Genomic DNA, 138,410 nt, shown 5'->3' on the forward strand with positions numbered 1-138,410 from the left:
AGAACTTTCCAGAAGGCAGCACTGTCTACAGGTAAGAAAGACCTTGCCATGAAAGACAGGTAATGATCTCCCATCTCTGGAGGAAGGTCAGCACAGGCTGGCTCCAGGGATCCCTGTGGGGCTGGATTCAGTAACCTTCCTATGGTCTCCATTGCGTCTGGCTCTACTCCGGGCCCTGGAGGGACAAGACAGATCCCTACCACCAGGGCTAAGTCACCTCCCTACCTTCCTAAACCGCCCCCCACAACTCCCTCTCTTTGGCCTTATCGGGCTTCCACGGTGCGCCACGCTCCCTCCAATGTCCTCAGGATGAGCTCAGATCTAGCGCCAGAGACTGGCTGGCCTAGAGCTGTTGCCAAGGGAACCCAGGGTGCGGTGGAGAGCCGACCCGAGAGGCCTGGGCAGCTGGGCTGGGGAAAGACAGCGTGGCCCATCTCCAGTCGGCTTCCTGCTGATCTGTGCACCTGCCCGGCTCCTGGAATACAGTGGGTGCATAATAATTGTTGGTTTGGGGCTAGGAATACAATTCCGTTGGTAGAGTGCTTGCCTACTCTCGGCACCACATAAAAACAGGGGGTCGTGATGCACGGCATGTCTGTGGTCTTGGCTCCCTGGATGTGGAGGCAGGAGAATCAGAAGTTCAAGATCGTTTTTCAACTGCGTAGTAACTTCAAAACCAGCCTGGGCTAAACGAGACTGTCTCAAAAAAAAAAAAAATGTTGGTTTGAGTAAAGTTAACTCTGAGCCTCGGCTATGAGACTGTGAGAAGACAGATGCTGGTAAAAGCCACTTCACCTTCCACCTTTTGGATGACCCTCTGTGACCTGTTTGCCCAGGACTCAGGGTGCCCATGATCTCCTTCCCTCAACCCCAGAATGTCCTCTTGCCCATCCTCCTACCATTATGCAGTTCTCCTTCTGGCCAGCAGAGGGCGCCCACCACACATGGATGAGGACTTCCGTTGCCACCAGATCCTGGGCATTGTGGATGAAGCGGCACCTGGTCGACCTGGTCAAGCCTGTGGGCTCTAGCAGCCCAAGAGCCCCGTGGACTACAACAAGCTGCTTCCTCCCGTAAATACAGCACAGTTCTATGCAATCCCACGGACTGGCTGTGTGTCCCAGAACCTGGTTCTCTGGATGGCGTTTTCCTCCTGGAAACCTTTCATGGAGACTTCCACGGGCAAGGGGGTCTCGGGCAGAAGCTCGTGACCTGGGCTGGAGCCTGGGAGACATATGATCTGGTCTTTGCAAAGCCATTTACTATGAGAGGCTGCAGAGAGAAGCAGTGGGAGCTGCCTAGAAGGCCTGGGTTCACGATCAGCTCTTCTCTGTGCCTTAAGCAAGTTTCCTGAACATTCTAGGCCACACATTTCCCATGTCTTACATGGCAATAATTCAGTAGATGTGAAATGCGCTGTTATGCTGCGCTATTATCTTCACATTATTACCACAAGGTAGACTGCATGCAAACTGTCTTGGAGACAAAGAAAATGGGGGCTATTGGCGGAGGGGACGCTCACTGGGGTGGCGGCGGGACGCAATCTGGGGAGGCTTCTTGCCCTGAAATGCTTACTAGGAGGAGAGCCAGGGTCCTCCAGCCAATGGGGCTAGTAGAGGCAGGGGGAAAGTAAGGCATTTCTGGGACTCCCTTAGACCCCAAACACAAGTCCCGGTAGGCCGAGAGGGTGTCGGGGTGGAGGCTTGGCACGGTTCAGCTGCATGCGGATGCTGTAATCCCAACACCACGCAGCAGCTCGGGCAGTGGATAGCTCTGAAGGAGTCCAGAACCATTATCGGCTGGATGGAGGCTAGCCCAGTGTGAGAGGGCCACGCCTGACCCACAATGTCCTGAAGGAGAGGACTGGGCAGAGGACCACCTGCAGGTGTCTGGGGCCTGAAAGACTCCCCCGAGTGAGGCCTGGGGTCCGGCACCCGGATGTCAGATGACAGGAGATGGGGCAGGCAGAAGCAGGTAGGAGAGACGCGGAGAAATTGATTTATTAGGGACGATGAAAGGAGCTAAATATGTTTGCCGGCTCAGCGATGACTCAGGCGTTCCCCAGGGGTTCGCAAGTGTGAGCAACAAAGAATCAAAGCCGGGCCTCCTCCAGCCAGGGCACTGCCAGCCTCGAGCCCCTCCCTCCCAGAGGAGTAAGGCCAGCCAATCAAACTGGCACACAGGGCCCTGGTCCAGCGGACCTCACTTAGAATAACTGCCAACTGCCGGAGGAAGCTTCCGGGAGGAAGAGTGGAGCTGGGTTGAAATCCTGCCTGGCCTTTGCCCCGGAGCGCTGTGCAGTCCTTACACCACTGACTAACCCTCTCTGGACCCACACCCACCAGGGAGGGCTCATTCCTCACCAGACCAGACCCCGCCTCTACCCTCTCACCTCACTGGCTTCTTCCAGCTCAGTGCCACCTCCTCTACCCAGAAAGTCACCAACTGCTCTCCAGGAGAGAAGCCAGGCTCCACAAAGCCAAGGCGTGGAAGATATTCCCCCCTATAGAACCCAACTCCAGAAACGTGGATAAATCGGCATGCAAGTCAGAGGCCCCCTCGGACAGAGGAGGGAGCAGACTGGATGGAGGGTGTCCCAGATGGAGAGCTTGTTCTGGGAAGCGTGGGGAGCTCAGACAGCGGCTGGACATGTATGTGAGGGAGGAGCAGTTTGGTAGGTGAGGGCAACCTTCCCTGGCACTGCCGGACAAGGGTGGAGACCTCAGACTCAGGCTGGTGGGGGTGGGGTAGGCTTTTTGGGGGTTGTCTCTCAGGGTGGATTAAAGAGGCCACGGGGCTGGGTGGCAACAACCCGGGTTCCAGGGGAGCCTCCAGTCTCCCCCAGCAGCCTGGCACAGGGCCCATCTCGCACTCAGGAGATGGATGGGTCATGCTGAGTGGGAGGAGCTGCAAGATGGGGACTGTCACCTTCAGTTAGATAACAAGGGTCTTGGCTGGTCAGAAAGCCCTCCCGTCTCCTTCCTAGATCCACCCCTCCCTCCCCATTTGTCATTTTCCCTAGTCCAATAGCATGTTGCAAAAGGCTGGGAATGGGCTGAAGGAATGGCTTAGAGGTTAAGGCGTTTGCCTGCAAATGATTCCCCAGGACCCACGTAAGCCAGATGCACAAGGGGGCGCATGCGTCTGGAGTTTGTTTGCAGTGGCTGGAGGCCCCTGGCACACACGTTCTTTATCTCTGCCTCTTTCTCTGTCTCTCTCAAATAAATAAATAAAACATTTTTTAAAAAAAAAAACACAGCCAAATTAAAAAAAAAAAAAGGCTGGGGCTGGTGTTGGGACTGGTGTCTGCCTGCAGACCTGGGTTCAAATCCCAACTTCCTCGTGGCCAGCCACGTGGCTCTGGGCCAGATACTCAGCCATCTCCAGACTTGAGCTCCTGTCACTGAGGCTGGGACTCCCTGGCAGCAGTCCTGGTCCCTCCGTTCTGCCCGTCACTCCCTGGCACAGGCTGAATGAAACCCCAGGACTGCCCCGAGGGAGAGGCAGAAACTTTTGGGGGTCTCAGAAGCTCCTGGCCCCTGCCAAGCCCACGCTGGTTTCTCCTGATTTGAAGAATAGGGCAGTGGCTACAGTGGGAGTGACCTTGAGGCCAGCCGAGAACACGTGGGCAATTGTCCTGCCTCAGTCGCCTGAGCCCTAGAATACCCCACCCGCTGTGCCATACCCCACCGCATCCAGCTTGTTTGAGTGTGCGGTGTGTATGAACACTATGTAGAGCATGTGCACGTGTGTGTGTGCACACGCACTCGCGTGCCAAGGCCCCAGGGCATCAGTGTCCTGATGCTGAGCCTGGAGATACCATTTAAAAAAAAACAAAACTATTTATTCATTTAAGAGAGGAAGAGGTAGATAGAGAGAGAACTGGCACGCCAGGGCCTCCAGCCACTGCAAACAAACTCCAGACACATGCGCCCCCTTGTGCATCTGGCTTACGTGGGTCCTGGGGGATCAAACCTGGATCCTTCGGCTTTGCAGACAAGCGCCTTAACTGCTGAGCCACCTCTCAGCCCTGGAGCTGCCCTTTTCCAGTCAGTCCAGCTGACCAGCGAGCCCCAGCAACCCTCCTGTCTCCACTGCCTTCAAGACTGGGGTTACAGAAGGGTGTGGCCACACCCAGCATTTTCCACAGCTGCTGGGGATCGAACTCAGACCCTCCATGATTGTGCATCAAGTGCTCTTCATTGAGGACCCCTCCCCAGACCCCCTGCTCGCTGTATTCTGAGACAGAGTCTTGCTGTGTAACCCAGGCTAGGCTCAAACTCAAAGCAATCCCTCTGCCTCAGCTTCAAGCCACCGCTTGTTTTTGAGACAGGGTCTCACTCTGCTGCTCAGGCTGGCCTTGAACTCACCGTGAAGACTAGCCTGGCCTAGACCTCATGGGCCTTCCTCCTGCTTCAGCCTCCCAAGTGCAGGGTGACGGGCGTACACCAGCACACGGGCCCACTCTGTGGCTTTTGCAGACCCAGCGAGTGTTCCAGTGACCCAGACAGCCCTTCCTTCCCCACCTGCCCAACATCAATGGCATGTCCCAGGCTGCCAACCACAGAGCACCCACTGTGCCAGGACCTCTGCCAGCATGCCGCCTTCCTACCTCCTGCGTTCCTCAAAGCAGGGACAGTTATTCAACGACACAGAGGAACTCAGTCTCACTGGGACTCAGCCAGAAGAGCCTGTGCCCACACAGCAATAAAAGTGACTTGTCTGGGAGGATTTTGATGAGGGGTCACAAGCTTGCCACCCTTCTGAAATGCTAGAATGCTGGATTAGAGAGTGACTGAGACATGTGGTCACCCTAAAGATCAGATGTAACCAGCAGAGTCCAGCAAGGAAGCAGGGAGGGCCCCGCGGACTCACAACCGCTTGTTCCAGAGGAGCCTGGGCTCTAGCCCTGCATCCCCCAATCTCAGCAAACACTCTGCCTTCATGAGCCTTTAGTGGTGCCCCAAAGCCTGACATGGGAATTGATAATGATCTTGGTGGGCCTGGCCTACCTTCACACCCTCAGCAGACATTTGTGGTCACGGTTACAAACCAGAAGAGCTCTCCCGTGGAAGGGGATCTGAACAGAAGTACCACAGACCATAGGAAGCTTCCAGAAGCAGGAGGAAGCCTGCCCTGAGTTTGCCATCCCTAGAGCTTCTTTTAGATGCAGGCTTTGGAGCAGCGGGTATGCCAGGCCCCAGATCCTCCAGAAGACTCTGCCCCTGCCCTCTCTCAATCTCATGTCCTGCTTCTGGTGCAAAGAGTGCAGGGTTCTGGGGCTGCCCTCATGGAAGAGCCATGTCGTTCCACTGCAAAGCATGGCCTTCTCTTTCCCTCCATCTACTCTGGGGCCCGGCCACCAAGGACATCTTCGTCACTGGTGGCATCCATCTTCTTTGGAAAGGAAACGTAAGCTCACAGATGTTAAAGAGCCAATCCACAGGCTCCTCGTGGAAACCATAGAAGACCCCTCCATCTACTGGACACACTTCATCTCATCAGATCCTCCCGGAAGCCCATGGGGAGGCAGTATCACTCCTGTTCAGAGTGTGAAGGCTGAGAGCTTGTCACCGTGACCTCAGCAAAAAGCAGAGGCTCCAAGGAAGCTGAGAATTAGCTCTGTGACCTTCAGAGCCCGCTAAAGCTTAACTCTTTCCCTCCTTCCTCTCACTGAATAAGAGCCCAGATGGCTAAGCCAGTGGCACAGTGAGTAACGTACTTGCTGCAAAACCATGAGGGCCTGAGTTCAGATCCCCAGAGCCCATGTAAAATGCTGGGCATGGTAGCATGAGCCTTTAATCCCAGCACTGAGGAGGGGGAGACCCATGGATCCCCAACACTTTCTGGCTAATGAGTTGAGCTGAAGCAGTGAGCTCTAGGTTTAGCCAGAGATACTGCCTCAAAAAATAAGACGGAGGGCTGTAGAGATGGTTTAGCAGTTAAGGCACTTGCCTGTAAAGCCTATGTTCAATTCCCCAGTTCAATTCTATAAAACGTAGGTTCAATCCCCCAGTACCCACCATGCCAGATACACAAGATGGCACATGAGTCTGGAGTTTGCAGGGGCTAGAGGCACTGGCGTGCTCATTCTCTCCCTCTCTCTCTCTGTCTCTCTCCCCCTCTTTTCTCTCTCTCTCTCTCTCTCTCAAACAAATAAGTAAAATATTTAAAAAATAAAATGCAGAGAAACTGAGAAAGACACCCTAACATTGACCTCTGGCCTCGACACACATGTGCATGCTCACCCACATCCATACACACAGCACATGCCCACATATGTATAGAAAGTAATAATCGTGGGGCTAGAGGGATGGCTTAGCAGGTAAGGCATTTGCCTACAAAGGCAAAGGACCCAGGTTCAATTCCCCAGGACCCATGTTAGCCAGATGCAAAGGGGAGCAAGCATCTGGAGTTTGTTTGCAGTGGTTGGAAGCCCTGGCATGCCCATTTTCTCTCTCTCTACCTCGCTCTTTCTCTGATAAATAAATAAAAATAAAATATTTTTTAAAGTAATAATAGGACTGGAGAGACGACTTAGTGGTTAAAGCACTTGCCTGCAAAGCCTAAGGCACAGGTTCGATTCCCCAGGACCCACATAAGCCAGATGCACAAGGAGGCACATGCATCTGGAGTTTGTTTGCAGGGGCTAGAGGCCCTGGCACACTCATTCTCTCTCTGTCTTTTTCTGTCTCTAATAAATAAGACATACTCATTACTGAAAACTAAGCAATATAATTAAGTTTAAAAGTGTGTTTACCTGCCATTGCAAACACTTCAAAATACCTGCAGCACATCCCATGCTTTATGAGTCAAGTGTGACCTTGCCACCTGTGGGAGTTTGAGTCAGGTGTCTCCCATAAACTCAGGTGTTCTGGATGTTGGGTTCCCTAGCTGATAGTAATTGGAAACTAAAGCCTCCTGGAGGCAGTGTATTGTTGGGGGCAGGCTTATGGGTGTTATAGCCAGTTTACCCATGCCAGTGTTTGGTACACTCTCCTGTTTCTGTTGTCCACCTTATGTTGGCCAGGGGGTGATGTCCACCCTCTGCTCAGGCCATCATTTTCCTTGCCATTGTGGAGTTTTCCCTCAAGCCTATAAGCCAAAATAAACCTATTTTTCCTAAAATCTGCTCTCACTTGGGTGATTTCTACCAGCAATGTGAACTGACTACAACAGTAAAGAGGTACCAGGAGTGGGGTTGCTGCTAAACACCTGACTGTGTGGCTTTGGTCTTTTCTTGCTGGTTTTCAAGAGGAATGTGGAAGGATTTGAAACCTTGGCCTCAGAGATGCCTTGCAGTGCTGTAAGTACAGCTTGATGGACTATTCTTGTCTGAGCTGCAAGACCTGAGTGCAGTAAGAACTATGGACTGTGAGGTTTGGCTTATAAGGGTGAGAAAGGGCTTTGCTTGGACTGGGCTAGGAGTTTATGTGAGAAGCTTGCTCTTGTGCCCATGTCCTGAGGGGTTGTGCAGGGTTGCTTTGCATAGAAGTGAACTGGTGTGAGCAAAAGGATATGGCACAAGGAAAAAAAAAATCTTTGGGTGAACTGCTGCCCATTCACATGCAATTTAGAGATTACAACCTTTGAGATTGGGCCAGCTGACCTGCCCTGGGGCAACAGGAAGAATATAGACTCTTTTGAAGGGGACTGAGTGCTCAAGGAGTATCCTGTTCGTCGAAGTCTACTTTATTCTCCCCTGGATTAACAAATTGGCACCCTACCTAGTATTGTGGAGTATAAGAAATGCAGGAAAGAGAAGGTTATTGTGTTTGCAACACGGTCTTGTGTTTTGGAAATGGTCATGGGCAGTGTGAAGCAGGTTTGCTGGTTGCCTGCATGGAGACCCCATGGAGCTGTGGGGATGAACCATGGGTTTCAGTGGAGACCCAATGGCAGTGCTGGGACCACAAGCTGGCTGCTAAGGAGCTGCCGGCCCCAATGAAGTTTTCCAGGACTGTGAGTAGCCTAGCTAGAGGGGCAGAATTGGAATGCCAGAGACTTGTTGCTGGTTAGAGTTACCAAACTTGGAGATTTGTCACTGGTAGAGTTGTTGGACTTGAAGCTACAGAGTTTTATGTTTGCCCTGATTGTTTTAAATCTTGTATTGGCTGAATATTTCTTTGTTATGCCCAATGCCATCTTTTGCAGTATGAATGTTTATTCTGTGCCATTATGGGTTTTGGGGGAATTTTTTTGGTATTATGGCTCAATTAAAAGACCTTGAACTATGGGGATGTATGAACATCATTGGAATTGATAACAACTATGGGGATTTTTAAAGTCGGACTGAATGCATTGTATTTTACATCATGTATGGATATCAGTTATGGGGGCCCGGGAAGAATGAGGTGCTTTGATTCAGGTGTCCCCCATAAACTTAGTTGTCCTAAATGCTAGGTTCCCAGCTGATGGAGATTTGGGAATTAATGTCTCCTGGAGGGAGTGTATTGTTGGGGGCAGGCTTATGGGTATTATAGCCAATTTCCCCATGCCAGTGTTTGGCACACTCTCCTATTGCTATGTTCCACCTTATGTGGGCCAGGGGGTGATGTCCACCCTCTGCTCATGCCATCATTTCCCCCTGCCATCGGGGAGCTTCCCCTCAAGCCTGTAAGCCAAAATAAACCTTTTTCCCACAAACTGCTCTTGATTTGGTGATTTCCGCCAGCAATGTGAACCTGACTGCAACACCACCTGTGTCTGCCTTATTTCCATGGAATTCCTGTGTCCTAGTGGAGCAGTCAGGACAGATCCTGGTGCACCGCAGTGACAAATCACTGATCCCATGCAATGAGGAGGAGTGTGTGCTCACCCTGCCTGACAGCTGAGAGTCCAACTAGGGTCTCTGCTCGTTACAGGCATCTGGGGGCGAGGCTGAGCGGTGTCACGCTGCTCAGACATGACCATCAGTTCCCCTCACATCTCATTAGCTAAAGTACGCCATGGGAACACCTTAATTTTAAACTCTGAAGGGGGAGAAGAAGTGCCATGTTACCTCCTGTCTGGCAAGAGAATAAGGAGGCAGAGGTAGGAGGATCGCCGTGAGTTCGAGGCCAACCTGAGGCTACATAGTGAATTCCAGGTCAGCCTGGGCTAGAGTGAGACCCTACCTCGGAAAAACAAAAAGAAAAAGAAAAAGAAAAAGAAAAAGAAAAAAAAAAAGAAAGAGATACCCAATCTATAACACTAATACCAACTGCACCTAGGGTGGTCCAAGTGTCTCCACTTGCTTGGAACCAAGGAGATTCCTGGAATGGGGACTTCTCGCGCCAGTCTTGGGAAAAGATACTCACTGTACCCCCTCACATCCTCCACCAACTCCACATTCCAAGCACACAGGAGCCGTCTCGTACATGGGTCATAGGTTTCTCCCAACCCCCTGATGCCGCGTCTAGCTTTACATGTTTATGACAGTACTGTCTTCAGAAGCTTCGGGAATAAGGTCTTCTCACAGGTTTGCTGACTGCCCATCCCAATGGGCTGGCACTGCCTGCCCCTCTCTCTCTGCTCGGTGCTCTCATCTGAGCGAGGAGCCAGTTCCTACCACAGCAGCGAGAGTTTGTTGAGTACAAACACTGGCTCCTCTTCATGGTGTTAAGTTTCAATGGGGCCTACGATGTGCATTTCTAGCCTGTGCCCAGGCCACGTTCACTACAAGCGGAGAATGGCTAGCTTAGAAGTTCTAGACACTAACTAAACCGGACAGCTAAGGGAGTGTCTTAGTGACCTTCTCTTCTCTGCGATAAGATACCTGTCAGGGCTGGAGAGATGGTTTAGTGGTTAAGGCACTTGCCTGGGCAGCTAAGGACCCAGGCTCGATTCCCCAGGACCCACGTGAGCCAGATGCACAAAGTAGCGCTTGCGTCTGGAGTTCGTTTGCAGTGGCTAAAGGGCCTGGCGTGCCCATTCTCTCATCTGGTGCTTTCTCTCAAGAATAGATAAATAAATAAAATATTTTTTAAGACTGCAAAAGAAGCCGAGCGTGGTGGCGCATCGCAGCACTCGGGAGGCAGAGGTAGGAGGATCACCGTAAGTTGGAGGCCACCCTGAGACTCTGTAGTGAATGTCAGGTCAGCCTGGGCTAAAGTGAGACCCTACCTTGAAAAGCAAAAGACAGGCTGGAGAGATGGCTTAGTCGTTAAGGCATTTGCCTGCAAAGCCAAAGGATCCCAGTTCAATTCCCCAGGACCCACGTAAGCCAGATGCACAAGGGGACACACGCATCTGGAGTTCATTCGCAGTGGCTGGAGGCCCTGGCATGTCCATGCTCTCTCTCTCTCTCTCTTTCTCTCTCACTATCTACCTCTTTCTCAAATAAATAAGTAAAGATATTAAAGAAAAAAACAAAAGAAGAGAAGAGAAGAGGAAAAAAAGAAAATCAAAAGAAGTCAGGCATTAAAAAAAAAAAAAAAAAAACGCCCAAAATCAGTTTAAGGGAAAGGAGGGCTTATTTCAGCTTTCAATTCAAGGGTCAGTCCGGCATGGGAAGGCATGGGTGGCAGCAGCAGGAAGCAACCGGTTACACCACATCCACGATCAGGAAGCAGAGAGGTGACTGCCGCTGCCCAGCTGGCCTTCTTTTTCACATCAGTCTTGTGGAATGGCATTGACCAGCTTTAAAGTGGATCTTCCTACCTCAGTTAACCCAATCTAGAAGATCCTTCACAGAGGTGCCCAGAGATTGGTCTCCATGGTGATTCTAAACCCCATCAAGTGGACAGAGCACGGAGGAGAGGAACCTCTTCCTAGCCTCAGTTTCCCCTCCCAAATGAGAGGGTGAGCATGCCCACAGAGCAGCGCTTTGAAAGGCCTCCCAGGCGAGTGAGGAGCTGTTGTTAAAGACAGCAATTGTTATTCAGTGGCAGATTCAATAACTTCGTGTTTTAAAATATTTGTTCATTTGAGTGGAATTGCATTTATTAAAATTTCCATGGCTTTCAGAGCCGAGTAGGAATGAATTATTTCCAGTCGGTGGTTAGGCGTTGCGCGATTCCTCTTCAGCAAGTGAGTCACCTGCTCCCACCCTTTGCCCAGCTTACCTGCAATCTGCCCTTCCCCATCTGCTCCGTAGACAGCCCAGGCCACCGACCCCCGCAGCCCTCCTGCTGCCTGCGGACCTGCGGACACGTGCTCACTACACGTCATTTTTCTGGCCTAGAGCAGCCAAATTCACCTGTTTCCCCATTTTATTTCCTCCAGCAAATTCAACGGCAGATTGATGCCTTTCTCCAGAATGTGACAAACAGGAAGGAATTAAGGCTTGAGTGATGGGACTTCCTGCCCCTTGATGGCTGCAAGTGGAAGGGGGTGTCCTCCAGGCTTACCCTCTGCTCATGATAGAAGGCTGAGTCAGAAACTGGGACCCAATACTTCCATTCTCAGCTCTGCCCCATACGCTGCCCTGTTCTCTCCCTCCCTCCCCCTCCCTCTCTCTCTCTTTCTCTCTCTCTCTCTTTCCACTTGCAGTGTCCCCTCTAGAGAGGCCCAGGCAGACCTGTCACCCATCACCAGCCATAGGCAGGAGACACAGTTGTTAAGAACGAGCCCCATGCCCCAGTGTAAGGGTGCAAGGCTCAAGTCCAACTACCTGAGAGGCGGACACAGGAGAATCAGCAATTCAAGGTCATTCTCAGCTTCTTAGTGGATTCCAGGCTAGCCCAAGCCATAAATAAGAGACCGTGTCTCAAAACAACAACAACAAAAAAAATGGTCTGGCCACAGCTTCAGACAAGGCGGGTGAAGTAGCCATGCTGCCTGAGTCTAGCCTCTTAGGGTCTCTGAAGCCCAAGTCAGCAGGAAGAGTATCAAGAGACCAGCAGCAACCGCGCCAGGCTCCGCTCAGCAGGGCTTGGTGTCCTAGGGTGATGGGCTTTTCCTCTACTACAACTGAAAGCGGCTGCTTCTGGGACCTCAAGTCCCAGGGCTCAGCGGAAATGAATGCTTCAGAGGCACCCCAGTCCCTGCTGCCATACCTGCCAGCCCTGTGCAGGCTCTCAGGCCACAAGAAGCCACCCACAACCCCACTCTCTCATCTCCCCAGACTGGCAGGGGGGTCCGGCGGAGCTTCGCCCACAGCCCTCCTGCCAGCCCTGCGGCAGATCTTTGATCATCCGCCACACATCCAGGGCGGGTGGAGCGCTGCCTCCCACCCAGAAAGCTTCCCGCAGTGCCAGAGAGAAAGCCTCGGGGTTTAAAAGCTTTTGCAAAACCAGTGGGAGGCCGCTGGGAGACAGTAGGAAATCGTCCTTTCACCATGAAGGAAGGCCAATGCGGAGGTGTCAGCGGAAGGAGGGAAACTGAGGCAGCCAGGGAACAGGCCCTCTTCCCTGGCACATCCTCACGGGGACCACACAATGACTCTGCAGATGGATTCTCTGCTACACCCAAGTTTACTAATGGGGAAACTGAGGCTCTAGGAGGGTTCAGGTTTTCCCAGTGGGGGAGAGGCAGGGTGAAGATTCCCAACCAGGAGTGGATTCAGAGACAGCAAGAGCAGTCCTCACGGTGCCCCCTGACAGAGCCGGATGTCCTGGGGATGGGTGTGCCTCCAATATGTCCGGTGAGAGGTGGGCAGGGACAGACAAGTCCATGGGAGAGGTCCAGAGTGTAGACAGCAGGTCTGCTTTGGAAGCCTTGCCCGAGGGTCCCAAATCCTGCCTAAAAACCAGAAATCAAGCATTGTTTGTATAGTATTGAATTTTTTTTTTTTTTTTAAATTTTTATTTATTTATTTGAGAGCAACAGACACAGAGAGAAAGACAGGTGGAGGAAGAGAGAGAGAATGGGCACGCCAGGGCTTCCAGCCTCTGCAAACGAACTCCAGATGCGTGTGCCCCCTTGTGCATCTGGCTAACGTGGGACCTGGGGAACCGAGCCTCGAACAGGGGTCCTTAGGCTTCACAGGCAAGCGCTTAACCGCTAAGCCATCTCTCCAGCCCTTGAATTTTTTTTTTAAGTGATTCAAGGTAGGGTCTCACTCTAACCAAAGTGACCTGGAATTCACTATGGAGTCTCAGGCTGGCCTCAAACGCACAGTGATTGAAGGAACCCCAGTAAGGGGGACCCCACGCTCTGCCCGGATATGGCGACACCCCAAATCACTCACGAGAAGCGGTCTTGATGCAAACTGCAAGAGGATTTTATTCCAAGCGCGCTGGGGCCCACAGTCGTACACCGCACAGGGGTAGAGGACTGCAGAGCCCCGAATGCAGGAACGGGACAGTTTTTATAGGGTTGCTAACAAAGCCTGTGCATTAGACCAATCACTTTTTTAATATCAGGAGCCCACGGGGTGTGAGCCAGTCAGTTTGTGCCACCCCATAGTTTCTAAGCCAATTAGTTTAATTTGTTCAAGCCCCTCATGGACCAATCATTCTCTTGGGTGGGAGTAGCAGAGTGTGGTATCAGTCTCCTATGACCTTGGAGGTCAGCTTTTGCGCAGGTCCTTGGGTGGGGGTAACAGAGTGTGGTATCAGCCTCCTATGACCTTGGTGGTCTGAGGCAGGCTGCTACAGCTTATGGTGCGAGCTACTAAGGCTTACAGTGTGGGCTATTAAGGCTTATGGTGCAGGCTATTTACAGAAACCAAATAAGTGGTTCACTTTATTACTTATTTCCCATCCTTGAGGGCTATCTCATACCCTTTTTACCTAGTTTTATATTAGGAGCGGGCTCTGATACAATGCGAAGAGGGATTCTTTACTTGCTTCCAACAGAGAGTAAAGCCTGGAGTTTGAGGTATGCAGGGGCCCGCTTAAGCTCCCTTTGGAGCGTGATAGTATTTCTGGGCTTCTGAATTCTTGGGCCTTTCATGATCCTCCTACCTCTGCCTCCTGAGTGCTAGGATTAAAGGCATGAACCATCACACCCAGCTTATTATTGAATTTTTTTTTAATTTTTAATAATTGGTAGGGGTTGACGCAGGGGATCCCAGTGTAGCTCAAGCAGGTATGGAAGTCTCTACAGACCAGTCCTCTTGTCTCCAGTTCCCAAGTCATTGCTCTGAGACAGGTTCTCACTACCTATGCCCAGGTTGGCCTCTAACTCATGGCAATCCTCCTGCCTCTGAGTGTTGAGATTACAGCTGTGCACTGCCACACCTGGCTTGAAAATTTTAGTTTAAAAATTTTTAAATATTTTATTTATTTCATTTGCAAGGAGAGAGAGAGAGAGAGAGAGAGAATGGACACCCCAGGGCCTTCAGTCTCTTCAAACAAACTGCAGATGCATGCACCACACTGTGCATCTGGCTTTATGTGGATACTGGGGAATCGAACCCAGGTAATTAGGCTTTGAGGTAAGCGCCTTAACTGCCGAGCCGTCTCTCTGGCCCCAGTTTTAGCTTTCTAAGATGATGTTTGTGTGTGTGGTGTGTGTATGCATGTGGGTGCATGCGCATACAGGTGTGGCAGTTACCTTCTCATCGCTAGGACAAAGCGCTTGACCTACAGTAGCTGGTGGGAGGAAAGTTTTTTTTTTTTTTTTAATTTAATTTATTAGTTTTCTTTTCAGTAGGGAGGAAAGTTCTCATGAGGGCTTACGGACGGGAGGGGAAGCTCCATGATGGCAGGGAGAAAATGTTAGAGGAGAGGCTGGGCATCACCTCTGCTATAGCACGTGGAAACAGCAGCAAGAACGTGAGCTGAAGTCTACCAAGGAGAGCTTACTACATTCTTTTAATTTTTATTTTTTTCAAGGGAGGGCCTCATTCTAGTTCAGGCTGACCTGGAATTCACTTTGTAGTCTCAGGGTGGTCTCGAACTCTCAGCGATCCTCCTACCTCTGCCTCCCGAGTGCTGGGATTAAAGGCGTGCGCCACCACGCCTGGCTGCTATTACATTCTTAACCCTCCCCCAACAATATCCCTCCTCCAGCAAGGCTCTAACGCCCAAATTTCCACTAGCTGTGGATCGAGTGTCCAGAACACATGAGTTTATGGGTGACATCGGATTTAAGTACCACATTCTGTCCCTGACCCCAATAAACTAGTGACCATCCATGATATGCAATGCAATACACTCAGCCCAACTTTGAAAGCTTTCATAGTTTTTATCAACCCCAACGCTGTCAAGACATCCCCATAGTTCAAGGTCTCTGGACTGTGATCCTATAGAGCCAAAGCACTTGGTGGCAGAGGGTAAATGTTCACACTGTAAAAGATGGCATTGGGTGTAAGGAAAGATTAAGCCAATGCAAGATCTAAAGCAAACAGGGAGAACATTAAATCCTGTAGCTCTAAGTCCAACATCTGTAACCAGGGACAAAATCTCTGGGGTTCCAATTCCATCCTTCTAGCTGGACCGCTCATAGTCTGGGGAACAATCTGTGCTGAGCCAGCAGCTCTCCTTGGCAGCCACCCCAAAGTATTGGCATCTTAATAATCTTGGAGTCAAACCATGCCATGACCCCCATGTTCAGGGACTATGACCCTGCTCCACATTTCCTAGGGTCATCTTCACATAGCCATGTTGCAAACCCGATGCCTCTCTCTTTCCTGCATTTGTTATCCCCCCCCACCCCGTACCAGGTGGACTACCAAATTTGTTAATCCACACGGGAATAAATCTCACTTTGGAGAACAGGAAAACTCCTTCAGCATTCAGGCCCCTAATTCCAAAAGAACAAGCATTCATCCTGCTGTTCCAGTGCAGAACAGCTGCCCCAGTCTCACTGGTGGTCATTTCCCAAGCAATTGCAGCGGAAGCAGGCTGCTGTCTCCAGCCGGACTTTCATTGTGTCCTGCTCCACATCCTTCTGCTCATAGCAGTCTATTTCTTGTAATCCTAGGCCTGCTCAAGTTCAGGACATGGGCAGAACACAGGACTCTTAGACAAACCGCCTCTAGCCTAATCTAGACAAAGCTCTTTTCCCTCCTCGTTAACCAAGTCTACACAGTCCATAGTTCTTTCTGCATTTAGGTCTCTCAAGTCTGACCACAGTGGCCCATCAAAACTCTGCTTACAGGGCGGGGGAAATGGCTTATCGGTTAAGATGTTTGCCTGCAAAGCCTAAGGACCCTGGTTCGATTCTCCAGGACAGACATAAGCCAGATGCACAAGGGGGTGCATGTGTCTGGAGTTTGTTTGCAGTGGCTGGAGGCCCTGGCATGCCCATTTTCTCTGCCTCTTCCTTTGTCTCTATCATTCTCTCTCATAAATAAATAAATAATTTTTTTTTTTTAAAAACTCTGCTTACAGCACTCCAAGGCATCTCTTAGGCCAAAGTTTCAAATCTTTCACATTCCATCCACAGATCAGTTCCAAAAGACCAAAGCCACACAATCAGGTCATTAGTAGCAATGACCCCACTCCTGGTACCAATTTTGCAAGGCTCCTCTACCAGCTGAGGACCAGGCATTCAGAACACCTGAGTGTTGGGGGACATCTGATTCAAACCACCACAGCAGGTGCACGTGCATGTGTTGGTGAAGGCCAGGGATTGACTTTGGTGTCTTTCTCAATTGCTCTCTACTTCCTGTATTGAGGCAGTCTTTCCGTTGAACCCAGAGTCCATCAATTCAGCTAATCTAGCTAGCCAGTTTGCCCATGGGATCCCCTGTCTCTGCATCCCAAGTGCTGGGATGACAGGCAGGCCACCTCGCCCAGCTGACATTTACATGGGTACTAGGGATTCAAATGGTGGTCTTCACACTTGCACCCTAAATGCTTTATTCATTGAGCCACCTCCCAGCCCTTGAATATTTTCTGATGGAGAGAAAAGTAACATTTCCTGACATGTGAAAATTATATGAAATTTGAGCCAGATGTGGTGGCACTCTCCTTTAATCTAAGAACTCAGAAGGTAGAGAGGTACAAGGATCGCTGTGAGTTCGAGACCAGCCTGGGACTACAGAGTGAGTTCCAAGTCAGCCTAGGATAGACTGAGACCCTACCTCAAAACAAGCAAACAAATAAAATTATATGAAGTTTGACTTTCTGTGTTGTTGTTGTGTAATGCCAGGCAGGGAATAGAACCTGGGCCTCAGACGTGATAGCCAGGTACTCTACCACAAAGCTTCGGCCCAGGTCCAGTTTCATTAAAATACAGGCATACCAATTCATTCCTGGCACTGCACCCCACTGCTTTTCTATGGTATGACTCCTAAAGCCAAGAATATGGGCAGTCTAGCCTTGTCCAGAAACTGGCTGCTGCCCCACACTAATGGGACAAGTGGTGACATCTCTGAGCCTCAGTTTCCTCATCTGAACAAATGGCATTACTGGTAAGTGCAGGTTAAAAGAGACAGCTGGGAGCCGGGCGCGGTGGCGCACGCCTTTAACCCCAGCACTCGGGAGGCAGAGGTAGGAGGATCACCGTGAGTTTGAGGCCACCCTGAGACTACGTAGTGAAATCCAGGTCAGCCTGGGCCAGAGTGAGACCCTACCTTGAAAAAATAAATAAAAATAATGCAGTGGCAAGAAGCCCTGGCGCGCCCATTCTCCTCTCCTCTCTCTCTTCCTCTCTCTCTCTCTCTCTCTGCCTCTTTCTCTGTCTGTTGCTCTCAAATAAATAAATAAAAATAAAACCCAAAAATTTTTTAAAATAAATAAATAAGTAAAAGAGACAGCTGGAAGGGCCATCTGAGTCCTTTCCCCTGGAAACACCTGCCCCTGGCTGCTTCTCTCACCCTGACCTCTACCACAGGGATGGCAGTTTAAGGTGGCCGTCACTTACTCCCCACCCCCGACTTCTTCTCAGTCCAAGCTCACCAACTAAGCTCCCACTCACCCACCCAGTGTGTGCCCATACCTACCTGGCGCTGACTGCAACAGCCAGAGCACACAGCATTTTCTACATGGGAAAGTGCTTTTCCAGCTTTTCTTTATTTCCTTGTGCACGTATGTGTGTATGCATGTGTATGTGTGTGTGATATGTACATGTGTGTAAAGGCCAGAGGTCAACACCAAGTGTCTTTCTCAATCATGTCCCACCTTAATTTTTTTTTTTTTTTTGAGACAAGCCCAACTGACTGGACTTTTTCTTATGAGAGAGAGAGAGAGAATTGGCACACCAGGGCCACCAGCCACTGTAATCGAACTCCAGACATGTGCACCAGCTTGTGGCATGTGCGACCTTGTGTATGCGTCACCTTGTACATCTGGCTTACATGGGATCTGGAGAGTGGAACATGGGCCTTAGGCTTCACAGGCAAATGCCTTAACCGCTAAGCCATCTCTCTAGCCCTACTTTTTTGTTTGTTTGTTTGTTTTTGTTTTATTTTCTGAGGTAGGATCTCACTCTAGCTCAAGCTGACCTGGAATTCACTATGGAGTCCCAGGATAGCCTTGAACTCACAACGAACCTCCTACCTCTGCCTCCCAAGTGCTGGGATTAAAGGCATGTGCCACCATGCCCGGCTCCTACTTTTATAATATAAAATTTTTTTTTATTTATTTAAGAGAGAGAAAGAGACAGATATATAGAGAATGGGCACACCAGGGCCTCCAGCCACTGCAAATGAACTCCAGACGAATGCACCATCTTGTGCATTTGGCTTACATGGGCACTGGGGAACTGAACCTGGGTCTGTAGGCTTTGCAGGCAAGCACCTTATCCACTAAGCCATCTCTCCAGCACCCTACCTTAATTTTTGAATAGAGTTTCTTACTGAAGCTAGAGTCCACTAATTCAGCTAAACCAACTTAGCCAGCAAGCCTATGGATCCTCCTGTCCCCACCTGCCCAGGGCTGCAGTGCAGGAACACACCACCACCTCTGCTCTCACCCCCAAGTTCTCTCCCAGGCCTCTGTGCTCCCTCCCTCTCTCCTTTTCAGCCTGCCCTGAACAAGACAGGTGAACCGCCTCCTTCTGACAACTCACTGCCCTCCCTCTGGAGGCCACCGTCCTCAGCCAGCACACACGCGTGACACTGCTGTCCTTTACTGGCTTAACCGGTCCTCTTAGCCCCTCCGGCCTCCCGGAAGTGGATCTGGCCCCAAGGTGATAGCCCACCCAGTTCATAGGACCAGGGGTCCGCATCTCTCTACCCAGTCCCGTGCAGCCAGCACGCTGCCTACCCCCAAGCCTCACAGTAGAACCCAACGCTAGGAAACCTCTCCAGATCTCTCCTCTGCCTTCCCCTCCCCCAACATACCAAGCTGTCTTGGCACCCGTGGGGCCTTGGTGCCCTTCTGACTATGCATGAGCTTCTCTGCTGATGCTGCGAGTCCCCAGGGGACCGGGACTGTGACTGATATCTCTGAGTCACTAGTCCCAGCAAAGACATGGCCCAGACTTAACAAGACGCTCAGTAAGCAGGCTGTAGGCACGGTGGTGCACGCCGCACACTCACAAGGCTGTGAGATCAAAGCTAGCCTGGGCTAATAACAAGATCCTGCCAGAAAAAAAAAAACTAAAAAGAATGCATATGGATGGAATTAATACACAGCTGGAGAGATGATGAGGGTTTAGCCATTAAGGCGCTTGTCTGCAAAGCCTAAGGACTCTGGTTCCGTTCCCTAGGACCCGCGTAAAGATGGATACACACGGGGGAGCATGTGTCTAGAGTTCTTCTGAAGTGGCTGGAGGTCCTGGCATGCCCATTCTCTTTTCTCTCAAATAAATAAGTAAATAAAATCTTTTTTTTAAATTTTTTTTATTATTTATTTGAGAGCGACAAAGAGAGAAAGAGGCAGAGAGAGAGAGAGGCAGAGAGAGAGAGAGAGAATGGGTGCGCCAGGGCTTCCAGCCTCTGCAAACGAACTCCAGACGCGTGCGCCCCCTTGTGCATCTGGTTAACGTGGGTCCTGGGGAATTGAGCCTCGAACCGGGATCCTTTGGCTTCACAGGCAAGCACTTAACCGCTAAGCCATCTCTCCAGCCCTAAAATCTTTTTTTAAAAAAGACTTAATCCCAGTAGGAGTCCCTGCCCTGCCTCCCTCAACACCCTTCAGAGGTCCCCACTTCTTGTCACAGAAGGCTTCAAGCCCTCTGTGACACGGCATTGGTCCCCCCCCCAGCCCCGTTCATCGTTTGTTCACAGCCCCCCTCCTGTGTGTGCCCTTGGAGACCCAGCCCCAGAAGCAACTCAAGCGAAGGCCAACCACGCCACAGTCCCCAAGGATCAATCACCCCAGAAGACAGAAGGGACACGGACTGGGGAGGATGGCTGGAGAGAGGGTGAATCGTGCCAGGGTCTGCTCGGAGCTAGCTCTCACTTCCCTGGGGCAGCGCTCCCCTCCTGGGGGAAAGCAGAAATGTGGTCTGAAATTCCTGGCATGCGTGGCTCTATTTGCAGCCTGGCCAGAGCCGGCCTGGCTGGTCCCAAACTGAGGCTTAGGCAGCCAGCTAGAGTCCGCTGCGGTCTCCACTCCCTCCCCAGCCCAACCTCTTGGCCCCACTCCTTCACCTCCCGACTGCTGATCTCAGCCTGTTTGGGACTGAGGCGGCTGTGGGCAGAATGTCGATGAGGCCCCGGGCCCATAGAGCCCATCTGGGAACCAGACACGAGGCCGGGCCGAGGCTTCCACTGAAGGAAGTGGACCAGGAGCCAGGACTCCAGTTCACACGGACACAAGACTGGGGCAGGAGCCACAGCCAACCCCAACAGGGATTGAGGTCCCCAGAGGCCAGGGCTGGCAGGGACCTCTACAATATCACCCCAGGGGTAGGAAAGGAGACAGTGGAAGGCGTAAGGTGTCTCAGCCCAGGCGAGAGAACGAGGGAGTTTTAGGAGTTTGGGGACACAGTGGAATCCAAGGGCCAGGCATGAGCAGAAAGACGGAGGGTACCACCAGTGCCAGGGTCCTGGGAACCGCCCCCCCCCCATCTCAGTGCCAACCTTCCCTGCTGGGCAGATAGAACTACAGTGAACAGAGAGGAGGAGGTATTCGCAGGCCCAGGAAGGTGGCTGCCAGAAGCCCCATGTCCAGACCTGGACGGGAGGTGGGGTCGAGGGGCCAAGGTTGTAACAGGAAGCTGTTACAACCAGACTGAATGCAGAGCTGATATGCCAGGAAGACATTGCAGGCCTTCCTTGCTGGAGCCCTCGCTGCAGTCCGAGGGCAGATCCCTTCCCGGAATGCTCTCACCGGGTACCCCAGTACCCTGCCTGAATACCTTTACCCCTCCTCATGTCACCTTCTGAGACAAGCCACGTCCCCCAACTTCTCCGTGGCTCTAGTCCAGCCTCCCTCAGCCGGGACTCTCCCCGGCACCCCCCTCCCCAGGCCCAGGGCACCTGCCTTGGGAGAGGAGGCAAAAGGTGAACCCTACCAGGATTCAGCCAGGGACAAAGGAAATTTCAGGTGCAGCTGGAAACGCGGGACACTGCCACCCAAGGTCTGCTAGCACTTCCCTCTCAGTGTCACGGAGAAGCTCCAGGGCTTGGGACTTGGCTGATCTAGGTTCAAGTCCTAGACCCTTCATTTGCACACAGTAGGGGCTTCATATACGCCAGACCCCCCTCCCCAGCACCATGGGTAGCTCGCCTGTGCACACAGCAGGAGCCAAACAGTGGCTTCTGGGCTGAGCCAAGTGCCTCTCTGTACCCTCAGGTCCTGAGAGAGAAGGTGTAGGTGTCACCGCTGGGCCCAGCTTGGGAGAAAGGCCCATTGCTCATTCTCCTTGAGTCTGCAGCTGGGGCAATCAATCGGTCACCATGGAAACCAGCCACGAATCAGAGGCAGACACTTCTTGGCAGAACCAGCGCCACCACCCACCCACCCACTCAGGCCTGGCTGTGCAGGTCCCTCATGGAGAACTTCTGGGGGTGGGGCAGAGAGGTGAGGAGGGAGGCTCTGCTGTACGCCAGAGCATCAGCCGGCAGCCCCAAGCCCTGGGTGTTATTTGGGGCGAAGGGGCCTCACCAAGTAGTCGCCCTGATTTGCACGAGGCTCACCCCTTACAGTCTAGCCCTCGGTGCCTCAGAGCAAACACCAGTGACCCACTGGGAAGGAGGGAAAGCCGAGCCCCAGCTGTAGAGTCAGGGACACCTTCCTTCTCCCTGAGCACCCCACCACCACCAACAACCCTCCTCCAGCACCTGAGAGCTGTGGGCAGGGAAAGGAGGGAGGAAGCAGAGGAACCCCGCCCTCCCACCAAATCTGCACTTGGCATTCCCCAGGAGCGTTTGTGCCATGCCCACTAGGGGCTGCCAGCCATGCTGGGTAAGCCTGCTTCCTCCTACCCACTCCCCAACCCCCTAGCTGCAGCCTCCTCCCCCCTCCCAGAACTGGATAGACCCTAGGCTCCAAGTCAGCCCCAAACCCATAAGTGGGTCCTCACTGAGGAGCCTGAGTGAATTAGGACAGCTCTCTGAGCCTCAGTTTCTTGGTATGGAAAATAGGGATAATTGTCCTTGCCTCCTACATGTAGCAGCAATGAGCAGTAAAGCCAGGAATGGAGAGATCTGGGCTCAGTGTCACTGTACTCTAAGACGGGTGCTACCTGTCCCCACCCAGGGCCCCCTCTGTCAGGACCCAAAACTCGGCTGAGCCCGCCCAGGGCACCTGCCTCGGGAGAGGAGGCAAAAGGTGAACCCTTCCAGGATGCAGCCAGGGACAAAGGAAATTTCAGGTGCAGCTGGAAATGCAGGACAGTGCCACCCAAGGTCTACCTAGCTGCTGCCATCACTGTGCTGTGAGCCTGCCACGCTTTGTGTCGCCGCTGCCCAGCACGCCACTGTACCCGGCCCTGCCCACCAGCACTCAAAGCTTCAGAAGGGTCGTTTGATGAGGTGCTGAGTGCGGGGGACCTGACCAGCATGGCGATAATGAGAGGCTGTTAGATGGAAGAGGCTAGACCTGCTCCCCAGCAAGCAGAGGGTTCCTTCCGCTGCCCATGCTTGAGGCTGTCACCTTCGGCCTGCAAGGGCCCCAGTATGGTGCCCTGTCTGCAGGTATCCGGAGTGCATGGCTCAGTGAACCACCTGGCCCTTCAGCCCAAGGGCAGCTTGGCCAGGTGCGGGTGCTCCACCCCCCCCCCAGCTGGCCCAGCTTCCTCTCTCTCTCTCTCCAGGTGAGTTCCGAGAAGAGCGGGCACCGGCCCCGTCTTCCACCGGGTTGGAAGTGCCCGGCACAGAGACGGGATTTCCCATGGTCACGCAGCTGGTAAGTGGCAAAGCCAGCATCTGGACCCGTATGTGGGAGGTTTCTAAGGCAAGCCCTGAAGGAAGAAGCATGGGGCCTTCCTCCCCGGAGCGCCTCCGCCCCTACTCCTTTCCACAGATCCCAAGACACCAAGGAGCAACTGGACCCCAGCTACCCTGGTATTTCCAAGCCTCCTTCCGTCCTCCACAAGACAAACGGATTCATCAGATCACACTTTAATCTGTCCCAGGGAAGCGGCGGGACCAGCCCAGCACCCCAGAAGGAAGAGGAACCTTAATCAGCTCCAGGCCATGGGCCCTCCCCAACCAAGGCGCGTTTCCTCCTTGGAACCTCCTGTGATTAAATGCTAATTGCCTCCACACTCTCAAATTGAAGGCTTTAATTTCCCCCAAAACGAAAAGTACATTTCAATCAGTTCCTCTCTGAAACCATTCCTCCTCTGGAGACAGGAGATGTAGCGGAGGAGGCAGTGGCCCCCACCGGCTGTACCCCTCCCCCACACCTCCACTTCCCTCCTGCCAGAGTCCTGAAGTCGGGGCACTTTGGAGTGCGGCTGGAGCACCTGAGAGGCGCTGTGCGATTGCTAGTGGCCCTGCACGGCTGTGATCCAGCACTTGAGGGGCTGAGGCAGTAGGATTGCCATGAGTTCCAGGCCAACTTGGGCTACACAGCCAGCTGTATCCTCTGAGCCCCAGGGAGTGGGTGAAGCTAGAACCCCACAGAGGAAGAGGCTGTTCCGGGGGGGTTCCTCTGCTGGGGGTGGGATAGGCTGGTGAGCTACTGGCTCTGAAATCTCACCTGCCCGGGTCCCAGGGTCTTCCATCTATCAGGTGAGTCTAAAGGAGTCATAAGCTGGAAGGTCCCTTCACAGGTATAAGGCTTGGGACAGACAGATTCCCTGTGGCATGTTGGCTCACATCAGGTATAAGGAGGGGTCAGGAACAGGCAGCTTTTTGAGCTGTTTGTTTGTTTTGTTTGTTTTGTGTGTGTGTAAGAGCACCAGGGTCTCTTGTTACTGCCACCAATCTCCAAACACTTGCACCGTATTTGCATCCACCTTTCTTTCGGTAGGAGGTTGAGGAATTGAAACCAGGCTTTGAAGCAAGAAACCCTCTCCCCACAGCCAGTAAGGGGCTCTTTAAATGATGGATTAACATCCGGGGTCTAGAATCCACCCTGCTTTCCACAGGTGGGCATGTGTACCCAGAGAGGTGCCTACGTCAGAATCACAGCAAGTGAGGGGCCCAGATGGAGACTAACAGCCTTTCCCTTCTGGACTGCGTCAGAGCAGCAGCTGGTGACCACAGAGCGGCCCGCACAGTGGCACCAGGGGGCAGGAGTTCAGGAACAATCCTGTTAGAGGTGGAAGACCCGTGCCCAGGAGGGGTCTAGGGCTTTCATGAAGTCTGTCCGAGGACCACTGTGGCTGCTCCGGAAGCCGCCAGCAGGAGCAGCTGGGGTGTCAGGAACACCCAGCACACCAGGCATTCACTGAGCATCTCACCAAGCCTGGGACGGGAGCCGTCCCCTGGGTCCTGGGTGACTGCCGCTCACTTGCTCCAGGCTCACAGATCCAGATCCGCAGACCGACGTGGCACTGCGGGGGGTGGGGAGAAGATCAGAGTCCTCAGAGCCCGAGCTCTGGGCCTCCGGGGTACGCGGAGGGTGCCCCTGCCCCCCAGCAGCGCAGTGGGGCGCCTCGCGGGAGCTCAGTGATGGGTGGCTAAGTGGGTGTGGGCAGGGATCGCCAGAAGGATGGAGGGCACAGGGCGGGGGCCGTCACCTCCCTGGAGAGCACACTGGAGGGTGGGATGGATGGAGTCACTGCCCTGGGTCACGTGGCTCTCCTTCCGGGTCCCCTCATTACCCATCCCCCCACTATGCACCCATTTTCCAGATGGCGCGTCACCCTCCGGCGCAAGAGGGACGCGAAGAGCTGCCTGTCCCCTGTCTCTCCATCCCTGGCTGCGCGCTGCCGCCTCCTCCGAACCCTCTTTGCAGAACTTGGTCCTGTCCTCCCCCCACCCCACCCCCGCCACACAGTGGGCGCGCGCTCATCGCTGCGCCCCTCGCCACCCGGCTGTGTGACTGCAGACTTAACGTCGCGACCTCCCTGGACGTCAGTAGTGGTGTGAAACAGGAAACTGGGCGGCGGAAGGTGGGCCGGTGGAAGGAAGGCTGCCCTCTAATGGGTTAAAAAGCGAGCAAAGGGGAGGAAGGGCGCCTGTTTGCTTTTCTATGCGTGTGTTTGCTCGCCTGCTGCCGACACCTTGGAACGGAAGGAAGGGGAATAGCTGGCAAAGCCGCCCGCCTTGGGAAGAGGGAGTCTGGTCCCAGGGGAAGGGAGGGGAAAACAGTCCCCGTATGGCACACACACTTACCTTCTAAATATTGGATGCATAAATGCATCGGTAATTCCAAGAATAAACAAAATAAACACAAACATTTACAAAACGAAACTTTAAAAATAATACGAGGAGCTGGAAGGTGTTGCGGCAACTCAGCGAGGGACAAGCGGTATATGACAGGACACAGGCGTCCAACAAACCTCACTGCCAGCTGTGATTGTCACCGCTCCCTGGTGGGCTCTGCCTTCTCCATCCCCCCTCCCCACCTCCTGGAGCCTCCTGGCCTCCCAGCCCCCTGCAGCAGGACGCGGGCTGAGCTGGGCTTTGAGGAGGAAAGGGTTTCCCAGCCCAGCTCTGAGGATCCCCCTGCATGGCTTGCAGGGGTCCAATTTAACCTTTGCTGGGTTGTGTTGAGGGGCTCACAAAGGCAGGGCTGCCACAGACCACCCCCCCCCAAAAAAACCCTTCTGCACTGCATAGGCCCCAGAGCACCCAGGACCCATCACACACTGCACAGCCGGGCCTGCTCCCCTCTCCTCTCTGTGTCCTCACCCCCGTGCTTCCTTCCTGATCTTGTCCAGAATGTCCCCAAAGACATGCCTGCCACCAGCTTGAGAGTGCCAGGGGTGGCCTCTGGGCAGGACAGGGTGAGGCCGAACCCCACCTTTGGCATCTCCCATGACTTCGGGTAGGGAGTGGTGACCCAGGGAAGGGTGCATGGTTGCTACAGTGACCCCAGAAAGACTGTACAAGGAGCGGCCGGGAGCCCAGGGCCTCCTGCTCAGGCCCCTCCCTGATGAAGGTGGACAGGGCTCACTACCGAGCCCTTCAGTCCTCATTTCATGACGTCTGTCCGAGGACCACTGTGGCTCCGGAAGCCATCAGCACGAGCACTGAGCACACCCAGGCGTTCACTGGGCATCTCACCAAGTCTGGGACCTGAGCCGTCCCCAGGGTCCGGGCTGACTGCCGCTCACCTGCTCCAGACTCACAAAGGAGGCGTCGCCCCCAGAACCCGCAGACCACCGATGTGGCACTGCCAGGAGCTCCGTGGCTCTCAGGCTTGAGCTTCAAGTCACATGGTTCAGGCTTGGCATTCAGGGCCTAACACCTGACCCCACCTGGACATCCTGACCCAATCCCATCTACAGGATGCCTGTCACCATGCCAGCTCAAGCGAGTCCCAGTACCCCTGTGTGATGCCCGCCTGACCTCAGGGGCTCAGCGGCTTCAGAGGCCCGTCCTCCCCCATGTCAGACCCCTCCCTATGCTGGAATGGAAAGTGCCTGCCTGCTGGCCTTTGGAAAAGCACTGCCCCTTCACAGCGCCAGCTCAGCCCCTAGTAGACCTACAGGCCAGAGACCCCTGAAGGCCACAGCAATGACAACAAGGCCACAGGTCAGGAGCCAGGCTATGCCCAGAGTGGCCTGGGGCAGCCAGGAGAGGTCAGCCCTCCTGCTGTGCCTGGAATGGACAGGACAGGCCTGTTCATCCCCCAAAGACACCAGCTCACAACAGAGCTGCACCTCCCCACCTGACTGACTTCAGAATGGGGGAAGCTGGGCGTGCACTAGGGGGTGGAGTCTCCTTGTCTGCATGGGGAGGCGGAGGGGATCTGGTGAAAGTCCTCTGCTCTGTGACCTGGTTCCACAGTGTTCTGTGACCCTGTGTGTTGGGAACCACTCTGTTGAGTACCGTTTCCTGGTGTGAACCGCATATCTGCCTGAACTTTCCTAGGTTCTGCCTTTGCCCCTCTGGTCCAGCTGTTCCTTCTGCCCGGAAGGTGCCCCTGCAAGCCCAGAGAGCGGCCCATCCGTGCCTCTGCTCCAAGGCTTCTGGTGATAGTGCCCTCCCTACCCAGTGCCCCCTTCTCAAAGCCCCGTGCACACACAGTCTGCCCTCATGCATAGCCCATTGGCTTTGCTGTGGAGTGCCAGCTTGGGAACTCAAAGGAAAGCGGCATGCCTGTCTCCTCTGCACTGTGACATGCCGGAGTAGTGCCTCCCTTGGCCCTTGACACCCACTGAAGGAAGGAATCCGAAAGAGGTGTCACGGAGCTGATGGCGGGAGCTGAATGTGGATAGACACATTCTTGGTCAGATGACAAAATGTCTTCTGCATTAAATGGAGGGAAGGGAGGCCCAGGGCAAGCCTTTTGCCTCCTGTCCCTCACACCCGCCTGAGTTGCCTATTCCCCAAGCTCACGCTGACAGCACAATAAACGCCTTTGTCAAGTCCAAACAGCTCCCCAGCCCCTGGGCCCCAGCACACAGATGCACACACTCAGTCCCAGCCAGGGCGGGAGGACTGTATCAGGCAGTGGGGGTCACCTGGAGGCCAGGGCTGTATCAGACTCTTTTTTGCCTTGGGCACTCCCTTGGGCCATGGTGCTGACTGCCAGTCTGTCCCCTCCCTGAACCACAATAGCCCTGGAGGAGTGATGTCAGCACAGCCTGGGGCAGCCCTCAGGGCCTGGTCACAGGGGTCAGCCTCAGGGAAAGAGACACCGGGGACCTGCAGAGAAGCATGGCAGTTCCTGGTGCCTGTCACAGGAATCCTGGTGGGGAAGGCCCAGTGGCTCCTCCAAGGTGTGAACACTGGATTTTGAGCCCTCTCAGACCCCTATCTCTATCTCTTGCTCAGCAAGGTGAGGTATTGCCAGACATGAGGGATCATAGCCGAGGCAATGCGCAAGTGATAGGGGAGAGAACACACTGCTCAGGGAAGACCCAGAGTCTCTCAGTGTCAGCTTACCCATCTGTTAAAAGAGATCATGCTGGGGGCTGGAGAGATGGCTTAGCCGTTAAGGTGCTTGCCTGTAAAGCCAAAGGACCCAGGTTCGATTCCCCAGGACCCATGTAAGCCCGATGCACAAGAGGGCACATGTATCTGGAGTTCATTTGCAGTGGCTGGAAGCCCTGTTGTGCCCTTTCTCTATCTGCCTCTTCCTCCTTCTCTCTCACAAATAAATAAATGAAAAATAAATAAATGAGATCATGCTGGGCTGGAGAGATGGTTCAGTGGTTAAAGGCACTTGTTTGCAAAGCCTGAAGGCCTGGGTTCAATCCTCAGTACCCACATAAAGCCAGATGCACAAAGTGGCCCATGTGTCTGAAGTTGGTTTGTAGTGACATTCTGCCCTGGAGCGCCCATTCTCATTCTCTCTCTTTACTTGCAAATAAATAACCTTTTGAGGATATCATGTTGTGTGACATAAGCCAGACACCAAAAAACAAACCATCCTGACTCCACTTGTGTGAGGTGTGTGGAGAGCAAGTAGAAGTACGGTCACAGAGCCGGGCGGGCTCAGCTGGGGGTCATGGTCCAGCTCCGGAAATGGACATGCTGATGGTTGCCAGTGTGGTGAATGTATTTCATGCCACTCGCATGTACACTGAAAATGTTAAAGAGGTAATAATGTGTATGGCGATAGATAGATGATAGCGGATAGAGTTTCAGGTCTTTTTTCTTGATTTTTAAATATTTTTTATTTTTATTTATTTATTTATTTGAGGGAGAGAGAGGCAGAGAAAGAAAGCGAGAATGGGTTCTCCAGGGCCTCCAGCCAGTGCAAACGAACTCCAAACACGTGCTACCTTGTGCATCTGGCTTACGTGGGTCATGGGGGAATCAAACCTGGATTCCTTGGCTTTGCAACAGGCAAGCGCCTTAACCACTAAACAATCTCTCCAACCCTTTCTTTCTTTCTTTCTTTCTTTATTCATTTATATGTGTGAGAGAGAATGGGCACCTCAGGTCCTCTTGCTACGGCAAACGAACTCTAGACACATCTGCCTTTACATGAGCCCTGGGGAGTCGAACCTGGGCCAGCAGGCTTTGTAAGCAAGTGCCTTTAACTTCTGAGCAGTCTCCTCAGCCCACAATATGTATATTTTATTACAATTTAACACATACACACTGTTCTTCCCCTGTGCCCACCCTGAGGCTGGCTGGCTCACTGATCACGGCAGGGAAGGGCAGGGCATGAGGCCGAACCTCTGACTGTGACTGTACAGGGATGGTACAGCCACCCTGCCCTTGGCCTTCCTTCCTGTTCCTGGGGCCACCCGGGCTCAAGAAGGACAGAAGAGAAGCAGGGCCCAGTATGACCCCAGAGCCATGCCCGGGGAACCCTACCTTCTCATCACAGCCACTTGTAATCAGTAAAGTTCCTCCTTTCCCTCAGGAGGCTGCCTTCCAAAAGGGGAGACTGAGGCCCAACAGGCTCAGTGAGGCCCTGCAGTCACATGGCCTTGACCACTGAGAAGGAGCCTGGAGCCTGACCCCTGCTGCGCGGCCCTCTACCATACTGAGCCCCCAGCCCCTGTTCCAGAGCCATCCTGGAATCGCTCCACCTGGCCAACATCCTACCACCCTACATGCCCTTAGCTGGCAAATAAATATCTCTGTCCCTCTCCCTCATGGCCACCCTGAGAAACCAAGCCGGGCAGAGGTGACTCCCACAAAGCCAGATGTCCTGTGGAGCTGCTGCAGTTAACCTCCTGGCTAGTGCAAGAGGAAAACCCCACAGGGGCGGGAGAAGGCAGAGCCGCCCAGCCTTCCTACGCAGAGAGCTGAAGGCAGCATTTGGGGGGGCAGGTGGGCTGAGAGGTGCCCAGAGTCCAAGGATTGCCACCTGTGTGCCGGGCTAGCACCCGCTGGTTCTCGGGCCTCAGCAGGTGTGGGGTCCCTGAGGACTAGAGTCATGGGCGTGAACCCCACTGTACAGGAGGGCACAGCCACAACAAGGAGACATAGCCAAGGCCCCCCAACTGAGAGGGACCTGGGTGGGAACTTTGAAATAATGGCATCTGTGGGGAACCTGAAGCCAGAGAGAGACAGACAGACAGACAGAGAATGGTGAGGAACGAAAACTCTGGCCCACCTGCCAGTGCTGAGCAGCCATGGGGGTGGAAGCAGAGCACCCAGGGGTCTGAGGGGTTATGGGGAAAGGCTCGTGGTGGAGGCCTTGATAGGCTGCCACCTCCCCCACTGAGGCTGCAGCTGGGGTGAATGTGGAGCCCCAGGAGGTTAAGGGGTTCAGCATCTTCTACTGTCTGGGACACGGGACCTTTGCTGTTGCCCCACCCTCATCTCTGTCCAGCTTCTAGCACTTTTAAAAAATATATTTAATTAATTAAGTTGTATTTTTTTAATTTTTTCATTATTTTAATGAGGGAGAGAGAGACAACTGTTGCCCAGGGCCTCTAGCCACTGCCATCAAACTCCAGATGCGGGCGCCACCTAGTGAACACGTGCGACTTCGTGCCCTTGCCTCACCTTGTGTGTCTGGTTTATGTGGGACCTGGGGAGTCAAACATGGGTCCTTAGGCTTTGCAGGCAAGCGCCTTAACCACAAAGCCATCTCTCTGGCCCCGATTAATTAATTTATTTCAGACACACAGAGAGTGTGACTATGGGAGCACCAGGGCCCCTTGTGGCCGCAGACAAACTCCAGACACACTGGCGACTTTATGCATCTGGCTTGACTTGAGTACTAAGGAATCGAACCTAGGCCATCAGGCTTTGCGGGTGAGGGCCTTTAACCATGGAGCACTCTTCACACCTTCCCCCAAGGCAGAGTGAGGACTTAGATGCTGGGAGGCTGGCCAAGCCTTCCCTGCAAGCCCGGTACTGAAGAGGCCCAGAGCGGAGGCAGTGAGCCAGCTTTCCTTCCTTAGTCTCCCGAGGCTCCATGTGGCCCCGCTATAGTCCTCTTCCCCTAGGCGTTGTGGGCCTTATCAAGATGGACCCTCTGCTGTTCCCCTTCCCGGTCCTAAGGCCAGACATACCTCCTTGCAGCCTTACAGCATCTTTCTCTGCCTGGAGGACAGGGAAGGAAGAAGTATCCAGGCATAGGGAGGCAAGCAAAGGCCCCAGGGTGTGGTAAAGAGGCTGGGGCCCCTGAACCTTGGGTGCCATCACTGCCCCACTGAATGTGTCTGTCCCTCTGCCCCCCCCCCCCCCGCCCAACTCCACCCCAGGGCCCCTGGGTTTTTTCCACCTGGCTCCTCCGGAAATCCATTCCGATTTCTTCAGAGCTTGGGAGCTGCTGGGTTTCACTGCTGATTTGTCACAAGAGATTATTGGTAGTGAGGTTTATCACCTGCACAATGCAGGGAAAATGAGCCTTGCATGGAATCAGCCTGCGCCCGCCTGCCCAGCTCTGGAAGCGTGGCGAGCGGGCACGGGGGTGGTGCAGATGGTAGAGGGGCGCGGTGTCTGCTCACGCGGTGCCATTCTAGCCTACACAGGCCCCTTTAAGCTCAGGAGGGAAACTGAGCCACAGAATGCTAGAGAGTCACCCAAAACCCCAGCAGCTAAGGGACAGGTGAGGTGAGTCCCTCGAGGTTCAAGTCACAAAAGCTGAAAGGGATGAGACAGGTGGCCCAAGGCCTCCTCCGCTCCACAGGCAGAGAGGCTGAGTCCCACAGGGCTCAGGAACTTGCGGGGACACACAGGGAGGCTACAGCATGGTGAGACGATGGCTTGCTCTCCTGCCGTCCTGGCATCCTTCCTTCTTGTCCAAGGGTGAGTCAGGTTGGGGTCCTCAGCTCTAAGGGTCTGCGCCACACCCAATTGTACTCCCAGCGCTGGGCACTGGAGCCCCAGCTTGGATTGAGTGGCTTCAGGACCACGTGGCCTCCCAAGCCTCAGTTTCCCCCTGTAGATGGGCAGCCTGCCAGACCATTTCTTGGTGGGCTGCGAGGACAGCATGCCCCTCCAGGCCACCCTCGGTCAGCCCCGGGCTCCTGGAGCGCGGCAGCCTTTCTGCAGCCTCCTCACGGCTCCCGCCTGGACCAGCTCCCCTCACCCCACTGCACCCCTGCGCACCCCTCCTGATGTCTTGCTCCGTGCCCAGCGCTCCCGCTGCTGTGTGATGTTTAACACCCATAGCTGCCAGTCAGAGCTGGGGCCAGCCAGGAAGTGGGAGAGTTCTCAGTGGCACCTCTGCCCGGCCTCAGCAGCTGCTGGTTCCAGTCCTGATCCCCCGGTGCCCACCTTCTCCAGCCCCTGCCCCCTTCCAGTCCCCTACTCCCAGCCCCAAGCCCCTCCCACAACTGCCCTGGCATTATCCCCCCATGCCCACCTCCCGGGCTGTCCAGTAGGAGCTGTGGCTGAGCAGTGGAGGGGCGGGGCCAGCAGCACTTGCAGCCCACCTGCCCACTTGCCCATGGGGCAGAGAGCCAGGAGTCCAGCTCAGCTCCTGTGATGGAGCCAGTGACGGTACCACCCCTGGTGTTGCCCCGTGCAGATGCTGAGAGACAGACCCTCTGCCATTGGGACACACACACACACACACACACACACACACACACGCACGCACACAGCTCATGGGCTCACATAAGTCACGATCCACACACATCTTATACAGAATAACAAATTTACACACACAGACTAACTACACACTCACACGCACCTCATGCGCCCAGGAGCCCTACCACTCTCACATCAGCCATGGCTTTCCTGTTCGGGGCCAGGGCCACCTGGGGGCCAGACAGAAGAGCCTGCTGACAGTGCCTGAGGATCCGCCAGGAGCCCACGTCCGACAGCCTCCTTCCAAAGCCCCTCACCCCTGTACTCACTATGACATGCTGTGGTCCACTGTGGCCACACGGTCAAACCACCCCTTCAAGGAGACTCCCGGTGCCCATTGCTTCCAGAAGCCAACTCCTCAGGGGGACCTCCAGCAGTCTCTCCTCTCCTCCCCACACCTGCACCAGCCCCACACCAGGCCGGCTCAGCACCCCACCCTGTGGGACGGCAGGTAGCCAGGTTGAACCCCGTGGAATCCTTTAGCTGCTCTGTCTCTGATCAAGAGACAGAGTCTCCATTTCCTCGTCACAGTGACCACTCGTGAGGTTGGCTCCTGTGCCTCGTACCAGGGACGCTCGGTCACCGCGAGTCGCCACATGCCACTTGCTCTGCCTGGTAGCCTTTTGGTGCCCTCTACTGTGTTTGTACCATCCTCTTGTCTGGAGCTGACCACCACCTTTGCAGTCAGGTTCGCGTTGCTGAACCAAGAGCAGCTTGTGGAGAAAACGAGGTTTATTTTGGCTCACAGGCTTGAGGAGAAGCTCCACGATGGCAGGGGAAATGATGGCATGAGCAGAGGGTGGACATCACCCCCTGGCCCACATAAGGTGGACAATAGCAACAGGAGAGTGTGCCAAACACTGGCAAGGGGACACTGGCTATAATACCCATAAGCCCGCCCCCAACAATACACTGCCTCCAGGAGGCGTTAATTCCCAATCTCCATCGACTGGGAACCTAGCATTCAGAAGACCTAAGTTTATGGGGGACACGTGAATCAAACCCGCATAGAAGCCCACTTCACATGGTCTGTGAGGTGGGGCTGGGTGGGGGTCTGCAAGCTTGCACCCAGGCTGGCCTGTTTCCTTCCTATGTGACCCCAGGTAAGTTTCTGCAGCTCTCTGGAGTTTAGCTCTGTAAGCTGTTAAGTCTGTGGTGAGGCAAGGCATCCAGCAGGTGCTCAACAAACCGAGGCCCCCACCTGTCCCCTGCGGAGGGCTGTCCTGTCCTCCACAGCTTCCCGGAGCACAGAGCGCCTCCTTTGTGACAATTTGTCTGTGGTTAGCCTCCTCTCCCACTGTCCAAGTCCCCCGGAACAGTGCTGAGCCACCCGCAGTCCCTTTCACCCGGGAGGGGGGGTCTTTGTGCCCAGAACTCTCTCCCAGGAGTCAGATGTTTTGGCGCATGCTTGTTTGTAATCCTGGCACTCTTAGCACGCTGAGGCAAGATTGCCACACGTTCTAGCCTGGACTACAGGGTGAGCCCTTATCTAAGGAATAAATAAATGAGTAAATGACAAAAAGCAAAGGAAGAAAGAGAAGAACATGCACTCACCTGTCTGGGCGTGGGTTTCCTCCTGAAGCGGGGCTGGCAGCACTGGCCAAGGGCCACGCAGAATGAGACGATGGGGCATCGCCTGCGCCCCAAACAGAGCAGCCACGCTGCTTCAGGCCTGCAGCTCAGAGTGGGTTCCAGTCCCGCCCTGCGGGGGGCTCCGGCCTGTGTTTTGTAAATTCCTGGGCAGGGCAGGGAAAGGGCATGGTGGACGAAGGAGTCAAAGTGGAGGGAGGTAAGGCCTGCCCTTCCCACCCAGGCTGTGATGGAGGCACAGCCGGACTGGCGGCTCCTCGGGCCAGTGCCTGCTGCCCCCTCACCCCCGCCCCGGCCCCTGGCGGCCAGGCAGCCTCTCTGTCCCTACCCACGGCCCCTCCCTTCCTGCTTGTCTTATTTCTCTTCAGAATCGCTTCTCCAAAAGTTCATTTTGAAAGAAATCGATTTCCAAGCTGCTTGGAGATGCAATTTGTGTTGGTTTTTTTTTTCACTTTGAAGAAATGATGGTTAAAGGAAAAGTTGGGAGACTTAATCACCGTGGAAGACCATGGTAATAGAGAATGGCTCTGCCCTCGGCCAGAGGCTGTGGGCCGTGGCACCTGGCACACGCAGGCACATGGCATGCACACACGCAATACCTGCTACATGCCACACGCAGGATGTGCACACACACGGGCATGTAGACATATACATACTGCTGCACTCACATGACCACAACACAACACGTACGTGACCCACACGCATACGCACACACATGCACACATACATGCACATCCACACATACGCCTCACACAGCGCTCAGTGCACTAGCCTGAGCTGGACCCTCTTACCAGTCCCCTCATGGAAAGGGTGTGACAAGGCCACCTTCACCCCTCAGCTGACAATGCCTCCCCCCCACACACTTGCATTGCATTCTTGCTCTCAGGCAACCCCGTCCTCACTGTTTCTGGAACCTTTATCCAAAAGTCCACCCTGTTTCTTACACTGCAATGATGCATGATCCATCGCGTCCTTCGCTAAGGAATATCTGTGGGCTCCCTGCGGCAGGCCGGCCAATGATAGCATGCAGCACCCCAAAGGCAGAATAACCCTCCCCTCCCACAGTGGAATCACGTGTGTGCGCTCAACATCACTTCTGCCCCAGCTACCCTGACAGACTGAGCAGCTGTCTGCTCAGCGGGGGCCGGGGCCCGCGCCCTCCATGCTACATGTGAACTCAAGGGGTTGGGTCTCCCTCAAGGTTGCTATCCGCTGGGCAGTGTGTGTTCCTGTGTGTGTGTGTGTGTGTGTGTGTGTGTGATCCTATTCATTCTTTGGTACCTGGACAATTTGCAGGCAAATCGATGAAGATTCTCCTGGGAAACTCATTACGTCTGACACCCCAAGGCAGGAACCCATAATTCCTGGATCTGGGGCCACAAGAGGCCCTAAACTTTACTCAGTACAACCTCTGCACTCCCCCTGCCTGCAGCTAACCAGCACTGTCCACCCCAGGGCTGTCTGTGACCCCCTGTAGAGTTGGCGTCTCTCCCTGTGTTGACATCACCACTGGCCCCCACGGACCATGTGCATTCTTTGGGCCAAGGCATGAGACCGGATCACGTTTGCTTGGTGGCTTTAAGGAGGAGTTGGTGAGAGGAGGCCCTGTGGGCAGGTGAGGCCAGCTCAGGTCTAGGACCCATCTCTCGGGTGTCCCAGTTCCTTCTCAGCCCTCTGACTAAATCCTTTCCCTCTGATGGGCTTGTTTGTACTCAAGCTGGGAACATTGTTTCAGTAAGCCTGTGGGGTACCAGGTGCCCAGAGACTGGACCTGCAGCTCCTGGGCAACAATGACACACAGGGAAGAGACCAAGTCCTGGAATCAGGGAGGCGGGACCCAGACCCCGGCCTCCTCTGCGTCTTGCTCTCAGGCCATGTGGGCCTTGAGCCTGGAGCCAGCAAAGGCCTTCACACGCTTTGAGTCTCCGGACAGACAGGTGGGCGAATTGACAGGCTTACCCGATTCCTCCACCCCGGGCAGCAGAGATGCTGGGGCACGAGGCATCGCCCCCAGGGACCAGCCAGGCCCTCGGCCCAGATTCCCTGCACCTGCCCCAGTTTGGGGCCTCCGCATTGGTGGGCTCTACAGCCGGCCTACTTCTCAAGGAGACCCAGGAGCTCCTGAGGTCCCAGGCCCTGCCCCCCCCCACCCCAGCCTCCACAGCATGCTGAGCCCACATATATCAGCATGGGGACCCTGCTCTCTCTCAGGGTCGCCCAAGGGAGTGGCATAGACACCCCCCCACCGACATCTGGGGGCACAGACGGGCCTCTGGCCTGCTGTTCACCTACCCTCGCCACCAACTTATACCTGTGCAGCCCAGATCTTGCACTCACTGTCTCCAGGGAATACTTCCTGGGGAAACAGAGTCATCTGTTTATTTATCTGTTTGTTTTGAGACAGGCTGTCACTGTGTAGACCTGCTTAGCCTGGTCTTGGGCAGCAATCCTCCTGCCTTTGCCGCCCGAGTGCCGGGATTACAAGTACGCCCCACCACCTCTGGGCTTTCACTTATGTGCGTGTGAAACCCAGGGCCTCTGCCACTGAGCCACACTTCATGCCACAGGCTGGCCTGGAACTTCCTCTGTAGCCTGTGCATCTGGTCATCTGTGTCTGTCTCCTGAGAACTGGGATAGAGGGTGCGTTCTTCCACCCCTGGTCAACTCTTAAGTTTTATTTTTTTATATTTATTTATTTATTTGACACACAGAGAGAGAGGGAATGGGTGTGCCAGGGCCTCCAACCACTGTAAACAAACTCCAGACACGTGTGCCCCTTGTGCATCTGGCTAATGTGGGTCCTGAAGAATCGAACCTGGTCCTTTGGCCTTTCAGGTGAACGCCTTGACTGCTAAGACATCTGTCCAGCCCAACTCTTAAGTTTTGTTTTTTGTTTTTTTTTTTTTTTTTTTTTCGAGGCAGGGTCTCACTCTGGCTCAGGCTGACCTGGAATTCACTATGTAGTCTCAGGGTGGCCTCGAACTCACGGCGATCCTCCTACCTCTGCCTCCCGAGTGCTGGGATTAAAGGTGTGCGCCACCACGCCTGGCTTCCAACTCTTAAGTTTTAAACAGCACAGAACTTTGAAGCTTGCGTCAGAGTGCAGCTCCTAGAAATGAATGTTTTGGCTAGTCCTGGGCAAGGAGGCTACTACAGAAGTACGTGTTTCCTGAAGATAGCAGAGTTAAATGGGCACAGCTTCCGGTGCCCAGGGACAGTGCCCAATATGTGCCCATAGGCAGGACCTGGTGGGTGATGGGAACAGTGGGCCCTGAACTGAAGAGGGTGCTCTCAGGATGGACATGACACCCAGAGGTGCCTTCGTGGAGGATTTCCTCCCCCCAGGCAGCAGAGACTGGTGTCCTGGGGACAGCGGCCAAAGGACACCTAGAATCATAGCAAAGTCCCCATGTGGGAAGAACCCGGTGTCTTCATTCCTATGCACCAGTTACAGTTCTGTCACTTGGGCTTGCAGCCCAGAGGAGGTCTCCCCCTTGTCACGCAGTACATGGCTGAGCTAGTGGGGGGCTTCAGGGGACACGGCAGCTCTGAGGGCTGAGAGGAAGCTGGGCACCCATGTCCACACCAGCCTCTCATTGCCGAGGAGGCTGGCCCTGCCTCTTCCTGCTTCCTCCCTTCTCCCTTCCATAACAGTTTAAATTTTTTTGTTTATTTTTATTTATTTATTTGAGAATGACACAGAGAGAAAGAGGCAGGTGTGTGTACATATATATGTATGTATGTGTGTGTATATATATATATATACATATATATATATATATATATATATATATATAGAGAGAGAGAGAGAGAGAGAGAGAGAGAGAGAGAGAGAGGGAGGGAGAGGGAGAATGGGCATGCCAGGGCCTACAGCCACTCCAAACGAACTCTAGATGCATGTGCCCCCTTGTGCACCTGGCTTACATGGGGTCTTTGGGCTTCACAGGCAAGCGCTTAACCACTAAGCCATCTCTCCACCCCCCTACCAGTTTAAATGAGATGTGCCCCATAGCCTCGTGTGTTTGAGCACTTGGTCCCCAGCCAGTGGCAATGTAGGAGACGGAGCCTTGCAGGAAGAGGTGCGCTGCTGGGGACAGGCTTGGCATGTTATCGTACAGCCAGCTCTTCCTTGTTGGAACTGACTCACTCTTGCTGCAATGCCAGCTGTTGGTAACAGGATGCAATGCCCAGCTTCTGCTCTGCCACACTTCTCTCTGCCATGACAAAGTGCCCCTCCAAGTGGTGAGACTGAAATACCTCTCTCCGCCCACTGGTCTCTTCTGGTTGGATGCTTTGTCCTGGCAACTAAGATGACCGCAGCAACTCCCCACCTCAGCTCCCCATCTGGACCACCTACCAATCCACTCCCAACGCCCTGCCTGTGGCCCACAGTTTTGACATTAGCACTAATGACTCCAGCCAGCACCTGGGGCAGGAGGTGACCCAGGGTCCACCACAATCATCCACAGATAGTGTCAGGCAGGACGGCACGTGGGGTTGGCCCAGTGACCCAGGAGGTCTGAAGACAGAACCCCACAGAGCTCCCTTCCCTTTCTCTCTCTCTCTCTCTCTCCTGTCCAGGAGTCAGGGAACCCACCTGCCTGATCCTGCCTGGCAGCCTGGACTGCGGTTGCATCTCTGTGGGCCCATCTCCTCTTTGGAATGAGGGGTGACATTTCTTGCCAAGCTTCCCCATGTCAGTCACCACTGTCCAGAATCCACCTTCCACCTCCCTTTTCCCCTTCTCCTCTAACTCTCCCCTATTCCAGCCCTGCTCCCCCTCCTTCGCAGACCAAGCAGCCTCCTCTCCCCGTCAATTAACTGGCTGTGGTGGAAGGCACAAAGAGCCTGCTAAGGTACCCAGCTGGAGAATTGGGTGTTGTGGAGAGCTGTGTGGAATGCTAATGCCTCGCCCTGCCCCTGGGCCCTGCCTCTCCCACAGACATAGCTGGGTGCAGGTGACCATACCTCTGGCTCTGTCCACACACCCAAGGGAACAAGCTCCTCCACCCACCCAGTCCCCCCCACATACATCCCTCCCCTGAGCTCTAGCTGTCACCTGTGTGCTGGCTGGTCCTCAGCTGGACTGGCCTTCACTCAGGCTTTGTGACCCGCAGCTTTGGGTCCCTCCAGCTCTGCACTGGGGACCGGCTCAGCTTGGCGGTCTATTCAGTATTCAACTGTGACCATACGGCCAGCCAGCCTCCACCTTCTTAGATTCCCTGCCTCCTCTGGCCCACAGGTGCACCACTCCTTGGCTCCTGCTTGGCCTTCCTCTTAGTGGCCCTGAAGTCTCCTTACTTCCAAATGGTAGCTATCCGGTGGACCTCAAGTAGCCTGGTTCTGGTCACCAGCAATCCTGACCCCAACCCAAGAGTGACAGCTGCCCCACCACCCTCACCCACCCAGCCACCCCCACCTTATCCCACCTCAACGGTCCTCAGAACCAGAGAAACCCCATATGTAAACTGCAGGTTATACTACCTGTATGTCACCAAGCTCAGTGGCTGTTTTCTGGGTTCTCCTCATAATTCTGTGTCACTTATTCCCTGGGGGACAATGGCCCACAGGCGATCTTCCGGTGTCTTCCCTGAACACACCCTCTGCAGTGGGGCTCATAGGGCCCCAGTGGCGACCTAACATCTGTACCCACACAGCAGAGGACCCATGGACTGCTCCTCTGCCCTCACAGCTGACAAACACGAAGGTAGAAAAGAAGAAGATTCAGGGCTGGAGAGAGGGCTCAGCGGTTGAGGCGCTTGCCTGTGAAGCCTAAGGACCCATGTTCGACTCTCCAGATCCCACATAAGCCAGATGCACAAAGGTGAGGCAAGTGAAAGGTTGCACATGCCCACTAGGTGGCGCCAGCGTCTGGGATTCGATTGCAGTGGCTTGAGGCCGTGGTGTGCCAGTTCTCTCTGTGTGAGTGTGTCTGTCTCTCTTGCTTGCTCTTTCTAAATTAAAGACGTTAATAAGAGAATTCAAAGAATCAGTGTTAAGACAGGTAACAATGAGCAGGTGCCTCCAGGCAGCGTGGGGTTGGAAGGCTCAGGAAGGACACTTGGTAGAGGTGACACTGACATGGGCCCAATGGCAAGAAGCAGACATGAAAGGGGCAGGGCCCTCTATGCTGGGTGGAGGAGCTGCACGTGCAAAGGCCCTGAGGCGGGAATGTCTATTGCTGTTTGAGGACAGGGGCCAGAGAGGAGCAGAAGACTCTGGGCCCCTCAACTCGCCTCCTACCTCCCTGTGGGCTTCTGGGAAGGGTATGGATGGATTCCAAGTGCAAGGAAAGGTTCTTGAAGGGGTTGGGAAAGAAATGTATGCTAAAGTTCATTTTTATTTATTTTTATTTGAGAGAGAAAGAGGCAAAGGTGGGGGGAGAGAATGGGTGCACCAGGGCCTCCAACAGCCGCAAATGCGCTCCAGATGCATGTGGCTATCTTGTGCATCTGGCTTACATGGGTACTAGGGAATCTAACTTGGGTCCTTAGGCTTCACAGGGAAACACCTTCACCACCAAGCCATCCTTCTAGCCCTTGTTTAATTTTCTGATACAGGATTTCACCAAACAACCCAAACTGACCTCAAACTTGAAGCAATCCTGCTGCCTCAACCTTCCTGATACTGGAATTGCAGGTGAGTGCCACACACCCATTTCCATTTTATTTACTTTTGTTTTTTGTTTTGACACAGGGGCTCATGTATGGTGCAGGCTGGACCCTCCTGCCAAAGCCTCCTGCATACCAGAATTGCAGATCAGCTTTTTTCTTCAATTTTTTTTTATTAACAACTTCCATGATTATAAAAAATAGCCCATGGTAACTCCCTCCCCCCACTTTCCCCTTTGAAACTCCATTCTCCATCATATCCCCGGCCCCTCTCAATCAGTCACTCTTTTATTTTGATGTTTTTTTGTTTTTCAAGGGAGGGTCTCGCTCTAGCCCAGGCTGATCTGGAATTCACTCTGTAGTCTCAGGGTGGTCTCGAACTCACAGCGATCTTCCTACCTCTGCCTCCCGAGTGCTGGGATTAAAGGCGTGCGCCACCACGCCTGGCTTCATCCATCTTGCTGCTGGGTTCTGGGAGGCTGGGATGGGGATGGAGGTCCAGGAACCAGAGGGCTGGGGAAAGGGCACACGCAAGGGAGCAGTGGGTCTGGGTCGAGGCAGAGGTGGGGCTAAGTCCTGGTTTACAGCAGGGTCTGCCCCAGCGCTGCGGAAGCCCTTCTTGGGGCGCCCTCCTCCTCCCATCATCCCCTGTCCCTGCCCCCTCCGTACCTGGGATCCTTTTGAGTTCTTCTTTCCAGTGTCCTTGCTCCTGGAAATCAGTCCTGTCAGCTACGCCCAGTTCTGAGACTGACCAATGGGCTGGGGTGAGGTAGGGCTCTGTGAGGGGCAGGGCTAGAGAAGGGCCTGGGGCTCCAGGAGGCTGGGGAAGGGATGGGGCAAAGGGGGTGCCCAGCAGGAAGGAGTGTGTGTAGTGCGCGCAGGCAGAGCCTGTGAACCCAGTCCTATCGGCTTCACGCTGGCGGCAGCTCGCACGGCCGTCGGTGGAGAACAAATGAGCTAATCGTGGGATACTTCACAGCGCTGAGCATGAACCAACCCCAGCTTGGCATGAATGACTGTCGTGGCTACGCCGCTGCCCAGGGAGAGAAGCGAGACGCATAGCATCAGTCCGTGTGAATGAAGTTGGAAGCAGGTTGCAGAATGGTCATCTCGGCAGCCCCTGACAGGGAGCCTGGAAGGGGCCCCAGGGCGCCCCCACCCCCCTACCCCAGAATGCTGATGACAGCTGGTCATCCACAGGCAGGCTGGGTTGTGGGTGTGGTCACTCTGCGGAAAGTCCATCATTTTGGTCCATGTATTTTCTATGATGCGTGTGTGTAGGCACACGTGCATTTACTTCACCGACCTTCAAAAATTAATCCAAGGGGAGCCGGGCGTGGTGGCACACACCTTTAATCCTAGCACTCGGGAGGCAGAGGTAGGAGGAACGCAGTGAGTTCGAGGCCACCCTGAGACTCCACAGTGAATTCCAGGTCAGCCTGGGCTAGAGCAAGACCCTACCTTGAAAAACTAAAAAAAAAAATATTAATCCAAGTGCTAGAGAGATGGTTCAGCAATTAAGGCATTTGCCTGCGAAGCCAAAGGACCCAGGTTTGATTCCCCAGGACCCACATAAGCCATATGCACAAGGTGAATATGCCTGGAGTTCGTTTGCAGTGGTTAGAGGCCTTGATGTGCTCATTCCCTCTCTCTTTCTCTCTCTCAAATAAATAAAATAAAATAAAATAAAAATTATTTTTAAAAATCTAAAATATAACACTGCAGAAGTATTTAAAATGTATAATGGCTTACTTACTTACTTTATTTATTTATTTATTTATTTATTTATTTATTTATTTATTTTGGTTTTTCAAGGTAGGGTCTCACTCTAGCGGCTGACCTGGAATTCACTATGTAATCTCAGGGTGGCCTTGAACTCACAGCGATCTTCCTACCTCTGCCTCCCGAGAGCTGGGATTAAAGGTATGCACCCCCACCCTGGCTAGCTCCCTATTTATATAACATGACCTTGGTGTGTGACCTCCCATATCTGTTTTGCTTCACGACAGGGTCCTTTTGTTTGTATAGTTCTATTGTTGTTGTTGCTACTTTTATTTATTTTTTTTTTTTGAGACAGGGTCTTATGTTGCTCAGGTTAATCTTAAACTTGCCATATAGTCAAGGCTAGCCTTGAATTCTTGATCCTGTTGCAACCTCCAGGGTGCTAGGATTATAGGGGCACCCCGCCACATCCAGACAAAACAGGATCTTGCGAGGTAGTTCAGGCTGGCTTTGAACTCATGACCCTGTCCCAGCATTACATGCATCACAGGTGTGCCACACATCCGGTTTACGTAACATTATCTATGCAGTTGTCTAGCATAGTTGGATTTCTGAAATTTAAGTATGAGCCTCAGGCTAGGGCTGTAACTCAGCGGTGGGGCATTTTCCTACCGTACGTACATACCTAGGTCTTGGGTTCCACCCCTAGTACCCCCCCCACACACACACACACGGGGAGATTCTCCTGCATCTTATCAGGGTATTGGTGTGCCTTTCATGCTGTGTGGCCTGGGCCTGCCTCTCATCCAGCCCTTGCAGTTTACAGACTTTCTTGTCACTCCCCAGATATAGTCTACCCTGCCTCGAGGTCTTGGCACATGCTGTTTCCCCAGCCCCCTTCATCCAATGTGGCTCTGTCTCCCTTTCCACATCCTCCCCAAGTGTTGTTGGAGGCCACTTAACCCGGTTTGTGCCCGCGTGTGTGGCTTGTCTCCTCGGCTTTACTGGGAAGCTCCGTGAAGGTGGTGCCCACTGCGTCCCGGTCACTGATGTGTCCCTGAGCCCTCTGGTGCAGGGGGTGGTGCTGGGAACCACTCCACTCATACTGACCCAGCTAAGAGACACAAGTGACCCCTTTGCTCACTAGGACACATGGGCCACCAGGCCCCCATTATTTGGCAGCCCACACCCCCACACCCCCCGGCAGCTCAGCTGCAGGCAGACTCTACAGCGGGAAGAGGGAGAGACCAGTACATGTTGGGTACATGTGCCCATGGAGGGCACTTCAGAGGGCTGGGGTAGGAGGGCGCCAGGTCCTCTGAGGACTTCTGAATGTCAGAGGGCTCCCTGGGGCCTGCAGGCTGTTGAGCTCTTGCCTGTCTGCCCAGTGAGCTACCCACCAAACGTGGCCAGCACCCCCTCCCCAGGGCTGTCCAGGCTGAGACACCATAGGGTGTGCTTGCAGGGGCACCCCAGAGCCTGTGGAGAGGGACATCAGATGGGGAATGACTGTCCTGAGGCCGGAAACATCAGCCTCGGAGGCCTCAGTGATGGTCACCAGGCGAGAGGAGCACACTGGATGGGCAGAGCTCTCTGCCAAAGGGGGACGCCCGCCAGCTACCCTCACACCGACACCCCAGGAGCACTGGGAGTAAGGCGCTCCTTGGCACATTCTGCCCTGAGTACCCACTTTGACGACGACTTTGGGAACCTTACCTTTTCCAGTTTTAGATGAGAAAGCTGAGGCACAAGGGCTACATACATCGCCCAAGTTGTCACAGTCCGGGGCAGGCGTCCAACCAGGTGGAGCATTAACGACAGCGAGACTCTATCCAAGGATAGAATCGTCTTGTTAATGTCTTTTCTGCCAGTGTCCTGAGTTATGATTCCTAGAGTCATTTTGAAATTGTCTATGGTGTCAGGATGCAGCGTAGACACAAATAGCAGACACTTGAGACAGAAAGGTACTTTTATTTAATATTCATTTATTTTTAATACTTTCATTTTTACTCATTTAAGAGAGAGAGAATGGGAACGCCAGGACCTCCAGCCACTGCAAATGAACTCCAGATGCATGCCACCTTGTGCTTACGTGGGTCCTGGGGAATCGAACTGAGGTCCTTTGGCTTTGTAGGCAAGTGCCTTAACCACTAAGCCATATCTCCAGCCCTGTTTATTTATTTTTAGAGTCTTATGCTATAGGCCAGGCTGGCTTCAAACTCTTGACAAGAGTCCTAGGATCAAAGATATGAGGCACCTGCCATGCCTGGCCAGAAGTAAACTCTCAGGAAAGAAGGAAGGTGGCAGTCCAGAGCAGCCTGTCAGCTGACCACCATGCCAGCCACACGGGCCTCCTCCTGTCCCTTTGCTGCGAGCAACCTCTGTTCTGGTCTCCTTGGTCCAATGTGGCTGCTTGAGCCCAGCTATCACATCTTCTAGTCACAGGAAGCATGAAGGGATACAGTAAAAATAAATAATTTTTTTAAATAAATAACTTTTTAAAAGAGCACCTACTGACAATTTTTTAAGCAAGATTTCTGGTAGCTGACCAAGGCTTCCATTGGCCACAACTTGGGCACACGGCCCCACATAGATGGGAAGTGGGTCAATGTCTTTTGACCACTTAGCAAAAATCAAGGGTTCTTCTCACATGAAACAGATGGAAATGCAGACAAGAGCCTTGAGCTCCACCCCTGTGGCGGGGTGTGTGGAGAGTATGGGGGCGGGGTTCCCTAAGTCTGTTATTTCTATTCCCAATAACTATCTTTGCATAGCGTGCCCTTTGAACTGTGAGCTTGCTTCTTATGGGGAACTCTCTCTGAAACATAGTGCAAGCTTGGCTCCAAGGATTCCTGGGAAATGCGTGGGAGCTCCTGGGGTGCCCATCTCAGCACCTGGGTACCCCCAATGTAGCTGAGATGTCAGAGGCCCTGCCTGGCTGAAGGTCACAAGCCTTTATGCGTTGGCTAAGCTCCCTGGGGAGGGACAGCCCCACTGAAACCTGAGCCTCCCTCCCCAAGCCCCAGGGATGCAACTACCCACCCCTGTAGCCACTAGGCCCCTCCCTTCGGATGCTGCACACGCACCTAGAAAGACAGATGTGACCTCCCCGAACCTTCTCTGAGCTGGGCCAAATGGCCCAACCTTGTCACCCATGCCTCATGTGACAGGATTTCCAAGCCCTTCTCAGCTGATGGTCCCCAGAGTCAATTCCCTCCCTGGGAAGTCACACTGCATGGATGCCAGCCCCACTGCGTGGACTATGAACAGCGCTGAGCAGCATAGAATTCCCACCTCCCCCGTCCAGATCCCATGCCTCTATTCCTGTGACCCATGGCTTCCCCAGACCTAGAAAGTGCTCTGTCACTCTGTGACCCCTCAATCCACCACAGTCCCCCAAAGTGGGAGTGACATGTGGATGTTACTGTGACAGTCGACAGTTGTCAGTTACATGAAAGCCCTTCAAGTGAGTTCCAAGAGATGCTATCTTGCTTGAGCAGGCAAGATGTCCCCACCAGGGCCATCCTGGGCTCTGTCTCTAAAGAGGAAGTTTGTTCCTTCCCGTGAGCGGCCCGAGCAGGTCAGGCTTGCTCCCAGAGATCACCCTGTCGAAGACTGCAAGTCCCACTGGGGCATAAAGAGAAAAGTGGACAGGCTGGGGGGGCTTTTGCTTGAGAAGCCCACCCATCTCTTCTTCTCGTTGGTAGAACCTGGGACCTAGGGCCATTGCTAAACCAATTGCTAGCAAGGGGTTGGGACCACTGTGAGGGGCTTAACCCAGTGAAGCCATAGGCACAGCTCTGCTTCCTGCTGGTGGGAGGGGTGGGGAGCAGTCAGGGTTCAGAAGAACCCCAGCTGGGAAGAGCAGGTGCCAGGAGTCTGTGATGTCCAGTAGAGAAGGTCACAGCTAATCTACCCCACCAGGGCCCACAGGGTTGGTGGGGGGACTCTCTGGGACTGGCTGGGGTAGAGGAGGGGTATGGCACGTGCCCGGGGGCAGTCATATTTGAAAGGCTCTTCCAAGTGAAGCATTGATGTGGGGAAGCAGTGAGGGTGGGCGCCACAGCAGGGGTCTGACTTTCCTGTCGGATAGGAACCAAGCACGGGTAAGTGAGAGCCACCAACCTATGGATGGTATCTGAAACCCAAGGACTTGGGGGCCACAGAGTGCAAGCAGGAGTGGCCCCCGGGTGCCCTGTGCCTTTCTCTAGCTACTGCAACAGTAGCTGCGGGGTGCGCTGAGCAGAGGCCCCACTGGACAAGTGGAGGGACTCCCAAGCCCAAGGCACACAGGCAGGGAGGAGAGGAGCCCTCCAGGTTCAGTTCAGAGCTCAGAGAGGACTTGATGGGGTGGAGGAGGGTCCATCACAGACCCTCAGCACCCCACTGGACCTGACAGGGTGGGTCCTAGGCCTCGCAGTGCCCTCTCCCCATGCTCTCTTCACTGCTTCCTGGGGGGGGGGTTCACCACTACTCACCCCCCCCCCATGGTCTGTTTCCCTTGGCTGAGTGAGGCCCCACGATGCGCCTGGCTCAGGCTTGGCCCTGGGATGAGCACGTCTCAGCTCTCGGGTCTACAGTTCCGTGCCATGGCTTGGCCAGAGGATATAGCTGACTCTCCACAGATTTGCAAACAGAGCCCCTTGGGGGCCTCTTTGTGCCCCTTTCCCCATCACCCTAGTGGGTAGCCCAGGCCTTCATCATGGCCTGTGGTTGAGAGATGTGAGGCACAGCAGGGGTAGTCAGGCGTGGGGGAGGGGGCTGCGTGGTGGGAGTCAGGAAGCCCAGCACCCTGGGTTTCCTGGCTCCAACCCCCACATGGCCTGGGGCACTGCTGTGGAGTCTCCCGCAGGAGCTTGGCCGAAGAATCCTCCAGGAACCGGCAGTGGGCCAGCGTGGGGAAACTCTGACCCCTGGGTCTCAGCCCCAGAAAGATCCTTAGGCCAGCAGGGCTGGGAGAGAGTGCCATAGGCCACGAGTAGGTGCTGGGAAATGCCAGCAGAACAGAGGTAGCCCGGGCCAAGGGTCGCCCTGAATCCTGCACCCAGCTATCCCTCTGCAGGGGAGACGCTGGCCTCTATGGCTCCGTGAAACGGAGCTGGGCATCAAGAGGCCCCATTCACCAAGACTTATGAGGGGACATAGCAAAGCCCAGAAGTGGCCACATCCAGACAGGGGTGCCCTCCCATTCCCTTTAGACTTCTACACTGCAGAGGTTGACCAGGAAACGTGTCGAGGTGGCACACCAAACACTGACAGCCAGACACCCGTCTGTGGAACGCTGTGAGCAATAGCAGGAGGGCCCATGCCCTTCACTGAGCCAGGAAAGGCAGAGGGAAGGCGCCCCACACGACAACTACCTTCCCACTAGGGCTCCCCACAGACCTTCTTCCTCAGAGGCCGGCTCCACCGTCCCCAGCGCCCCGGGAGACAGTCTGGTCTCGCCCAGCTCCTGGGCATCAGCCCTACCTATCAGCTTTCCTTGAACCCATTCCCCTTGCGAAGGAGAAATAGAATGAAGCCAGCTTCTTTCAGGCAGCTTCAGTTAGAAACTGAGGCCCCGAGAGAGCCGATGTCACCTCACCCTGGCACAGACAGAACTCTTGGCAGGAATGGAACTCGTGTCTGATGGAGACACAGCTATAGTGCCCCCCCCACCCCCTTGGGCCCTGGAGCCTGCCTCCTCAGGTCTACAAACCAATCAGGCCTTCCTGTTTACCTACCTGACTCTGAGAAAATGAATACATTGCAACCAACTCTAAAGGCTATTCCAGCTCCTCCTTTCCTCGCTCTGTCCTCGCTCTGCTCCCAAGGATACACATTGAGTCTGGCTCCTCCCAGCCCTGTGGGTTGGGGGACAGCAGAGTACTGCTTCTTAGTCTGCAGTCTTTCTGCTTGTCCCTGCTCTATAGTTGGGAGTAACTTCTCACTTTACATGTATGATCTCCCTCTGGGCTCTGAATCTACCATGCGCATGTTCCCCTTGCACTCCAGATCCACCACGTGGGTGGGGGCTTTCTCTCACTCTAGGCCTAAGACCTGTGTAATTTCTCTAAACTCGAGGTAACCATGAGCATAGTTCTCTTTACTACTTATTTCTCCTCTAAACTTAAAATATATATTTTTTATTTTTATTTAATTATTTGAGAGAGAGAGGCAGGGAGAATGGAAATGAATGGGCACACCAGGGCGACTGCAGGTGAACCCCAGACGCATGGGCCACTTTGTGCATCTGGCTTATGTGGGTAAGTAGGGAATCGAACCTGGGTCCTTAGGCTTCATGGGCAAGTGCCTTAACAGGTAAGCCATCTCTCCAGCCCCCTCCTCTAAATTTCCTGCTCTCTGTTTTGATATTTTCTCTTTGCTGTTCTTCCTGAAGGTACCACCATCTGCCCTCTCCACTTTCCTCCACAGTGATGCTCAGGGTGGGTGCTGCGTGTTCCTTCTATATCCCCTAATACATGCCCCAGCATCTAGCTTCCACGCGCTTGTGGCTCCGCCCCAGTCTTTCCCTAAAAACATCCGTTTCTCTTAAATGAATCTCACCGACTAGGCTGTGTTTTCCACGTGAGTGCCTGTTTCCTACTTGCCACGTGCTTATGACTGCTCTGGCCTTCTTCCTAGATCCCAATTCACCTTAAATAAGCCCCGTGGTTTGTGATTTCTCCCTAAATAAACTTAATAATTCATAATTTAGCCTTCTTGAGCCTGTCTTTTTCAATTGTTAAAGGTAGGGCATGACCCAAAATGGAGGTTCATAAATTTGGTGGACCCCCTCCTGAACCCCCCCAAATCCTACCTCACTGTGGTTTGTCTTTCCTGCCACCTGCTCCTGACCAGACACAAAAGGGGACTTTGTGGGTTCCAAGCCAGTCGTCTGGTTGTCCCAGCCTGGCCCTCTTTTCACAAGTCCTTCAAACCAGGATTCCACCCACCAGGTTACTAGACACACAAGATTGCAAATGCTGAAAGTTCAGCAGTCAAATGAACCACCTGCGAGAACTTCCACCTGCCACGAATAGTAGACCTTCAAAATGGTCTAGGACACCCCATCCCGTCCCACAGTACACCCACTTCTCTTCCTCCCCCACCTCCCCAACATGTCTTCTAATGGACACCCAGTTCCTCAGCCACCCCAGGTCATTGATCCCACAGAGAGCACCCACCGGGGTTGGGCACAGGCCATCCTTAAGCAGGACAAGGCCCAGATGTGGGCCTCGGGACAATGAAGAGATGGCCGTGTAGGGGCCCCAGATCTCTCGAGAATGGTGCGGAAGTGTGCCATCTCTGGGCCCACGCATGTTGGCACTATGCGGTCCCCTTTGCATGTATACAGCCGAGGTGAGAGACATTCTTGGGGCCCCGTCTCCTCCCTTTCCCAGCTCACAATCAAGGCCCATCTCTGAGGCACAGAACACAGACCCCATCTCCCTCTTGGGCTTCCTGTCACCAGTCTTACTGCCAACAATCCCTGGAGGTACTCCTACCTGATATTTTCTGGCCTCACTCTCACCATCGAATGAAGAATTCTGGATGTCTTACAAGGAGCCAGAATTTTAGCAGCTGAGGTCAGGGTGAGAGACCCGATCGGGCAGAGCCAAGACAACGAGCTTGTGACCAGCCTGTGGTCCTGTCATGCGCACCTCAAAATAACCCCAGAGGCTGGGGAGACGGCTCTGTGGGTAAAGTGCTTGCCACACAAGCAGGAGGACCTGAGCTCAGATCCCCAGAGCCCAGAGGACTCACAAGTAAAAATGCCAGGTGTGGTGGCCCACGCCTACAATCCCACACTGCCAGGAAGGGGTGGAGACAGGAAGGTAATACTTGAGCTCGGTGGGGAGCTAGCCAAAGCATGGGGCTTCAGGTTCCAGGAGAGATCCTATCTGAAAGAGCAGAGAATGAGGAACTTGAGTATACACATGGGGGAAAAAAAAAGAAAAAGAAAAAGAAAACCCTAGGTCTCATTTACTAAAATAAAATAAACAAAATTCCTAACTTAAGAAGCCACCAAAGAAAGCATACATGTAGAGATTGTTCAGGTCATCAAGTGCAACTCTCTTGGAAAGCCCATAACCAAACTTGGGTGAAACTGTCCATTTTCTAAGTGCTTCTCTCGCCCCCTTGATGCCCATGGTTAAATCTATATTAGAACTTTTTCTTTTTAAAATTTTTTTTGTTTGTTTTTACTTATTTGAGAGTGACAGACAGAGAGAAAGAGGCAGATAAAGAGAGAGAGAATGGGCGCGCCAGGGCTTCCAGCCACTGCACACGAACTCCAGACGCGTGCGCCCCCTTGTGCATCTGGCTAACGTGGGTCCTGGGGAATCGAGCCTCCAACCGGGGTCCTTAGGTCTCAAAGGCAAGGGCTTAACCACTAAGCCATCTCTCCAGCCCTAGAACTTCTTTCTTTTAACCTTTTCTTAATGAATTCTACTTCGCACTGACTCATCCTGGCATTCTTTCCTGTGGCAAACTCAAGCATCTGGCCTTGCGCGGAGGGCTCTGACGGGCACTTGCTCGGGCTACAGCCAGCAGGGTTTAGCTGTGTCTCCCCATGTGACATCCCTCACTGGGACTAGCTCGGTCCTGGGAACCTACTCAAAGGGTCCCCTTGTCGAGCCGGGTCCAGTGTAGGGCCTTCGAGGAGGAAAGGTCTTAAACAGTTGAGGAACAGGGGGCTAAGGGAAAGGTGGTGGTCCTGCCTCTGGGCAGAGGGGCAGAGAGGCAGGACTCCAACCCGGCCCCCCAGCCAAGGCATATCAGCTCAGCATGAGGTCACTGCATGGTGACCATATGGTCCGGCAGGAGTGACCCATAGCTCTGAGGAAAAGCAGCAGGTGGTGAAGGACACACAGGGGAGGGGTGGTGCCCAGGCGAGGCCCAGGGAGCCCACAGAGACGTGAACCCACTCTGGCAAGAGCAGGTGTGGTAGGCCTGAGACAGGCTGGGCTCCCTGGTCACTGAGAAGCTGCTGAGGCCCCATGTCGGCCCAGACCCCACCTCCAGAGTCTGCATTGAGGGGTGAGGGAGGTAGGCCAACCATATTGGACACTGGGCCACAAGGACTTCCAGATTCTTGTGACAGAGTGGGTTCCGGGAGTGCATGGCACCCCTATATTTTTTGCTAGGTACCCTGTGACAACCCCACCCGTTCCTTAGCCTAATGGGCAGTGCCCCGGGCAGGGGGCTCCAAGAACAACACATAAAAGTGGGCAGCAACAAGTACAGGCGATGGGGGACAATATTCACTGCAAACCTTGGCCCCATTGTTTTAAATAAGAAATTTATTGCAAATATAGAAATTGATTCTCTCCATACAGGAATCTCCAAGTTGAGGAAAACAATTTCGTGCCATTCAGTTTAAAACAGGAAGATTGAAGGGAGAGAGGCAGATGAGAGAGGAGAAAATAAATGAAGTTACCCCTCAAAAGAAGAAAAGGAGGGGGCCCAAGGCCCCCAGGAGGAGGAAGGTCCGTACACAGCTAGGGGTCACAGGTTCAGAGTTCAGGGACCCGAGCCCAGCTCTGCAGGGCTCAAACCAGGTGCCAGGCCGCAGCACCCTCGGGGGCTGGCAGCTCCTGAGGAGGACAGGGGTAGCAGGGAGAGGAGGTGGCCAACACTGCCTGGACCCCGAGTCCCCGCCCCAGCCCTGCGCTTGTCTGGCAGCGGGAGGGGAGGAAGAGGAGACCCAGGCCATCCTGCCCCATGCCAGGGTGCCTCTGCTCTCCCCGCTGTTCAGCAGGGGAGCAAGAGCGGCTGGCATCTGGCGGGGGGAGGGACACTGAGGCAAGTGGGGGACACACTGGTTCTTAAGAGGATGGGGAAGGAGACGCCACGATGGGACGTGAGCATGGGGGAGTGGGCAAAGGTCCCCTTGTGTGGGGCTGAGCAGGCTTCAGAGGGCCATGGGAGACAGCAAACAGCAGTGACATGAGGTCACCAGGACTTTTGGAGTGGCTTCAATGGGCACCAGCTTTAGTCCTGTAAGGGGGGGGGGCAGATACCTTCAAGTTCCCTAATGCCCTGCCTCACCTAGCCACACCCTGGGGAAGAGCCCCCACCGTTGTGCCCTGGTGGGGGCGGGGGTGGGCAGTGGCCAGGGGAGGGGCTTTGGGGACAGCCAGTCACTCGGGTCCTCTCCCATCACTTTGTTACAGCAGGGGGCTCCTATTAATCTTCTCCTTGGAGGGACAAGGAACCACCCGGCCCTTCCTCAGTCTCCACTCTGTTTTAATTCTCTGTATTAAACTAGCACTAAGCTCTGTCTGCCCCTGCTCTGCTTTCAGGCCCATCATAAGTACGGCCTGTCATCGCTGTCCCCGGCTGTCTCACTGTAGACCTGTCATTGGCTGGTTTGGGTTTTCTCCACAATACAAGAGTTCCTCCTTCCTCCTCTTTCCTGTACTGCTGTCTCCCCTGACACCCGCATTCAAATTTCCTGGAGTTGGGACACAAGCAACTTCTCACCAGTGACAAGGACCCTAAGCCAGAGCTGCCTCCAGGCCTCCGCCTCCCAAGTCGGTTTTCCCCACCACTTCCTGTGCCTGCCCACCTCCTCCCACCCCACACTGGTCACCCTGGGCCTCTTGCTTCATGCTTGGGGAGGAGGGCTGAGTTGAGGGATCTCTGGTGACAGAGGGACCCTTCCTATGAGAGAGAAGCTGATCCAGGACCCTTGAGATGGTGCTAAGACTAAATAAATTTTCTTTCCCACAGGCCTAAGCTTTCCACTTATGGGAAAGGCGCCCAAACCCCAGGAGGGCAGACTCTGCTGAGCTCCTTCCTGGGAATAGTGGGAGACAAGCCTGAGTGAGCTTGCACCCCAATAGGCGTCCAGCCTCTCCTGTCCCCGTGATCCCAATGGTGGCCCAGGACCCATTGTCATTATAAAGCCATGACTTTGAGCTCTCGAGGGTACATGTCCATTTGCCTTGAGCATCTCACTTCTTGCCCAAGTTCAAGCCACCCTGGACAGGACATGGGACAGGTACAGAGGAGGCCTCCCAGGGTTCTTCCCAGAAGCCCAGTCTAGGCAGCTGAGGGAGTGAGGAGTCTGGCCTGGAAGGGAGGCGAGAAGCCTGCCTCACAAATAGCTATGTGGCCCAGGTCCCCAAAGTCACCGTACCTTCTAGAGAACCTGGGTCTCACTGCTAAGCTGGGCCTTCTCTTGAAAGTAGACTCTGAGGGTTGTTTTTTTGTTTTTTTGTTTTAACAGGTCATCTTGAACCAGTAGTGACGGCAGGATGACTGGGTACCTTGCCCATCCCACTATGGGAACCTTTACTGGGCACAGCCAGGCCCCACTGCTCTCCTCCTGGGATCTCCCCGCAGGGCCCAAAGCCTCTTTACAGAGCCCCAAGCTCTTGGCTGCTAGTACCCAACATATCCACTCCCACCCCGCCTGGTCAGCGCCACCGTCAGACGCCTCTTTGGGGAGCCCTGATCGCCCCGTCAAATGGAAACAGGGGCGGATGAGCGGGGTCCTGACACAGCCCACAGCCCTGTCTACTCGGTCTCAGAGCCTCGAGAACACTGTCCTGGGACTGCCCATGGAGGAGGGGTGGCACTGGGGGCAGGGGCAGGTGGCAGTTGAAGATGGAAGAGGGCAAGGCAGCAGAGTGGGCCCGGTGCCCAGAAGGAGGTGGGGACGGGGCAGGGCTGTGTTGGTGGCACCTGTTTTGTCTGCAGAGCTGGCGACCCCCCTCCCCCCGGGTTTCAAGAGCTGCTCGGATCATGACAGAGGGAATGGCGGGGGCGGGGGAGGGAGACCTGGACAAACTGGCACATACACAGATGTTTGCTCAGAAAAATACAGTAAAATCGTCATGCAAATATAACAGGGGTCTGCTGGCTCCCGCCCCTGGCCTCTTGGCCTGCTGTTCTCAGTTTGGTGGGTGTGGGAAGGGATGAGGGGCAGGTTTGGCAGGGGGCAGAGACTGGGAGAACTCTGCTCTACAGCATCCAGGTCCCCTTGTGGTCCCCTCCGCTCCCCAGAAGAACAACAGTCTTTTCTTTGCAAATGTCACCCCTGCGTGAGTCCTGGGCTCAGCCCACCCCTAAAGTCGACGTGACAGAGGCGAACATTCAGTCAAGTAGCCCTAGTCCACGCCCAGACTCCCCACGCCCAGCGGGCACGTGAGTGGATGGTTCTAGCTTTCCTGGTCACAGCGCCCTCAGCGCAGGTCTTGGTCCCAGCCCTGTGCCCACCCTGGCCTCACCATCACACTCCACCATCCCAAGAAGCCCGAGGGGTGACAGGCCAGAGGTGGGGGGTGTGTCTGGCAAGGGTAGAGGGGGACCCAAGAAGTGCTCCTCGCCCTCCTGAGGTCATGGAGAGCCGAGGTAAACACGGGTGAGGGGTAAAACTGCCCCTAGTATAACTGCCCCAACCCACGCTGGCCCACTTCCCACTCAAGGGCAAAGGACAACGCCCTCAGCCCTTGGCATCCTGACTGCTCAAGATGCCAGTCTCAGGACCCCAGACTTGTGCCCCAAAGCTCGTCCTCACAAGTCCCCCAGCTCTTGAAGAAAGACGGCCACTGCCTAGCCCAGCCTCCCTCGCCGCCCTCTGCTGCCGCCCACACTTACGGAACCCCAGAGCCTAACGGTTGGTTGGTTGGTCCGTTGGTCGCTCTGGGCACCAACTGCCAGGCACGGGTTGCCATGGCAACAGGCTAGCTAGGGAAGGGGAGGGGCCGGGAAGCCAGCCTATACCCCCACCAGGGAGGTGGGGGGGAGAACCTCACTGTTTGTGCTTTGTTCGATGTTGGGTGGGGGGGGTCAGAAGGAGGGGTGTGGCCATTTCCATGGAAACATGGTAGCCCCTCTGGCTAAGGAGTGCTGCAAAGGTAGGGGTACGCCTTCCTTCCTCGGGGCAGACTAAGATGCTGCCCAAGACCTCAGTGGGGGCCAGGCAGGTGGGGATGCAGATAGGAGCCCCCGCCCCCACATTCCACCCTACCTCCAACTGGCCCCAGACCTTGTCATTCACTGTCGCCCTTCTGGGATGGTGAGGACTCAGACCCAGAGACTGGGGGTTAGGGCGTGGGGGCCTGCACCTGAGATGGCAGGGGGAGCTGGCCGGCCCGCCACCTCGTCCCCAGGCAGCTCCCAGGGCTACTTGGAAGACTTGATGCCACCACTTGCCTCCCCCCTTTTCTGGTCAGCAGGACTCTCGTCACTCCTGGCCACCCAGGGTTAGGGACCGCGGGCCCCTCCCTCTGCTGGTCTCCACTGGCTTTCTAGAGAGGAAGAGTACCTGCCTGCTCCTCAGTCCCTCAACCTCCCGGAGACCACACCTTTGGAAGGGGTGATGGGCAGATTGGGCCGGACTCTGGGGAGTGGCCGGGCGACACAGGACCAGGAAGCCTGCTGCTGGGGTCGCTCCTTCCTCCCTCGGAGCCATCCATCAAGTCGGAGGAGGGGAGAGGTATGGAATCTCCAAGGGACCTGTCCCCCAGCTTGTCCTTGCCCTGGAGGCCCTTCGGTCCCGTGTCTACCCCAGTCTCCTTTGCCCCCAAATCTACCCCAGTCCCAGGCCCCACACCCTCTCTGGCCTCCGTGCCCCGGCCCTGACCCCAGCAGAGTCCCTTGGGCAGCACAGTAAAGACTTCAGGTTGTAAACTTTAAGGAAAAAAAAATGTCTTTGTTTTCCTGTCCGTTATTGTCGGTGTTGGTAGCTTCACAGTCAGGTGGTGGTCAAGTGTGTGCGTGGGTGCGTGCGTGCGGGTATGCGTGTGCGTCCACTCCTCGGCCTCGGCCCCTGGGCCTGTGTCCCCCACCCCAGCCCCCCCGGGGCCCCGGCCGCCCCAGGGGACCTGTCCCCCTTAGTGCCCCAGCCCCTCCCCTTCACCTCGCCCGGGGGCAGAGTGGAGGGGGGAGAGGAGAGGGTCAGAGGGTCACAGCTTCTGCTGGGCTGAGACCCCCTTCCAGTAATCAAGGATGTCATGGAGATCCTCGTCCTTGGCGAACTGGACTTTCTTGCGCAGGGCGTGGCCGGCGGCCACGTACACCTCCTCGCGGTGGTGCTTCTTGTAGGGCCGGAAGCGCTCCCAGATCTTGTGCGCGCTCTCCGAGGAGCACTCGGGGCTGGAGGAGTACCCGGAGTAGTAATGTCTGGGGGACAGCTGCGAATAGGTGGAGTCGCGCTTGGAGCGGGTCAGCGGCTTGAGGAAGGACACCCGCTGGCTCAGGCTGTCCGCGCCCTCCTCGTAGTAGAGGGCGGGGAAGCTGTGCCGGTGCTCGCTGCACTGGTAGGCCGGCTTCACCTCCAGGTGGTGGATGCCACCCCCGCCGCCGCTGCCCCCGCCGCTGCCCGCGGGCACCAGCGGGAGCCGGTCCAGGGGGCTGTTGAGAGGGCTGCCCTTCTCGATGTACTTGGAGTCGCCCTTGGCCAGCCCCGCCGTGGTCGGGTGGTCGGGCACGTCCAGGCTGAACACCTTGGCGCTCTTGATGGAGCCGCTGGACGAGACGCTGCAGGTCTTGCGGGTCACGGCGGCATCAGCGCTCAGCTGGCGCTGGAGCGGGTGGTGAGAGCTGTCCTTGTAGGGCGGTGACAGGAAGCTGGGCCGTTCGAGCACCCCCCCGGAGGTGGTGGCCGAGGAGGCGGAAGCAGCGGCAGGGAGAGACTGGCACTCGAAGGCCAGCTCAGGGTCCCCACTGCCGCTGCCACCCCCCAGGAAAGAGGCGGAGTCCAACTTGAGGGCGTCGATGCAGTTGTTGATGATCTGGTTGACTTTGTCCACTTCTTTGGCGATGGTGGAGATCTCAGCGGCCGAGCCCTGGCCATTCTCAAGGTCCGGGAGGTCGTCCTCAGGCCGGGCCAGGCCGTCCCCTGCGGCACCTGTGCGCACTTCGATATAGTTGCCTTTGGTGGCCACCTTGGGAGTGTCCAGCCCAGCCTCCAGCCCCTTAGAGGTGGGCAGCTTCTCCCCAATCATGGAGGGGATGGAGGACATGCGGGCCACGGGCAGCACGGGCGGCTCGCCCAGCTTCTGAGCGGCGTGCACGATGGAGCCAGCGTCCACATCGGCCCCATAGCGCATCTCCAGAATGGTCTTCTTAACGTTGACTGACTTCTGCTTCTCCTCCTGCATCCGCCGCTTGCGCAGACAGTAGTAGACGGCGCCCAGGACGATGACCATGCCAAAGAGACAGCCCAGAATAGTCATGATGTAGTGCGTGGTGGTGGAGGTGCTGGGCGCCAGGTCGCCCGGCACAGGGTCCCGCGTGGTGAAGGTCAGGCAGGTGTGGTTAAAGCGGCGGCTGTTGCGCAGAGAGGTCACGCAGAAAGTGTACTCGGTGTGTGCGCGCAGCTTGTCCAGCGTCACGATCTCCTTCTTGTTTTTCAGAGTCATGACGTCAGAAAAGTAGCTGTTGTTATATTGCACCAGCACGTACATCTTGCTGTAGGGGTGCGGGATGATGACCACAAGGGTGGCCGAGGTGAAAGTGACCTGGTGCAGCTTGATGGCAGGTCCCGCGGACGCATCCGTGGTGGACGAGGCTGGTGGTTCGACCGAGAGGATTTCATCCGGGCTGAAGCCCGAGTTCTCATCAGACTCCCTCTGGGAGTCCGTTGAGTAGGGCGTAGGGTGGCTCACGGGCCGGGAGGGCATCGAGCCATTGCGGCACTTGGCCTGCAGGACGGTAATGGCATTGAGGCTGTGGTAGGGCCGGGGCACCAGCAACGGGTAGCCAGCAAACTCCCTCGGCGACTCGCACTGCAAGCGATCATAGTTCTTGGTGACGTTGTTGAAGACCACCAGCCAGGCGAGGAAACCGAAGAGGTCGCACTCGCAGTTGAAGGGGTTGCCAGCCAGCTCGCACACCATCAGGCTGGAGAGGCTGGCGAAAGTGGCGCCATCGAGGCGGCTGAGGCGGTTGGAGGACAGGTCGATGCTGATGAGGCTCGGGCACTCGGAGAAGGCGCTGGGCGTCACCACCTCGATGAGGTTGTGCTGGACGAAAAGGAACTGCAGGCGGCTCATGCCGCGCAGCATGCCCTCCGTCAGGTTGCTGAGCCTGTTGTAGCCCAGCTGCAGGACCTGCAGGCTCGTCTGGCCCAGGAACGCGCCGTCCTCGATGTAGGAGATCTCGTTCTTGGTGAGGTTGAGATCCGTGAGGTTCCCGAAGCGGTTGAGCGAGGAGTAGAGCACGGCCTTCAGCTTGTTCTCGTTGAGCCTCAGGTCATGCACCGTGCTGTTGATGTGCTGCGGGATGGTCTCGTAGGGCGGCTGGTTCTGGCTGCAGATGGCCAGCCACACGTAGCCCTTGTCCCCCTCGATGAGCCAGCAGTCGGCACGCACGGCGCCCGGCTGGCACACGCACAGCAGCGCCGCGGCACACAGCCCCAGGCGCAGCATGGCGCCCGCCTCCGCCCCTCGCAGGCCAGGCTGGGGAGAGGGGCTCAAGCACGCACGGGATCTAGTGGCCAGTGGCTAGGGCTGGCAGCACAGTCCTCTTTGGGGCCGCCACCATCTTGGGGGCGACCCCTCCCAGCACTGGGACCCCAGTTAATCTGGGCACAGCCAGTACCCAAGGCTGGGGGCTCCCCGGAGGGGGACCACAAGCAGACACTGGGCCTATGTAGCTCTTGTTTCTACTGAGGCGATTCACAGGCTCCCCAGGCCTTGACTTCTTCCTCCTCCTCCTCCTCCTCCTCTTCTTTCTTGGATTCTGGGCTCAGGGCTTCAGACGACTCCCACTGGAGCTGGGAGGGCAGCACTGGGGGGTTCGCAAAAGAGATGGGGACAGGAAGAGGCTCATCTGTCACCTGGTTCCTGAAAGGCAGCACCGAGAGAGGGTGACGAATCAGTGACAGGGCCCTGATCAGGCTAAAGCCCAGGCCCCACCCCCACTCCTCTCCCACACCTTTCAGGGAACCTCTGGGCCAGCGAGCACCCAGGGTCCCTAAAGGAGGAGAGGGCTGGGGAGTGTGCAGATAGGGAGGAGGGAACTGGGGAAGAGTTGCACTGGGGGTAGGGGCAGTTCGGGCACTGAGGTAGAGAAGGGAGACTGGAGACTGTCGGTGGGCACACGTGCACGGATGCCCTTCCATGCACACCCAGCACAGTGTCCGCACCCAGCTGCTGGCCTGAACAAAGCCTGCATGCCCATAGGGAGCGGAGCTTCCATGGCATGCATGCAGGGCAGGGACACACACACACACATGCACGCACACACGCACGCACACGCACGCGCGCACACACACACACACACACACACACACACACGCAACCTACCATCTGTGTGCATCACAGGTCCATACACTCAAGTGAGCGCCCTGAATCCGGATAAGAATTAAGAAGCCCAGCAAAATGCCTTTTTCCCCGCGCCCAAAGATAAATAATTCATTTGTTGTGTAACGCTCTTGTTCCAAAAATAATTCCCTTGTCTCAGCTTCCATGGGGGAGGGGAGCAGAGCATGGCGGCAGTGGGTCCCCTCCTACACAGGGAGATGCAGGAGCCGGGGTCTCCACAGGGGAAGATGTGGGGAGAGCAGCGGGGAAGAGGTAAGGACTTCAAATCCACTCCCCGGCAGCATCTCCCCGGAGCATCTTCTAGAAGAGCACCCTGGTCCCACAGGGGGCTCTAGAACAGCATAGCTGAGGCCCTGCATCCGCCTCCCTGGCTGGAGAGTCAGGGTTAAGGCTCCTCAGACACTGAGAGTCCAACAGAGCCGGGAGCCAAGAGGCTGAGACCCCATTCGCCCATCCTGACTACTGTCTTTGAGTCACATGTACCTCTGTAAAGTGAGAACCACGTTCCTTCCCAGGTCTTGTGATAGGGAAATAGCAAGGCGCTCATGCTGCCCAACCAGAGGCAAAGAGACTTAGGGAGGAGCAGACAATCCTGGTCCACAGCCCACGGCCCAGCCAACCCCCATCTCACTTTTCCAGTAAGGAAAACCGAGTCCCAAGCCTAGACAAGGCTTGGCCAAATTCCTTGCAAGCTGGGCACAGCCGGACGGTTCATTTCACACCCTGTGCCCTGGACCCCAAGACAGCTCTGCCCTGGCAGGAGCCCAGGAGAGTGGGAAAAATCCATCTGGGGCCAAAGAGTCCACAGGTGCTCTCTCTTACTCCCTCTCTTTTCCCGCTCCTCCCCCAGGGAAATGCTGGGAGAGAAGACACTTGGAAAATTGTTCACTGTTCATGTTATGCTGAAGCTGATTTCCAACACTGAGCCCCAGAGGCAGACCATGCAGGGCAGCAGGGGCAGAAACCCAAAGGAAGCCCTGGGTGGCAGCACTGCCAGAGGAGGCGGCAGGTGACAAGAGTCCTGCCTGGGTCACAGGCTGACACTGTGGCAGGGTGGAGACCTCAAAGCCAGCCGTCATGCTCCCCCTGCCCCGCTACAGGGCCAGCGTGGGCATCACAAGGCTGCTGGGAAGCTGCCAGTATGTCTGCCCTCTGCTGTGCCTTACAGAGGTCTCGAAGCTGGAGAGACTTTGGCTCCTGTGAAGCATGGCCCCCGGGAGACCCCTGGTCAGTCCTATCCCACTCTGAGCCTCAGTTTCCCCTCCCACAGGTAGCCAGGTTACACCGGAGGGGGCTGCTGTGTCCTCCAGCCCACCGGGAGCCTGCCTGTCAGTGCAGTGAGCCTTGGGGGTGCAGGGAATGCGGTCTCGCCTCGATCTGGGAATGGCTGGAGACTACATCCGTATGCAGGTGCGCACACAGGTGTGTGGCTGGCTCAATGTGCAGATGCAAAGGGGTGCTGATGTGTGCAAGGAGACGGTGTGCAAGCAGGTGCATAAGCACACGTGTGTGCACAGTATGTGTGCAACTATAGTCAAACAGGAATACAAGCTGGCGTGTGGCGAGGTGGCAGGCGTGTGTGGCAGGAGAGCATCCCCCCCCATGCTGCTTAAGCGCATGTGTGAGCCGCATATACACACGTAGATGCACACACACTGCACTCCCTCCACCCTCACCTCAGGTCACAGCCACTTAACCAAGTCCCTCAGCCAAGGCCAGGCGTCTGTATGCAGAACTGGCTGGAGCCTTAGAGGGCCAGGGCCAGGCGGAGGGTGGAGGGATGAGAGCGGTGCTGGTCTTGCCCCAGCCCTGCCCTTTTCTTCCCAGAACAGATGCCTGCAGTACCCCCCAAACACTCAAGGTGACCTTGCGGCCACCTTCTCTTGAAATATCTGGTCCCTGGGACAGCTTGGGCCGGGGCCCAGTTTTCACCCTATGACGCAGAGCAAATGGGGAGGCGGCTCCCATCACCCCGTCCCGTGTGCGCCAACCACCCTGTCCCTATCCTGGGCTGCCTGCCCACCACCCGTTGAGGCCTGATGCAGCCAGGGAGGGGACAGGGAGGCCGCAGAGGCACTGACAAGCAGCCCTTGCCCCCCCCCCGCCCGCTGCTGACCCACTCAGGTGCAGGTGTGTATGGGGTGAGGGGTCAGTGTGGGTTGAATCAGCCTGGGGCCGAGGGTCCCGGGGTTCAAACAGGCAAGGTCACCTTCCCTTCCTCATGTGGACAGCAAAGCAGGGAGATGGGAAGAAACTAATGGGATCATCTGAGCCTGAGGACTAACCACAGGCAGAGAGGTGACAGGCGTGGAGGAAGGGGTCAACAAGGGAATGCAGGTCTCTGCTACGCACCCTCAGGGCCAGGGAGACAGACGCGACAGGGTCTGGCTGAGCCCTGAAATTCGGGGTACGCAGGGTATGTGGGATAGCACCCCTCCCCCAGGCTGCTTCAGCACATGTGTGCACCTCATATACACACGTGTATGCTCATACAAGACTTCAGCCATACACTGCACCCTCCACCCTCACCCCAGGTCACAGCCACTTAACCAAGTCCCTTAGCCAAGCCCAGGCCGTCTGTATGCAGAACTGGCTGGCGCCATAGAGGGCCAGGGCCAGACAGAGGGATGGGAAGGGGTTAAGGGAGGGATGTGCCAGAGGAAGGCACCAGGGCTGCAGGACCACAATAGCGCACAGTCCCCAGGGTGGCCTGGAAGCCATGCAGCCAAGCAAGGAAGCCGGCGGGAAGCAAGGGACACATTCCAGACCAGGACGACGGCGGCAAAGAGCAGTGTGGCCCCAGCTACAGGCTATGTGATGTCCCTTCCCCCTGGACATCTTGGACAGAGAAGAGGAAGAACCAGTGACACCAACAGACACAGGCTGGGTGGGGGGCGGGGGGCTCAGTCAGGGTTGGGCAGGGACGGGGACCATCGGAGCCGCCCGGACTCATGTCTCTGCCTGCGCAGTGCTTCTCCAGTGGTCAGGGTCACCCAGCTGCAGCCAGGCCCCTGTCACTGGCACTAGGAGGTTGCAGAGCCCCTGAGCTAGAGAGATGAGCCTCCCACAGAAGAAGAAACCAAGGCCAAGACAGTGGAGAGCACGTGGCCGGGATCACGGGCCAAGCCAGGCATAGGTAAGGGTCAGGTCCCGGGGCGCAGGGATGATCCCAATGTGCCAAGCCCAAGTCCTCAATGGCGCCCCCCACCCCTGCAGTGCAAGTACTGAGCTGGGCTCCCATGCGTGGAGTAAGGGGGTTCCCAGGGAGGGCAGTCTCGGGCTTGGTGGTGTGTGCTCAGTGTGGGTTCTGTCAGGATCCATCCACAGCCCTTACCACCGGGGATTGGGGTGCCCCAGGCTCAGAGTCACATCTCCAGGCCCCACAGCAGACTGACTGCTAAAGTCAGCCAAAGGGGCATCCGGATCCCACCCCTGACTCGCCCCTGCCCGGGTGTGCAGGGGCGAGGGCCCAGACCCAGAAGAAAGGTGAGACAAGGCAAGGCTGGCCTGTGTGGGACCCGGCTGCAGGTGGACTGGGCTCAGGGTGTGGGCGTGGAGGTCAGCAACGGACATATGGAACTGACCTACTCCTGAGACCACAGGTGGGGCTGAACCACTGCCCCAGCCTCAGTTTCCCTCTTGTATGGTAAGAAGAGTGCCAGCCAGGGTTCCCACAATACAGCAGGCTGTGCAGCCAGAAGACACCTGGTCCCGCACGGGCATCCTCAGCTGTTCTGCCCTGCGACACCGGTCAGAGGGGCTCAAGGGACGGGGATGGGGCAGAGGGGGGTGGCACACCTGGGTTCTGGGTTTCCAGGAGCAGGAAATGAGGTTCTGCAGGGAAATCTCCCTTGCAGCAGATCATCAGCCCTGGCACAGGCTCCTCGCTAGACCCGGCTGGCCGAGGTTCACCCTGAGTACCCTTGTCACAACCCGCGTCAGTGCCACCACCCAGGACAGGGGAAAGAGGACTCCCCAGGCCCAGCCAGAGCTCTCGGGTCTAGCGACAGCCCAGGGCCAAGTCAGCTACCACCTGACCCAGAGGGGCAAAGCTTACCAGCCCTCAGGGCTGAGGCTCAGGCCTGGGGACTGGGCACTGAGTCACACTGCTGCCCCCCAACTCCCCCACGCCTTCCAGAGGCTCCTAGAACAAGACGCTCTAGACCCCCACCCTGCCTTTGTGAAGTGGGACATTATAGGGTCACCAATGCACTACTTTTTGGTAAATGAACCATTTGGATTAAAGGGAAAGGGACAAAAACATGAAGAATGGAGGCAAAAGATTCTGGGATCAAATACATAAGCAAGTTAAAAAATAACCTTTGCTGGACTCCAGTCTCCTAACCTCAGTTACAGGGGGCCTATCCAGTGGCTGGTTTGTTATCTGATATAATCCTTTTTTTTTTTTTTTTTTTAGCCCAGGCTGACCTGGAATTCACTATGTCGTCTCAGGGTGGCCTTGAACTCACGGTGAGCTTCCTATGTCTGCCTCCTGAGTGCTTTTTATTTTTTTAAATCAACCTTAGGTGGCTAGTGCCTCACCAGCTCAGGGGAGGGGAGGCAATGGCTCTCTGGTGGGTTTCCTGTCTCTTGTGAAGGCCCCTCCTTTCCTGTTGGAGGGAACTGACCGATCCCTGACCCCCAAGAGCTAACTCCTCCGTCAGGAACTTGCTCCAGGCCAGCCCCAGGCCTGCCCTCACCTCAGGACCTCTGCACAAAGATAGTCTCTGCCCAGAACATGCTTCCTCCATGTCTCTTCAGCCCACTGTCTCCCCGCGTTCAGATCTGCTTCTGTTCAAGTGCCCCCGACTTTCTCTGACACCAAATCTGACAGAGCTCCCTTGTCACTCACTCTGGCTTTTGTCCCCTCAGGAGGCTAGCTGGCATCTGGCCACCCACTCCCCTACTGCACCCAGCAGAGCAGTGCAGAAGGGCCGTAGTTTGTTTGACAGACCCACCCCAGTGCCCACCGCCGGCCCCTGGGTCTATGGTGTCTGGGAGAGCTCAGAGAAAGAGAGAGAGACCGGACCCTCCCATCTGTGGGGGCACCGGAAGTCAGAGGGAGGAGCCCACCACTAACAGGTGCTCACCAGCTGCACTGAGTCTTCCCTCTTTTGGCCTCACGACCCCCTAATGCTTCTCATTGTAAAGACAAGGAAACCGAGCCAGAGAGATGCAGTGTTCTGCTCATGGCCGCACAGCACCCCGGCCCGGCCCACGCACCCAGAACCACCAGGCTTCGCTGAGTGTCGGCGGTGACCCCGTCCCACAGCTTTTGCATACGCCCAGCCTAGAGCTCTTGGCACTTGCCAGAAGCTATGCCCTCTCCCTCCTCTCCCCGGGCCACTGCCCACTGCCTCCCGCCCTGTGTCCAGCTAGCTCTAGGTACCTCCACAGTGGACTTCAGCATCAGGACCCTCAGAGTCTGAGCCGTGACTGGCACCAGGGGCCGCTCGCCTCCCTCAGCTTGGCTTAGTGCTTCTGTTAATGTACGCCAGCATTAGCCTCACCCTGTCCTAGATGTCACCCGAGCCCCCGGGCCCCTCATGTACACTGTCAGGAAACCCAACGACCTCAGAATGTCCTGGGCAGCGGGGGGGGGGGGGGAGGGGGGCGCCCATGTTGGTCTCACCCGAGGTGCTGGGTTTTGTCCACCCCATTCAATCACGTCTCATTAGTCTCAGCCCACATGGCAGCTGCTCTGCATCCCCAGGGAGCTGGCCTCTGCCCTGGCTGCCTCCACACCCCTGGCCACACCTTGTCACCGGGGGATGACAGCAGGCCTCAGCGGCAATGCTGCTGGTTCCTCCACGCCTGCTCTGGACCCAGCACTGTCTCAGCCTCTAAGAAGACCCAACCTCCCCCACGCAACCGCAGAGGCCAGGGCTGGGCCTCGGAGCCTGGACTCAGAGCCCCGCGCTTTGCCTAGAGCCAGGAAAGGGCTTGGGCTTCTGGGCAGAGCCTAAGCTCCCATGGGCAGGGCCTCAGCCGCTTCAGTTGCATGCATCTGCTCCGGGGCAGAGAAACCATGGGCGGCTGTGATGGGGCACACCAGAGTCCTTCTTCTCTGGGCCTCAGTTTCCCCATCTGTTTAGAGAACAGCAGTGTCCATTAGTCTTCTTGGGTCTGTCGGGGGCTGTCTCAAGGCCTCTGTCCCTGCCCACCCTGAGCTCACAGGGGTCCCTCTTGTTTAATCTCCCCTGTTCCCAGGGCATCACCGCTCTCCCTACCCGAGTCATGCCCAAAGCCTCCAGGAAGCCACATGCAGGAAGTCGGGAATCTCTAGGTGGGTCAACCCTGGGCCCGTGGGCAGCTCTGCACTCGCTGGTCTAGCCTGGCCCATGCACTGCTCCCGCCCCAGCCCACCTCCACCAGGCAGCCCACCACAGGGCGACTGTGGAGGGAACGTCCACCCTGGTGCCACCCCACGTCACCTCCTGGCCTTCCCGGAATCCTCCAGGTTATTATTCAGGGACCTGCTTCCCCTCCTCCCCTCCCCTGCTGGCCTCTCCTCCCCAGGATCCCGCCTCCCCCCCCTCTGACTCTTCCTCCCCCACCTGGCTCAGCAGCAGCCCCTGGGCGCTACTCACCGGTCTCCTCGGGACCCGCTCTTGCACCGCGCCTGCGCGCACGCTGCCTCTGCCTCTGCCTGCACGGCCTCCTCTCATCCATTCAATAAACATTTATGGAACACCTACTATGTGCCAGGCACCGGCTAGGCCCGCCCTCCCGGCTCTGTCTGCAGGGCCCCCAAGGCTGCATGTTTCCCTGCCTCCCAACATCCTCGGGGCCATCCCAGGGCAAGGGAGCCCCCCACCCCCACCCCAACCCCCAGGAGGGAAAGGCAGAGAGGCCCCACGTTGGAGCGTGTAACCCACTCAGGCCGCTGAGCCTGGCAGGAAGGGCAGGTGGGCCTGTGAGCTTCCTGTATCAAGTCCTGAACGCTTTAAGCCTCCGAGCCAGTTCTGTCCTTATTCTTCACAGACAGCAGACTGAGGCCTCCCAGCTGCTGTGCTATTTCCTCCTCGGTCCCCCCCCCCAACCCCACCCCGGGGGCTCCACAAGACGCCGGGGACGCTGCTCCATCTGATCAATAGTTAAACTTTCTTTTCAGCCAGTTGGCCATGTTGGGAGCTTTTACTTTAAACATCCCCATTCCTTGGACCTACTGGCACCGCTGGTCAACGGGGCAGCAGTAGGTCTCCACACCACGGGACAGAGCATGGAGTGCCATCCACTCTGGCCTGGGTTGCCCTGACCCCTGGGCACTACAGTTTATGAGGCCAGCAAGATAAGAGAGCTCCCCAAGCGGGGGCAGTTAGACTCTCCGCTTGCTACGAGGAGCCATGAGTAGGCCAGCCCGCCCCACTCCCGGCCTGCACGGGGCCCCTGCCTCCATCCCTACCCTTCGGCCCTGCCCTGACACAGATCTAGGTCTTGGAGCTCTAGGGCACTAACAGTGGGGGTCTGTCGTTTTGGGAAGCCTCTGATCTACAGCGCTTTGATGAGTCTGGGCACGGGGGTGTCCATTCTCCAGGGCTGTAAGATGCCCTGGCAGCCTCGCCTTCAGGGGAGACCCCACAGAGTCTCCCAGATCTTCCTCCCACCTAAGGGGCCTCTGGGTCACATTTGAGGCTCACACTGGCTTTGCAGCCTGAGCCTCCTGTCCTCTTGGCTGGCCTCTGCTTCAGGCATGAGCAAAGCCTGTGCCACGGGGCTCTGGGGTCCTGGAGCAGCCCCAAGCTCCCACCTCTCCCCCACAGACTTCAGGGTGCCCTCACACAGCTCGTGCCTCCCACCCACCTCTTCCAGGCCCCAGCACCCAGGGCAGGGGCCCAGAGGCCTCAAACTGGGTTTAGCATCCCTCTCAAGACCAAGCCCACAGACTGTCTGCCTCTTCCCTCCCTACCTCCAAGCAGGTGGTCACAAGGGGTCTTCGTGGATGCCACCCTGGATGGTCTGAAACGCCCTCTCCTGGCCCTGAGGGTTATCTAGTTTGGGTGGGGGAGACAGGGAGTCCAGGCTAAAGGCTGCCTCCAAGGCCGCAGGGGGCCTGCAGCTGCAGTCCAGAGGACAAGGAGGCTCTGTCCACACCCAGGGCTGATGCTGGGCCCCGGAAACAGCACGTTGGGGGTGGGGGGGCACCCGTGACTAGACTGACTGCTGCCCAGGCAGAACCGTGGTAGCGCCTGCGAAGATGGCCAGTCCCTGGGGACCGGCTGACCCTTAGGCTCTCCTAGAAGGCCAGGGGCATGCTCAGCTGTCACCCAGGCTGTTCAATGATCTCCCCCTCTCCTGAGCCTGTTTCCTGTTCTGCAGAATGAGTCAGGAAGGGCACTGGCTACGAGAACAGCTAGGGAGCAGGGCCTGGCACATAGTAACTGCTCAATAAAGTTAGCTGCTGCAGAACGTTCTGGAGCCAAGCTCCAGGGGCGCAGCACAGACTGGCTGGCAAGCAGCGGCCCCCTCCCGCCTCCCGCCCGTTCCCCCCCCCACCCCCGCAAGCTCTGCCATGCTAACCCTGACGAGGGCAGAGGCTGAGGCCTGGCCCCTGCCCAGGTCTTCCCTTTGATCCTGAGATCGGTGCAGCCCTCACAGGACTCCTCCCACCCCTAGCCTCAGCCTGTTTCCAGCCTCGGTTTCTCTCCCATTGCCAAAGCACAATGGCTGTTATAATTAACGGATTATCTCAGCACACAGCTGTGGTCCTCTGAAAATTAGGTGGAGTAGCAAGATCCTGATGTATGGTAATTTCCTTTCATCTCTCTCCCTCCCGCCCGCCCTTCAGCCCTGTGATGCATGCAAAATGTTTTCCCTCCTTTCCGAACTCCTTTCTCTTCTTCCTCCTCTCCTCTTCCTGGCACTGGGCTAAGGTTCTGGCCTTCCCTGACCCTCCAGAGCCCCTCCTGCCACCTGTGACTTCTGACAGCCCTTACCCTGATGCCCTCCTCTCAGAAATACTGCCACCCCGCCCTTGGGCCACCCGCCTCTCCTTCCCGGCTCTCTGCCCTTCTCAAGCCTGCTTCCTGCCCCCAGGCCTGTCCTGGCCCTCCCCACGTCTCCCAATAGCAGCTTTGTGCTGACCACAGCCAAAGGGCCCTATCCCCACTGCCTGTCCCCTGGAAAGCCACTCCTCCAAGTCCCCGTCCCTGACCAGGGCCTCTCCAGCACCCTACCCCAGGGGACCCTGCGCCCACTAGCCCCACTGCTACTGCTTCACGCAGCCTCCCTCCAACACCCTTTTCCATCTCTCTGCCTCCAACTTACCACCCTATCACATCAGTTCTCTCCACCCAGCAGAGGAGGAGTTTCTAGAATGTAAACTGGAGCATGACCTCCCCAACTGAAAAGGCTTTTTTTTTTTTCCCCCCTGGTTCCTGTCTGATCTGGAAAAAGTCTGACATGCCCAAAGCCACAGCCGTCTCTGAGAGCTGGCACTTCCTCTCCTCACCCGGCCAGGGTACCCCTCTCGGGTTCCCATAGGCCCTCCTCTTCCTCTATTACTGCTGGGACCCCTAACTGCTATTTATGGCCCTGGACTCGGTTCTTCAAGGAAACTCCAATTCTGAGTCTCTCTGTCAGCCCAGCCTGTGCCAGGCCTTAGTGGGTGCTCAGGAAAACTGCATGGATGGAGAGGCCTGCGATCCCCTTTAACAGATAAAGAAACCGAGGCTCAGAGCTGTCAGTGAGCTCCTCACAATCACACAGTTCATGCAAGGCAACAGGAGGACTTGAACCCAGGTCTGTGGCCTGACTCATATTGTACTCCCTTCAGAGATCATGGGACGACAGCTTCTGCACATGTCTCAGGGGTGTCACCCTCTCCCCACACTCAGCTGAGACTAAGGAGACAAGCTGACAGACAGCCTTGGCTGACACTCCCTTGAATCTGACCCTGGGCCTTGGTCTGCTCATCTGTGAAGCGGGAAGGAGCTATCTCATTGCCTGCCTTGAAGAGTCAATGCCGGCCACACGCTTGGGTCTCGGAGAAAGCAAGTCTGGCTAAGAGTATCTAGGGATCTTCCTGCCCACTGACCTTGATGGGCACTTGTCAAAGCTAGGGAGAGGTCACCCAGAGCACAGACCCCCACTGTGAAAGGTAGTGGGAAGAGCATGGGGGCTTGGGGTCAGACCATACCTCAGGTAAGAAGTTTCCCTCTCTGAGATTCAGTGTCCTGACCTGTGTACTGGGCCCACGAATGCCCATCTCCTAGGCTGAGGGAGGGCTGAAGGTGATAGGCACAACCCAGCACAGAGCCACACCAGCCACATGCCTAGCCCAGGGAGAAGAGAAGGATGGGACAAAACAGGACCATATGTCCCTGACTATCCTTCGTCAACAGATGCCACTGCCCCCGAAGACAGCTCACGCCCTAAACTGTGACCCTCAATCTCTCCTCTCACTCCTCTCCTTCTCTAAGCTCATGCCACACCATGTCACTTCCTAGCGCCACAGAACTTCTGGGATGCTCATACAGCCCTGTCCTCCAGGTCTTTGCTCATGCTTCTAGAAATTCTTCCCCTCCCCTGAGGGGCCTGCCGAGCTCTCTGCTCTGACGACAGAGGGAAACCCTCCCTGCTCTGCCCACCCCCATGTATGGCCAATGGAATTCTGGAATGGTCTCATCCCACTTCACCTCTTCCCGTTTTACAGATGGGGAAACTGAGGCACAGATGAAGAACAGCCGCCCTCCAGTGACACACTCGCACCCTTGGGCTCTGCTGCTCCAACCCTCCATGGATGCTTCTCTCCTGGTGCCCAGCTGTTGAGCCCTGGCTGTCTCTCCACACTCCACAGCTATCTGAGGACGGGACCCCCCCCCCACCTTCCTCTCTGCGCCCCCAGTGCCTAGCCTCAGGCCTGGCGCATAGTAGGCACTCAGTAAATGTCTGTTGAATTGAATTGCACTCAGGGCGGCCAGTCGTCTCTGCTCTGCAAGAGAAGCATAGAGTTAGTGGAGGTGTTCCCGTGGCAACCAGGGTGGGACCACACCGTGGGGGTAGGGAGTCCACCTACCCCAAGGACCCCACGGGCCCTGGGAGGCTGGAACATTCAGACTTAGGAGACTCCGAATTCAAGTCCCACTGCTCAATGGAGGTGACACTCTGGTCCCTTGCGGCTCTAGTTCTGATGACGACCGGAAGAGACGCGAGACATGCCCAGCGACACACCCCAGCTCGCAAGCACTCAAGCGCCTGGTGCCCTGCGTTGCCCTGGGAATCACACCCTGGACTGGGGGCTGGGCTGCCCTGGATCTCACCCTGGAGGCATGGTCCCCCCGCAGAGCTGGAGGGAAGTAAGGCGGGAGGAGCCCCAGACAAAGACACCAAGCCCCTCAGAGGGTGGCCCTGAGTCCTCAGCCCAGGCTGGCAAAGACTCCGCAGGCCAAAGACTCAGTGGGAGCCCTGGGGCCCGGAAGGGTTAGGTGAGCAGCGTGCTCACCTCTGCTCACTTCTCTCCATGGGGCAAGCTCAGATTCTGCAGGGCCCCCCAGAGGCTTCAAAGCAGTCCTCACGTCCCAGGCTGCCACGGCCCCGAGCAGCCCAAAATTAATATAGATCAGTGGGGAACTATAAATATACACAGCCAGGCTGGGCCCCAACCCCAGCCCTGCCCCGCAGGCATCTCCCCTCTGGGTGTCTCCGTGTCTGTCAGCAGCAGACTACCATGTGCCCAGGTTCTGCCTCAGTACAGCAAGGCAGTAGGCAGGTTCTTGAGGCCCAGGCCAGAGCTCTGGGGTCCAGAAAACGGCTCCCCCTGACCTCCCTGAGACAGCCAAGGGTGGTCAGGACAGCGCCCTGCTCACCAGCGGGTGTGGCTGGAAGGGCAGAGGGGCAGGGAGAGAATCTCCCCTCCTCTCCTTCACTCTTGTCCATTTTTTATTTATTTATTTGAGAGCGACAGACACAGAGAGAAAGACAGATAGAGAGAGAGAGAGAGAATGGGCGCGCCAGGGCTTCCAGCCTCTGCAAACGAACTCCAGACGCGTGCGCCCCCTTGTGCATCTGGCTAACGTGGGACCTGGGGAACCGAGCCTCGAACCTGGGTCCATAGGCTTCATAGGCGAGCGCTTAACCGCTAAGCCATCTCTCCAGCCCTCTCTCCTTCACTCTTGAAGCCTCTGTGGCTGAGGCCCATGCGTCACACGAAATGACCTAGGCGGGCCTGGAGGAGACAGGTGGTGCCCTGGGCCCGCCATGGCTGATGTGATAGGACACTGGAAGAACATCTATCTGAGGCCTGAGCAGGATTTTGTGGGGGACAGAGAAAGGCGGACAGGCTGACCCATCCTGGAAACCCAGAACACAACACGGCCCAGCATGGTGGCTCCAGACAGTCTCCCCAAGCCACTAAGGAGCCGACGACAAAGATGTCATGGAAACAGAGCAAGGGCACGGCCTGACTGGCCCGGGAGGGGGAGGGGAGACACACCTCACCGTGCCTCGCCTGCACACTTACAACACAGTAGCCCCTCTGACATGTCCACACGAAGGATGAGGTGACAGAGGCTGAGGGGAGCCGGGATGGCCCAGCACCTGCAGCTCCCCTGAGATAAGCACGTGCGAAGACAACGCGGGGCGTCAGAGGAGCGCGGGGGGGGCAGGCAGAGTCGCGGAGCCCCAACAGACAAGCCCAGAGCAGGACCGTGCCTCAACACACATCACCCTCGCCCAACGGGTGAGAAACTGAGGCACCCAAAGACAATCCTCCCCTCTTCCCCCAGACAACCAAGATTGCAGAAGCCCTTCCCTCCTGCACACAGGCTGGCCCTCCAAGGTCCCTGGCCTCTCTAAGCCTAAGCATCCACAAGGCCACCTCCTTAGCCCCACCCAATGGCTTCAAGGGGCAGAAGGTAGAATGAAGGCAGTCCCCTTATAAACTGTAAAGTGCTATTTATATTTATCTGTTACTGTTATCCATTCTTGGCTCCTTTTCCGTGTGTGTGTGTGTGTGTGTGTGTGTGTACGTGTATGTATGTTGGTGCACGTGCATGCAGAGGCCAAAGATCAAGGTTGGATGTCTTTCTCGACCATTCTCCATCATGTTTACTTAATTCATTTATATTTGAGAGAAGAAGAGACAGAGAGAATGTGTGTGTCAGGGCCTCTAGCCACTGCAAACTCCAGACACATGTGCCACCTTGTGCCTCTGGCTTACGCGGGTACGGAGGAATCGAAACTGGGTCCTCGGGCTTTGCAGGCAAGCAACTTAACTGCTAAGCCATCTCTCCAGCCCCTCCACATTTTTTTGAGACAGGGTCCCTCGCTGAACCTGGAGCTCACCAATCGGGGCTAGAATAGCTAGCCAGCCGGGCCCAGGGATCAATCCTCTGTCTATGCCCCAGCACTAGGGTCACAGGCATGTGCCGTCATGCACTTTTACATAGGTACTTGGCATCTGAACTCAGACCCCGATCTCGTGACTGCACTGCAATCCCTCCAGGAGCCATGCTCTCCTCAACCACTTCGCCATCCTCTTTCCTATCCCCCCTACCACCTCACGCTGGGGACTGAACCCAGGGCTTCGTGTGTGCTAGACAAATGCTCCACCCACTGAGAAATATGCCCCCCATCCTGGCCCTTATCCCCACTGCTCTAAAAAAAATCCCACAACAGCTGCAATCAGCTACCCCCCCCCCCGCGCCCCGCGGCCCCCCGAGCTCACTCCTGCCTGTGGGCTCATTCCACCTCAGCACCCCGGCCGTCAGCTATTGTCTCCATCCTTCAGATGACAGAATTGAGGCTCAGACAGGTGAACAGATTTGTTGGGGATCTCCGTACAAGAAAGTGAGGGGGCTTGGCCTGAGTGTCTATCTCCAGTTCTCTATGGGCACTGAAGTCCTCCAGTTCTTCCAAAGCCCCCACTCCCCCCCACTGGCTCCTGGTTTATCCAGCTTCCCAGACGTATGCAATGTTCATGTTCCCAGCGGCGGCAGTGGCACCCCTTCCAGGCCTTCGGGAGCCCCATTAATCATTCAGACACACCTGCATATTCATTAACTTCCGAATTAATACAGGGCCTTTTATTACGTGGGGCCTGCTGCCTGCATTAAAGGCACTTCAACTTCATTCATTATTAAACTCCCCTGATAAATGATCACATCTCTCCTTCACAGAGGCAGGCAGCACCCAGGCCCCTGAGCTGGCAGGTGTGCTCCCAACGCTGGCTCCTGTGTGACCTTGAGCAAAATCCTTACCCTCTCTGGGCTTCTTGCATGTGGGCCTGGGAAAACCAACCAGAGACCAGTCCTAGCACTGCCCAGCCCTGTCAGGTGACCTAAGCCATCTTTTGTCCAGATGTACTATGTTTTGTTTTGTTTTTTCTTTTTAAAATATTTTTCACCAGGAATAGATGGTAAGACCCTATTGCTGAAGACTCCACATACTTGGGCTGCAAGGTCACTCAGAAATCCTACTGGAGCTGAGCTGAAAACCTCCTCCATGCAGAACAGCTGACAGAAAGCTGAAAAAAAAAGCCACGCTGCATGCAGTTCAATGGGAGAGAGAGAGAGAAATCACCAGTGAAGATACTCAACAGTGGATGACACTGCAAACCTTAAATCTGGTCAGCCAGGCCAAATGAGCCAATGGGTGCAATAGTGGCATGTCTGTTATGGGGGAAACAACCACTCTCTAATTGGACTAGAGCTCTGCCCACTCCATGGAAGGAATACTTGCCTGATAGTGAAAACCTACAACAGGGGCAGTCGTGAGCCCTAGGGGTGTAACATCGGCTGCTGTCTGGCTAAATGTATATACTATGCTCAAAAAACTGTCCAGTAAGCACTTCTCTTAATGCTCATACCCATATGTTAATGCTACTCTCATTTTTGATTAGAGAATCTTCTCTTTTCATATGGGGGTGACCTTGGGATGACTCAGAAGGCACCATGGTGCTGAGAAGAAGTGACAAGAGTGCTCAGCACTGAAATATCTCTATCACATCTTCCAAGGCTCAGGGTCCACTGACGAAGAGGTAGAGGAAAGAATGTAAGAGCCAAAGGAAGGGTAGGACTCCTTACAACGTGCTCCTCCAGACACAAAATGGCCTGGATATCCATGACCTCACAGTGCCTGACACTACCTACACAAGACCATCATAATAGGAGGAAAAGATCATGACACCAAAATAAAAGAGAGGCTGATTGAGAGGGGGAAGAGATATGATGGAGAGTGGAGTTGCAAAAGGGAAAGTGGGGGAAAGGGAGGGAAATATGGGTTATTGTCTATAATTACGGAAGTTGTCAATAAAAAATAAATTTAAGAATATTTGTTTATTTATTTATTTATTTGCAAGAAGAGCTGGTGAGGGAGGGGGGAGAAAGAGGAGCAAGCATGAATGTGACAGGGCCTCCAGCCACTGCAAAGGGGCTCCAGACGCATGCCCCACTATGTGCATCTGGTTTTACGTGGGTACTAGGAAATTGAACCCAGGCCGTCAGGCTTTTGCAAGCAAAAGCCTTAACTGCTGGGCCATCTCTCCAGCCCCCAGTGTGGGTCTTTTTGGAACCTGGGTATACCTCCCTCATTCTCCAAGAAGTGAGAATCTATACCCTAAGTCTTCCTCACCCACCCCTCCAGAGGCCTCCACTCCACATGGGCACCTGGGCACTAGCACCTCATATCCAGGGCGTCATCAGATCTATCCCTGAGCTAACCTCGCTGGTGGATCATGGCACATCCCCACGGCAAGAGGCCAAATGACCCTCAAGACCATTCAACAGGAACAAGGAGGGCAGTGATAACACCCCAGCCCCTCCTGAGCCACGTGCCTAAGGGCCTCATACAAATCCTGTACCGGTGCTTTCCTCAGAACAACCTCCACTTTACAGATGGGGCACTGAAGCTAGCAAGGTCAAGGTCATTCTGCTAGAGCCAACTGCAAGTCCAAGACCCACCCTGCCTACAGCCTGGACCATGATGCCAGCCACAGGCTCTCCCCGGTTCCATCCAGGGCACCCTTCCCTAGCTGCTCCGTTCCATGCCTAAGCCTGCCTGACGGAGCTTCAGCACACACTGGCAGACGCCCCATCAATCTCCATTACGCCTGGCACAGACAGAGCCCGCGAGTGAAGCGCGAGGATGCCAGCCCTGCCGGCTGCAACCTGCCTCCTCCGCCTCCACCGCGCTCCCCGGGGGCTCCAGACTGCAAGGCCACCTACGGCAGCGGGCCCAACTGTTCCCCGCTTCCCACACGCAAACCTGAGGCTTTGCTCTGGCCCCCTGGCCGGGCGGCTGTGGGCCCCTCACCAAACCTCTCTGTGCCTCGCTCGACTCCATCGTTTTCCTCATGCCCGACTCTGGTGTTCCCTTTGTCCCCTTCTCAAATCTATCCTGTCCGGGCCCCATTCCCCGTGTGTTCCAACTCAGCCTCAGCCCAGGCCACTGACAGCTCTTGGGTAGATGTCGGCAAAAGCCTCTTGGAATTCCTGCTTTCTCCCGTTCCTTGGCTGGGCTGTCAGAGGGCTACTTGTTGGGGCTTCTCACTCAAAGCCCCCCACCCGAAGCCCCCGCCCATCCCAGGCAGACGCCTAAAGCCCTCCTGTAGGTCAAAGCTCCTGGAGACCCTATCTCCTGCTCTCTCTCCAAGCTGACAGCCCCCCAGGGTGACTCACCCTACCCTAGTCTATGAGATTCGTCCTTCCCTGGCACTCAGAGCCACATAGCGGGTAGCTCCAGTGCCCAGCACCCAGTAAGCACAGCCCAGGGAAGGTCACTGCCAAGGACCACCAGCAGCCCCGACCCACAGCCCCGGTGACCAGCAGTGATGCACCCCGCACACGGGAAGAGACTTCCTGCCCCTTCTCTGCAGCCGCACGCAGGGCTGCCTGTTGCCCGCATGGCCCCCACCTAACCAGACGGCAAAGACACCAGACAGTGCCCCTGGGATATGCACCCCAGCCTGTCAGAACCCCATACAGCAGGACTCCAGGGTTGCTCCAGTGCAAGCCCCAAACAGCATATCACGTGAAGTCACTCCACCCCAAACATGCCCTGAGAGGTAGCCAGTTTACCTACCCACTGGAGGGGTGAAGACAGTTTACCAAGGACATGCAGCTAAGAACAAGGAGAGGTCAAGACCCACCTCGCTGTTCTGCCCGCCAGCTGTTTGGACTGCTGGGGGTGGCCAAGCACCTGTACTGGCAGCGGTGACTCGAGGCACGACCTTCTCTCACTGGGCATCAGCCTCCTTCCTCCTCTGTAAGGGGTGGACAAGACAGCCAAGAGTTACTTCAGCAGTGGACCTCCTCTGGAACCCACTACACACTGACCCTGAGCTACAAAGACGTGGGCTGGAGAGATGGCTTAGCGGTTAAGGCGCTTGCCTGCAAAGCCAAGGACCTCGGTTCGATTCCCCAGGACCCACGTAAGCCAGATGCACAAGGAGGCGCACGCGTCTGGAATTTGCTTGCAGTGGCTGGAGGCCCTGGCACACCCATTCCCTTCCTCTCTCTCTCTCTCTCTCTCTCTCTCTCTCTCTCTCTCTCTCTCTCAAATAAATAAATGCAACAACAACAACAACAAAGAGATGTACAAAAGTTGTCGGTGGCCTATGGGCCCTCCCCAAGGCAGGAAGAGGTACAGGTGGGAGCCAGTTCCGCCTGAGAGGCTGGCAATGTGGCCGACCACAGGCGTCTGGAGCTGAGGAGTTCTCTGGAAGCTGACCACCTTGGAGGACCTGCTGGCACCCAAGAGGACTGTGCCCTTCCAACCTAATGATCCACACCTAACGATCACCCACCAAATAGTAAGTGTCTGGCATAAGCAGGTACAATGGGGAAAGAGCCAGGAGCTCAGGGATGTGTGCGGGGCCAGGCGGACGCCATCACAAACACATTGGGGAGTTCAAAGTTCAAAGACATTTCCCTGCAAAGATGGCTCAGTGGGTAAAGTGCCTGCTGCAGGAGCAGGAGCACTCAAGCTCAGATTCCCCTCACCCACGTAAAAGCCAAGCGTGGCAGAGTGCACCCATAACCCCACTGGGGAGGCCGACACAGGAGGCTCCCTGGGGCCTGCTGGCTAGCTACTCTAACTAAACCAGCGAGCTCCAGGCCCAGTGAGAGATCACTTCAAAGACCAAGGGGGACAGTGACTGAGGAGGAGACCCCCCAACATCGACGTCTGGCTTTTGTTCACACACACGCTCATGGGCGCTGGTGCACATACGTGCCCACACACATACACGCACCAAACACACATATATACACACCACAAATATATATATATATATATATATATATATATATATATCACCCATGTTTCATCTCTCTCCAGACCCCACGTAAGCCAGATGCACAAAGGTGATGCAAATGCAAGGTCACGCATGCGCACTAGGTGGCGCAAGCATCTGGAGTTCCATTGCAATAGTGGAGGCCCTGGCATGCCAACTCTCTCTCTCTCTCTCTCTCTCTCTCTCTCTCTCTCACTATCTCTATCTCTGTCTCTTGCTCTCTAAAATAATCAGCCTCTAATTTCTTTCATAAAGGCTCAAATTCTCAGATAGGCTTGTTTAAAGCAAGGTAACACTCCTGGCTTTCTGGGTGCCTGCAGAACACACCCACCCACCCAGCATGAGTGCCACAGGGGACCATGGCTGCAGCTCCCCAGCACGGGGTGGGTATTCAGCAGGTGCTCAGTAAATGCTGTCATAGCAAACTGTCAACACAAATGTCCCCCCGGGCTCTGCCATCAGACCCCAGGCACCTGCTCCAGCTTCCTGAGGCACCCCAGAGAAAGGCAAAATTGTCAACGACCTTGGCTCCAACAGGTGAGGAAACTAAAGCCAGGGAGGGCACGAGCCCGAGAAAGTCCTCAGGGTGATGCCCTCTGCAGCTGCCCCCCAGGCTCCTCCTTCGCTGTGCCCTGCCTCTGACCTCTCCTCTTGGTGGCCTCCAAAGCGCCTCTAGGTGCTTGCACCTCAGGCCTCTGTTTGCCGGAGGCTGCCCGTGGCAACCCTCGGGTGCTCTGGGCTCAGCAGCTTTTCATCTCTTCCTCAAGTGCCTCCGCTCATCATGGTCAATCACAACCTGCCCTGGGACCCCAGCTCCGCGTCACCTCCGCCTCTCCTACCCACAGGTGGAGACAGCTGACCAGCCCTCGGCTCCTGCGCCTTCTGCTTCCACTCCCAGCCCCTCAGTGCTCGCCCTAGATGGAGCCTTCCAGAAAACCACTCCCAGGCTGCCTGTGAAGCTAGAGTCTGACATGGTCCCGGGGATGGGGACCCGGCATGTGACACTTTTTTGATATGTATCCCGCCACCACCTCAACTGTAAGTCCCACCAGGTCAGCCCGGTCCTTTCCTCCAGGAAACCCACCCTAAGCCCGGACCTGCCTTTGCCATTCTACACACAGCGCCCCAAGTGGCAGCCCACTGAAGAGTCAATACTTTCCTTCCTTTTCTTTTTTTTTTTAATTTTTGGTTTTTCAAGGTAGGGTCTTGCTGTAGCCCAAGCTGACCTGGAATTCTCTATGTAATCTCAGGCTGGCCTCAAACTCATAGAAATTCTCCTACCTCTACCTCCTGAGTGCCGGGATTAAAGGTGTGCATCTCCACGCCTGACTCTGTGATTTGATTTTTGTTTTCATTTTTCAAGGAAGCATTTCACTCTAGCCCAGGCTGACCCAGAATTCACTATGTTGTCTTAGGCTGGCCTCAAACTCACAGCAACCCTCCTACCTCTGCCTCCCAAACTACTGGGATTAAAGGAGTGCGCCACCACACCCAGCACCACTTTCCACACCAGGAAGAAGTAAAAGAGCAAAATGGCTATGTCATGTGCCCCCCCCCCAACCCTGGGCCCAAACTCCCAACTGGCCCCACCCACATCAGAGGCTACGGGGGTGGGGTAGGCAGAAGCACACCCTGAGACAGCCGTCATAAGGCATGCTGAGGGCTGGAGAGATGGCTCAGCGGTTAAGGTACTTGCCTGCATAAGCCTAAGAACCCAGGTTCGACTCCCCAGAACCCACATAAGCCAGACACACAAGGCGACGCATGCACACAAAGTCACACATGCGCACAAGGTGGCGCGCACATCTGAAGCTCATTTGCAGTGGCTAGAGGCCCTAGCACACCAGTTTTCCCTCTCTCTCATAAAAAATAAAATTAAGGGCTGGAGAGATGGCTTAGCGGTGAAGCGCTTGCCTGTGAAGCCTAAGGACCCTGGTTTGAGGCTCGATTCCCCAGGACCCACGTTAGCCAGAGGTACAAGGGGGCGCACGCATCTGGAGTTCATTTGCCGTGGCTAGAGGCCCTGGCGCACCCATTCTGACCCTCCCCTGCACCGTCTGTTGCTCTTAAATAAATAAATACTAAAAAACTAAAATTTATAAAGACATGCTGAGACTCTGAGGAAAGGCCACCAAGTAGGGGGTCTTGCCACATGAATTGAGACCCTTGGTCTGGAGTTCAAGCTGTGTTGACAGCTTGTCTGAGCCAAGTTCCTTAGGGGCTTCCAGGGGTACAGTGTCACGTGAGATCGTAGTAACACAGGCCACAAGTAAAGCGGCCGGCCCTATAGGGTCCTCATTACAGACAAGCGCAGGAAGGCTCTGGGGTCAGAGGCAGAAACAGAGCTGTGCAGCTATAAAAGGGGCACTGGCACACCATCCCGGGAGACAATGCCACGTGCAGTGGCTTTGTGCTGCGCACGGCGACTTCACTCACCTAAACCCTCGGGCTCTGTCCTAACCTTTCCCCCATCATAGGCACCCGGATACTAAGCCTCCAACCTGGCCAGTCGCCCTTGAGTCTGTGTAGCCACCCATAGCAGCCTCCCTTCCACGCCAGAGAGTGAGCCCTCACCTTCCCCAGGTCTCATCACAGTGGCCCAAAGTCCAGGTGGGCTCTCAAGTCACCTCGGCACCTCCGTGGCCCTCTGGCTCCGCGCTCGGGCGCCGGGGCTCTGACGGGGGCCCTGTGTTTGTAATCTGCACTCCACGTGGCTGGAGTGGAAACACCATCTCAAGACAGACTGTTCCTAAACTGGGCGTGATGGAGCACGCCTTTAATCCCAGCACTCGGAAGGCAGAGTTAGAAGGACTGGTCGTGAGTTCAAGGCCACCCTGAGACTACATAGTGAATTCTAGGACAGCCTGGGCTAGAGAGAGACCCTAACTCAGAAAACCAAAAAACAAAAGCAAAACAAAACAAAACAAATCAAAATGACAGACTGTTCCTGACCATGCACAGAGGGGCTTGCACACACATACACACGTGCCACACATGCACACCTGGAGATGCATACCATCTCCACTTTTGCTGCCGTCGGGCCTCCTGGACACCTCTCTTTCTTGGAACTCTCTCTTGACCCTGTCCCTACCCACACCGCTCCCTCATTCCAGTTCCATCCCAGAATGACTCCAAGTTCCTCTCCCAATCCCTCAGCTCTTCCCACTGTGTTTGGTGCTTGGTCCCGGAATGTCACCTCCACACACGGCTCATGGACGTTGCTATGACCGCCCAGGCTTCTCTGGGCACCAGGGCACTCAGGACCTGGCTCTCCCTCCCCTCCTCACCAGCACGGCACCACCTCTGAGCTGACAGTCCATTCCCACCTCAGCCTTCCCCAAGCTTCCTGCTGCCCGAGCACCCTTCTGCCCTTCCCGCTCTCTGGGGTCCGCTGCTACCCACCTGACACTTCCTGCAGGAAGCCCTCCAGCCACGTGGGTACCAGTCACCCGGCAATGCCTTGTCTCCAAGTCTGTATTCATGCCTTGGTCTTGGGAGTCCTGGTGACAGAAACTAATTCCATTTACCTCCAGACCCCAAACATCTTCTTGCTCGATGCTACAGCCCCCAGAGCTGTCCCTTGGCGCTGTGACAAGCTCCTGAATGGGGTGGCAATGAGTCCTTTACCCTACACGGACCCCCAGAGCCACCACTTCTATCACTCCGATGAGCTTCCAGAGCCACACCTGAGTCACCTACCTGCCCTTGACAGCCACTGGCTCTCACTGGTTGGAAAAGAGTCCACGCACTTCTCTCCAACCCCAGCCCATCCCCCAAGGCCTCCATGAAGGAAAGAACAAGATCTATAAACACTCAGCCAAGTGCCTCTTCTGCTTGTCTGGGTCCCTGGGGCCCAGATGACAAAACCAAGGCACCAAAAGACATCCCAAGTACCCAAAGCAGGCCACTGAGGTTGTGCAGAACCTCTGATCCCTCCTGCCTCGCAGGCTAACCCTTAAGCCCCGGGCCACCTAGCAGGACGCTGCCAGCAAACAGGGGAGGTGCAGAAGATGTGGAAAGGGTGGGAGGGAGAGGATGGGGAGAGAGAAGAGGGAGGATGGGGAGAGAGAAGAGGGAGGATGGGGAGAGAGAAGAGGGAGGATGGGGAGAGAGAAGAGAGAGGATGGGGAGAGAGAAGAGGGGAGGATGGAGAGAGAGAAGGGGGAGGATGGGGAGAGAGAAGAGGGGAGGATGGGGAGAGAGAAGAGGGAGGATGGGGAGAGAGAAGAGGGGAGGATGGGGAGAGAGAAGAGGGAGGATGGGGAGAGAGAAGAGGGAGGATGGGGAGAGAGAAGAGGGAGGATGGGGAGAGAGAAGAGGGGAGGATGGGGAGAGAGAAGAGGGAGGATGGGGAGAGAGAAGAGGGAGGATGGGGAGAGAGAAGAGGGGATGATGGAGAGAGAGAAGAGGGGAGGATGGGGAGAGAGAAGAGGGGAGGATGGGGAGAGAGAAGAGGGGATGATGGGGAGAGAGAAGAGGGAGGATGGGGAGAGAGAAGAGGGGATATTGGAGAGAGAGAAGAGGGGAGGGATGGGGAGAGAGAAGAGGGGAGGATGGAGAGAGAGAAGAGGGGAGGATGGAGAGAGAGAAGAGGGGAGGATGGAGAGAGAAGAGGGGAGGATGGAGAGAGAAGAGGGGAGGATGGAGAGAGAGAAAAGGGGAGGATGGTTAGAGAGAAGAGGGAGGACTGGAAGGGAGGGTGATGATTATTTCCCTATCAGTGACCTCCACCTACCCCCAGAGAGCCTCACTCAGAGGCGCTGTCCCTCCTGGCAACATCTCCTCCATCCCCCACGCCGCCCCTCCCCATTGTAACCCTCTGTATGGTGTCACTCTCTCGTGACCAGAGGCCGGCCCATGGCTCACTGACTTCGGTTGGATGCCACCCAGGCCAGGCAACAGCAGAGACATCTGACTCCTCTTGCCCCTGAAGGCCCAGAGTACCAATGCTGAGTGACCTGGACAGGCCAGGGCCTTTGAGCAGGTGCCTGGTGACAATGTCTGAGTTTCCCACTGCTCAATAGCACCAGAAGAGGCCCTGCTCTCTGAATGACCGCCCATTTGACTGACAGAAGCCTGAGGCCCATGAGGGGCCCAGCGCTCAGAGCACCCTAGAATCCTGTGTCACTAGACTGCCCACTGAAGAAAAGACACCCACATTCCTCCCAGCCCCCCTTTCCCGGACCTAGCCAGAATAGGCAGCCAGTGACAGCTGTGTACAAACAGTTCTTTCCCAGCCTGCCTCTGGGCCTCTCAGCAGACCTCCATCCAGCCCTTGTCCTGCTTCTTCCTCCCGGCCTGGGAGACCCAGTGGGGGGCTATCTAAAGCATGTTCAACCCATAAACAACCACGCACCCCATACCCCGGCAAGAGACTTCTGGTTCCAAGACACTAAAAACCTCTAGGGTAAGCGCCACGGTCAGTCATGTGAATCATACTCCTCCAGACCCTCCTGCTCCATGTCAAGCCCTGGGGCAGGTGTGCCCGGGCCATGGGGACCAGGACGGACGTGGCACTACCTTGAGAAGCTCGTAGCTCCCGGGGAACATGCAGGAGAGCAGCCATGGCCAGTGAAATGTGGAACATGGGCTCTAGGACGCCTGTGCCCATGGCCAGGCCTGTGGGAGATGGGGGAGGGTGATCTGCTAAGGCCTTAGAGCAAGGAGTGCTTGGCCTTCTGAACCATTAAAGACCTCAGACAGGGGGCTGGAGGGATGGCTTAGTGGTTAAGGTGCTTGCCTGAGAAGCCAAAGGACCCAGGTTCGATTCCCCAGTACCCAAGTAAGCTAGATGCACAAGGTGGTGCATATGTCTGGAGTTCATTTGCACTGGCTGGAGGCCCGGGCATGCCCATTCTCTCTCTCTCTCTCTCTCTCTCTCTCATTGCAAATAAATTTAATTTAATTTAAATAAAGACCTGAGACATCCAGTAAAGGGGGTGTGGCTGCCCAACCAGCCATTGTCATCTCCTGACCCCCCACAAAGCTAGGAGGTATATGCTAATCATTACCCCATTTTAGTGATAAGAAAACTGAGGCCCAGAGTGCTGAAGCAAAATGCCTCAGATCCCGCAGATTTCATACAGCAACGTTGGAGGATGTTGGCCTCCTATATGTTCTGAGGTCCCTTGAAAGACTGGGGACAGTCTCCAAGACACTCTCTGACAATCTAAAGGCCAAGTCACTGCCACTGGCACGTAGGCTAGCAGTCAGTGCAGAGAGGGCAGGCTCCAGCTGCAAACAAGTTAAAGCCACGCACACAGCGGGTCCTCAGGGGCCAGGGCCACAGCTGGATCTGAACGTCCTGAAATCAAACAGAGGTAGCCAGTGAAGGAGCCATTAACAAGCTCATAAAAAATAATAATAAGTTTTCTTCCTGAGCTCCACAACACCCTTCGTTTGTTGAATTTTGTTTCTCCCTCCCCACCCACCTCAGTGGTGAGAGAGTTGAAAAGCTGTGGATTCCAGTGTTTCTCTGCCAAGTAGGTCCATCCTTCCCTCCCTCCCGCTACCCAGGGAGGCAGCATGAGGGATCGAAGGCCCGGCGAGGAGCTAGGCGTTACTGGCTTGCAGCTGCTGGGTGACCTCAGGCTCCAGACCGCTCACCTCTCGGTGGTGTAATTGCCTCTCCAACAAAGCAGAGCCAGTGATTGCACCCTGCCTGCCTCGGGGTGGGTGTGAGGATGAGGGAGGTAATCTGGGTAAAGGGCTTAGTAGTCTCCTGGCACAGAGCGAGCCCTCAATAAATGTTAGCCCTTGTTATTATGTAAAGGAGAGTTAAATACCTCCCTCCCCCCCCCTCCATACACACACTTAATCCATTTGTAGAGTTTGCCTTCTGGGCCAGGCTGGCAGCTCCAAAGGCAGCCCAGCCCACGGGTCAGGTTTGCCCGCCAGCTCCGTGGACTCAACCTCCAGCTTCTATGCCACGGGGCAGAGTTGGCCTGGTCCACTGCTGGAGTTGGCTACAGGCCCCACCCAATTCCACTGCCTGACTCAGACCCCGCGGACACCTCAATGGGACGTGGCCCTCATGGCCAGCAGAGTTTACAGCTGATGCCTATCACTCGTCCAGAGCCAAGATGGTAATCCTAGCACTTGGCAAAGAGAAGCAGGGAAGATCAGGTGTTGAAGGCCAGCCTGGGCTACATAGTGAGTACCAGGCCAGCCTGGGCTACAGAGATAACTGCTTTTCCATCTTGTAGCCTCATCCGAAGCCTCACAAGAGCAGCAGACAGCTGGCCATGGTGGCTCACCCCTGTGATCCCAGCATCCCCACAAGATGTCAAAGCTAGACACCATTGACACTGTCCTCAGCCCTCAGTACCTCGGCCCCCACCTACCCCCAAGCAGGTCTACCCTTCCCTCCTGTCATCCCATTGAACTGAGTGTGGCACCCAGGCACCCAGGGAGTTGCCCGAGGTCCTATCAAACCCAAAGTGGACAAGCAGGAACTCCAAGCCAGCTCACACACACCCCGCCACTGCCTGTATGACTTTGGAAGGACGCCCTAGGCTTTCCCCAGCTGCTGCCGTGGAGAGGGTGGACGAGGGTCAGGAGCAGGAGCCGGAGCCCAAGGGGTGGGGCCCTGAGAGGGGACTGGGGATGGGAGGGGCAGGCCCAGGGAGAAGACTGGATCCTGGTTCGGGTCCCAGTTGCCCCGGCAACAAGACTAATTAATTCCAACTCCAGCTCCATCTGGGCCTTGGCTGGATGGGCAGTTTGGGCTCGCGGGTGTTTGTTTTGAAAGAAGGGGAATGAAGGAAGAGAAGCTAGAAGGCTGTGGTTCCTGGGGGCTGGTGGGGATCGTGGCACCCTCAAATTCACACATTACATCCCCACCACCCACAGGAAAGACAGGCTCGGCCCCCAGAGACAGTCCCAGACCGCCTTTGCTGGAGGAGAAGACTCACATTCTAGCCCAAACACAGCTTCGCACACATAGAAGCCAGAACACTGCCACGTGTGAGCACACGTGTACATACACACACACTTGGAGAAGAGGGAAGGCCAGAGTGATGGGAGACTTGAGCCATTTGAGCCTCAGTTTCTCTGCCCGTGGAATGGGCAGATGCTGCCTGCCAAGAGAGGCTCCTTTAGTGTCCCTGAGAGGGTCTTGTCTATCCTAGAGTCAGGGATGGCTTCATCTAGGGGAATACTGGCCAGGGGATCATGAACATAGTACCCAGAAGGTAGTAATTTTGAGGAGCTGGACCTAGGCCAGCACTGGATGGTACACATGAGAGGGAGAGGCGATGGAGCCCCGACCAAGCAGGAGTCCCAAGACTAGGCCAAGTCCTAGCGGATCTCGGAAGCCAGGGCAAGGGTATCAGGTGCTTGCACAAGGACAGTGGGGAGTCAGTGACATGCTGGGGAGCTGGCCTTGCCGGAAGGGTGCAGGCTGAACCAGAGGGGGCAGAGGTGGAGCTGCTGTGACAGTGTTGTGATGGGCATTAGATGCTAGCAAAGATAAAAGAGAGGACAGCCGGGGACTAGAGAGATGGCTTAGCGGTTAAGGCGTTTGCCTGCAAAGCCAAAGGATCCTGGTTCGAGTCTCCAGGACCCGCGTAAGCCAGCTGCACAAGGGGGCGCATGCATCTGGAGTTCGTTTGCGGTGGCTGGAAGCCCTGGCGCGCCCATTCTCTCTCTCTCTCTCTCTCAAATAAATAAATTGATTAAATATTTTTAAAAGAGGGGATAGCAGCCAGAGGGTGGGAGAGCAGGGCTCAGTAGCCTACAGGATGGGAGGCCAGGGATGTGGTCAAGGGTGCCCCCTGGGATCTGGGTGAGAGGCTTGGCACTGGTGGTGCCCATCCTGGAACAAGGATCCTCAAAGAAAGAAAGAGGACAAGGGTAGGGGAGGAGAAAGGGGCCTGCCTGAAGCATGTTGAGTTTTAGGGGTCAGAGGCACACCCAGACAGAGGATGCATCCGATCAGCAGGTGGCCACAAGTGGTGCCTGACAGCCAGAGACAGACATCGCCCAAGTGAAGGTGGAGATTCAAGGAGTCCACTGACACTCAGCTGTGAGGGATTCTGGGGACGTGGAGCCAAGGGCACTGTCCAGGCAGTGACCAAGGGTGAGGACTAGGCTGGGAACGACCTCAGGGACAGGGGTAGTGGCAGAGCACACTGGCATCTGGAAGTCTGCCATCTAGCATTTGGAGCCAGCCCAGCCAGGTTCACATCTCAGCCCCAGCCCCACCCTCCCGCAGTGCAATATTAACTCGGAGCCTCGTCCTAGCTGCTACGTGCAGGCAACGGCCACCCTGTGGCTGCAGACGCTGTCCCCAGCTCGTACCGGTAGGAACAGGTACCACTTTTTCAGAGAGGTGTCAGAACACTAAACTTTGTTGAGCACCCATCATGTGCTGAGCCCCTACTATGTGCCAGGCCCTTGCCAGTGTTATAGATCAGACCACGGGTAGTGGTCAGAGAGAAAGGGGCTTATCAGCAAGCCCCTCGTCTCCCCGAACCATGCAAGGATCCTTAAATGTCAAATGGGGAGAACGAAGGCCAGGGCTTTGTGGTTCACAGGGGCATCGTGAGCATGAAATTCGCATGTAAAGTACGTGGCAAGCTGTAACACCTTGATCACTGCTGTTGTTACTACAGCCATCATCATGTCTCCTCCCAACAACCTGCAATGTGCTCAACCCCCTGTGACAAACAAGCACAAAGGCCCACCCACGGCCACCCTGGCATCCAGGACAGGGGTAGGCCACCATCTGATCACAGGACTCCTAGTCCAGGACAAGGCAGAATGAGGCTGTGGGGATTTGAGCCCTACGTGGCCTGTCTCTAAGCAAGTGTGACTTGGACAAGTTTGCTCAGTCCTCTGAGCCTCTGGTTGTCCGTCCTGAAGTACACCAAAGGTGACTGCGCACAGCAGGCACTCAATAAATGACAGAAGTTAGGATCCGCGACTGGCTATGAAGACAGGAGCGAGGGGACCCATGTCTCTAGACAGCACTCACCACGGGGGGTCAGGACGCAAAAGCGCCTCTCGCCAGCCACACCCCAGAGCGCACATTATGGGGTTCATCTCAGGTGCGCCCTGCCCAGCTTCCCACCACCCGAGGAAGGCCTGAATTCAGGGTCCCAGGACCTCACCTCCATACCTGCCTGGCCCTCCCCTGCAAAGCCCTGCAGCTAGCACACAGCCACATGCGTCCCCCACCCTCGGCCCCATGGCCACGCCAGCTGCCCCTCTCTGGCCCCACCCTGCATCTGCTCTCTTAGGGAAACCAGGGCTTCATTTCGGAGCCGTCAGCCTCACACGACTGGCATCAGGACAGACTTCCTGGAGGACAAAGGGAGGCTGGTCCCTGGGGGTGTCACCATCCCCAAAGAAGTTCCAGAGGGTCACAAGCAGTAAGGCAGAGGCGAGGGACGAGCCGAGGCCAATGGAGTTTCTGGGGACATTCGGGGGATGTGGCCACAAGCAAGGGGCAGAGCCTACCAGGGACTCCAGATGATTGGGCGTGAGTGTTAGGTGTCCCCCGGCTGACCCCACCTTTCCAAATCCTACCCCAGGACTACTACAGCATCCCAAGGGAGCCACAGGCTGGCGGTGGGTGGGAGAGGTGGGGGACGAGGAACAGATACCTCCACTGGTATTCATCTCGTGTGACCTTGGCAGAGAGATGGGCAAATGGACACTTTCAGGTTAGAAAACAGCAACCATGGGAAGGAGGCTCTGGGATCTTCCCAGCGGGCGTGTGCCTGTGCGTGTGTGTATTGCTGGCTGTGTTTCATAAAGTCAGGGATGAAGGATGGGAGCCCGGAGCCTGGGCTGGGTTGAGGACAGAACACATGGTTTCAGGCATGCTAGGCAAGAACTCCACCGGCTGAGCCACATCCCCAATCCTGGGTTACTTGCTCTTCAAATAATGCTCGTAGGGGGCGGGAGACATGGCTCAGCAGTTACAGTGCTTACCTGCAAAGCCTAAGGACCCAGGACCAATTCCCGAGTACCCACATAAAGCCGGATGCATGAGATGGCACATGCATCTGGAGTTCGTGTACAGTGGCTAAAGACCCTGATGTGCCCATTCTCTCTCTCTCTATTTATCTAACTCACTGTGTGTGTGTGTCGAATAAATAAATAAAATATTTAAAATAACGCTTGTGGAGCGCCTGTTTTTACTCATAGCAGGCTGTGTGCCAGGCAGATGTTGGACCACCCATCAGATGCTTAAGTGGAAAGTTGCGTGCCCAAAACGGATGGGCCTCAGAGGACCCCTTGGGCCCATCCTCTCCTAACCATGTCCCTGTGGTGCACGTTCAAGCTTGCACTTAATTCTGACAGCACCTTGAACCACGTCCCTTCTCCCCTATCACCAAGCCACTGCAGCTGTCCACTGAGTGTCTACGTGTGCCCAGGGCCCCATACGCCTACTTGCGCCAAGTTCTTGCCACAGCCCTGCCAAGGAAGCGCTGTTACTCCATTTTCTACATGCGGAAACTGAGGCTCAGCTAGGTCAGTAAATGAAAGCTAAAGATTCAAACCTAGCCTGACCTCCAGCCGCCACACCTACCTCGTGCCAGAACCTTCTTGTACATCCTCAGGGCTCAAGGCAGGGACTGGACTGGCCCAGTTCAGCCCAAGTTCAGCCCTTGTGAATTGCAAAGGCATTCAGCACGCAAAGTAGTTAGGGCACTGGCTAGGAAGCTAGCTATCCCAGGTTCAAGTCCTGAGTCCACCCCTGACTTGCTGCGTGACCACAGGCAGGATCCAAAAGCCCTCTTTGTGCCTTGGTTTCCCCATCTGTAAAGTGGGGCAATGATAGTACCTCTTTGTTGGGATCTGGTGAGGATGCAAAGAATTTCTACAATGGTGGGAAACAGTGCCTGGCATGGATGTCACTTAGGTACTGTGAGTTAGAAAGAACAGATACCTTGCTTTCAGTCTTGGTGGCCTGAGAATCGCGTCCCACAGAGGATGAGGAGAGGGGAGTGCCACCACCCGAACCTGGGTTCAGAACTCCCTGTCCAGGGCTCTGCCTACTCAGTGCCAACATGTCTCCAATTTAGTTTAAAAGGCACCAATACTGGTCTGGAGAGATGGCTTCACGGTTAAGGCACTTGCCTACAAAGCCTAAGGACCCAGGTTTGATTCCTCAGGACCCACATAAGCCACAAGATGCTGCATGCTTCTGAAGTTTGATTACAGTGGCCTGGCATACTCTCCCTCTACCTCTCCCTCTTTATATCGCTCACAAAAAAAAAAAAAAAAAGTTAAAGCCGGGCATGGTGGTGCACACCTTTAATCCCAGCACTTGAGAGACAGAGGTAGGAGGATTGCCATGAGTTCAACACCAGCCTGAGATTACATAGTGAATTCCAAGCCAGCCTGAGCTAAAGAAAGGCCTTACCTAAAAACAAAACCAACCAATGCTGGGTGTGGTGGCGCACGCCTTTAATGTCAGCACTCGGGAGGCAGAGGTAGGAGGATCTCCATGAGTTCAAGGCCACCCTGAGGCTACATAGTGAATTTCAGGTCAGCCTGGGCTAGAGTGAGACTCTACCTCAACCCTCGCCCCCACCACAAAAAGCACCAATACTGACCCTGCTCAGGCTCCAAGGAGGAGAAGAGACTGGGGGTGCTGGAGGAGGAACCAGGATGGGCCCGCCACTGGGGCTAGATCTGCAGCCGCCTCCTGTTCCTCGTCCTTGGGAGTTAGCACTTGCCCATACTGCCCCGCCCCCAGCTCCAGGAGGACCCCAGCAGGCCCGTGGGCACCCAGGAGGCTTTAACAGCCAGCCAGGTTCTGAGGCAGCCCAAAGGCCCAATACCCACACACAAGCCCGTGTCACAGCAGGCAGCAAACCGCAAGGGACATCCAGCAAGCAGCCTGGAACTCCAGCCCCTCTGCCCCAACAAGCATCGTTCCCCAGACCCCACAGACACAAATCCCATTCTGAACGAAGTCCTCTTTGACACACTGAGGTAAGAGCCACAGGAGCCCAGATGCCCACACTCAGCTCCCAGAACAGCTCCCCACCAGCCAGCCACCTGCTCCCACACAGCAGGAGGTGACATGCCCACGTATTCCCTGACGGGACACTCTTCACCCGGAACCAGTGTGGTAAACCCGTTCAGGCCTCACACGCACTCCCTCTAATTCCCCTCAGGCCCAGAGCCACAGGGGACGATGTGGGGTCTGGATGTCAACCCCAGGACAGAGATGGGGTCAGACCCAGACAGGAAACAGAAAGCAGGGGAGAGAAACAGAGCTAAGACATCGCCAGTCAGCCCTCTGCCTGCTCAGAAGTGGCCATTCCGGCTGGCCCCAAGGCTTGGGAGGCAGTAGTGTCCACCCTGTGGCTGGCAGTCTCCAAGCCCACCCTCGGCCACTCATGGTGGTGCCACCGTGGGCCATAGCCTGCATGAGTGACAGAGGCTGGGTGGAAGGCTGGCTGGCTCTGATCCCCAGTATCGGGAGTGCTGGACCCTGTCAACCCCTCTTGGGCTGTCCCCTATCCCCAGGGCTCTGAGGGACTGCAGCTGTTCTACAGACCCCCATAGGCACCAACAGCAGCCCCCTGAAGCTCCCTCTTGAGTCCAGAACATAGCAGTATCTCAGCTGAGCCAGGAACCCATCCCCAAAGCCCCTCTGTCCCCCAACTTCACCAAATCAGCCAGACAAAAGCCAAGAGCGGTTAGGAAACAGCAGGCGGCTACCCAGCATGTACCTGGGCAAGAAGCAGACAGAAACTGTCTTCCTGCATCATATGCTCCATCCTCTCAACAGTTTTCTGTCCCTTTTACAGATGGAAAAACTGAGGCTGAGTGTGCTCTGCCCAGATCCACACAGCTACAGCAGGACAAAGAGCTGTAGTGGAGCCCACGGCTCCCACGCCCAAGGCAGGAGCTTTCCAGGGGTGTTCAGCAGTGAGGAGGGAAAGCAGGAGGGGGCTACAGAGGCAGATACCCCCACATTTCCTGGCCAAGGCTCCCAGGGCTCTCTCCAACAGCCACAGCATGGTACCAAGGGCCGTACCCACTGCCCCCAGAAGGAAGCCAGGGACGGACCTGGAGCTCACTGGAGCCTTCACTGTGTTGGGGAGAGTGAGGCCCTTGAGAACACCAGTCGCTGAGGTGAGAGCCATTTCTCTTCCCAGCACACCGATGAGCCCACTGAGGTACAGCCCAGTGCAACCCACTGTGGGGAGAATCGGAAGTTGGCACACAGGTCCCTGTGCTTGACGCCTAGGTCACCCCCGTGTCACAGCCCAGGAGTTTCTCGGTTCTGATCTGCCACCTCACGCCCACACCCCAGAGTGTCTGGGGGACAGAAAAATGTTCACCCCTCGAGGCTTTGCTTAGACCCAGGGCCCCGGAGTCACCGTTATGTCACATCCATTGACCTTCCCGGCACCCATCTCCTTCCAGGATGGGAGGGTCCATGGAGAGCCCTCAGCTCTGTCCTCAGTCAGCCTTGGATAAGAAGGAAAGGTCAGTCAACGCACTGAGGTCAGTTACTGGAGGGCAGGGGCTGGGATCTCACTGTGAGGACCAGAGAGGGTGTGGGAGGAGCCAGAGTTCCCCAGTAAGCTGGGCGTCTGGAAGGAGGCTTGCAGCCCCTCCCCGCTGTGAGGACTGAAGTTGGGCTGTGACCCAGTGTGCAGCGTGGACACCTCATGGGGGTTGGGGCTGTGGTCGCTTCTAGAAGTCCTGGGTGCAGCTAGGCAACCTAGTACTTGGACCTACTGTGTATGGGTTCCCCTGCCTCCAGTTCTATCTCCTTCCGCCCTTCCCAGGGCCCCCATTTCACAGATAGGCAAACTGAGGCAGAGCACGTAACCACTTAGAAATAGGATCTAACACGATGTCCCGCTTCCAACTGCAGAAAGCCTAGTGGCGCCACCCCCCACCCCCGCCTCAAGTCCACCACCTTCCAGTCCCCAGAGATAACCTCTTGTAAGAAATCTCCCCCAGAATTCAGCAAGCCTCCATTGGGGGGGGGGGCTGGCCTCCCCTACAGGCAAAGAGCAGGCTGAGCCTAAAATACCCTGAGTACCTCCTCCCTCAGACTAGGGCTCCTGGGAAAGTACTACCATTCACACAGGGAAACCCCACTGCTCAGCCACAGTGGAACAGGCCCACCTCCCTCCTGGGCCTCCATGCACATGCCCCCCCCCTCTCCTGCCTCCCTCTTGGCGCTCCTCCAGTCAGGACCAGTACCAGGCAGGCCACCCCCCCTCATCAGGCCCCAACCATGAATCCCACCTCTGTTGGGCACCACAGACCCCCCTTTCTCCTCCCCAAACAAATGGGGTCTTGAGCAAGACACTGGGATGGTACACACAAGGCCACATCTATTCCCTACCGGGCATGGCTGCCAACGGGGTGGGCAGTCAGGCCAGGGAGCCATCTGTCAGCTCCACAGCCCCTTGAGGTCCAACCTCCAAAATAGGGGGTTGGTGGACATTCTATGTCCCATCCAGGCAGGTCTGGACTAGCAGCCCATTCCCCAGGTGACCGAGGTGCAGACCCATCCTGCCACACTGTTCTCTGCCCTCCTCCTCTCTCTTCTCTTGGCACTCTGGTCCTTTCCCAAGCCCCTCTCTATGCTCAGTAGAGGATTGCCCCAGACCTCAGTGTGGTCACACCCCCCCCCATGCTGAGTGGGCTGTGGTGGCATGGGGAAGACTCGGGCCAGAAAGTCTGCGGCACTCAGTACGTGCTCAATTAAGCAAGCTTCCTTCTCCCTCTTCTTCTTTTTTTTTTCTCTCTGTTTTTGTTTGTTTTGTTTTTGTTTTTTTGCCTTTCCTGACCTGGGCAGGGGTCATAAAGAAAGTGACACAAGAAAATCAAGGCTGAAGGGCAAAATATAGCCTGTCCCATGAACTTTAAACATCGCTGACTCAGAGCTGACCACTGAAGCCTCCCAGGACTAGGTGGCCCTCAGAAGCTGTCTTTCCACCCTGGAGGGTGTTTCAGAGCCAAATCAAAGCGCAGAGCCATGGCCTCCAGAAGCCAGCCAAGAACGGTTCCCCATTTTTCTGACACGCAAACTGTAGTGCTTAGTGGTCCAATACTTTGCCTAAGGTCACCCAGCTAGTAAACAGATGAATTGATTTTTTTTTTTTTTTTTTTTTACAATTCAAGCTGCTCCCAAAAGCTCTTCCTTATGGTGTGAGCCTTCCTTGTCCAAGAGCCTTCTGTGATGTTGCTTCTTCATTTGGGGTCAAGTCCAAACCCTCCAGCATGAAACACAAGGCCCCCAGCAAAACGCTGGAATGCAGCAGGAAAAGACACTGGATCTGAAGTCACTTAGCCCAGGTCAAAATACCACCTACTGCCGGCACAATGGCGCACGTCTTTAATCCCAGCACTCAGGATTCTGAGGTAGGAGGATCGCTGTGAGCTTGACGCCAGCCTAAGACCTCATAGTGAATTCCAGGGCAGTCTAAACTAGAGTGAGACCCTACCTCAAAACAATAACCAAAAAAAAAAAAAAAAAAAAATCACCTCCTGCCAGCCATATGTCCCCAGCAATTCCCTAGGTCACTATTTTCCTGTGTAAAATGGGAATAGCAGAATTGATCTCCTAGGGAGTCAGGCAAGGTCACCTCTCCACCATCTCACATTATAGCTATTAAACTTCGGTATGTTGGACCCTGGGTGCGGGGCACTGGGATAGAGCAGGAGCCAGGACAGAGCATAAACAGAACAGAATCAGCCATGTTCGAGGCTACAGAAAACAGAGGTGCCAGGCGTGGTGGTGCACGCCTTTAATCCCAGCACTCGGGAGGCAGAGGTAGGAGGATCGCCATGAGTTCGAGGCCACCCTGAGACTCCATAGTGAATTCCAGGTCAGCCTGGGCTAGAGTGAGATCCAGCCTCAAAAAAACAACAAAAAGAGAGAGAAAACAGTGGGTGAGGAAGCCCAGAGCAAGGGTCCAGGTGGTAGGGAAGAGGTGACAACAAGAACCACCAGTCAGGGACGGGCGATGAGTAGCGAAGAGTAAGACGAGACCCAGAGCTCGCAAGGAAGTGCGGGGGACACGGCAGATCCCCTGAAGCCACCAGGACGCTTGCTGGGCGGCTTCCAGTGAATTCCGGGAATCCTCCACATCCCTCACTTCATTCAGAGCAACCTTCCTCCCTTCACTGTCTCCCACTTTGCAGGTGAGGAAAAGAAGCTTCCCAAGACCCCACAGCCCAGAAATGGCAACTTGGAAACAGTCACCTAAGTCTGGTAGTCCCCAGTCCCAGGTTCCTTCCAGAACATTCAGTCACGCTTCTTCCCCAGCCCTGGACGGCTTCCACCCTGAGATAAACTCCTGTCACGCTGGCACAAGGTCGAGGCCTTGTTCAGCTCCCTCATACCACTTGGGGGTCCATGCAGGACAGCCCTCTGACCTTGGTGAAAAAGGCCGACAGGGTAGGAGAGGAAGTCTCCACACCAGCAAGGTGAGGTAATGAGTTGTACCAACAGGGATGGGGAAATAAATGTGTCACACCTAGAAAGTGGCCCTGGATCAGGACCTGAACAGAGAACCCTGTCACTCAAAAGGCAGGTATCTTGCCCCCCACCCTACTCCGCAAGCTCTTCCAAGGTCACCCGATGGGAATCCCTTTCACAGCCCTCCCTAGCTGACCCCTGCAGGGCCAAGAAGGACCATGAGACAGAAGTCAGCTGACCAGCTCAGAACACAGACCCCAGGAAAGAAGGCAGGAGACAGATATTCAGGTGACAGCTGTTGAGCAGGACCCCCCGGGCTTAGCAGTTAAGGAACTTCCCTGTGAAGCCTAAGGACACAGGTTCGATTCCCCAGGTCCCACATAAGCCAGACTACACAAAGTAGTGTGTGTGTCTGGAGTTCATGTGCAGTGTCTAGAGGCCCCAGCGCACCTATTCATTCTCTCTCTCTCCCTCCTCTCTCTCTCTCTCAAATAGAATAAATATTTTAATTTTTAAATATATTTTATTTATTTATTTGAGAGAGAGAAAGAATAGGCACACCAGGGCCTCCAGCCACTGCACATGAACTCCAGATGCATGTGCCACCTTGTGCGTCTGGCTTGCGTGGGACCTGAGGAATCGAACCAGGATCCTTTGGGCTTCACAGGCAAATGCCTTAACTGCTAAGCCATCTCTCCAGCCCAAAATAAATATTTTTAAAAAGAAGAAAATAATGTGCACCTGGGCCCTCCCAGAAAGAAGGGTAGGAGCCCAACCAGGGAGCCTGCCCAGGGCTCCATGGTGCTTGGCCACCAAAGGGCTGCGGGACCATCAGCAGGACCCCACCATCCTTGTTGCTGAGAAGCTGGGGCCATGCTCCCCGTAATGGCTGGTGGACCACAGGAGAGAGCGTGAGGAGAAAGATCTCTAGGGAAAAAGACCACTGGCTTCCCAGGCACGCGGAGTCACCTGTAAAAAGTTGGTGGTGGTGACACCTGCTGAGTGGATAATAGCCAGGAACACATGATGTGTCCCATGCCGTGTCCCAAAGACAGCAACCTGGTGAGACAAGCAGGGCATTTCCACTAAATGAAAAGGAAAATCAAGCATGGGGGGGCGGGGGGCACAGGATCGAAACCTGATAACTCGGTGTTCTTCCCGGCTGCTTCCTGTTATTACACTAAGAAAATGTTGCTTCTAGAGAGTTCCTGAGACTGGGGAGTAGAGAGAGGCCTGTATGGTCTGGAAGAGGCAGAGGCAGAGAGGCAGGTCACCCCCAAGAAGGAGCCGCCCTGAGGAGCCCGGGGCCTGCTATGTGACCTTGTACAAGTCACTTCTCCTACCTGGTATCTTTTATTTTATTTTATTTTTATTTATTTATTAGAGGCAGAGAGAGAGAGAACGGGTGTGCCAGGGCCTCTAGCCACTGCAAACGAACTCCAGACGCATGCGCCACCATGTGTACCTGGCTTACGCGGGACCTGGAGGATGGAACCCAACTCCTTAGGCTTCACAGGCAAGTGCCTTAGCTGCTAAGCCGTCTCTCCAACCCCCTACCTGGTATCTTAAAGGCAGATATGAATGCCACCTACTCCCAGCACTTCACTGGGACAGCAGGTCCCCAACAAATATGAGGACAACAAAGGCACATGTGGCCAGACGGGGACCCCGGGGAATCAAAGGATCGGAGGAGACTGAGGGAAGCCCAGATGGGAGAACACAGCCACTTCAGGCATTATAGGAGGAGACAGGTAGCTCAGACCCACCCGTTGGAAAGCATTCCTCCCAAGAACAGCCACTTCGGCCCATGGCAGCAAGGTCAAGTCCAACACTCCCCCGACCCTCAGCCGCCCTGCAGCAGCCCCCTTCCCAGACCTCCACAGCTCAGCAGCCTCAGCCTTCCACGTGGAGACCACCGCACCTTAGAGACAGCATCTCTTCTGCATAGCAACCAACAGCAACCCCAGCCAGCCAGCCTCCTCCCAATCTCCTCCTCTCTCCATGGAGACCACAATGCCACAGCAACCGCCGTCACTCAGTGCCCGCCTGCTTGCCCAGACAACAGCTCCCTCCACGTGGCCACCACCAACACAGCCTCGGTGACAGTGACAGCTTTAGCCTCTTCTCTCCAGGGCAGCCACCAGCCCCAGCCACGATGAAACAGTGCTTTCTGCCTGCCTGCGGCCTCCTGGCGTCAGACTGCTCCCCGCGCCGCCTCCAAAATTCAATGTCACAGGATCAGACCCCAAATCCGTGCTGCTGGCATTTTCCCCTGCTCCCAGCTCCCACCTGGGCCCTCCATCTCCTCATTCTTCAGCAGAAAATATCTGCTGGGGAGAAAAGAGGCCATGTTCTCCCAGGCCGTCCCTGGAGGGCAGCCCATAACCCCCTCCCCCCGGCCTCAGCAGGTGTGCAGGGACCCTGCCCTGCAGGACACAAGCCAGGCCAACTTGGGCCTCTGCCCAGAGAAAGAGCTAAAGCTGGTGGCTTCCTCCTCGCCTCCCCTGAGGACCTATCCCAGACCCCAGCAAGCTTGCCACTCTGACAGAAGCCTTGGAGGCCCCGGGGAACAGGGAGCCCACAGCTGGAGGCAGGCCCCTACGCAGGAAGGGACCCGCGGTGGGCTGAGGCTGGGCGACATCACGGATTTACAAGGTCAGGCCCTGTGAGCTACGTTCACATACAGCCGCACACTCAGCCATAAGGACCCTGTCCTTACCAGACATCTGCAGGCAAAGGGAGCTCTCCTGCAGCCAGCGAGGCTCTGTCCCTGACCCAGGTCTCAGGGAAGTTCCCCCCGGGGAAGCCACAACAGCAGCAAAGCAGAGAGGTCTGAGGTCCTGGCCGGGCGCAGCAGAGGCAGCGCCTCACACAAACCCTCTCCTCTGCCAGGAGGGGGGGGGGAAGAGGGGGGGAAAGGAGAGGAGGAGAAGAGGAAGAGAGGGAGGGGACAGCAGGAGGGAGGGAGGAGGGAAAATGCTGAAGTCTTGAAGGGTACACTCACTTCTTTCTTAGGTTTCCCATGGCAACAGCATATACCACAAATGATATCAGTGTGAGAAAGAAGAGGCCGAGGGAGAGGGATGGAGATGGAGACAGAGACAGAGATGGAGGAGGCGGAGGCTGGGAGATGGTGAGCAAGATGGATAGACACAGAGATAGAGAGATGGGAAGAGAGACAGAAAGATGGTGGAAGGCGATGGAAAGAGAGACAGAAAAATGGGGAGAGAAGTGGAAAGAGATGGGAGAGGAAACACAGCTCACAGGTCATGTGAGCTAGGTTCACATACAGCCATACCCTCACAGTCCGAGATGGGGGAGACAGAAGAGAGGGGGCAGAGATGGGGAAGAGAGGAAAGAGATGGGGAGAGACAGGAGAGAGAGGGGCAGAGATGGGGAAGAGAGGAAAGAGATAGGAAGAGACGGGAGAGAGAGGGGCAGAGATGGGGAAGAGAGGAGATGGGGAGAGACAGGAGAGAGAGAGGCAGAGATGGGGAGGAGAGGAAAGAGATAGGAAGAGACGGGAGAGAGAGGCAGAGATGGGGAAGAGAGGAGATGGGAGAGACAGGAGAGAGAGAGGCAGAGATGGGGAGGAGAGGAAAGAGATGGGGAGAGACAGAAGATGGAGAGGCAGAGATGGGGAGGAGAGGAAAGAGATACAAAGCTAGAGATGGGCAGAGAGATGTGAGAGATGAAATGCTGCTGTGGAGAGAGGGAAAGTCCTGCAGCACGGGTGTGGAGGACCTCTAGGTGGTGGGCTGGGTACTCCCTAACAAAAGCCTAAGGGTCAGGGGCAAGACACGAGACCAGGAGCCACCAGCCTTTTCCCAAACCCCTGGGCAGGAGGGCCATCAACAGAACTGGGAGCAGAGGGCTCCCCCAACATCCCCCTCCTCCAAACAAGCCCAGCACCCTGCTGGGCTCTACAGCCTGAAGGTACCTCCCGGGTCACCTCACTTGGTCACACAATCACACCCATATGTGTGCAAACTCAACAGGTGATGCCCAGTGCCCACACATACCTCCCTCACCTCACCTCACCTCAATGCCCACCCATGTCACCTTCCTGCTGGGCACCTGAAAGACCAAAACTGTCGAGTCCGCTCATCGGCTGAGGTTATGGCCTCTGGAGCAAGGAAGGAGGACCTCCCCCCCCCACATCTCCCGTTTTACTCAGAACTTCAGGGGGCTGGCACACACCCCCTCCCCAAGTGCACAGCCATGCCCTCCTGCGCACCTCACGCAGTGAGCTTACACAGCCCAAGAGCTCTGTGCGTCCACCTGCCCAGACTTGCTTGGGACAGAGAAGATGGACACCAAGGCCTGCCTCGGTGTGCATACGCACACGTGCTCACGCACACGCCTGCCCCTCTCCTGTCTGGCCCCCACATCCTCCACCAGCCCAGATGGCACTCTGAGCCCTCCCCCGCAGGCAGGGGCTCACACCTCGCCCCCTCAGCAGTGCCATTCACAAACATATGTAGACCCACCCAGTGCTGGCAGCCAGTGCTTGCAGAACATAAACACAGCGGCCCCTGTCTGTCTGTCTGCACACCCTCAGCCCCACCCCCACCCAGGGGCAAGAAGGATGAGGAAGGACCCGGGACTCTCAGAATGGCTCCCAGCCTGGTCCACACTTGACCATCAGCCCCTTGGCCAGCAGGGGTGGGAAGGAACCCTTGGGGGCACTCACTAGACACACACACCCACACAGAGCACCCCGACAGAACCAACACGCCCACAGAGCCCGGACAGTAGACACGCGCGAGGCGCGCGCGCGCGCGCACACACACACACCCCAACACTGAACCGCACAGCTATGCCAACGTGCCCCGGGGGGACACTGCATAGACACATCAGCACACCCACAGACCCACACTGGCTTCTTACTGGGGACTGCCCCCACCTCCAAGCTTGCCAAAGATATCCAGACAAGCGCGCCCACATGCACGGGGCACCCTACAGAGTTTTATACGCCAACACATACATGTCCCCAACCTTGCCCACATAAGGGAACCCTCCCCAGGCACCGAAGCCAATGCGATGCGCACGTGCCCACACAGCCTAGGCCACTGCTGCGCCCCCGTCCCCGGGGGGTGGGGGTTGAGGGGGAATGCCTGTCCTCGGCCCCTCGGCCTGGGGTCATCATCCCTGGCCCCCGCTCGCGGCGTCCCCGCCCCCACGCGCCGCGCCGCGCCCCGCCCCTGCCGGCGGCGGCTCTGCATCCCGCGCCCCGCGCCGAGCCCAGAGCCCGTGAAATTGGCTGCGAGCGTCAGCGGCCGCGGCTGCGAATTCTAAGCACCGAGAAGCCGGGCGGAAAGCAGCGGCTGGACCGAACCGGTGGGGCAGACGGCGGGGGCGGGGGCGGGGGGCGGGGATGGGGTCGGGACCCGCGGGGCTGCGATCCGGTCCCCAGCCAGGCCTCCCAGGAGCACCCACCGGATGCACGGCTCCGCGCCTCCTCCACCCGCTCCTCCTCCGGCCTCGGTTCCCACGCACGCACCCGCACATCCGCAGGCCCGGCTCCACCCCGGGACGGGAGCCCTGTCCGAGGTGCTGAGGCAAACCCAATGGAGCCCCGTCCACTGCGGCCACGCGGAGCCCGGATGCTCTGCCAGCGGTGCGGCCTCGAATCCTTGACTCTGCTTACTGTGAGACTAAACGTCGTGGAGACTGAAGATCGCTCTTTCCTGCCTGGCTCTTCTGGGCCCTAACTCTGAACGCAGGCCCCTCCTCGGGAGCCCAAGGATGATGGCCTTGCTGTCTACAACAGGAGTCTGGGAGGAAGCCCAGAAACCCATCCAGCTGGGAAACACATTAAAGAATGAAAACAGAGACCTCGGTGTGCCTGGCTCTCAAGTGGGCACACAGCAGCCAGCCCACGCACCTCACAGGCCGGCTGTGAAGAGCCAAGGTACGACTTCAACCAGAACAAGGGAACAGCTGCTCAGGCATAAGCACCCCCAGAAGGCCCACTGTCTCCTGTGATGCCCCCCTTCTCTTCTCTGGCTCCCTCCCCAAGTGGCAGATGAGACAAGAGGGTGAAAGAAATAACTAAAACACACCACTAAAGGGACAGGTGCCAGCCCTCCCTCGGCCGCCATCCAACCCTCAAACATGGGTGAATTAATCGTCAGGGAGAGCAAGACCCCAGGGAACTGAGATCACATCAGGGAGAGCCCAGGATGGTGCCTTTCAGCCAACACCAGCGACCACATCCCTTGTGCTGCGTTTCTCAGCCACGCACTTCCCCAGGCCTCTGCGGTCGACCCAGAGACCGTGAGTCTCCGTTCATCCTCTCAAAATCCACTCCAGGCTTCCCTACCTCCGAGGCCCTGGTCCTCACATGGTATCTCCACCTGGTCTCCTCCTCACCCCCACCCCCACCCCTAGAGGCCAGCCGCCAAAATCCTCCAGCCAAAATTAAACAAGAAAACAGAGAGTGCCTCATGCTTACAGAGGCACAGAAGAGCAGGTGCCGGCTGGAGGGAATTGTACATCGCCCAGAGCAGAAGGCAGCCCGGCCTCGCCAGCCATCGCCGGTGGGTGGCGGGGGGGCTGTCACTGTCCTCAGGGTTACTCAGCACCTGCCTGCAGCCTGCAGCACCAGACCCCCTGGTGGGTCACCCACTAATGAGGCCCATCTGTCAAGCGAGCCCTACTGTGTGCACTCGCCAGATGTTCTTGTCTTATCCCTAGGGGCTCCTGTCTGAGCTCTGGGCCACACTTCTCCCTGACAGAACTGTGTGCACGGTCTGGAAGGGAAACAAAATGTGCTTGGCGCCGGGCGTGGTGGCGCACGCCTTTAATCCCCAGCGCTCGGGAGGCAGAGGTAGGAGGATCGCCGTGAGTTCGAGGCCACCCTGAGACTCCATAGTGAATTCCAGGTTAGCCTGGGCTAGAGTGAGACCCTACCTCGAAAAATCAAAACAAAAAATGTGCTTAGCAAGTATGTTAAAGGGTCTATGGAGCTGGTGGGCAGCGTGTGTGTGGTGGGAAGGAACAGACCAGAAACAGCTCAGCCAGCAAACAAATCTGTGATAATCCCACAGGTCATGAGAAGGGCAGAGAAGGGAGGTGGGCAGGTGGGTCTCCAGTCTCTCACCCTCTGTCTCTCCAAGATCCCAGGAACACTGCAGTGGGAGACAGATGACACGAAAGGGAAACTGAGTCAAGTATGACCTTTAGGGCTAGCTCAGAACAGATAGATGAGGCAGTTTTGGAGAATCATTCCCCACATGCTCCTAGAGAAAGTGAGTGACCGGTATGTGTCTGCACACACACACACGTACCATGCCTCACCCACCCTGTACCCCAAGCCCTTCTCACTTCCTTTCTGAACCCTAGAATCTGGTTTCTAGGCAACTCAGAGGGTGAGAAATAGAGGTTGAAAAGAGTGGAAAGAGTGTTTGTTCTCTCTCAGACACACACACACACATACACACACAGCCCTACCAGAGAATCAGAAAGGAGTTGAGTGTCCCTTGGAAAGGAAGTGGTGACAGTGGCCCCAGCCCTCCCATGAGCTGACTTCCCAGAACTCTCAGAACACACTCAGATGAGGACAGGGACAGTTTGGCCCCTGAGCCCCTATGCTCTCCAGAAGCCAGCTTGTCAGAGAGTGGCAGGGGAGCCCAGCGACGCCCCCTGACGCCCTCCCCCAGCCACCACAGACTCGGGGCCTGGGAAGAGACCAGTCCTAAGACAGACCCTTTGCCTCCCCCAGAGAAGCTCCACACTTAGTGCCAGCACCCAGCGTCACAATGCCATAGCACCGCGGAGGGCCAGGAGCAAGCAGCTGCCGTTGGCAATTCCACAGGTCCCTGTGGGGGAGGCACAGGAGGAATGGGGGTGTGGGTGAGCTACGGGAGTAGACCCAGTGCCTCCTTTCTTCCTGCCCCTCCAACAGTGCAGCCTCCACCAGGATATTCCTACCCACTGCTTCCCTATGACAGGGTCACTGGTCCCCAATTACAGAGCAGCAACAAACAGAAAACCCAGAGAGGGACCTCACTGAGAATGGCGCCCCAACATGGAAGAGGCCCGGCCCACCTGGCAAAAGAGTTCAGCAGTGAATGATGCTGGCTCTAGGCTCCACCTGCAGCGTGTGTGGTGGGAAATGGGGGGGGGGGGGCGGTCCTGGTTCCACCGTCCTGGGCTGGTCTGCAACTTCTCTGTTTCTTGTCTGTGAAATGAGGGATAACAATGGCTTCTATAGCAGAAGGCTTTTGCAGAGTTAAGCGAATGCCAAGGGATGCTGCACACTAGGCCTGGCCCTCAGCTCAGTCACTGGAGGAACCTTAGCTGATGCCATTGTTATTCTTCTGCTACAATGGGGACTGTTGCTATGAGCAGTCAGCACCTTCGGCTGGCTGGTCCAGGTGGCTCTCCCAAGTTCCCCTGGTGGCTGTCTGTAGGGCTGAAGCAAAGTACATGGTCCCCAGTAACAATAACAGCGCCTCTGCCCAGGATGTTCATTAAAGCAGGAGAAGGTTAATTTGATCAGGAATCGGCTGGGACTGCCGGAGGCAGAAGACTCGGTTAACCTTCTAGAATATTCTCACCACTGGCCCAGGAGCCTGACAGCTAAGGAGGCTCAGGCTGGGCGACAGTGGGTGTGGCCATGTGCTGGTACAACCTGGTGGGAGCGGGGCTGCTGGGAGGACCCAGGACACTGAACTGGCGCAGGTGAGCGTTCAAGGGGCAGATGACATCCTGGGTGAGCACAGGGACCTCGCTCAGCGAGCCCCAAAGGTGAGGAGCCACTCCCTCCCCGAGTCCATGTCACATACTGCCAGGAGCGGGAGAGGCAGCCCAAGAACCCCTTTCTGCTTCCAAAGCAGACATCCTGCGAGTCCCCTGGTGTCAAGGAAGCCACACTGGGGACAAGGACCTTGGACCGCTCCACTACAGAGGGCTTAGCAGCTCTCCGTGCCCCATTCCATCTGAATTCAATGGATGAAACAAGCCACACTGGCCCGGGAGTCAAGGTCAGCCTCTCCAGCCACCCCTGACTCTGACTCAGCCCAGCCCATAGCACGGAGGTCCCCACCTCTTCATAAATCGAGAGTGTCCTGCTGCTATAAAGCCACCCAGCAGGAGCATTCACATGACAGAACGAGCGCGCAGACTTCAGTTTGCCTGTCTGACAAGTGGGCACACAGCAGCCACCCCAGCCCACATGCCTGCTGCAAGGATCCAAGGAAAGAGAAAGTTCTTGACAAAGTACGACTTAAGGCAAAAGGGGAGAGGAGCTGCTCCGGGCTGAGGGACATGGAAGACAGCGTTTTCCCAGAGTGAACCCTACCTCGTGTGTCAGGCACCAGCACCCCAAGAAGGACCCCTGTCTCCTACTACCCTCCCCTTCTCTCTGACTCCCTCACAAGGTGGCAGAGATGGAAGTGACAGGATTGCCTAAAACCCAATACTTGGGGCAGGGGGAAAAAAAGGACACAGAGAGAGTAGACAGAACCCAAGTTCTCCAGTTCCCTACCATCACATGAATTTGCACTCACAAGCAAACCCACTCACTCACACACACGTGCCCAAGTGTGCAAGCTAGATAAAGGAATTGAGTACCAACAGGGGCTCAGACAGGAGGGGGCTCCACTTGGGGGAGAGAAGAGTCATTCTTCCTGGGAGCAAAGGAGTCTCACACCCACTCAGGAAACGGGGCCCCTTAGGAGTGATCACTCAGCTTAAGGCTCCACCCCCTTCCTCCCCTGCATGCACCCAGTAGACATGGCCACACTTAGCCCCACACACCCACAGCGACATCACATACTCTGGCCCATGGGGGTGGCCCCTTACACTGCTGTCCTGATGACGTCACCAGCAGGCTGAAGCTGATGTCACACCCCAAGGTTCTCACTGACATCACACACACAATTCTCTGTGATGTCCCCTTCGGGTTATTTCTTTTTCTTCCTGCCCAGGGGCTGATGACCCAGAAGTCCCCAAGTCCACTGTACATAGCCTCAGGGCCACGTAGGTAACTGAGGACTGTGCTTGTGTCTAGTGTGTGTGTGTGTGTGCATGTGTGCATGTACGCCCGCACGCACGCCCACTCTCCAGGCACACATTTCCATGCATGTGCAAGTCAACATGCCCTGCTGATAGTCTAGACATGACTCGTCCCACAGGTGTCTACAGGCTACAGGAATGAGGTGTGAGCCAAGCACACGCGCACACGCACACACACACACTCGACCCCCATAAAGCAGCTCCCAGGTGTTGAAACGCCCCTCCTCCGTGGACAGCGAGGGCTGCAGTTTCCACCACATTCCTCCAGGTACGGCCAGCCATCTGCCCCTTCCCCCAGCCTCTCCTCCCACAGACTGGCCTGCTGACAGTGACAGCCGCAGCCGGACACAGACGCAAGCGCACATGCACGCACGCGCATGCACACACACACACACACACACACACTCTCTCTCTCTCTCTCTCTCTCTCCAGCCCAACACCTGTATCTCTCAGCCAAGGGACCAGCCAGAACCTTCCGCAGCAGCTTCAGGGTGGGAAGCTTCCCAGAGAAGGAGCCCTGAGCCCCAGAAATTGTCCTCAAGAGCCACAAACGGCCCCAAGTTCGTTCTCCCTGGGCACGCCTGACAAGCTCTGTCCTCCACACGAGCTCCGGGCGGCGAGTGTGCAGGCGCACAGACCACGCACCTGCTGTCTCCCCTCCAAACATTCCAGGACATCCCTGCCGGGTCACAGACTGTGTGTGTCTGTAAGTGTGCACGGCGGGGTCCACCTCACGTCTGCACATTTCCCTCCCTACGTGCACAAACCACCCCACTGGCCAACACGCCCACCGCCTACCCCCTCCCGGCCAGCTGCTGAAGCCCACACACGGACACACACACACACACACACACACACACACACACACACGGTAGCGGCCCAGCCAGAACTGCAGTCTGCCGATGTGCGCTGGTGCCTTCCTTGTCCCACACCAGCCCTGCGGAGGAAAAGCTGAAGCCCTTGCAAGACATCCTGACCGTTCCCCCCCACACTCCCCCGCCAGCTCTGGCCCTCCCACCAAATCCACAGAGCTCCTGCAGGGAATGGGGCTAAGCCGCACCCTGACCCCTCCCCCAGAGGCAGCCCCCCCACCCCAGCCAACCAGCCACCCTCCCTCACCAGTTAGAAGATGAATTCCTTGACCTACCAGGACCCCCATGAAAAAGGGGAGCCTTGGCCTCTGATTTGCCAAGATGGGGTGCGGCGTGTCACTGGCCAACATAACCGTCCACCATCAAGCCTCTGCACCACCACCCCCCAAAAAATGCTCAGCTCACCGATCGTCCTCGGTGTTCTCCCACCTCGTCTGCGTCTCACCACCCCGCCGCAGGGTGGTCCCCCGTGGGGGGTGTCTCACGGACACCCCAAGACCCCGAGGAAGTGGAGGTGGCCCTCCCAGGCTCATCCTCTCCCTCCCGGGTCCCTCTCCAAGCCCCACCCCCGCTGGCTCCCCGCGGACTCCAGCCGCCCCACCTCCCCGACCCCCAGCAGGACTGCGCTCGGATGGGCCTGGGATTCACTCACCTCCGGCCCGGGGCCCGCCGGGATCCCGGTCGATCGCCGCCTCCGGGCGGCCCGCAGCTGCGGGGCCTGCGCGTGAGAGCGAGCGGGCGAGTGTGCGCGGCGCCCGGCCGTGCGTGTCGTGTGTCTGTGGTGTGTCCCGGGCGCGCGCGCGCGCGTGTGTGTGTGTGTGTGTCTGGGAGCGAGCGTGTGCGCGCAGACACCGCCACCGCCACCCCCGCCCCGCGCCGCCCGCAGGGGACCCGGGCGCCCCTGGAGTGCGTCAGTGATCCCGGCCGGCCATCGCTCCGTCCGTCCGTGCGTCCGTCTGCCCGTCCGCCCCGGAGCCTCGCTGTCCCCAGCAGGCCTCCCCGCAGCACACCCTCCCGCTTCCACGGCCACACGCGCGCTCACAGACACGCCGCGGGGCGGGGGCGGGGGCCGCGCCGGGCTCGGCGGCTGCAGCTGCGGCGTCCTGCGAGGCGGCGGCGACACCGCGGACCGCCGAGCCCCGGGCACCCGCCCGGCGCGCCCCTCTCCCCGGTACCCGCCCCGCCCCAGCCCCGGGCGCTGCTCACCCCGGGGGATCTCCGGGACGGGGTGGGGGGGGTCCTCCCCAGCGCATTCAACAGCTCGATGCAAAGTTACGGCGGGGCGGGGCGGGGCGCCCGAGGACCCCCACACACACACACCTTCCCAACGGACCCCCTCGCCGCCCGGATCCTGCCCTGCGCTCCCACGCTCCGCCTGCTGCCTTCCCATTCTACAGACCTGACAACCGAGGCGCGGAGGGCCAGTTCACCAGGCCTGGGTCACACGGCCAGTTCGCAGACTGCCCGTCCCCCAAGTGTGTCTGCCCCGCGGCCTGGCGGCCACTCTGCCTTACCGCATCCCCCAGAGGACACTGGACTCCATGGCTGCCCAATGAAAGTTGGAAAAGGCCTCTACCCCAGTCTCCCCCTCAACACACACACACTCACACCTGGGCCACCTGGGGGGCAGGTCTCTCTGCCGTAGAGACCGAGGAGGAGCCCTGGGGCCTGGGCTTAGACGCACACAGCCAGCCGGTGGAAGCGTCAGCGCGTCCTCCAGCCGCTGTGACCGTGCGCACAGACGGCTGAGCCCTGCCAGCTACGGGCAGGCCCGAGGCCTTGCCGTCGCTTTTTATCTTTATGGGACCGTACTGGCCAGTGTGTGTGCTCAGGGGTAACCAGCAGAAGCTCAGGCCAGCCACAGGGGCTCTTGGGAAGGTCATCTCAGCGGGGCTTGGGCGGAGTGTGGAAGGACGGGATCGGGGGTCGGTCAGCCGAAGAAGGTAGAGAAGTGTGTCCCGGGCTGCGGGAACGGCTCAGAGGGAGCAGCATCCAGGGGTGTGTACGTGCGGGGAAATCAAGGAAGACATTCCTCCCTCGTGTCAACTGAGGATGAGACCGGGAGGGTGGTGGACAAGCGTGGGACTCCAGTCACCCGTCACCCGTCACCTAGGGCCATGTGGATGGACCGTTGCGTGTTCGCGTCTGCCCTGCACCTTGGGCTTTCTGGCCCACTCCTACCTCCCTTTCAAAGTCCCTTGCTGCCCACTCAAATAAGCCACTATGCCATCTCTGCCCTCTGACCTGTTCCCCTGGATAGGACAGGGACAACGTGGAACACCCAACGGGTGGTTCCCCTGCCCCCCCCACACACACACACACTCGAGGCTGGGCATGAAGGGGAAGGGTCGAGCTCCAGGACAGACCACCCCACGACCCGCCCCCTTCTGGAGGAGAGACAACGGCCCCTGCGCCCTCTGCCGGACCTGGCATGCTACTGCCCAGCGCTCCCTCTCCTGCCCTGGAGACCCACCTAATCCTCTTGGATCCAAACCCGAGCCATGGCCCCAGGAGTTGAATTTTTTCCCCCTCTAGCTGACAGGACTTAGCATATGCCTCTGGTTCTAGGCCCAAGGCAGACATCACCAGTCGATCAAGCACTTGCTGCAGAGTGGGTCCTGAGAATGGACCCCAGGCGTGGAACAGCCAAATGGCCTCTTCTGGTCCCATGAGTGCGACTTCCCCAGTCATCTGCCAGAGTGCAAGTAACAACCCACTAGGCCTCAGTTTCCTCCTTGGGATCCCAGAACAGCCAAACAGCTGCCCCCGCCCCCCGGGGAGGTTGCTGGCATTCACTGCATGGCCCGGTACCCCCTCCTCCCCTAGGGTCTTCAGGGTTGGCCCGATGCACCCAGCATTCCCACACTCCTTGCTCCTTTGGAGCTAGGTCCTTGCCAGGGAGAGGTAACCGGCTAGGAGGTTCGTCTCATGCCGAGGTGATGGAATTGGCCTGGGCCGGGTGTCACGGGGGACCTCACCACCTGGACCCTTGATTGGGCTTTCTCTAGACTATCTCTGGTAGCCCAGCCTAGTCTGGCACCATGGAAGTGATTTTAGGAGCCAGGAACCCCATGAGGCTAGTGTGTGGTTAGAATTGTGGCTGGTGAATGGCAGAACTCAGCCCATCCTTTTCATTTTAATGGGTTTAAATTTAAGTGGCCATATGTGAGGCTGGAGAGATGGCTTAGTGGTTAAGGCCTTTGCCTGCAAAGCCAAAAGACCCAGGTTTGATGGCCCAGGACCCATGTAAGCCAGATGCACAAGGTGGCGCATGCGTCTGGAGTTCATTTGCAGTGGCTGGAGGCCCTGGCACGCCCATTCTCGACCTCCCTCTCTCTCTACCTCTTCTCTCTCTCATAAATAAATAAAAATCGAATATTAAAAACAAATAGCCACATGTGGCTTGTGGCTACCATGTTAGAGAGGACTGTAAGCTCCTGGCTGAAGTAGAGTGCAGAGAGCTAGGCATGCGCACTCACACACAATCCTGAGTGCCGGGGCCAGGCCGCAGCAGGGCCAGATGAGCAGCAGCCTGCCGGTCCCAGGTCTCAGCCAGGCCTTGCCACCTGGTCATCTGGAACAATCCTTCGTCCGCGCACATCTGCTCAAACCCTCCAGTGGTGCCACGCGAGCCCCGGGAAGGGGTGCAGATGTGTTCCGTTGCTCCACAAAATCCCTAGTGATTGGTAATGCCTGCCTAGGTGCTCACTCTTCAGAAAGTGCTTGATCGACTGGTAATGTCTGCCTTGGGTCTAGATTGGGAGGCATATGCCAAGTCCTCTCAGCTAGAGAGAACAAAAAATTTCCAAACTCCTTAACTTGTCCATATAAGGCCCTTTGCAGCTGGGCCCTGTCTTATCCCTCCAGTATCTCTCAATCACCCCACATATGCTCTGTGACCCCTTCTGGAACATGCCATGAATCTCTCACCTGGGGATCTTCACAACTTTGTGCTTAGGGTTCACTGGTCTGTCAGTCTGGGGAGTCATTCCTCCTCTCAGAGGCTTGCCCCCCCCCCCACTTCCTGTCTGTCCATCATCAGGTTCAAAGCTCACCGCCTCCAGGAAGCCTCCTTAGTGTACCTCTGGCTGAGCGGACCATGTGACCTCCCCCCACCCCAGCTCCCAGAAGCCTCTGTGGAGGCTGTGGGGACAGCACACGCCACCACACCGTGTTATTCATCCCTGTATGTGTGGCTTTCCCAATTTAGTCTTCATTTGCTCACCTCTGCTAAGTCGCTACCATGAATCAGGGGCTCATGCATAGCCTTTCTCACACACATCTCCTTAATACGCTATAAAAGGAGGCATCACAAGAGTTAGTTCTGAACCCTCCACCTATATCCCCCTTCACATCCGCACCCCATTTTTTTCTCTTCTCCCTGCAGCCAGGGGCAGTTTTGATGGGGTATAGATCAAAGTGCACCCCACCCCCAGCTGGGCTAATTGCATAACAGCGATGGGTGGGCAAGACGAACAGCTGCCCAAAGTTTCCAGTTGACTGGTCCTTTGTCCTAGACCCTCACCTGTCCTGAGACCGTCCGTGGAGCCAAGGAGCTGCAGCTGACAGCCCACAGCCAGTAAGCACCCTCAGGGCTAGAGAGATGGCTCGGTGGTTAAGGCGCTTGCCCACAAAGTCTAATAGCCTGGGTTTGATTCCTTAATACCCACGTAAAGCCAGATGCACAAGGTGGCACATGTATGTGGAGTTTGTTTGAAGTGGCTACAGGCCCTCTGGCATGCCCATTCTCTCCCTCTCCCTCTCCCTCTCTCTTTCAAATAAATAAAAAAATATATATTTAAAAAAATAAGCATCCTTCATTGCCAAGTTTGCCAGATGGGACTTATTCAAATGAACACACTGGCCGGGCCCTCTGTCTCCACCAGGACATTTTGTTTCCGGAAGGTCTTTCCTTCTTGGGGTGTGGAAAGCGTAGGAAAGCTAAGTGCTTCATGCATTTAGTTGAATAATAAGATATGCCCTTCATATGTGGGTGAATTTTTTTTTTCACTTGATCTTTGTGGCATTTCGAGTTGGTGCTAAGAAATTAGGTTAAGTGATTCTTTTACAGAATCACACACACACACTCTCCCTCTCCCTCCCTCTCTCTCTCTCTCTCTCTGTCTCTCTCTCTAAAGTGTGTGTGTAGAGGGTGTCAGATTCCATTGCTGGAAGGAAGGGCTCCGACCCACTGGAGAGGAAGCTGAGTTGAGGCAAACTGAGCTTCGCAGGAAGTCCCCAGCCCCTGGAAGCCAGGGACTCCACGCAAGGAGCAGGAAGAGAAAGGGAGAGAGATACCTTCTCAACAAGGGGTCCTTGGATCTGGGGCGTCTGGTTTCCCTCGATCCTATGTCAGGTTCTGGGAAGCATGGGTAAAGCCTGGGGTTAAGGGAACAAACGCTTCCCGTCCTACGAAGGAGAGAGGATTGGAAGTCCTGTGTTGAGAACAGTCAGAGGCAGGGGATGGGGACATGGAAGCGTGTATTTCTGAAAGGATTTGTTGTGGAGTCAGTGAGCTAAGCCTCCTCCCCCCCCAGATTTCTCCCTCCCCTACCACCTTGCTGCTCTATTCCCCCCAGGAAGGTCTGAAGGCCGAAATCAGCAAAATCAAAACCCCAAGGCAAGCTGATAATTCGGGTTCTGGGGGGTCAGGGGCGGGGGGAGGGGTGCCTCTTCTTAAGACTGATCCCCATGTGCTCTGAAGCCTGGTCCTAGCCGGGGGCTCTGCGTGGGGACCAGCAGGGCTGCTGTGGTGGAGGAGTCTCAGGCCCTGGTCCCTGTGACTGTCCTGGCTCCACAAGAACTCTTCTCTCCACAGACGGAGGCAGCCCGTGGCTTTTGGAACCTGTCTTCAGCAGACACCCTGGTCAGGCCTGTTGTTTCCTCTGGACCACACAGGCCAGTGGCTGCTGCAGGGGACGCTATGCAGAGTGTGGACACCGGGCAGAAGGCCCCACCAAGCTGTCTGGAGGCCAGTGGCTCTGAAGAGGATGCTACTAGGGAAGCTAGAGGAAGACCTGAGCTGTGTCCAGACAAAGGAGGTGGGAATAGCAGCAGAGAGCAGAGCGTGGCGGCGCTCGCCTGTAATCCCAACACTGGGGAGGCAGAGGTAGACGGATCGCTGTGAGTTCAAGGCCAGCCTGAGACTCCGTAGTGAATTCCAGGTCAGCCTGGGCTAGGGGGAGACACTACCTCGAAAAATAAAAAAAAACTGAGCCAGGCAGATTCCGGGAGACGACATTGTGAATTCTAGGTTAGCCTGAGCTAGAGTGAGAACTTACCTTAAAAAAAAAAAAAAAATGTGCCAAGGATATAGTCCCAGTGAAGAACACTCATGAGTTCAGAGGCCAGTGCCATGCTCTCGGGCAGTCTGAGTTGAGAAAAGGTGGGGTCATGGAAAGCCAATCATAGGAGGGGCCGCAGGGAACCCCCATCAGAGTGCCGATGTCAACACCTTGGGGCTGAGTTGACCGGAGGGTAAGGTTGCCTTCCTGCACCATGTCCTGGGACAGAGAGGGGACAGGAATGCTCCTGCTGGTATGTCTGGTGGAATGTGAGTGATTCTATATGTAACCCAGCCTTCTCAGGGCACTTCTCGGGCAAGCAGAGCACATGCTGGGGGAAGGCCCTGGAGGGCTGCTCACCCCACACAGCAAGGATCTGAGAACGTCCCCACCAGCCCACCCCTGCGTGCTCCGACAGAGGTGGTGTCTCCAGGGCAGCCCACCTCTCCAGCACCCAAGACCTCCTGGCAGATGGGGCAAAGGGACTCTGCACCGTCTAAGCTCTGAAGCCAAGCAGCTCTGCTGTCGAGTGCCTGCCACTGGGCCTGAGACCCATGCCCCGAGCTGCACACAGCTACTGCCCCAGGTCCCGAGGGAGCAGGTCGCCCGTCCAGGCAGCTTGCCTTATTAGGCCATCTATCTGATTGTGCCTGGAGGAAGCTGGCGGGGGTTACAGGGAGGGTTGGCAGCCTCTGGCTTCTACTCCCTGGTCCAGAACTGGGACAGCTGGAGGCCCCTGAGAGCCGGAGGTCACCGGCCTCTTGGCCAGTTCTCGTCACCCGCTGTCGGCTCCGAGGCTCTGGATGCTCCAGGGACTGGCGAGCCGCTGACTAGCGTGTTCCTCCTCCGCCCAAGCACTTCCAGACTCGGAACTCCTCGTAGGAAAGCGCCAGCCCTCACCTTGACATCTGGTGCCATCCGCAACCTGGCCGCGCTCCACCTCGGCCTGCAACGCTAGCTCGAAATGAGCACGGAATACTACCTTTCAGGCCCTGGGCCAGGCACACCACGTGAATTTAAATCCCAGTGTGTGTTGATGACAGGCATCCCACGTGGATGACCGCTATTCCCGTTTGATTCATGAGGCTCAGAGATGGTGAGCAATTCCACCAAGGTCACACAGCACACACAGTGGCAGTATGACCTCAGGACTCAAGTGTTTTAGGCAAATCTCATTCTCAGCCCCACGTAGCCCGTTGTTTTCCAGTATCTCGCCTTTCTTTCCAAGTGTCTTTCCAGCTAGAGTCTCCGTGTGAGCGGCTGGGTACTCCCAAGTCTCCGGGGCCAAGGATTTTGGTGACTATTACCAAAGTACTCAGACCCCAAACCCAGATGGCAGGCACATGTCCCCCTGGGCTTGTGTTCATCCCATCAATACCTCCTGGTCCCTGCTCCAAGCTGGACCCCAAACCTCAGCCCCCCTCTGTTTCTGCCATGAAGGCAGGGGCAGGTGTGTCCTAGTCAAAGCCAAGCGTTTGGTTTGCGATGGGAGCTCATAACTTCTTGTTATATAAAAGGATGAAATGCCGGGCGTGGTGGCGCATGCCTTTAATCCCAGCACTCGGGAGGCAGAGGTAGGAGGATCACCATGAGTTCAAGGCCACCCTGAAGCTTCATAGTGAAATCTAGGTCAGCCAGAGCTAGAGTGAAACCTTACCTTGAAAAACTAAAAAAATAAAAAGGATGAAATGGATGAGGGAAGGATGGTTCAGTGGTTAAAGGCACTTGCCTGCCTTTAAAAGCCTGCCAGCCCATGTTCAATTCCTAAGCCAGGTACACACACACAAAATATGGGGCTCAGGCTTCTGGTATTTGCTTGCAGTAGTAAGACAGGTGCTCCCTCCCACATACACTTATAGGTAAAATTTTAAAAAAATAATATTTTATTTACTTATTTATTTATTTGAGAGAGAGAAAAAGGGGTAGATAAAGAGAAGGAGAATGGGCACACCAGGGCCTCCAGCCACTGCTAATGAACTCCAGACACATGTACCACCTTGTGTATCTTTACATGGGTACTGGGGAATCGAACCTGGGTCCTTAGTCTTTGCAGGCAAACTCTTTAACTACGAAGCCATCTCTCCAGCCACCCCCCCGAAATTTTTAACTTATGTATAGGGTGAAGTGTGTGCCTAGCAGGTGTGGGATATAGAGGAAATGAGGGAAGGAGGGAGGGAGGGGGAGGTAGAAAGGTCAGTGACTGGCGTTGCCCTGTAGAGCTAGTGCAGTGGGCTGGCACGGCCCTGGGCTCAAGCAGAGGAGGCCAGGGAAGCGGGGAAGGACTGGCTGGCACAGACAGAGGCCTGGAGCTCTGCACCTCTGACAACAGCCCCAGGAAGAGCCTCCAGCTCTGTTCTCCCACGTAGGATGGGAAACCAGAGCCCGGCCTTGTCCCTCCTTGGGCCAGGGGAGTCCTGTGCCTCAGGCAAGGTGGCTACACAGTGTCAGGTCACCACCACCACCCCAAAGTGCCTGATGACACCCCCGCCCTCCTGGCCTGATTCCCCCAGCCCAGGCCTGGGTCCAGGGTGTTCTCTTCCCTGGACCCTCCAGCAGCTCTGACTGCAGTCTCTCTGGAACCTCCCATGCTTTCCCATGCCTGTTTTCCACCAGCACACTGGGGCCACCAGCCCAACCCACACTTGGAACAAGCCCAGGTACACCCTGCACCCCAATACCTCTGGCACCTTGACTTGGCATCTGGCCAGGTTAGTGTTGCAGGAGTCCCCCCCCTTCTGAGGAGGGGGCTTCCTGCCACAGACTGCATCCCTCATGCTGGTCCCCAAAGCCAAGCCCAACCCCAGCCCAGAACAGGGCTCCCAACACCAAGAAAAGGAAGCAGGGGCCTGGAGATGACACGGGAAACTGGGAAACACACCCCCTCCCCCCCGCCCCACCCCCGCTGTTGGCCTCCAGGCACAGGATGAGGCCCATATCAACCCAGCCATGGACTAGAATTTAGGGTGGTCCGAACTCCTTGAAGAGAGCCATAGCACCCCCTCCCTGTTTGGGTTCCCGTGGCAGTGTGGGGATCTTGAGCATCTCCCCCACTGCCGACCCCACTACAACGGAGCCAGCGCACTGCACGGGCCCAGGCCCAACACCGGGCAGACAGACTCACAGCCAGAGTAAGGAGAGCTGTTCCCCAAGTCCAGATCTGGCACACTGACCTTCTGAGTGAGGGGACCCGACAGTTCGTCAGTCAGCCTGGGTCACAGTGGGACCCTCGCACCAAGGGGTTAGGCTGTCAGTCCAGGACTGGGGACGGGAGGTTTGGCAGCCAAAGCAATAGCTATAGCTGAGCAGGAGTCTTTTAAACACAAATGTTCCCTTGGGGCTGGGGAGATGGCTCAGTGGTTAAGAGAACTTGCCACTTAAGCACATGGTACATCTGCAACCCCAGTCTGATCGGGGCAGAGATCAGAGAATTGCTGGGGCTTGTTGACCTAAAATTGCAACCTTGGGGGTCAAGGGAGAGAGAAAAGTCACCCTATTTCCCTTCATCCTCTGGCCTGTGACAAATTTCTCATTCTACCCTTGTTTCTCGTGACCTTGAGATTTTGAAGTGCCGGTCAGGTGTTGTGTGGGATGTCCCTCCATCTGGGCTTGTGTGGCTTCCGCTCCTCCTGTGACCCGGCTGCGGGGGGAGGGGCGCCAGTGACTTCACCGTCACTGTGATCAAACACCAGACACGAAGCAGCTTAAGGAAGGAGGGGTTCCTTAGCTGACAGTTTCGGGGATACAGTTCAGAAAGCATGGTGGCAGGAGTGGGAAACCTCAGCCAAGAAAGGGGAAACGGGGAGGGGGAGGGGCGGTTGGCTGGAGAGATGGCTTAGCAGTTAAGGCACTTGCCTACAAAGCCTAAGGAGCCAGGTTCTCCTCCTCAGAACCCATGTAAGCCAGATGCACAAGGTGGCGCATGCATTGGGAGTTGGTTTGCAGTGTCTAGAGACCCCAGCCCGCCCATTCTCATTTCTCTCTCTCTCTCTCATAAATAAATAGAGCCGGACATGGTGATGCACGCCTCTAATCCCAGCACTAGGGAGGCAGAGGTAGGAGGATCGCTGTGAGTTCAAGGCCACCCTGAAACAACATAGTGAATTCCAGGCCAACCTGAGCTAGAATGAGACCCTACCTCGAAAACCCAAAATAATAATAATAGTTAAATAGAAACAGGAAATGGGGCCTGGCTATAAAACCTCAAGGCCCGCCCCCAGTGGCCCATTTCCTCCAGTAAGGCTCCACCTCCTAAAGGTTCCACAACTTTCCCAAACAGTGCCATCAGCTGGGGACCAGTTGTTCAAACACATGAGCCTGGTGGGAGACTTGTCACAGTCAAACCACAACAGAGGGACACCACAGAGCCGTGACTAAGACATCGCAGCTGCACGTCAGGGCTCGGTGCCACACTCAGCACTCGCTGATGTTTACCCTGGTTGCATAGTTAGTGTGGGGGGGGGTGAAGGGGGTCTTACTCATTTGATAGGGAAACTGAGGCTAGGAGAAGGGAAGCTCCTTGTAGAGCAGGGGAAAGTACTACAGAGCCTGTGTGATGTGCCCGGCGTCTCATAGGGAAACTGAGGCAGGAGCCTAGCTCTAGGAACAGACAACCTTGGAGTCTTTATTCAGTGTGCACTAAGAAGACAGAGCCCAAGACTTCTCGAGGGATAGGACCCTGGGAGAAGTGGCCTGAAGGAGCAAGGAAAGAGGGGGCTGGCACACGGTCCTCGGGAAGGATGACAGAGAAGGAGGGGGGGGCCAGCAGGCTGGGCCCAGAGCCATGGAGCTCCGCAGAGGAGCCAGATATGGTGCAGGAGTGGTCAGGAGGGACCGTGGCCAAGAGGTCCCCCACAGAAGACAGGAGAGTGGAGTGTTTATGACCTTAGGCCTGGGAATCCCATGACTCCGGATCAAATCCCAAGCTGCCCCTCACTTCCCGACTAGGCGGTCTCAGCAAGTCACTGCCTCCAACACTTATTGGGGTTCTCCAGTCCCAGGTCTGGCCACCCTGTGCCAGCCTAAAATGTCTCATCCTGAGCCAGCCCCACTTCCAGCCTGAACCTGCTACAGAACCTCATGGGGCCCAGTGAAGGTGAGACTGGGCTGGCGTCCACAGAGTATGAAGAACTCAAGACAGCAATGGCAGACAGCTAAACCAAGCATGGGCCACCACCCAGGTCTCATTCTCTAGCTTCAGGGGCCTCTTGACCCTTGTGGTCAGACATCTGTGTGTCCCCTGCAGCCGCTTGGCCACCGTCACAGGCCCTCTGCCTGCCCTGCCGCTCCAGCCACAGTTCCCCGTGGCCACGGTGCTCTCCCGTGGCTTTCCCTCCTCCTGCTCCAGGTGGCGAGTCGTGGATGTGAACTCCAAGGTGTCGCCTATAGTTAAACTGCATGTCCTTTAATTTTATGGCTCTAATATCTTCTGCAGGAAATTTACTAGTACTGAGACCCAAGATGTCATGAGCCAGGAAGTCAGGCTCCCCTACGGGCTCTCAAACCTGCCGTCCACCCACAGCTTGGAGGTTTTAGATGAAGGAACAAGGTTGTTAGACTTTCATTCATTGGCATTTTGCAAATTTGTAGTGCATGATCCATGTCTCCCTTCCTTCTTCCCCTCTTCCCTTCCTTCTTTTCTTCCTCTTTCTTTTCTTTCTTTTCCTACTTTCTTTTCTTTTCTCTCTTTCTTCCTTTCTTTCTTTCCTTTTGTAGTACTGGGAATCACACCCCAGGCCCTCAGGTGTGGCAAGCAAGTGCTCTGTCTTCAAGCCACACCCATAGGCCTTGAAGTTTAAAATGAACTGTGAGGTTTCAGAATCACTGACTTCCTGAAGGTGGAGTGTGTGTGTGTGTCCCCCCCCAGGACACAGCGTCCCTGTCCATCATGGGCCCCAGGGACCAGGCTCCCCTTGTCAGGGTGTGCTGGTCCTGGCTGGCTCTTTCCTCTCGTCCACTGCTTCTTGTGGTGACTTTGCTCCCCTTATCACCATCACAGGTGGAGGGTCAGGCCCCCTCCTTCCTGCCTCGGTGTGAGCCCCTGTGCAAGTGGCCTGTCTCTGACAGACAGACTTCTACGAATTCTATGCCTTCAGGTCTCTGGTCACTAGGAAGTCTGCTGGTGCAAAGATGAGACATAGATAGATAGACAGATAGACAGACAGATAGACAGGTGATAGATAGATAGATAGATAGATAGATAGATAGATAGATAGATAGATGATTGATAGATGGTAGATAGATCTTATAGATAGGGAGTAGTTATAGGATAGATGATAGATAGATGATGATTGATTGATGATAGATGATTGATAGGTTAATAGATAGATGATTGATAGAAAGATCATATAGATAGGGAGGTAGACAAATGATAGATAGGTAGATGATTGATAGATAGATCATATTGATAGGGAGGTAGATAGAGGATATAGATGATAGACAGACAGATGATAGAGAGAGAGAGAGATAGAATAGGTAGGTGTATAGATGGATGATAGACAGCTTATCAATAAATGATAAATGGTAAATAGAGAGATGGATGAGTGATCTATGATTGAAAGAGAAAGGGAGAAGGAGAGAGAGACACAGGAGAGGAAGAAGACTGGTGAGAAGGAAGGAAGGAAAGAAGGGAGGAAGGGAAGGAGGGAGTGAGGGAAGAACCAATTCATTCTGCTCACTGCATATTTCTCACGTGTAGCCCCAGGTAGCTATTGAAGCCGGTTAGGCTAGTGGCAAAATTATTCTCACAGAGTGACATCGAGGGGAAAAGGGGACCATGAGATTAATTGCCACAGTACAGAGTACACTCACACATGCAGGGGTGGCAGGCAGGTTCCCTGCTTGAAGCCGAAGCTGAGACTTCCTGTTTCCCAGTGTCCTTTGCAGCTGTGGCACCCAATCCACCCACAGCTCTAATCAGAAAGCAGGGCTAAAGTTTTGGGGTTTTTTTTTTAAGTCAGCCAGCTTATTCCCCCCTTTTTCTTCCCCTATATAACCACTGTGTAAAAAAATAAAGATTCAGAGACCTTGATCGGAATATATAGACTTGGTCTCCTTCTTTGTGTCTCTTGTCTCTCATCCAGGTTAATTTCCCTTCAGGTCCTTGTTTAACTCCCCACTGGCTGGGGCAGTCCTGCCTTTCGGTGGGAGGTAACTTTGTGAGGTAGTTTAGGGTGGCTGAGCCCAGAACCCAAAAAGCATAAATGCCCTTAAGTCTGCCCTTGCAAATTCCACTTGACAGAAAAGGATCTCTCCTCTCCTTATCTCTTGACTAAAGGAATTCCCTAGTTCTGTCTTTCCAAGAACAACCCAGGCCCCTCCTGGGATGGCGTTCCCCTGTCCTAAAATTGAAACCTGATTGTGCTGGGGGAAGCTCAGCCCCCGAAACCTGGCTTCCTGGCTGGCCTCTTCTTGAGTCAGCCCCTCACTCAGGCCCATCAACCCCCACTCTGGCTCACCTGAGCCTGAAGGTAAGGCCCACCACAGTCAAGTTATAAATGGACGGTTACCAAGCGGGCAGGCCTCTCATTCGCTGGCTGTCCATCTCTCCTGATCTCCCAGGTCCTAGTTAGTCCCCCCGACACACACCCATGCCCACATAGACTCCGTTCCCCCCCACATAGCGGGGTCTCTCTGTACTTCCTCCTCTTTCCTTCTCTTAATCTAATAAAATCCCTCTAAACCTTACCCTTGGGTCTATGGATTTTAAGTCTTTAAATTCATAAGACAAGAATCCAGGATGCGTATTGGTGTATTGGCAAGGAACCCCAAAATTCCCATTTCGTAGGGTTGTGCCTGCCCCTCACACACATGCTATTTCTCAGGCTCAGTTCGGGTTCTCATTTTCACTTTCATTTCATTTTGAGGCACAGTCTCACTGCACAGCCTGAGCTGACCTCAAACCCTCTCCCCCCAGCACTTGGGATAACAGGAATGCCTACCACGCTGGCCCTCTTTCTCGGCCTTAACTATACATGTCCTCTTCTCTACATAATGGAAAGAAAATAAACTCAAAGAACTATCTTTTACCCCAATCCTTGGCCACTTAGGCCACTGCTGTCAGACTCGGTCCCTCCAAGCCACTAATATGAGAGAGTAAGCAGTTAGGGTGACTGGGCCCCTGCAAGTAAGAAGCAGGAATGTCTTTAGGCCTATCCTTTCAGTCTAGAGATCAAAGGATGATCTGACTTCTTTTTTTTTTTTAATTTTTTTGAAGATATTTTTAAAAATTTACCTCTTAGGAAGGAAGCAATTTTTTTGTTTATTTTTTATTTGAAAGAGAGAAAGAGGCAGAGAGAGAGAAAATGGGCGCTCCAGGGCCTCCAGCCACTGCAAACGAACTCCAGATGCAAGAGCCCCCTCATGCATCATCTGGCTAACGTAGGTCTGGGGAATCGAGCCTCGAACCAGGGTCCTTAGGCTTCACAGGCAAGGGCTTAACCGCTAAGCCATCTCTCCAGCCCTGATCTGACTTCTTATCTTTCACCTTTATCTTTTTTTTTTTTTTTTTTTTTTACAAACAACCTGGGCCCCTCCTGGGAGCAAGGTCTCTCCTAGGACTTACATCTAGGCCTAACGTTGTGGTTAGTCAAATTCAGCCTCCAGAACTTGGTATCATGGTTAGTCTCTTCCTGATCAATCAGCTGTCCCTCAGCTCACGTGAGCCAGAAAGTAGGGCCCACCACCATAAGGTCCCAAATACATTGTGGGGAGAGAGCCTGCGCTCTGAGCTCCTGAGCCCTCATGAACCTCCAGCTGCTGGTGAGAACTTTCTTTTCCATCCTTTCCGCCGTTTTCCCAAGCCCTCCACATGAGCTCTCAAGCTACATGGTATCTTTCCTTGGTTCTGCACGTCTCTAAATGAATATAATAATTATCCTTCTTAATCTTATTTTATTCAGTTCTTTGAGTAAAATTTACACAAACCGAGGGTTTGGAGTTCAAGGACCTTCCTGAACTAGCCCCCCATTACAAATACAATCCTCAACAAAGCCCCAGAGGCCCTGTGGTGGTTTGATTTGGGTGTCCCCCATAAACTTAGGTGTTCTGGATGCTCGGTCCCCAACTGACGGCAATTTGGGAATTAATGCCTCCTAAAGGTGGTGAATTGTTGGGGGCGGGCTTATGGGTGTTATAGCCAGCTTCCTCTTGCCAGCGTTTGGCACACTCTCCTGTTGCTGTTGCCCATTTGATGTCAGGCAGGGGGTGATGTCCACACTCTGCTCATGTCATCGTTTTCCCCTGCCATTCTGGAGCTTCCCCTCGAGTCTGTCCCATTAGATGCTCTGCCAGCAATGCAAACCTGACTGCAACAGGCCCCAAGGGACTGACATCCACCCTGTGCCATCAACTGTATATACCTAATGGCTAGAGAGATGACTCGGCAGTTAAGCCATTTGCTTGCAAAGCCTAATGACCCAGGTTCGATTCCCCAGTACCCATGTAAACCCAGATGCACAAAGTGGCCACATGCATCTGGAGTGCATTTACAGCAGCTAGAAGCCTTGATGAGCCTATTCTCTCTCTCTCTTTCTCTCTCTCCCTCCCCTCCTCTGTGAAAATAAATAATTTTATTTATTTATTTATTTAATTGAGAGCGACAGGCACAGAGAGAAAGACAGATAGAGGGAGAGAGAGAGAATGGGCGCGCCAGGGCTTCCAGCCTCTGCAAACGAACTCCAGACGCGTGCGCCCCCTTGTGCATCTGGCTAACGTGGGACCTGGGGAACCGAGGCTTCACAGGCAAGCGCTTAACCGCTAAGCCATCTCTCCAACCCGAAAATGAATAATTTTTTTAAAAAAGGAAGCTGAGCACCAGCATTCATCTCTGCCTCCTGTTTGCAGATACGACGGAACTATAAACCAAAATAGTCTATTCTTCCTTCTCTCTTCAGGTCAGGTATTTTGCCCCAGAACAAGAAAGCAATGGCTACAACCTCCTAATACCATCATCAAATTATGAAGCCATCAATGGATTCATCCATGGCTGAAGTCAGACCCCTCCCATCTCCGAAGCATGGCTGAGCTGTGGACTTCCTATCCAAACCACAGCTCTGTTGAAAGGAAGCGCAGAGCGAGCCTTTGGAGGTGAAGGCGGAGCTCCCAAGTCTTTCTCTGTCTCACAGGAGTGCCGGGAAAGCCTCCTTTTTGATTCGAAGAAATGCTTCTTGGCAACCCATCCAGTCAGTGCCTTGGACAATCTGCCTGTTGCCTTAGAGCCAGGACATAATCCTCACATTCCCTAAAAAGATGCAGGGATGTTGTGAATCCAGACCGTGCAGTGAACCTTTTGATCCCCGAGAGCTGGCTGGGTCCCAGTCCTTGATGTTTTTCTTCGCTGCTCAAGGGGGGGGAAATCGATGACACAGCAGTGAGCATATGAAAAACCGCGTCCAAGCAGCCGCTGCCCAACAGGCCACAATCCTCTCCTGCGTGAAATCCGACCAGAGCCAGGGTGGCCACGCGACACCTGCTCCTTTACACATGAGTCCCCTTTGATGGTCCTAAAAGGAAGAGTTCCTAAGAAATCACTTCTGGTCACCCCTGGAGCCCTGTCCAATCCTCAAAGCCCAGGTTTTCCCATCACCACCAAGTAGCTTCCAGCACAGGGCCACAACCACAGCCTGCTGGCATGTTACTTGACTTGGTAAGGTCAAGAGACCCAGGCAGGCAGCTGGCAGGAGGGTCACAGGAGCTCAGTGTCAAGCCTCTTGGGGACCCTTGTGCAGATGAGGGAGGACCTACTGTGTGCTCCTGGGGTGGAGGGAGTGGAGAACAGATGGCCTTGACAACAGACAAAACGATTGCAACCGGAATCATCCCTCAAAGTCATACAAAGCTATTTTTAAAATTGTGGTACAATGTAAACAGTGTGAAATTTATATCATTTTGGTCACTTGTAAGGGCACAGTTTAATGACACGAAATTCATTCCCATTACCATACACTCACTGCCACCATCCGTTTCCAGAACTTGGTGTCATCCTGACATAAGCTCTGTGCCCACAATGAAGAATTTCCCGGCCGTGACTATCTGGCCCTGGGCAACCACTGCTCTCCCTCTGCACGTAAATCAGATCACTGCAGAACCCCCTGTGAGAGGAAATATAGAATGGCTGTTCTCTTGGGTCTGTTTCCTTCACTCAACAGAATATTTAAGGGGCACCATGTTGTACCCATTGTTTGTGAGGCTGGCAGCCCACCATGGGCCTCTCTCATTGGGCTCTGTGGTGATTTGATTCAGATGTCCCCCATAAACTTATGTGTTCTGAATCCCCAGCCAATGGCTGTTTGGGAATTAGAACCTTGCTGGCGGGGTGTTATTGGGGGTAGGCTTATGGGTGTTATAGCCAGCTTCTCCTCGCCAGTGGTTAGCCCACTTTCCTACAGCTGTTGTCCACTTGATATTGGCCAGGAGGTGATGTCCACCCTCTGCTAATGCCACATTTTCCCCTTCCATCATAGACTTTCCCCTTGAGTCTATAAGAGAAAATAAACCCTTTCCTCCCATAAGATGCTTTTGTAAATATTTTGTTTTATTTTCAAACAGAGAGAGACAGAGAGAATGGGTGGGCCAGGGCCTCCAGCCACTGCAAATGAACTCTCCAGATGCATGTGCCACTGTGTGCCCTGGCTTTATGTGGGTACTGGGGAATTAAACCTGCAACTAAGCTAAGCTTTGCAAGCAAGCACATTAACCACTGAGCCATCTCTCCTACCCCCATTAGCTGCTTTGGGTCGGGTCCTTTCTGCGAGCAACATGAGGCTGACTATGACGGGCCTCTCTAGTCTTTGTTGGACACATACGCTGCTTCCATCCTTGGATCGCTGTAGAGAATGCTGTGATAAACAAGACTGTACAGATGTCTATCTGAACCTGTCCTCTGGGTTCCTTCAGACAGCTCCCTAGGAGCAGAAGTGCTGGTTACGTCATGACTCTGCTCAACTCTGTTCTCTCTTTCTATTTTGTATTTATTTATTTATTTATTTATTTATTTTTGAGGTAAGGTCTCACTCTAACTCAGGCTGACCTGGAATTCACTATTCGGGGTGGCTTCAAAGTCATGGCAATCTTCTTAACTCTGCCTCCCGAGTACTGGGATTAAAGGTGTGGACCACCATGCCTGGTTTCTTTTTCTTTTCTTTTCTTTTCTTTTGTTCATGTTTTAAAAATTTATTTGAGAGTGACAGACAGAGAAAGGCAGAGAGAGAGAAAATGGGTGCGGCAGGGCCTCCAGCCACTACAAATGAACTCCAGATGTGTGTGCCCCCTTGTGCATCTGGCTAACGTGGGTCCTGGGAAATCGAGCCTTGAACTGGTGTCTTAGGTTTCACAGGCAAGTGCTTAACCACTAAGCCATTTCTCCAGCCCTCTTTTTCTTTTTTTAAAAGAATATTTATTTTATTTATTTGCAAGGAAAGAGAGGAAGAGAGAGAGAAGAGAGACACATAGAATAGGCACGACAGGGCCTCCAGCCACTGCAAATGAACTCCATATGCATGCACCACTTTGTGCAGCTGGCTTTACATGGATACTGGGGAAATCAAGCCCCTTAACCACTGAGCCATCTCTCCAGCCCCTGTCTTCTTTTTCTTTTCCATGTGTTGTGCGTGTGCGTGTGTGCACTCACACATTTGTATGCACGTGGAGGCCAGAGGTGGATGTCTGATGTCTTCCTTAACTACTGTCCACCTTTCTGAGGAAGAGTCTCTCACTGCACCCAGGACTCACCTATTCCCCAGACCAGCTAGCCAGCCAGTCCTGGAGAGCCTGCTATTTCTGCCCCTCCAGCACTGGAATTGCAGGTGTGTGCCACCACACGCAGCTTTTACCCGAGTGCCAGGGAGCCAGGGCAGCTCCTCGGGTGTGGACAGCAAAGCTTTGCCTTCCCCCACTGATCCATCTCCCCAGTTCCTTCCACTTAAGGGACTCTAAGCATTGCCGCCAGCAGCCACGCCACCTTACATTCTATGATTAATTTTAAACATTCAATTTGATGTATTTTGTTGTTGTTGTGTTTTCGAGGTAAGGTCTCACTCCAGCCAAGGCCGACCTGGGACTCACTCTATAGTCCCAGGCTCTCCTGGAACTCACAGTGATCCTCCTACCTCTGCCTGCTGAGTGCTGGGATTAAAGGCATGTGCCACCATGCCCGATTAAATGTCCTTTTTTTTTTTTTTTTTTTGAGACAGGGTCTCATATAGCTCAAACTGACCTTGAACTTGCTATATAGAGAAGGATGGCCTTGAACTCCTGATCCTCCCCTCCTGAAAACTGGGATTATAGATGTTAATCATTGTGCCCTACTGATGTCAAGTTTTTTCACTGTGGCAACAAATCTTTTCCTAATTGACCTAAAATGGGTAATTCACATGGGATCCCTATGCCACCAGCTGAAACAATGCTGCCCTGGGTGCTTTGGTTCTAAAAGATTCTAAGGGTCTTTCGTGACAGGTCTAAGCTTCACAACGCTCCCCTCTGAGGTCTTGTGGGACAGGACTTATTATATTTATGGACCCATTCAGGCCACAGTGGCGAATGCAGGGTCAGCAGGGGCACAGTGGCCAGGAGGGGCAGGAGTTCCTGCCAAGCAGTGAGGTTGGGGTGGCGCGTATAGAGAGAAAGAGAGGGACAGGGGAGCAGAGAGAGACAGAGGATGAGATCCGGGGACCTGATGGAGCGAGGTCATGAGTCCCAGGCCCTCACCTGGGCTCATGCCATGTGTGGGAGCTTCTGAGAGAGAGAAAACTGTTCATCCACTTAGCAAACCATCCCTGAACAGTGGCCTGGCTGGGGGCCGAGCCGGAGGCAGGAAGCCTCGCTTTCCTGCACACATGCCCGTGTGTCTGACTTGCTGGCCCATGAAACTGAGGGAGGCTCAGGTCAGCCCAGCTGCTCCCCTTGCTTTGAGCTACTTGCTTTTACCACCAAATCAGAGGCCGCCTAAGCCTCGCCGGAGAAAACACCTCAGATGTGGGGGAAATGGTACCTCGGGGGTTTCAGGAAGAGGACGGAGGGAACCGCTGGAGACTCCTGGCCCTTCACCTTGGCCAACACCAGTGTCCAGGCGGGAGACCTCTTGACCCCATGAGATTCCGTCCTCAGAGCAGGCTGTCATTTTCTGAGCCTGCATCTTTCCAAGAGAGCCAGGAAGTTTGACAACACAGGCACACAGCAGCAAATTACATCACTTTTCCTCCACTCAAATCACCTCCCACACATCTCACATCATAAACCCCGTAAGTATCCCAAAGCCCTCAGGGAAGCGGAAGTGAGCCTCCGTCACCTCGTGTCTGATCACCTCACGAGCAAACCCCTTTGCCACACTCATCCAGCGTGTCAGCTGCTGGTGGCCCTGCACAGTGGACAAGGGAGCCTGGCATGGCAGCATCAAAGGTCTCGCCGAGAGTCACTGCCACCCAGCATCAGCCCCCAGGGGATCCCTCGCCGGGCACTTTCCAGGATTAACACTGAGTTCTCACAGCAGCCCCCACTTTCCAGACGCGATAACCGCCGCTCAGAGAGGCTGAGCAGCTTCCCCAGAACCCCACAGCCGAGAAGCCGGGTTGTGGGGCGGGGGGAACCCACACTTCGCCTCAACCTGTGCGTCTAGATGCAGGAGCCTTTTCTGAGGACACCGGAGGTAGAATGGGATTAAGGGGGCTGACGGTCCGCATGCACAGCGCAGGATCTGAAGTTTCCCCAGTCCCACGGTGGCATCTCTGAGTTCTCTTCCTGGCCCGCATTCCCGCAGTCTCCCGCAGAGCCCCGGTGAGGCAGTGGCACACCCAGCTGCTGCGGCCTCTGCAGAGCCAGAGCCGGGCCCACCCATAGCAGGCTGGCAGCCCCGCCTCCTTGGGAACGGCTGAGAGCAAACACGTCTCGCCTTTGTCACACGGAGTAATAGACTCTTGAAAAATCACATCCTGGGAGGATCACAGTTGCATCGTATAATCTGGGTCTCTCCATCAAAGAATCGCAGACCCACAGACTAATAGAATCTCCATGCTAGGGACTGGAGAGTCCCAGAATGCCTCCCCCTCCCTCCATCAGGGCTGGGGCACCCAGGAAGCCTTAAGTGCACAGAGAGGGCTCAGCCTGTCAGCGCTAGAGCGAGCGCGGTTGGCTGGCGGACGAGGCCTGGTTCTGTTACTGATGTTTTTTAATTATGTAAATCAGCCCAGGGCCTGCGCCTGGCACAGGCTCCGGCACCCATCAGCTGGCAGCAGAATTAATCAATAAATAACCAGCTGGATCGGGCCCCGGCATGAGCACCAACCCCACCCCCACCCCGCCGGAGGTGGGTGGAGGGAACGCAGGCGTTGCCGCGCACACACTGGGCTTGTCCACCGCGGCCTTGTCGTGTAAGCACAGGTTAGACCGGCACATCAGAGAGGAACGACACGCAAAACCAGACACACCCACCAGCAGAACCAACCCTGCGCGTTCTGTGTGCGGACACATCTAGGAACTCAGGGGTAGGAGAGGAGATCCCCCCACCTCACACCTGTTCCCCCTCCTCTTAGCTCACAGCCCAGTATTCATTTCCACAATGCCCCGGGAAGCTGGCTGGGCCAAGCTGAGGCCTAGAGAAGGAATTTGCCCAAGGTCATGTCTCCTCCTACTGCATTGCTCAAAGGTGCCAAAAGGAGAGGCGCAGGCTAATAGGAACTGAGGAAGAGAAGGGTATGTTGGGGCCCAGAAGCTATTGAGACAAGCCTCCCTCCCTGAGGGCAGGGAGCTGGCAGAGTGATGCCCGGTGGGGTGCTGGCAGGGCAGGCCGCGAAGCTGGCACCGGCCTCCCTGCTCGCCAGTAAGCCCTGATGGATGGCCCCTCTGTCACCGCTGCGCTGGCTCCCCAGCATGGCCCATAAATCAGCCCCTCATCTCAGCCTTGGCTGCCTGCCCCTGGATCACTTCCCAGCGTCTAGGGGAGGGGGCTACCATCCCCGGTGGCAGGAGGCACTGGCGGAGGGACCATTAAATTAATGGAAAGGTTTCTCTCCCTCTGCTCCTCCGTCTGCCCCGGGATGTCTGCAGGCCTCTGCTCACGGGCTGAGGATCACTAAATAGCGAGGGAGAAATGAACAGAGATGCGGGTGCATCCCTGGGCCTGGGGACCGTGCGACGAGGGGCCAGCTCTCATGCTTGCTTCCTGAGCATGGGCCCCAGGGGTCCCAAGAGCCCTGGGGAACAGCAGAGGAAGCAGGTATCCTTCCCAGTCACAGCAAGTCACATAGGGCACTAGGCTAGTGACCCAGGAAAGGGACTCGAGAACCGGCGACCATGGGGTAGCAGTTGGCCAAATCTTGGACCAGCTGACTGCTGCGGGCCTCCGACAAGGCCCAGTTCGTACGGCTTAGGGATTTGGAAGCCATACTGAAGACCAGAGAGTCGTGACTCAGCCTCCGAGTCCCAGCTCTGTCACTTGATGGCTGTGTCACCTTGGGCAAGCTGCTTCCCCTCTCGGTACCACACGTTCCTCGTGAGCAGAGTAGGGTGAATGACCGAAGAGACGCACGGCCTTCAGAAGCACCCTTGGTGGGGCTGGGAAGTGGCTCGGTAGGTAACATGCTTGTCTCCAAGCCTGAGGACCTGAGTCTAGATGCCTAACATCCACGTAAAATGCCAGGGGTGGTGGCGCATCCCTGTCACCCCAGTGCCAGGGAGGAAAGAGGCGGATCTCCAGGGCTCTCAGGCTACCGAGTCCAGCCGGATTGGTGAGCTCTAGGCTCAGCACCTGACTCTGCTCAGGGAGTAAAGTGGGGAGTGGCTGGGGAAGATTTCCCCACACCACCAACCCCTGGCCTCCTCAGGTACGTAGTACACACGGGCAGGCACACACACACACACACACACACACACATGCGCAGAGAGAAGCAGAGGCAATAGTTGGGGAATAGGGCTAAGTCCTCTAAAACTTGACAACAGTCACCGTTATGAAAGACGCGTGTTCTCTCACATTAGCAAGCGTCAGAATCTCTGGAATGCCTTTAAAATATTTTATATTATATTTATTTATTTATTTGACAGAGAAAGAGGGAGGGAGGCAGAGAGAGAGAGAATGGGCACGCCAGGGCCTCCAGCCACTTCAAACGAACTCCAGACACGTGCGCCCTTTTGTGCATCTGGCTAACGTGGGTCCTGGGGAATCAAACCTAGGTCCTTTGGCTTTGCAGGCAAACACGTTAACCACTAAGGCATCCCTCCAGCCCTGGAATGCCTTTAAAACCCAGATTGTGCCCCCACCAAGCTCCTGGCTGATGTTGGTGCCAGGGCTTCACTCTGAGAACCCACTAAAACCCAAGGGAGTTCTCACTGAGCCAGCCCAGCTCCTGGTGCACTCTCCCACTCTGGATTTGCCAGGCTGGAACCCACTTTCCCACTCGGGCACTGAGGCCCAGCCCGGAACCCACTCTCCCACTCGGGAACTGAGGCCAAGCATGGCAAACTGTGCCCAAGGCCACACAGGGTGAGGGTGGCCCGGATCTCGCACCCCCAGGGAGAGGCCCTCACGAGCAAGGGGAAAGCTCTGGAGACCAGGGCTCCATCCCCGCCCCAACCCCGCCCTTACTGCCTCCAGGAGCAAAGGGCAGAATTTGCCTTCCCAGCCAGAGGTAATCTTTTAATCTCTTTGGCTTTAATCTTGCAGCCCAACATAAACCAAATCCTCCCAGGGAAGGAAGGGGGTGTGGGACCCGGTCCCCTGTCCTAGCAGCCTGGTAATCTAAGCCTTAGCCTCTCACTTCAAGCAGATCCCCTGGTTCAGGGGACACTGGGCTGGGAGGAGGAGCCATTCGGAGAGGGGGGGCAGGGAGAGAGGCCAGATGGGGTGACACGGTGAGGTCAGGTGGACCAGTGGCTTAAGAGACTGACTGCTATGGCAAACAAAGCAATCTGAACCAGGATACCAATAGCATTAGCCAGAAAAGAAACAGAAACTACACACTGGGCTTCATTAAAATGAAAAATTAGGGCTGGAGAGATGGCTTAGTGGTTAAGGGGCTTGCCTGCAAAGCCAAAGGACCCAGGTTTGATTCCCCAAGACCCACGTAAGCCAGATGCAGAAGGCAGCTCATGTGTCTGGAATTCATTTACAGTGGCTGGAGGCCTTGTTGTGCCCATTCTCTCCCTCTTTCTCTCCCTCTCTCTCTCTCTCTCTCTCTCTCTCTCTCTCTCTCTCTTTCAAAGAAATCAATTATTTTTTAAATTAAATTTAAAAATGAAAAATGAAACTGGGTGGCTCATTCCTGTAATCCCAGCACTCAAAAGGCTAGGAGAATTGCCAAGAGTTTGAGGCCAGCCTGCGTTACAGAGTTAGTTCTAGGTCAGCCTGGGCTAGAGTGAGACTGCCTTAGGAAACTTTTCCCCTGGGGAGACAAACACATATCTTTACCCCCATATGGCGGAACAGATTACCACTGCACCAATGCCAGTTTGGTGAACCAATTACTTGACTGGGGTTACTTACAGAGCATGAAGAGAACCTACTGGAACATGGAACCCCCAAAGCAGCCACACCCCTGAGAAGTCTCATCCTACCCTAAATAGCAACTCCCCCGTGGCCGCTTCAAGTTGCTCCTTGTCCCTATCCACCTCAATGGGCCTCACAATATCGGGGTTACCCCCACGGATGCTCCTCCCTCAGCCTCAGGGTGAGGGCTTACAGAGCATGAGACCCCAAAGAATTCACTTCCATGGCACTCACTGTCTCTTGATCTTTTACCGTCCATCTACTCTATTTCCCTCAAGGTCAGGAGACCTTGTGGGTTATTGCATACAGGCGTCACAAGGGGCACCTGAGATCTCCAGTGGGGGTCCTGATGACCTTTCCCATGCCCTTCTCTTGTGAATTCTCCAAGCTGCTTTTGATAAACTTAAATAGTTGTTCACTGCTTGCAATACAGAGGAATTTTGCCATACAACAGAGATGCTGCCACAAAAAAAAAAAAAAAAAAAATTAAAAAAAGAAGGAAGATAGTGAATTCCAGGTCAGCCTGAGCCAGAGTGAGACCCTACCTCAAAAAAACAAAAACAAAAAAAAAAAAAAGAAGAAGAAGGAAGGAAGAAAGAAAGAAAGAAAACTTACGATTAGGGGGAAAATCTCCACTAAAAGAAAGAAGAGCCAATTTATAGATGCAGATATCGCAGTATGTATCTCTGACAAAGGCATCAGCATACACAGAGAACTCAGTGCTTGGAAGGCTGAGGCAGGCATTTGAGGCTAGGCTGGGCCAGCCAGACCTTGTATCAAAAAAAAGAGTAAGGGCTGAGGAGATGGCTCAGCAGGTAAGAGTGCTCGCTGCACTAACGTGAGGACCTGAGTCCAACCCCCAGCACCCACATAAAATGTGGGCGTGGCCAGGCACGCCTACAACCCCAGTGCTGAGGGAAGGAGCAGAGCCGGGGTGATTGCTGGGGCTCCCTGGTCAGCCAGTCTACCCAAAACACTGAGCTCCAGGTTGCGTGAGAGACTTGGCCTCAGGGAGGAGTGGAGGGGTGACAGCAGAGAACACCTCCGCGCCTCCACACACCTGCAGGAAGGGCATGCGGGTCTGCACACGTGCGCAGACGCAGACACCGCGGACACGCGTGCATACACCATCCACAAACAGCTGGTTTCTCACTGCTGTGGACTGAGTGTTTGGGTGCCCTCCCAAATCCACAGTGAAACTTCATGGCCAGTATGAAAGCAACAGAGTCGTGAGCGTGAGGTCTTCCTGAATGGGACTACTGGTCTCGTGAAAGAGGTTCATCCCTTCGGCCCTGTCCGCCACGCAGAGAAACAAAAAGAACTCACAAATCCTCACCAGCCTGAGTCCCCTGGCACTGTAGCCTTGGCCCTTCTCGGCCTCCGGAACTATATGAAATAAATGTCTATTATTCATAAGCTACCAGCCTTGGGCATTTTGTTATAGGATCAGGGATGCACTAAGACATTTAAGTACCCAAGTAAAAGGAAAGCGTGTGATCACGATGACCCCAGGTGCCTGCTGAAGATTTGCTAGGCAACAACCCTAAAGTCTGTCACCGGCAGGCGCCCAGTGACATGGTTGCATCCCCCCCCCACCCCCAGTAACACAACACACCTACCTCTTGTCATGCTTTATGTGAGTCATAGGCATTAGGCACTGTTGGTCTGGACTGTGTCCAGCAGTGGGCAGCAGTGCCTGACCTACACCCCAAAGCATGACTAGGCACCCTGCCTCTCAGACACCCGTATTGCGTGTATACCCCCAGCCTGCCTCCCAGATAGGCGTGACACCCAGAAGACTACCATTTATTCAATTCCCAGCCTCTGGACACCAGAGCTCAGCCTCAGTCTGACCACAGCCACCCTGCGAACAGCGTTGATGACACTCCATGAAGACGGTGGCCAGTGTCCAGGCTGCTCCAGGCGGATAGTGGCCAGTGCCGATGGAGCTCTGCCCAAATGGTAGCCCGTGTCCACTATGCTCTACATGGATGGCGGCCAGTGTCCAGGGTACTCCATGGGGATAATGGCCAGCATCGATGGTACTCCAAGCAGATGACAGCCTATGTCCACGGTGCTCTACACGGGTGGCTAGTGTCGATGGTGGGCCACCCAGATAATGGCCAGAGTCGATGGCACTCCGTGAGGACTGCAGCTGTTGTCAATGGTACTCCAAGCAGATGACAGCCGGCGTCCACGGAGCTGCACACGGTGGCCAGCGTCCAGGGTGCTCCACTCAGATGGCAGCCAACGTCGATGGTGCTCCTTCAGGTGACGGCCGCTGGGGCTCTTAACAGGGATTCTGCTGAGCAGCAAGCGTCATCCTGGTGGCAGCCTGCTGTGGCAATGGCAAGGGACCAGGGACTATCTGCAGATTGCAAGAGCAAAGGGAGCGTCCTCACCACGTGGGGCACACCTAGAGTGCGTGGCAGAAGCCTTCCCGTGAGGACGAGCTTGGTGGCTCTGTACGTCAGGGCTCCACACCACGGCCACCTTACAGGGCCGTCTACTACACATGGCTGGGTCCTTAGTGAGGGTGCTGGATGGCCTGGGTTCAAATCCCTGCTGAGCCACCAGACAGTGACAACCCTAACAGACACTTGAGACCCCACAGCACGAGAACTACCCCAAGGAGCCTTTGCAGAACTCCTGAAAATGCAACACGGTGAGCCGAAAGCCATGGAGTGTCCTTGCACCGGGGGTTTCAGTTGTCGGCAGTACGCGGAAGGCGCCGAACTCACTCAGTCCCCATTTTGCATATAAAGAAAACAGCAGCACGCGCGTCCCCAAAGCAGGGTCAGGAAAGGAAAGCAAGTGGGGCTCAACATTTGACCTTTTCACAATAATCGAGGGGGGGAACCAAAGTTAACCCCCAAGGAGGAGCATGCCAAATAGAAACTTAGTCAGCCAGGCCTAGAACACCCAGCTGAGGGAAGTTTGTCCCTCGGGGCCCACTGAGGACAGACCGACATTGCAGGAGTAGCCCACCTGTGCCAACGGAGTGACCCTCTGAAACTCACAGGTCCCTTCCCCACCCGCTTGCTGAGGGTGAAACCCAAGGCCTCAGGCGGGCTGGGCAAATGCTCTTCCACTGAGCCACAGCCAGCCTAAACTCCACAACTGATTTTTCACTCTGAATTTGGAAAATGTCACCGAATGCAAGTCTAACAGCCTTCTCTTTTCATCGACAACCTCCAAAGTGTGAGCGCCCAGCAGGGTCTGAGAGCCCGTGTGGAAGGGCCAACCGACCCCTTGGCCTGTGACATCTTCTGGGTCTGTGTTTGCAAGCTTCCTGGCGAAGATATTATAGCCATAAAATTCAAAGGCATGTCATTTAACCGTAGGCGGCACATTGGAGTTCACATCCGAAACCCGCCACCTGGGGCAGGAGGAGGGAAGGCCACGCCAGAGCACCAAGGCCAGCGGGCACTGTGGCAGTGACAAGAAGACACGTGGCCATTCAGCCACAGGAGTTGGGGGAGGGGGGTCCTTGAAGCTAGAGGATGAGATCTATGCGCTGTGCTTGGTTTAGCTGCCTGCTGCTGCCGTCCTTGAATTCTTTGGACTCTGAGGACAGCACCCCACAATCTCTCCTTCAATGGCCCCGAGAAATCTGTATCAGGGTGGGTCAGGCCTGAGACTGGAGAACCCCCCAGGGAACGTTGGAAGCAGTGAATCATGACCACTCAGTGGAGAAGTGGGAGCCTGGGATTTGACCCCGGACTTGAGGTCCTAAGCTCTCCACTCTCGCGTCTTCTGTGGTGACCTTCCAGCCAAGCTCTCCCCTGACTGCTCCAGGCACCACATTTCTCTCCTCCAGGGAGCCTGCCTGGCTGCCTCTGGCCCCGTTCTACTCACCACTCCCTCCCTCCTTCAGCCTTCCTGAATCCCTAACGACCGACCGTATGCCTCTGTCTACTTGCCCACTCTGTAAAATGGGCACACAGGGATGGCAGTGGGCAGACGAAAGCTGGCCTGGTAATAGTCTGACATGTAGGAGGGGTATCTAGTATTAGTCGCCCTTGTCATGTGGGTGGGGAAAGCTTCATTCCCTCATTATGTGTTTCTCAGAGGATTCCGAATCCCCTCCTGGTGCCGGAACATTCCACGGGCTGACTTCACAACCACAGCTCTCATGATCATTAACCTGTACCCTGTCTCAAGAAGCCAGGAGTTACAGCCCCAAGCCCCTTTCTCTTGCTGGAAATGAAAAAAATTTTTTTGAAAAAAAAGTGCTCATCTTCAGCGATTCATTTGTCAAGAGCAAGGGCGAGAATTCTAATTTGTTTCGTGGCTAAGGCAGAATCAGGAAGCCCCCTGCATTCCATGTGATCACCCCTCGGACCCTGGGGGAAATCCTCTCATCACAGCCAGAGTATCTTGGGATATGGACTACATGCATGAACTCAGGTCAGCCGAGGGGAGGGGACCGAGGCAAAGAAGAAGAAGGGAAACCTTGGGTTCGTCTGGGTAGCTAAGGACCCTACGGCCGGAAAGGACTACATGCTCAGTTGTATGTGCACACACACACACACACACACACACACACACAAACACACAGGTAATCCCTGGGCCCCAGCACTAGGGATTTAAGCCTCTATCTAGGCTAGCCCCATCCACACCTCACCACACACACACACACACACACACACACACACACACACACACACGCACCCTCCAGCTGCTCTGGTCCCTTCTGTCCCAAGGCAAGGTTCCCGAAGGCTCAGTAAGGAAACGCCAGCAGACGTAGCTATTACCAGTGAGAACACATAGCTCACACACACTCTTGCACAGGGACATGCACCCAGAGATAACAGTAGACACAGGCATGCACTGATTTGTCCTCCCAAAGGAATGACAAATCCATAGAGACACAGACCATCCTGTACAGGACAAGCCACAGACACCCTTGCGCACAGAACTTCTGTCCCCATTTCTCTCCTTGTGTTGGCATTCTGTCTCCTGAGGCTCCCAGCTCCCAGCCTACACGAGCCCAAAGCTGTCAGCCTTCCTCTCACTCTGCTCCCTTCCCCAGGTACTCTGGCCATCCGGGATCCGCCCACTCTCCCTTGCTTCCTGCCTCCCAAGCCCAGCTGCCCCTGCCCTGGGCTCCCCACAGGAGGCCTGCCACAGAATAGTGCCAGGCTGCAAACCTCCCTCCCTTGGCCTCGGGCACCCTCCTCCTCTGCTCTGCTCTCCTCAGAAGAGCTGCCAGCTCTTCTCCTTCTCCAGTGTGTGAAAATACGGATTAGAGTAATTAGAGAAGAGTCATCGGAGGGGCAGGCAGGAGCCCCCACCGCACCTAATCACAGTGCCAGGCAGGCCGAGGCAGACTCTCACAGACTCTCACAGACTACAAATTCAACCCAGATTCCAAAGCGGGAGGAGGGCCTGGGCCAGCTCCCTCCCAGACTCCACTGTTTGTGTTTAACCTTCTCTCTGCAGCTGTTGGCAGCCCGCCTTCACGCCCACGCCTCCGAGAGGCAAGCAGGGTGGGCATGACTTTCAATCCCATCGCACAGAACAAAAGGCCCAGGCCCAGGGGCTGTGACTGGCGGAGGCAGAAGACCCCCACCCCCACCCCCTGACGACTGGCCTTGCTGGCTAGAGGGAAGATCAGGATGGCCCCAGAGCTGGCCAACATCCTGTGCTCTGTCCCTTCCTGTCCCAGGAGAGAGGCTGCTAAACCCGGGCAGGTTCAGTGACAAGCCACCAGGACAGTGGGTGTGACTGCTGTGCATGGGGCAGCCTCCCCTTCAAATGACAGGATAATCTAATCAACAGCTATGTCCCCAAATGCTCATGTTTGTAGAACCTGGTAGAGACATGCTATATAATTTTCCTCCCCTGGTGGGGAAGGATTTTTCTTAGGATCTGAGTGCAAGATAGCCACTATGGTGCCCAGTTATGCCCTTTGGATCCCTAAGGCCCCTCCTCCCAAGCCTAGCCTGACCCACCTTGCCTTGGCCCTGGTCTGGTTGAGAAGCCAGTGGTGAAGCACAAGTGCCCCCTGCTGGTGATGGCCTGAATTGCTCACGGGTACCACCGGTACTGCATCCAGGCCGCTGAGCTCCCCACAGACAGCCGTGGACATCTGTGAACCGAGCAGGAATCCCCAAGAAAGAGCTTCAGCAGAATCTGAAGAGGCTGGAGTGGCATCACTTCTGCTCCATCAGAACGTGTGTGTGTGATGGTGACAAGCTCCCCAGCTATGGGTTTATTTCACATGTGTTAGATATGACACATGAGCCCGTCACATCCACGGTGTTTAAAACAAATGTCTTGGAGCTGGGCACTTGGGAGGCAGAAGCAGGAGGATCGCCGTGAGTTCTAGGCCAGCCTGGGACTACATAGTTAATTCCAGGTCAACCTGAATTAAAGTGAAACCCTACCTCGAAAAAAAAAAAAAACACAATGTCTAGGGCTGGAGAGATGGCTCAGGGGTTAAGGCATTTGTCTGCAAAGCCTAACGACCCAGGTTCAGTATCTAAAGCCAGATGCACTGAGTAGCACATGCATCTGGAGCTCACTTGTATCGGCTGGAGGCCCCGGCACATCCATTCTATCTTATCTCTCTCCTCTCTATCTCTTTCTGCTTGCAAATAAATAAACAATATTTTAAACAAATGTCTTTAGGTACAAAAGGGTCAATGCAATCAAGCAGCTAACACTGTCTGTCCTCTGCAGTATAGGCAATCCCATGAGTGCCAGGGATGGATGGACGGATAGATGGATGGATGGACAGTAAGGCAGATTGCTGATGATGTATAGAGAGCAGTGGGTCCCACACCTAGCTGTCTAGTGCACTTACCTGAGCAAGTCTCTGGCCTTGCATCCCGGGAAGCAGAGAAGGAAGCTGTGTGTCCCGCACAATCCTCCAAGGGCAGAAAAATATGGGCACCATCTAAGGAGCAGCCCAGCTTCACCACTGCCTTTCGAGATCGCAAAGCTGCCATCACCAGAGGAGCAAAGCCATGCCTGGCCACCTGGGCCTCCCCTGGGGCCTCATGCAGAATGGGGAAGAAAGCCGACAGCGTCACTCTTTCTGTACCGGGTTAAGGGCATTCCACTGCTCCATGTCAAGCTTTGTTAGGCATATGCCCTTCTTTTTTATTTTATTGGGGTTTTTTTTTTGTTTTTTTTTTTTTGGTTTTCTTTTTTTTTTGGTTTTTCAAGGTAGGCTCTCATTCTAGCTCAGGCTGACCTGGAAT

General features: G+C 55.4%; 1 protein-coding gene across 10 annotated transcripts; it reads right to left on the reverse strand.

Annotated features, from left to right (window-relative positions):
• Positions 1–56,471: 56,471 nt before the first annotated feature.
• Positions 56,472–107,175, reverse strand: Elfn2 (extracellular leucine rich repeat and fibronectin type III domain containing 2). 10 transcript variants are annotated; one of them, XM_045153674.1, is made up of 3 exons: positions 107,099–107,166; positions 76,990–77,103; positions 56,472–59,423 (listed from the first exon to the last, which is right to left on the reverse strand). In XM_045153674.1, exon 3 carries the CDS (start codon positions 59,004–59,006, stop codon positions 56,541–56,543), a length of 2,466 nt encoding a protein of 821 aa, XP_045009609.1. In that variant the 5' UTR covers positions 59,007–59,423; positions 76,990–77,103; positions 107,099–107,166; the 3' UTR covers positions 56,472–56,540. The 10 variants fall into 10 exon arrangements, with proteins under 10 accessions (XP_045009609.1, XP_045009611.1, XP_045009613.1 ...); XM_045153676.1 differs by lacking the exon at positions 107,099–107,166 and adding an exon at positions 106,852–106,929; XM_045153678.1 differs by lacking the exon at positions 107,099–107,166 and adding an exon at positions 103,604–103,664.
• Positions 107,176–138,410: the final 31,235 nt, after the last annotated feature.

This window comes from Jaculus jaculus, chromosome 6 (genome assembly GCF_020740685.1).
Source record: "Jaculus jaculus isolate mJacJac1 chromosome 6, mJacJac1.mat.Y.cur, whole genome shotgun sequence".
Taxonomy (NCBI): domain Eukaryota; kingdom Metazoa; phylum Chordata; class Mammalia; order Rodentia; family Dipodidae; genus Jaculus; species Jaculus jaculus.

Coding starts and splice junctions, on each gene's coding strand:
- Elfn2 (XM_045153680.1), bottom strand. CDS start 59,006: ATGCTGCGCCTGGGGCTGTGTGCCGCGGCGCTGCTGTGCGTGTGCCAG.